At 46.5% G+C, this 143,615-nt stretch overlaps 2 protein-coding genes and 2 pseudogenes across 9 annotated transcripts; 1 reads left to right on the top strand and 3 right to left on the bottom strand.

The window, feature by feature from the left end:
- Positions 1-77,310: 77,310 nt before the first annotated feature.
- On the top strand, positions 77,311-87,556 carry LOC308433225 (large ribosomal subunit protein eL24-like; annotated as a pseudogene). Its single transcript has 2 exons — positions 77,311-77,791; positions 87,504-87,556. The product of its transcript is annotated as a large ribosomal subunit protein eL24-like (transcript).
- An 8,629-nt stretch (positions 87,557-96,185) lies between these two features.
- LOC308432839 (large ribosomal subunit protein uL11-like) lies at positions 96,186-96,670 on the bottom strand (annotated as a pseudogene). The gene has a single exon. The product of its transcript is annotated as a large ribosomal subunit protein uL11-like (transcript).
- A 9,308-nt stretch (positions 96,671-105,978) lies between these two features.
- Positions 105,979-118,937, bottom strand: SLC4A3 (solute carrier family 4 member 3). Of its 3 annotated transcripts, none has more exons than XM_080932696.1 (23): positions 118,888-118,937; positions 118,145-118,240; positions 117,699-117,864; positions 116,855-117,132; positions 116,646-116,761; positions 116,016-116,212; positions 114,444-114,592; positions 114,159-114,339; positions 113,667-113,802; positions 113,246-113,429; positions 112,792-112,891; positions 112,246-112,430; positions 111,590-111,815; positions 111,238-111,456; positions 110,822-110,970; positions 110,432-110,626; positions 109,997-110,215; positions 109,641-109,730; positions 109,026-109,192; positions 108,174-108,427; positions 107,716-107,885; positions 107,369-107,542; positions 105,979-106,201 (listed from the first exon to the last, which is right to left on the bottom strand). In XM_080932696.1, exons 2-23 carry the CDS (start codon positions 118,193-118,195, stop codon positions 106,124-106,126), a joined length of 3,684 nt encoding a protein of 1,227 aa, XP_080788822.1. In that variant the 5' UTR covers positions 118,196-118,240; positions 118,888-118,937; the 3' UTR covers positions 105,979-106,123. The 3 variants fall into 3 exon arrangements, with proteins under 3 accessions (XP_080788822.1, XP_080788824.1, XP_080788823.1); XM_080932698.1 differs by lacking the exon at positions 118,888-118,937 and adding an exon at positions 118,673-118,755; XM_080932697.1 differs by lacking the exon at positions 118,888-118,937 and adding an exon at positions 118,442-118,562.
- A 6,725-nt stretch (positions 118,938-125,662) lies between these two features.
- STK11IP (serine/threonine kinase 11 interacting protein) lies at positions 125,663-140,928 on the bottom strand. 4 transcript variants are annotated; one of them, XM_080932839.1, is made up of 24 exons: positions 140,656-140,928; positions 137,966-138,171; positions 137,692-137,766; positions 137,358-137,453; positions 136,923-137,030; positions 136,722-136,793; positions 135,753-135,879; positions 135,436-135,539; positions 135,230-135,325; positions 135,078-135,119; positions 134,791-134,940; positions 134,525-134,609; positions 133,698-134,045; positions 133,342-133,547; positions 132,923-133,039; positions 132,624-132,801; positions 130,515-130,727; positions 130,300-130,403; positions 129,605-129,702; positions 129,331-129,509; positions 129,026-129,107; positions 128,792-128,862; positions 128,073-128,320; positions 125,663-127,411 (listed from the first exon to the last, which is right to left on the bottom strand). In XM_080932839.1, the coding sequence occupies exons 1-24, from the start codon at positions 140,714-140,716 to the stop codon at positions 127,262-127,264; spliced, it is 3,216 nt and encodes a 1,071-aa protein (XP_080788965.1). In that variant the 5' UTR covers positions 140,717-140,928; the 3' UTR covers positions 125,663-127,261. The 4 variants fall into 4 exon arrangements, with proteins under 4 accessions (XP_080788965.1, XP_080788968.1, XP_080788967.1 ...); XM_080932842.1 differs by having other exon boundaries at positions 130,515-130,676; XM_080932841.1 differs by having other exon boundaries at positions 133,342-133,544.
- Positions 140,929-143,615: the final 2,687 nt, after the last annotated feature.

Here is a 143,615-nt window from a genome sequence, read left to right as displayed (position 1 = left end):
AAGGAAAAGTGAATAAATAGATCACTCTTTCCTCGGTCTTTACTTCCCCTACAGCGACCTTCCATGTGCAGGATCCCTTTACAAGAATTGTCGGTGCTCCTCAGAGGAGCTGTCAGTGCTCCTCAGCACAGTTGCTCATGCTCCTTTGCTGAAGTTGCTCCTCTCATTTCTCCATCCCTCGCCCTCCTCCTCCACTAGAACTGCTTTGGTGTCCAAGTCACCAGTGGCATTGATGTAACTGAATTCATCCATTAGGGCTCCATGTTCATCTTCCACCATCATGAGCACCTGCTCTCTCTTCCTCCCCTGTGGAGGACTCTTCACTTGGTTGGTTCTCGGGCTACCACATTCTTTTGGAAGGTTCTGGGCTCAGCATTTGAGCCCTTTCCTGCCTACTCTTTGTAATCTCACTCCATCCCTTGGCTTTAAATGTCTTCTATCCACTGATGACTCCTAAATTTCCTTCTCAGCCAGAACTCTCTTTGTCTCTGTCTCTCTCTGTGTGTCTCTGTCTTTGTCTCTGTCTGTCTCTGTCTCTCTCTCTGTCTCTCTCTTTCTCTCTCTCTGTCTCTCTCTCTATGTCTCTGTCTCTCTCTGTGTCTCTCTCTTTCTCTCTCTCTGTCTCTCTCTCTGTGTCTCTGTCTCTGTCTCTCTCTCCCAGTTCACCCAGATACCTCCCCATCCCCTGTACTCAGATCGTGCGTACAGAGCCAACAGGAATGGTTCCCCTCCAATTGTGTCCCTCTGCAAACCCTTTCTCGTCCAAGCTGCTGGAAACTCAGCCCTTCCAGTCATCCAAGCCAAAACCCCTCAGGGCCATCCCTGACTCATTTTCTTCACACTTTCTGCTACTCCACCGGAGAGAGCACTCTCTTGGCTCTACCTCCACAGCATAGCCAGAATGCAGCAAGGTCTTACCACTTCCAGTACAACCTCTTCCTCCAAAGCATCGTTCTTCATCTCCATTATATAACCCTTCTCTTTACTGTCTGCCCCGTCCCACCCCCACCTTCCAGCTCTTTTACCTCTGCATGAGGACATAGCTTTCCCAGTATGTATCTAACTAAGTCTCATCAATCCTGCCCACCTCAAGGACCACAGAGACACTGTTTGTTCCTGTCCTGATGAATGGGTGCCATTGATGTGGACAATCTGTTTATTAGCAACTGTTATGGCCCAGCTAATCATTTCATTCCTAAATGACCAACTAACCTTTCGCCTGAAATCCTTTGGACTAATTCAAGCCAGGTGTGATCCCCCTGACCTCCAGGTGAGCAGCAGGGTATCCAGTTTGCCACCCCAGAGTCATCCATCCCTCTGGCCTTCGTGTCCTAATGTCCCATTGATGTTTCCCTCTGAAAAATCGCCAGTCACCCAACTCCATGCAGGTGCACGCCTCAAATCTGTAGCTCCAGCAGCTCCTGCTGGTCTCCAGCAGCTGTTTCTTTTCATGGGCCTCTTTTGTTGTGCAGGGACATATCTGAAGGGGGTGGGAAGCATATCAAATTTCAAGAGATGAACCAGCTGGCTTAAGAGAGACACAGAAGAAGCAATGACACAGTCGGTGGGACACTTTTCATGAGAACATATTTCCAGAAAGCTCAGTCCATCTGGGGTGTTACACAGTGTTAATCTTGCCCCTGAGATACGGATTAAGGAGATTCTGCCCATAAAAGATGCATGCTTTTCAAATATGCCCCCCACCCCACCCCCAGTCTGGAATGTAGAGACAGCTTAGGAACTTCGAATCTCAACACCGTCACTAGAGCCTGCTCTCTGGTTTCAAATTCACTTCGATCTCTTTCTTGTTTGAGTCTTTATTTTTTCCAGGTGTGGAGATTGGCTGAGCGACCACGACATGGTCTTACTCGACAACATCAGCTCTGACTGCCTAAGGACTCGGTCAGCTAAACTGCCACTGGGGCCAACATGGGACATTTTGACCCTATAATTGCAAACATGGAGCTGTTTGTTTTTGCACAAGTGTCTAAAACATGTGGGGGCAGGTATACAGTTTCCACCTGAGCCTGTGTCTCTGGTTCATTCTGATATAAATGTACTGCTTCCTGCAGCTGGGCCAAGACAGTCCCTTCAAGTCCCATCTTTTTTTTTTTTTCTTGAGCACCCTGAACTCCAATATGGAGCTTCACAGTGTCTCGTGTGTAGCAAAACAAAAGCCTCCATTTAATTTGTGTATGTGTGCCAGCTGCTCCTCCAGAGGTCCTGAGTTCAATTCCCAGCAACCACGTGGTGGCTCACAACCGTCTGTAATGGGATCCGATGCCCTCTTCTGCTGTGTCTGAAGAGAACAACAGTGTGCTCACGTACATAAAATAAATAAATAAACCTTTTTTAAAAGATTTTTTAAAAAAGAAAAAAGAGCAAACCAAAATTTGTGTATGTGTGGAGTTATATTTGTGTGGAGATGTGTGTGCCCAGGCATGTGGAGGTCATCATTGAGTGTCATCCTCTATTAACGTGGTTTTTCTTTATTGATCTCCATCCGTTTTTAAAGGTTTCTTTGGTTCCATTGTATGTGTACAGCTGCCTTGCCCTGTATGTCTGTTCGCTGCCTGAGAACGTGGTGTCTACAGAGACCAGAAGAGAGTTCTGGATCCCCTGGAATTGCTTATAAACCACCATTTGGGATCTAGGAACATATCCCAGGGTCTCTGCAAGAGCAGCAAGTACTTTTACCTTCTGAGCCATCTCTCCAGCCCCTCTCCCTTATTTTTGAAGTTGGGACTTCTCACTGAACTTAAGCTCGAAGATGTGGCTAGACTGGGGAGCTAGCAAGCAGTGGGGATAATGCCTCTACCTCCCGAACACTGGGATGGCAGGACCTGCCACCATACTCAGATTTACTGTGAGTGCCAAGAATCCCAAGTCAGGTCATCACGTTTAAGCAAAAAGCACTTTTCCAATGGCACCACCTATGTAGCTTACAGATACGGCGGAAACCTTAAACCAACACTTCTTGGTGCCAGAAAAAGAACCTATCCCCAAAGAAACTGAAGGAGCAACTCTATTTAGTAAGATTATTAACATAGTAGGAAAAGGGATCTTTTTGTTAACGACCATATATGCTCCACCAAATTAAAGCTTTGAAGCAAACAATCTCAGAGAGGATTCCTCGCTGATGCTAATCAGTATAGCAAACGACATTCAAAGTGTCGTTTCCCTCCTGGCCACAGGAACTGAAAGTAAAAGCAATTTTTCAGCAGACCATTTGATCTGAGCTCAAAGTGCCCTTGTTCCAAAGTGCATGGCCTTGCACACAAATGGGACAATAGCTTTCCCCTCGGAAGCTAAAAGCAGTCAGCAGGGGATCCCTCTGCTCTGCAGCCCGGGTACATCCTCTAAGTCCTGACAAAGCCCCAAGAAAGAGATGGGTGCTGGAACAAGGTAAATCTGAACCTGTTCAGCTCTTGTCTGGGTGTCACTTGCCTTTGTTGTCATTGGTAGTTATTGCAGTTGTTACATTTGTTCACTAGGGCAGTGGGGGCAGGGAGCAGGTGCATGCCAAGTGGAGGTCAAAGGACAATCTTCAGAATGCAGTTCTCTCCGTCCACGCTGTGAGTCTCATGGATCAAACTCGGGTCATCAGATTAGTGGCAAGCAAGTTACCTTAGTAAATGGCTCACCTGCCATTCTAGTGGCCAGTTGCCCAGTTGGCTAACTCGGGCTAACCAAGAAACCAAGGTCACTGCAGCCAGTAGTTCTGCTCAAGTTTTCAGGCCAACACTGCCCCCCTCACCTGGTTCTTCATCTCAAAAGCAAATCCCTTTTCCTGTGAAGCAACCAGCCTGTGGAGGAAGAGAGATTCCTTTTTCCACTTTGAATGATGTTCAGATCTTAAGTATTTCCAAAGGCCCACATGGAAAAGGCTTTCTTCCCAGCCTGGTACTATCAGGTGGGAGAAGCTTGAAGACGTGGGGCTTAGGGAGAAGTCTTCACATCATCGAAGACCCAGGGGACCTCCATCTCTTCCTATCTTTCCCTCTCTCTTTGGGTTCCAAACCATGAGGTGAGCAGTTTTGTTCCAGCACAGGTTCCCTCTGCAAAGCATCATCACTGGCCCAAAGCAGTGAGCCTAGAAGCAGCTCAGAGCTCTTCCCTGCTGATCAGACCACAGATCCATTGACAGAAAGGAGGTCCCTGAAGACCTTCTAGATTGGTAGCTAGAATGTGCAGTTGAAAACCTATTCAAAAGAGACTCACTGTGGTAGTTTCAATGGAAACATTCCCTAAATTCCTAGACATCTGAACGCTTGGACCCTAGTTATTAGAGCCATTTAGAGTGGCTAAAGAGATGCAGCCTTGTTAGAAGAAACAAGTCACTGAAGGTGGGGTTTGTGAGTTGAAAGGCTCATGCCATTCCCAGGATGAATGAATTATGAATTATGAATTCAAATTCACTTCCTAATTATGAATGAAGATGTGAGTACTCAGCTTGCTGCTCTGGCTCCCATGTCTTTATCCTTCCGTCATGGACTCTAACCCTCTGAAACCATAAGCCTAAATAATTTTTTCTATAAGTTGCCTTGGTCACAGCAGTTTATCATAATAGAAAACTAAATAAAACACCCACCTTCCACATTTTAATGTAATAAATATAAATTTTCACCTAATATATCATAAATGACATTAATATTTTTAATTATTCTATTAAATATTCTCTGTATTTACATTTGAAATGTTATCCTCTTCCCCAACCCCACTACCATCCCCCTCCCCCTCCATTTGTCTTCACGAAGGTGTACTCACTCCTAATTACCCTCTCCACCCCCATTGCCTTGAAATTCCCCTACAATGGAAGAAAGTACCCTCCATGGATCAAAGGCTTCTTTTCACATTGATGCCAGAAACTGCTATCTTCAGCTACATATGCAACTGGAGCCATAGGTCTCTCAGTATGTGCTCAATGGTTGGTGTTTTAGTCTATGGGAGTTGTGAAGGGTTTGGTTGGTTAATAATGTTGTTCTTCCCATGGGGTTGCAACCCCTTTCAGCTCCTTAAATCCTTTCTTTAGCACCTTCATTGGGGTCCCCATGTTCAGTCCAATGGTTAGCTGCAATATATCTGTATGACTCTGGAAGAGCCCTTGAGGAGGCATCTCTATCTGGTTCCTGCCAGTAAGTACTTATTGGCATCAGCAATAGTGCTTGGGTTTGGTGGCTGCATATGGGGTGAACATTAATAAATCTTTATATGTTTATATTTCTTTCCCACATGTTAATGCTGTGATTCCTTTAGAAGTAGACATTATTATTTTGCCTTGTATAGTCTTTGTAATGAAAGTTGGAAGATGAAAGAAATCCTTGTAAGTAATTCAATCAGAAGTATCTCAATGAGTCAATTAGAAAAATTTCTCTGACCAATCCCAGGCTTCCTATCCCTCGGGTGCTTACATTCACATGCATTGTTTTCTAACGAAGGAGGTTTTGACACTTTCAGGAAGTTAATGGTTGCAACTCTGATCAATGTTATATGCCCAGAAGAAATAGAAAAGAAATGTAGAATTTTTCCTCCCTGTTCCCCTATCCCCAAGTAAAGCTGTTCATATATGGCCATGACCAAGAGAGTCAGCAATAAAGCAGAGCAGTAGTCTATGACAATGATGTTTCTCACTAACTTCCTAAGGACCAGTAGCCCAAGAACTACACAATTCTTGTCACCTTCTGTTTTCTTTAAAGTAGAAGTCCCCTTGGAATAGAAACCTGGTCATATTCACCAGAAAGTCTCCTGGTACGGATTCTTTTACTCTGTAGCAATTAATTAAGTGCCCACCATATTTTGTCAGTCTGTTTAAGTGGGGACCTTGATGGACTAGAACAAGAAGCCTACCCGGACTGACCTTGGCTCCTCAAAAATGATAATGGAGCAGGGAAGTGATGTCATACACCTTTAGTCCCAGCACTCAGAGGAAGAGGCAGGTGGATCTCTGTGAGTTTGAGGTAAGACTGGTCTACAGAGTGAATTCCAGAACAACCAGGACTGCATGGTGAAACCCAATGTCTTAATTAGGGTTTTATTGCTTCGAACAGACACCATGACCAAGGCAAGACCTATAAAAGAAAATATTTAATTGGGGCTGGCTCACAGATTCAGAGGTTCAGTCCATTATTATCAAGGCAGGAACATGGCAGCATCCAGGCAGGCATGGTACAGGAGGAGCTGAGAGTTCTACATCTTCATCTGAAGGCTGCTAGTAGAAGACTGACTTCCAGGCAGCTAGAATGAGGGTCTTAAGCCCACACCCACAGTGCCACACCTACTGCAACAAGACCACACCTCCTAATAGTGCCATTCCCTGAGCTAAGCATATACAAGCCAGTACACCCTATTTCCAAAACAAAACAAAACAAGATAACGGAGGTGGAAAGATGGCTCCATGGATAAGAGCATTTGTTGCACACACATGAGAACCTGAATTCACAATCCAATACCCACGTCTTTAAAGACCCAGGTGTTGACAGGCTGTAACCCCAGGACATAGGTCAGGCCAGAGACTCACTGGGGCTTGCTGGACACCAGCCTAACTCCAGTTCAGTGAGAGACCCTGTCTCAAAAGAATAAGGTAGAGAGTAATACTTGACATCGGTCTCTAGCTTCTGCATGGTGTACACATATCCTGGCATACAACATCTTCACACATGTGTGTTCACACACACATATGCACACAGACATACTACTCACTCATCTCTGAAGAAACAAAGATAAGATAACCACAGCTACAAAATACCAGAACAATGGCCTGTGTTCAACACCATCTAGGTGTTAAAACCACACATCTTTTTCTGCCAAATGATTTTGTCCATGCAACACCTTTTGTACTGAACACAATAGTATATAAAGAAACTAAAGTGAGCCAACTTCTCTACGACAGTTCCATGAGGAGACAGACAGGCAGCATAGTATCTGTTTTTGGACAATGGAACACTATATGTAGGCAGACAGACACCAGTCCATACAACAAACCAGGAGTCAGAATGAACGGCGTTGGAACATAGACTCTTCTCTGTCTTGTTCACAGCAGACATCATCAGTAGATTTCAGTAGCCTTCAACTCATGTATGGGGTGTCTTCATAGCCCCCAGAGCCCAGGGTTCCTGTTGTCAAGTTAACAACCCAATGAAAATCTCCTGGATTCTGGAGTGGATGTCTACCATTAGTCACTCAGACCTGACCTCTGACTCAGCTTTGATGCCTTCCTCTGTCACCGGCTCCTGACTCTGGCTCAGCAGTTTTCTCATCATTTCTGATATGGCTCGGATTTTCTTCACACCCTGGGACATGCAGAAAGAACCTGGGCCAAGTCAAGAGCGCCTCCCAGGACTTTACAGCAGCACAGGAATGCTGAAGAAACGAGAAGGGCATGACTGAAACTAGGAACCCACGACTCCTAAAGGAGGAGGAGGGAGGCCAGATGATCGTTCACAAAAGGCTCCCCGTGTTCTGGAGCACAAGGTGCCCCATCTTCCTGCAGCCCGTTGGAGAAGGTGAAAGATTCCAGTCCTTGCTTTGTCTGCTTTATGGCAAGGTTTCTGCCTTCAAGGTAAGGAACAGATGTTTCCTAAGCTCCCGGGGATTTATCTGCCTTGTTCACACCTTCAGCAGACAGTTCATTGCCGTTTTAATTTATACGGTTCTGTTTCGCTCGTGGGACAATAACTCTCGTTCCACTTTAAGTCACACAATGGCGGCGGAAGAGAAAGCCAGGCTGAACCTCATTACACCTAGCTGTGCGTTCCTATGCCACTCACGGGTCCGCACATTGCCTGAATCCAAACAACGCAGTCAGCTCGCCTGCCATATTGCTTCCTCTCCCCGGGGCGTCAGTTTAGTGATCTGTAATCTCAAGTATGAAGAGACCAATATCACTGATTCACAAGGTCCATTCCGGCTCTGACATCTATTAAACTCTTGTTTGTAAAAGGGGAGGCTTTCAATCTCTGTGTGGCTTGTACCATCCAGAGCCTGGAAATGCATCCCACAATGCCTTTCTGCAGTGCTCTGCCATTGAGGCTTACACCAACAGAGGGAGAATCATTCCCAGCTGCTGGGAGCCTGATCCAGCTGCCATGTGGGGAGCTTTGTCATGCCTATTTCACAGTGGGTCATGTCAAGTCAACATGTATTTCTTAAGTGTCTCTGACAAGCCCAGAAAGAGGGTGGGACCCCTCTGGGGCCTCGGTGAGTTCATCTGAATGAAAAGCTTGTCCTTGCTTGACTTCAGGGGGTCTCCAGCTCTAAAGGCTTGAGATTCAGTAATCCATGGGGGGGGGGCGGGATACTCAGCCTCACTCCCAGACCAAACCCCTGTCCCAAATCCAGATACCCATCCACTTGGTCCCAAGTTCCAGCCCACATGGTGATTAGGGAAGATGCCTGTGTACTTCACAGACAAGCACACCTCTGAAACTTCTATGGGGCTGAATCCAGACCCTACGACTTCCCCAGTTCCAAGATCTCTGGGCCACTCAGAGGTGAGTGGGGAAGAGGCAGATTGAATGTACACGGTATGATTTAAAGAAAGTCCCCCCCACACACACAACCGCAGAATACCTCCCTAGCCGTCCAACCTGAAATTCTCATCACAGGCAGCCAGAGCCTTTTCATGCAAGCATCTTGCTTCCAGAAGTTTCCTGTTAAATGCAAATGTACACAGAAGAGTGGGATGTACTCAAACTCCTTTTCCCACTGTCACCAACATTTTCCACCTCCCGTTTCTCCTCCCCAGGTCTCTAAGTACAGAACAAAGGCTTCTAAGAAACACAAGAACTTCCCCACCAAGAGAGAGATGGAAATCATATATATTTTTTAAGAAAACACTTAAGTGGGAATAAAAAATACACAAACACGCATGCTCTAGGACTTTCACTCTATTTTTATTTACCAGACAAAGACACGGGGATCGGAGAAGTCAGTCAGGAAGAACAAACTAGGAATTGATGTGAAGAACTTTTCAGATCACTATTTTCTGGGAGTTTTTAGCGAGAGCATGCTTCTCCCCTTAAAGGATTGCCAATCCCATTGCTGTTTCAGTTGGCCACCAGAAATCTCCTCAAGTTATGACACAGGTTAATTACTTAATTTTGAATGGGTAAGGATTAATTTTGAGTGGAGAAATTCCAAAGGGTAGTTGGAGCTATACAGGTGGGACCCATGGGTAAGAATCAGAACGAGCTCTCTGTCCTCCTTATGGGGACACAGGGAAGCAGAAAAAAAAAAAAATGGCTCTATCCCACACTAGCAGAAACTGGAACAGGTGGAAGAGTTTCCTAAAGACATCTGGTAAACCTAAAGAAGTAATTAAAGGAGACCATGTCCTCACATTTCTTTTTCCTCCAAATGTTTTTAAAACCATCGGTTTTAAATTTGCTATGGACTTAATTGTCGGTCCCCATAGTTTGTAATACTGAATCCCTAACCCCCAGTGAGACTTGTTTGGATGTAGGGCCTTTAGGAAGGTACTAAAGGTTTAGGGAGTCCTAAGGGTGAGACCCTAACCCATAAGAAGTAGTGTCCTCGTAAGTAGAGTTAATAGACACTCCATGGAGGGAAACCCTTCCATGACCATACAGGGAAAAAATGGCTGTCTAGAAGCTGGGAAGAGAGCCCTCACCATAAATTAGGTTTGTGGGGCTTCTAGCCTCCACAGAGAGAATATAAATGCCAGTCACTTAAGCCTCCCAGTGTGCAAAGTCTCTTTATGACAGCCTGAGCAGCTAATGCAACATCTGTGCAAAGGAAATGTTCTGCCCAAGGGATGAGACTCGCTGGGCCGGTCAACAAACAGGAGTGAGCCCTAATCTAGACAATGGGTTTATAGCAGATGCTATGAAGGCAACCTCAACAGGGTATCCTCACGGCAGCTCTAAGCCGTTGCCTCTGGAGTCCCCCAACCTCCCTCCTGTGCTGGCACCAGCCTAGCCGTGCCTTCCTCAGGCTGAGGAGCAACAGTGTTCAGTACCCAGGTAGAAGACAATGAGTGTGTGACTGTCTTCTCCCTGGTATTTGCCTCAACCGCAGTCCGGAGCCAGGCCGTGGAGTGAGACGGTGAGACAGTGGGGAACAGGAACTGACAATCGTTCCTGAACAGCACAGCTTGAGAGCAGGCGGCCTTAGGTGCACCTACACCCGGAACGGCTTCCTGAGTCCTACAGGAATGGTAAAGACTGGTGTCTAGGCCAGGGACAGCATCAGGGGGCACACACCTTCAGGAAGCCAGAGTTTCACAGTGTGAGGACAATAAAGGAATATTAAATGAAACTGGGAGTAAGGGGGGGGGTGTTATAGCTAGGCCAAAGGTTAATTTCAGCAGAGGAATCAGATTGAGGCTGAAAACTGAGATAACCCCTTCAGCTTTTGACTGAACTTTGGCTAGAAGATCAGAAACCTATACTTGATCATTTAAAAAGAAAATTAACTTTTATTTCAAAGCTTTTGAAGAAAGAAAAGAAAAAGGAGGAATTTGTTTCCTTCCCTATAAATATTTGCATTTTTTTAAAAATTGACACTTTTATTGTTAGGTGATGGGGGGGGTGTGCTTTTGGTACAAAATAAAGAAAGGTCATGAAAGCAAGAGTACTCATACACCCGCAAGCTGGACAGAGTCGTGTGATTTTTTTTTTTTTTAGTGCCTCAAATACTCCCACCAAGGCTGATGTCTAGTTTCCAGTGGTCCAACAATCAGCTCGCAAAATTCCTGGCTACTTAGCTAGTCTCTAGCAAGTGGCTTCAGCACACTTTCGCAAGGCATTCTGGGTAAGCAGGTGGCAGGTGGTCCAGTGCAGAACCATAGACCAGAGAAAGTAGATTTTCAGAGGGCGATGTGAGAAACCCCAATAGATCTTCCTCCCCTGGATGCAGCTCCTCGCAGGCACTACAGGAAGCTACCGATCTGGTCACTAAGCTACCAACCACCTAAGGGAGAAACGTGTTTTGTTCTTTAGGAAGGGTTGCCTTGTCCCCGGCGCATTGTGATGGCGCCACCTGGTGGCCAAAGGACAAACAGCCACGGAGAATCTCAAAATACCACCACGTTTTCAAAATTCTAAAACTTCAGTATGAAATTGGTATTTCAGGAGAGAAAATGAGGAGAGAAAGGGAGAGAAAGCGAAGTGAGGAACAGAACAGGACTGGAAGGGGGTGCTACAGGAAAAGAGAGGAGTGGAGAGAAAGGGATGGGACCAGAGGGAAGGGGAAGGGGAAGGGGAAGGGGAAGGGGAGGAAAGGGGGCGGGAGGAAAGACAAAGAGTTAGAAAAGATCTTAACTAATTATTGGAAAACCAAAAGCTCAACTTTCCCAAGCACTTCCTAAAAATTGTCCACGATGTCCCCCATAAAGGAAGATATTAAAAATTAATTATCGAAATACTTTTAATGATTTGGCCAGACAAACGCTGAGTGGTTTACCTCACTAGAAATTCCATCACTCAGCTGTCACCGTGACCATCTATCGATACTTATGACCGGCCAATACTTTGGATATTCATGAATAATTCATCTAAATTCATTCTATGGCCCAACCTTCAAAGGAACAGCCAGCATATGCTTTTGTTTCCGTGATGAAGCCAAACACAGAAGCCAGGCCCAACCCTCAGTGCCTGGCACTGGCCTTCCTGCTTGGCCAGGGTTCAAAACATCCTGGTCCTATTTAGTTCCTGAAGGCTCACACCAGTCACCTGCTGGTACTTTTTAAAGTCTGTGCTTTGGTCCATAAGTCAGAGAACTGGACAGAACCGGAGCTGGCACCCGTAAGCGTGAGAGTAATACTTGATGAAACAGATTAATTCAAGAAATGCACTAATATGCATAACCAAATGGTTCTTATTATGTGTATGTGAGTTATCCGTTTAAGAGCCCAGGTAGAGTAAAATATTTAAGGTTTGCGTGTGTGTGTGTGTGTGTGTGTGTGTGTGTGTGTGTGTGTGTGTGTGTGTGTGTGTGTGTGTGTGTGTGTGTGTTAGAAGGCAGAGCTGGCCTCGAAGATGTGTATATTTCCACAGCCTTGGCTGAGCTTCAAGTCAGTTAATGGAATCGATAAAGGAGAAAGAGCGACCTCTGCTGGCCCAGCGGGGTTTTTCCCCGCCTCTGGTCATTTTCCCGACTCTACAAAGACTTGATGGGTGTGCACAAATGCAGTAACAGACTAGAAGGATTGGTGCTCTTCTTTTTCTAGACTGCTGATACTTACAATCCCATCAGCAAGAAGGCCATTGGTTTGTTTGACTCAAAAACTCCTTAGTGATTTGTAGAAATAAATAGTCTTTTTTTATGCCTATTGTTCACTCTGAGAAGTAAGAAATGTTCGCATGTGGCAAACAAGTATTTACTTGCTTTGCTTCTTGTTTATGTGTCGTTGATGAAATGAAGAATTTGCGATTTATTTTGAGATATAGAAATTAGCTGGGGTAGAGGTGAAAGTGCTGTCCCTAAACATCTCATCCATGTCTGCAGTCCTTGGATGGATACGCCCTCAGTTTCAGAACTGAATCTTTATTTTTATTGCGGACGTTTATTCTGTGTGTGTGCGTGTGGAGCGCAGCTTTCAGGAGTCAATTCTCTCCTTCCTGTAGTGAGCCCGGGATGGAAGCGGAGCGATGAGTCCTGGCAGCAAATGTCTTCACCCCACTGAGCCATCTCCCCAATTCTTTCTAATGGTCCCCGCGTTTTGTAATCCGTTGTGCTGTGCAAGACCGGAAATGAGTTTGCTCTTGCTTGAAGACTCAATAGCGCTCAGAACAAAATCACTTCCATTTCATCCCTTTGTGGCCTGATCTCTCCGTCGCTTCTGACGAGCAGAAGATGGGGTGCCTTGTGTTCTCGGACGCTATTCGGCTATCGGCGTACCCTGATTACAGATTTCGCTTTAGTCTTTAGTTTGTCCAAATTTAAAACAAAAGTACCATATTTCGGGTTTTCCACAAAAATGCCAGGCAATGTCTCTTTAAAATGTTTTTAATTGACTAATAATTCTACCGATGTGACTGCTAGATCAAGAAGGTGGGAGAGGGGAGACACCCAGAGAGCAAGCTCAGAGCCCTTCTCAGTGAGAGAAACTGGGCCATATGTTGATAAACTATAAAAGTTCTCAAATGCCTATAAAAGCCATCAGTACCCAGTGTCATATAACTTATGCTCCACCGTTACCAATAAAATATTCAAATTAAATAAAGGGCTTATTTTAAATTGTTTTTATATTCCCTACATAATGCAAGGCTAGTATTTCTATCATATAACTTTCTGAAGCCAGCACACTCTCCCTCTCCCCCCTCTCTGGCTGACAAGAGGCCAGGCTATTTCACACTCTGCCACCCTTTGTAAATCGGACGGTAGACACGGAAGGGGAGAGGGAAGACCAGGCCATAATCATGATCACGGTGTGTGCTCCTGCACATGCCTGAGGAGGAGAGACAGAAACAAGTGGGCCAACTGTAGAGAGAATATCTTGTGTGTTGTATGGATGCCTCGCCTGTCAATTACAAAAACCCGTGGCCTATAGGAAAGGGTAGACTAGGAGGTGGGACATAAAAAAGACAGAAAGAATTCTGGGATAATGGAGATTGGCCTGGAAAGATGTGACAGAACAGAGGGATGGTAGCTCACCACAGGTAACCAGCTACTTGGTGGAAGGTAGACTAGGGTAAGCAGATCACAATAAGTTATGATCTAGTCAGAGAAGAGCCTAGCTATAGGGCCAAGGTATTTGTAAATATATTTAGGATCTGAATAGCTCCAGTTCAGGTCAAGATGATCAGTCAGTATAGCTGCTAGCTCCCCACCCCTATTCCCAGTGAACGCCCCCACACACACACACACAGAGAGACCAGAAAAGTACAGAAGAAAACTACAAGAAGCTGTTGAGTTGTCCAGGATGCTTTTGTCAGTGGCTCAATCCTAGGGGAAGCACACAGACTTAGAGGAAAAGACAGAAAAATTAGCAGAGTTCTGACACTGGCTTCATTTTCTCAAAGCTTATATCCTCGGGGGAAAAAGATGCCTGCACTTTACCTGACAAGACATAGACATCTGGTCCAGGTGTCCTCAGAAAACCATGGTAACCAGCTGACCTCCAAAAGTCATTGGTACATCACTTCTTCAGACTTCCAAGGCTGGAGAATTCCAGCAGATTCTTGATGCATTTAAAACATGGCTACTCATGAAAATCTCCCACAAGGCTCCAAAAGCACAGATGCTTAGATTCCACTAGCATCCCCTGAGCCTGCTCTGGGGCGTGGCCCGGGCATCAGAACATTGAAGCATCCTGGGCAGTGTGAATGTACAATCAGGATTCAAAACCACTGGAAATCTGGCCTCATAAATCTGCTTCTGTCTGTGAGGTCAAAGGATGAAGACCTGACCTGGGGCAATTTTGTGGAACAAGAAGGAACTGAATGGAAATTTCTAGCATCTGGACTGTTTACCCTGGAGCTCTAAGTTCACTGCGGGCAATAGTGCTGGGGGTCGGTCGCCTTCCGTCATCACGAGTTGCCTGAGTAATATATCGTACAGAAGGGGACAGTGAGCATGCAAAACCAAGTAACAAGACATCTGAATGGCAGTTAATCCACCATGAAAATAACCTGTATTACAAGTTGCATCAAAAGCAGCCACATTACAAGAGGTGGGATGAGTATTTTCAATCAGGCCAATAAGCCTATTTTAAAGAGGAAATAAGCAAGGACACAGGAAAAGAACCAAACAAATATGCCGTAGCAAGATTGTCATGGGAGGAATGCAAACAGATGGGCGCCTATTGAAGAAGTAGGCCAGAACAAAAAAGGAAATGACACAAAAGTGGGGGAGAGAGAAATAACACAGGAGAAAAGCTAACAGGTAAGAGATGAAAGTCCAGATACCAACATCTGGATAATGGAAATTCTATAAAGAAACAGAGAGGATCACGAGATGACTCATAGGGAAAGTGCACTTTGCACACTCATGAAACTTCAGCCATATGGGTGCCCAAGAAAGACCACTTTAATGGCTACATGGTTGATGTTCCAGTTCAGATGGGTAGAAGATTACTAAGTCCCACCCCCAGACCATAAAATTACTTCACTGCTGCTCTGTAACTGTAGTCTTGCTACTGTTGTGAATTGTAATGTAATATCTGATGTCCAGGATATCTGATGTGCAATCCCCAAGGGGGTTGTGACCCACCAGTTGAGAACCTCTGGTGTATATGAATGTTTCCATCCGATTTCTTCTTAATTCCCAAGAATTCAGTTGCCATCTGTGAAGGGGTGAAGCCCGCAGCAGGGCATCCATGCCACAGAACATGGCTCAGCAACAAAAAGAAACAGAGGACTGACCTAAACACAGGATGGAAGAACCGCGAGGGAAAGAAACCAGATTCAATGCTGTAGGATTCCCCTCATGTAACTCTCAGAAAATTGCAAACCTGCAGAGAGAGGAAAGCTGGGCAGTGCTTGCCGGGGTCCAGAATATATGTTCATCCAAAACACAACTCTCACCTCAAAAGAAGTATGAGAGTATTTATTCTGAGCCAGAGTGACCCTGACCCAGTGTCTTGGTTAATGTTCTATCATGAAAAGACATCGTCACCAAGGCAATGTATAAAAGAAAGCATTTAAAAAACAAAACAAAACAAAACTTGTTTTATCTACGTTGAGTACACTGTAGCTGTCTTCAGACACAACAGGAGAGGGCATCAGATCCTATTACAGATGATTTTAAGCCACCATGTGGTTGCTGGGAATTGAACTCAGGACCTCTGGAAGAGCAGTCAGTGCTCTTAACTGCTGAGCCATCTCTCCAGCCCAAAAGAAAGTATTTAATTGAGGACTTATTTACCCTTCCAGAGGGTCAGCCCATGACAATCATGGCAGGAGCACTGCAGCCAGACGGGGGAGGGGGGGCGCAGGGAGGGAGGGAGAGAGGGGGGAGGGAGGGAGGGAGGGAGACAGACTGGGCTTGGCATGGACTTTTTAAACCTCAAAACCTATAACAGGACCACACTTCCTAACCCTTCCTAAGCAGTCCGCCCACTGGGAATTAAATACTATGGGGACCTATTGGAGCCTATGGGGACCATTCTTATTCAAGCCACCACAACCAGGAACACAGATTCATGCTGCCCCCCCCCCAAAAAAAGGAAAAGAAAGTCAAAGGCCAAGCATTGCCTAAGTACATTGGTGGGATAAGCTGTCACAGTGTGAAGAGGGATTCAGCAGTAAGTTTCAGATGCTATCTCATGACATTCTTAGTATTTAGGTCGGAGGGCTAAAAAAAAAAAATACATTCTGAAGGTTTTACCTTATAGTCAAAAGAACAAAGAGGAGGGCACCAAGCTATGGGCTAAAGATAGCCCAAGATAATTTGCCTCTGGATCATATAACATTCTAGCTCTGTCCAACCACAGAGCTTCCATCCAATAGCTGGGTGGAATCTTTAACATGGGTGTGACTTCTCCTGGACACTTCCATTCATAAGGTTGATGTGGGTTCCTTCAGAGCAGCAGAGCATTTCTCAGCTGTTGTTGTTGTTGTTGCTAGTATGTATGTATGTATGTATGTATGTATGTATGTATGTATGGTGTCTGTGTGTCCACTATGTGGATGCAGTGTCTGTGGAGACCGGAAGAGAATGCCAGATCCTCTGGGACTGGAGATAAGGAAGGTTGTGAGCTGCCATGTGTGTGTGAGGAATCATGGAACCAGGATCTTTTAAAGAGCAGCCACCTCTCCAGCTTTCTTGACTCTCAAGGAGCTAAGGGTACCAGACATGCAGTGCATACCAGAGCCACCCTGAACCAATGGCTACTAAGTTCATTGCCTGATGTCCAAGAATAAGAAAATTCAAATAAGTCAGAGAGAACATAGACTAACTAAAGGAAAGTGAGAAAGAATTCCCAAGACTGAGGCTTGAAGGGGGAGATAGCACTGTGTCCCACTGCTCGGTGGACTTTTATAAATCTAGTGAGAGACACTGGGTAGAGACTAAGGTGGTTATAGTGAGGATTGGTCATGGTTTAGCACATCCCTCTGACCGAGACAATAAGGAGTCCACATGTTATATGAGAACTCCCTCAGTCCAACCAGTTATTCAGGGAAGGGGTTGTTCGTGCTGCCTGGATAGCCTATGACCTAACATGCAACCTCATTTTTACTTCCTTCATGGGACGCACTAGTAGTCCTCAGGGAAAAGGAAGGGATCCACAACAAAGGGGTATCAGGGGATGTTTCTGGGTGACTAAAGGACCCTCTATCTTGGTTTTGGTCACAGATACACACAATTGTGACCAAACAAAATTAGAGACTTAAACAATCAACTTTACCATGTTAATTATACCTGTGTGTGTGTGTGGTGTGTATGTGTGTGCACACACACGTGTGTATACATGTACACAAACATGCATCAAGTGTTTATACATATATCTGACAATCACGTGAACCAGGTCCTGCCACTTAACTGCCATCTACCTCCTATACAAAGGATCAGATGAGAAGCAGCAATATTGGGGATGTTGTAGTTAAGCCACCAACAGAGAGCAGCTTGAGTAAGAACTGGGAACCATGAGGAAGAGTTTTAACAATCAAAGTGATATATTCAAAGGGGAGCCTAGAAAGGGGAGGGTGAACATTCATTTATTTCCTTTGGGGATTGGGAATGTTTAGGTCAAGTCTGGGAGGCACTGGGTCATTGTCCGACCACCTGTGATCCAGGGTGGCCCTCCCAAGTTGGTAACCCTGTTTTCTCCACATTCACTTTGCCTTGTAACCCCCTGATAAATGGCCCATTAACAGCCCATGAAGAGATTAAGAAGCACTTTTCGTTTAGGGGAACGCACAGTTTAACCAAATGATCCTTGAATCCGAACGTCCTGCCTCTGGTATCTTTAACGAACAAAGGGAGCAAAGGTTTTGAGGTCACAGGCAGCCTGGCCATATTTTGTTCTTATCTCCCTAGTTTCTACTTCGTAATGAAATTTAAATAGCCTGCTATCACAAAGCAAATAATTGGCCCCAGAACAGCCTTCTGGAAGCTTTTAATTGTATCGAACCAACTCTTCAATTCTAAACATTCCTTACAACCAAAAAATATTTAGAGCTTTAGATGTCTTCATGGCAGACGGAGACAGAAACTCAAAATGGTGTAAGAAGGCAGGGATTTGTCATTAATCGTGCCTGTGTTCCTTAATGGGAAGATTGAAAACTGCCTGGGGTGACCTCTTGACTGAGTCGGAGGATGTGGAGGGTGTAATGCAGAGGGGAAAGTCTGGAATTTGGTGCCTGCTCCATCCCTGCGCAGCTTCTGATGGAGACAAAGCAAACAGTAACTCCTCGCTCTACTCTAACCACGGCGACCCCTCTTCATCCTGGGTGCCGGGTCGCTCTACTCTAACCACGGCGCCCCCTCTTCATCCTGGGTGCCGGGTCGCTCTACTCTAACCACGGCGACCCCTCTTCATCCTGGGTGCCGTGTTGCTCTACTCTAACCACCCACGGCGCCCCCTCTTCATCCTGGGTGCCGGGTCGCTCTACTCTAACCACGGCGCCCCCTCTTCATCCTGGGTGCCGGGTCGCTCTACTCTAACCACGGCGACCCCTCTTCATCCTGGGTGCCGGGTCGCTCTACTCTAACCACCCACGGCGCCCCCTCTTCATCCTGGGTGCCGGGTCGCTCTACTCTAACCACCCACGGCGCCCCCTCTTCATCCTGGGTGCCGGGTCGCTCTACTCTAACCACGGCGCCCCCTCTTCATCCTGGGTGCCGAGTCAGCAGCGCCCTAGTAGGGATGAGCATTCCATATGTTGTTGGGGATTCAGAGATCTGCTTAGGTCTTACTAGTGTCCTGAGGACCTTTTAGAGACGTGTCCCAATGGGTAACAGAGTAATGGCATGCTGGGAAACCACCAGTACTTGGCCTTATGCTGCTAAGCGAAGGCAAAGTACCACCAAAGACAAAGGTTTCTGTGCTGGCTGGTTTTGCTTGCATGTCAGCGTGACAAAAGTCAGTCACCAGAGAGGAAGGAGCCTCAGCTGAGAAAATACCTCCAAGAGACCCAGCTGCAGGGCATTTTCTCAATTAGTGATCAGTGAGGGAGGAACCAGCTCATGGTAAGTGGTAGCATCCCTGAGCTGCTGGTCCTGGGTTTTGTAAGAAAGCAGGTGGAGCAAGCTATAGAGAGAAAGCCAGTAAGCAGCATCCCTCCATGGCCTCGGCATCAGTTTCTGCCTCCAGGTTCCAGCCCTGCTTGAGTTCCTGCCCTGACTTCCTCCAATGAAGGACTATGATCTGGAGATAAAAGCAGAATAAATCCTTTTCTCCCCAACTTGCTTTTTTGGGGTCATGGTGTTTTGTTGCAGCACTAAAAACCCTAAGACGGTTTCCAAGATGAGAAAATACTTGGAAAAAAATTAGTTGTGACAAATTTCCTTACAGTAAGACTTCCCAAAGTCTGTATTGCCATTGGGACTTTTCTAGAGAGAGATATGAACATATTTGACCAAAAAATTCTTTTTGTAAAGATAAATATTCTGATCTAGGATGAGTCTGTGAGTGTATTTCTGGCTGGTTAGTTTTTAATTCATTCTCTTCCAATCAGAAGATTAGACTCAATCCTGAATGCAGAAGAGCATTACTTGGGCCTCATCTCAGAAAGTCATAACTAGTTGATCTGAGAGGATAAGGTCTAGGTAGTGGAGTTATTTAGGCTCCTCTGGTGGATGGAGCATGTAGCCCATATAGAGAATGACTGCTTAGGGACTATGACAAAGTGTCTACTCTTCATGCCTACTGTAGAACATATAAGAACAATATCCCTCCACCCACCTCCAGATAAATGAGAGGGAGCAACTCAAGCAATGATTCCTGCATCTGCCTTGCTAGAGACAAGCCTGCTCTACTGAGCTGCTCTACTCAGTGGGTCCAGAGCAAGTAATACACATGGAGTCTTAACAGCAGTTACTCAATTAGAATTCTGGCCCTGGTTATCTCTTTTTAAACTCTGTGGCACTTTTCTTTGCAAAGTGGAAATAGCTTTACTGGTTTTTCTGGTTGTAACTTTAATGTCCACTCACTATGGGGCAGGGTGGTTTGAATATGCTTGGCCCATGGCAGGGAATGGCATTATTTGGAGGTATGGCCTTGTTGAAGGAAGTGTGTCACTGTGGGCATGGGCTTTAAGACCCTTGCCCTAGCCACCAGGAAGCCAGGCTTCTCCTAGTGGCCTTCAGATGAAGATGTAGAATTCTCAGCTCCTCCAGCCAGTTCCACATCTGCCTGGATGCTGCCATGCTCCTGCCCTGATAATAATGGACTGAATGAGTAAGCCAGCCACAATTGAATGTTGACCTCTATAAGAGTCACTTTGGTCATGGAGTCTGTTCACAACAGTAAAACCCAAACTAAGACAATGTACCACATGTATATCTGATGCCCATGAAGGAAATGAAAAGGCATCATATCTTCTGAAACAGGAATTATAGATGGTAGTGAGCCACCATGTGAATGCTGTGAGCCAAACCCTAGTTCTTTACAAGAGCAGCAAGTGCTCATGACCACTGAGCCATTTCTCCAGCCCCCAAGAAAATTGCACGTTTTAACAGTGTGTTGTGACTTCGTTCTTCACTTGCCAGCATCTCTCAGCTGTCACCACATCACAATATAAAACTGTATCATCATTCCTAGTGTCCCCACCTGCCATGCTTTGAATATGTTTGGCCCAAGGAGTAGCACTATTTGGAGGTATAGTCTTGTTGAAATAGGTGTGCCACTGTGGATGTGGGCTTTAAGACCCTCATCCTAATTGACTAGAAGTCAGTCTTCTGCTAGTAGCCTTCAGATGAAGATGTAGAACTCTCAGCTCCTCCTGCACCATGCCTGCCTGGATGCTGCCATGTTCCTGCCTTGATGATAATGGACTGAACCTCTGAACCTATAAGCCAGCCCCAATTAAGCGCTGTCCCTATTAGAGTTGTCTTGGTCATGGTGTCTGTCCACAACAGTAAGACTCAAACTAAGACAGCACCGTATTCTGAACAGAAGGCATTCATCAACCCCTGTGCTTTGCTGTTCCTGCTGTCCCACAGAGAAGAATGCTTGTGCAGATTCCTTACTTAGAGTAGATTCTTTTGTTGTTTGGTTTGTTTGTTTGTTTTGTTTGAGACGAGGTTTCTCTCTGTAGCCCTAACTTTCTTGAAACCAGCTCTGCAGACCAGGCTGGCCTTAAACTCAGAGGTCTACCTGCCTTGCCTCCTGAGGGCTGGGATTAAAGCTGCATTCTACCACTGCCCAACTAGAGTAAATTCTTGAAAGTTGAAGTGTTCAGTCCAAATCCTCAGTGCCAATGAACCGCTGGGAGGGCCTCCCTGTGTCCTACTAAAGAACTGCTGGGGGGGCTCCCTGTGTCCCTTGGGGGCTCTGCTCTATCCTCTTACCTCACCCCAGGACCTTTCACCTCTCCAGCCTTTACACTAAGCTGCTCTTCTTCTAAGCCCCACCTTTGTGAAGTTGCTCTTTTTCTTTAGAAAAATTGACCTCTTAGTGCCTCTTTCCAGAGGTCACTAAAACCTCTTGGAATTGTCCCTTCCGTAGTCTTCTGTGGCTGTACCCTAGCTCCTTCACCCGCCCCTAAGCACCTGCCCTCCTCTCTGTAGCAGCCCTGAACATCTTGTGTTATGACTGTTCACATGTCTGACTCACATAAGACATGGAGCCCCTTGTCTCCTTGATCCCCCTGCCTCCGCCCCAAACAGGACCCTGCTGAGAAGATGCCTACTGAGTTCCCTGAATGTCTGCTAATTAAAGACCATGTTTTTGTTTTCAGGAAAAACTCCAAACTGTCTTCCTTTATAATATTAAAAATACCATATATAACCCACACCCTTACCCCCTAGAGCCAAAAAATGTCAAAGCTTCAAGCTCATGCCTAGCTGACTCACAGGACCAGACCAGTAACTTAGAGAGCATATGCCATGTATTTTAATAATCAAGAATGCAAAGAACCTTTTGTTTTTGCAAACCAGCACCCCTGAGCAGTGTCAAAGGCAGTTTGCTTAAAGAGACCCCTTACCTCACTTGCAAATGACCCCTTCAGCCACAGGACATGGTTTCATTTTTAAAAAATACTTGGTTAGGTTTATTCATTTTGTTTTATGTATATTTTGCTTGCCTGTATGTCTGTGTACTACATGTATGTCTTGATGCCTATGGAGGTTATAAGAGGACATTACATCCCCATGGAACTGCAACTGGAGACGGTTGTGAACCACCATGTGGGTGCTGGGAATCAAATTCAGGTCCTCTGCAAGCTGGACCAGTACTCTTAATTGCTGAGCCGTCTCTCTAGTCCCAAGAATTTTTTTTGTTTTCTGGCTTATGTTTTTTGTTTTCTGTATCTCTACTTAAGGACATTATACCATCCACCAAGTACTGAATTATTTAGTGAGCATTGTATACCAGGCCAATGTGTGATAAAGCAGACAGGCATTCGACCAAGTTCCACCATAACAAGGAGTCAAGAAATTAGTCAGCAATCAAATAAAATAAGTTTTTATTAATATTTTGAAAAGAAAAAGAGAGAGAGAGAGAAGGCTTTTTATTATTGATTGCCCTCAGTGATCAAGGTAACATGGCAAGACCTGGCTGAGGATGGAGCTGGCGGAGCCAATCAGGTGCCTGTGGTGAGTGATCTAGGAGGCCGGTTCCAGGGTGGGAAACCCTGAGGCAGACTGAGGTGAGACAGGGCAGGGGCCTGGTGAGGGAAGGCGACAGAGGCCACAGGTGAGTGTGGACAGACATTCTAATACCTGAGTTTTAGCCAAGTGGTGGTGCCACACGCCCTTAATCCCAGCACTCAAGAGACAGAGGCTGGTGGTTGTCTGGGTTCGAGGCCAGCCTGGTCTACAGAGTGAGTTCCAGGACAGCCACGGCTACGCAATGAAACTCTTTTCTCGAAAAAATAAGTGAGGGGCAGGGAAGAAGCCTAAACTTTGTCCAAATTTGGGATATGCTTACTAATTACTATACAGTTCATCAAGATTCAAATTTTATGAATTCTGAGTTTTGTTAACGTTTTAAATCTTTCATTACTAATGACTGTCTTGACTCTTCAAAGACTCTTAAACCATAAGCACATTCTGACCACCCATCCACACAGAATAAAGCAGAGACGATATATTGATGGAGACTCGGATGAAAATGCACTGAAATTAATTTTATTGTGTTTCTCATTTCTTTTAATGAAAGAAGCAGCAAAGATTTACAGATGTCAATTTAGGTTTTTTTTTTTTTTTTTTTCTATTTTTAATGTTTTAATTACAAGATCTTCACAGATTATTCTAAGACAAAAAGGGGACACGGGAAGAAGTAAGGCAGGAAAGAACCATTTTCAGCAATTTTCAAAATAGAAATGTAGACCCTTCTCGAGTACTCTAAATAACATCGCTTCCAGCTTCCTATCTGTCTGTCCAATCCTTACTTCCTCTCCGTCTGGAGCCGCATTTCCACTACACTTTCTCTGGAGAGCTTTTGGCCTCTATCTTCTTGTTCAGACATCTGACCCCAAAGTTCGAGCCTATACCGCCAAGTGTCCAAGTAAACAGGGCAACCTGGGAGCCCTACAAAGATGGAGGGTTGTTTTCTCCTTTAAGGAAGGGGTGGGTCCCACCAGCTCACCTAGACATGCATCACTGGTAAACAAGGCATTCCCACAGTCTTCCTTGCTAGGGTTGTTGGTAAGTAAAGCGTGTATTGGCTCCTTTAAGCACTGCACTTAATATCCTGCCTCCAGATAAAATACCTCTCGCTGTTCTGCTCCCGGGAGTTGGCTTTGTGGGTGGCCAGCAGTAAGAGGAATCCAGATACTGGCAGAGGAAAGGAGGAGTGTCAAATAATAGAAAGCGTGCTTATCCCATCTAGCTTTAAATGACTGAGACGCAAACTAGTATTTGTTTATTAGGTGCTGTGCAATTACTGGGGGATTACCCCTAATCTGATTCTCTACTGCTGGCCTGGCTACTTGCCCAACTCTGCTCCCCAAATACTGGCTGTTTGAATCTTCCTGGGTTATTTCTACTCCAGCAGTCTGGTGTCCTGAGGAGGCATTTCACTCGGGCATGTGTTTCTAGTCCATCATTACTAATGGAGATTTCCTGTTCTCTCAGTCTTCTCCTCCTCTCTCTCTCTCTCTCTCTCTCTCTCTCTCTCTCTCTCTCTCTCTCTCTCTCTCTTGTCTCTCTCCCTCTCTTCATCTCTCCCTCTCTCCCTACCCCTCCTCCTCTATGGTCTCTACCTGCAATCTCCAGCCCAGTAAGTCAAACCCCACCTCTTGATTCCCCCCAGTAACTGTTTGCAGCCACTTTTATTCAACCAATAGTTTTAAATTAGGGAGTAAGGTTTGCACAACAAAGGCTGATGTATGCGGGAATCTGCTCATCTTGGGGCAACTAGATCTTGGGGTACGGAATTCAGTAAAGGAATACATGCAGCCCCAGCTCAACCCTCAACAAAAGAAGGCTGGAAGGCACAATTCTGATGGCCTGAATCAGTATGGCTATGCAGCCTTTTTCATGTACACCCTGAAAACTAGTTCCTAAAACAAGTGTCTAGGAAAGAACTCACTTTGCAGAGTAGAGTCTTAGAAGTCCTTCAAAGCAGTCTTCTGGACATTGTCAGAAACATGAGAAATCTAAGGAAAATGGCGCACAGCAAGAAGCCTTTGTCTTAGTTAGGTTTTTACTGTTGTCAGCAGACACCACCACCAAGTTCATTATCATCAAGGCAGGAAACACAACAGTGTCCAGGCAGGCAGGGCTCAACAAGAGATAAGAGTTTGACATCTTCATCTAAAGGAAGCCAGAAGCAGACTGTCTTCCAGGCGGCTAGGGGAGGGTCTCAAAGCCCACCCCCACAGTGACACACCTACTCCAACCAGGCCACACCTCCAAATAGTGCCACTCCCTGTGCTAAGCATATTCTAACCACACCAGCCTTTTAAAGAGTTCGCCACCTCGGGTAGCTTGGAAGACCCAGTGCTGTATTAAGCCCACCTAAGAGAGCTAGACTCGGAAAATCAGAGGGCGGAATTCTCCACCCATCTGGGAGTAGCCAGTGGAACTCTCACAGAGAACTGTACAAAATTTCCTCTTCTTGGGCTTCTTTACTGCAGAGTAGATAGCAATAGAGTTTAGGTGGGGTCAGATTTTCTTGGCACTTAAATTATGAGGAAATATCACGGTGTTTATCCAAGAATAATAAATGTCAGTATTCTGAACTCTTAAAAAGACTGGGATTCTAAATGTCAAGAGGCGTGTGCCTGCCAGATAAACTCAAACAAGGTAAGCTGGGGGCAGGACGTACAGCATGGTCTGCGGTCTCCTGTTCTCGGGGTTTCGTTGCCACACTGGGAAGAAAGGTGGGTGCAAGAAAAATGCCCAACATCTCCATAAGAGTTCTGAGGTTCTCCTCTATCAAACCTAGGATACCATGGCCAGTGGTCCTTGATTAGTAAGAAAATACATAAAATGAAGCTATTCTTTCCAAATAAACAGAGCCCTGGAGAACTGTGTAAGCTGCATACACCTGAACAACTTTCCCAGTCTATACCCCAAGCAGGCATCACAAATCAATCACAGCACTCATTCTCCTTAAGGCCAAATGCTCCTGGAGACCCATCCTCAACACAGGACTCAGAGAAGTCGCTATCAGTCAACATCCTAAAACATGAAATATTTAGGCTTCTTTTTGTTTTCCATTTAAAAGTCTATATGCATTGGTACTTTGCCTACATGTGTGTGTCTGGGTGGGGGTGTTGAATCCCCTAGCACTGGAATTATAGGCAGTTGTGAGTTGCCATACTGGGGGTGGGAATTGAACTCAGATCCTTAGAAGAGCAGCCAGAGCTCACACCTGCTGAGCCATCTCTCCAGCCCATGTTTTTGATGTTCCAACTATATGTTCTTCACAGATTTGTCTGAGGAGAGGGGAGGATACAATTAGGCAGCTCCCTTATCTGTTAGGCAGCTCTGTGTTCAAGATTCAGCTTCCCATGAAGGAGCTAAGGGCCATATGTCATCATAACCTTGGGCCTCATGAGACATCAATCAAATAGGCAGATAGCTACATTTTTCCAAAAACAATCTGTATGTGTTAGGTACAACTTTTCAAAAAAAAAAATGAGTAATGCAGCTACTTACTTGTCTCATAGTCATGACCAAATACCTAATAGAAGCAACTTAAGGTAGGAAGGATATGTTTTGGCTTTCCTGGACTTTTCTTTTTGAAGTTCAGAATCCTGACACTTCCTGGATTTTCACAAATACAGTCGGAGAAAGCACAGACGTAGCATACATCAGTTCAAAATGGCAAGGGCTTATCGCTTTGCTTATTCACATCTTGGCAAATGTAGACACAAAGAGCTCAGGCCAAAGGCCAACGCAGGTATCACTTTCGAGGCCTACCTAGTAGCCCTGACCTAGCCAGCCAGAAAGGTGCCATGTCCTTAAAGCTCCATTACTACCCAAACAATATCACCATTGGAGGCCACGTGTTCAAATCCATGTGCCTATGGAGGACGGTTTCTATTCAAACTGTACCAGTGCTTTACAGTTTAGTGTGTTTGGGTTTATTTGAAAAACATTTTAGAACACGGTACTTGGGGGAAGTGCTGTTCAGTCACTCTCCCAATGCGTTTGCTGAAGCCTCCTCTAAATTCCACCCCTAACTCTATTTGCTTAAGGACTCTTAAAGGAAGGAAAATGAGAAGGAGGAGGAGGAAGATTAGGTAGATACAAATCGTATCAGCAGTGAGGCACCGGGCCATTTAAAGGAGAACTTCAAGTTCTAGAAAGATACTTTAAAGCCATAGGAGAAATGACTTTTCAGTTACAAGTGCAGACTGCTCTTGTAGTGTATCCAAGGTCTGTTACCAAAGTCCACATCAGGAGGCTCACAACCATCTCCAGGGGATCCCTCCTCACCCTCTTCTGGTTTCTATAGGCTATGCATTCATGTGTTCAGAGACACAACTTGAAATCAAGTAAATAAAACCATACGGATATCCTGCTCTTCTACCCTACAGGTCTCTCTAAATTCACACCCACAGTGATTCTTGCTTGATCTAGCTAGGAGGAAATGTAAATCTATCTGCCCTGTCTTTACTTAAACACACTCTGAATGAATCCCACACTGGTCTTGGCACATGAGGCATTATTACTGTACAACATTAACCACGAGCCAAGGACAAAATAATCTCACCGAGAGGAGGAGAGAAAATGGTTATCTGTCACCAAGAACAAGCATTAGACCATGGCCACAACACACGAATCAATCATTATGAACTGATTCTAAGGTTTCCACCCCAATCACAAAGCAACCACCCTCACTCACTCCAAGGATACTAAGATCAGGTGGACCACATCCAGCTTAATTTAGAGCAGCCATTGCCAGACTCCATTCACCAGAGTCAAAGGCCATGGAAGGGTTTACCGGCTCTTTCACATGGCTTGATCACATTGTGTCCTTATAGAACCCAAGACCAAAAAGCCCTTGGATTGCCTTACCCACAACGGGCTGTCCGTGTCCTCCCCTGCCCCTCCCCCCTCACAGGCCGCTGCCACTAATTAATCACTAATTAAGAAAATGTTCTACAGGTATGCCTACAGCCCAATCTTAAGAATCTTCTCAACTGAGGTACCCTCTTCTCAGTTGTGTTGAGTTGGCGTAAAACTAGTGTGTGAGGGGTTAAGTTTCTGAATTAAAGTAAAATGTTCGGTCATTTTAAGCTTTAAATTTGAAAATAATTTTAAACTCAGAAAAAAATGGTAAGGATGGAAGTAGTTAAAGACGGGAGGATTTACTTTGTTTTATTTTTGGTTTTTTTCCTCACAATCCATTTTATTTATCCTGTTTATCCATTGGTTCTAGGATTTGATTCATGGTTTTCTGCTTTCTTGTGTTTCTCTCTCTCTCTCTCTCTCTCTCTCTCTCTCTCTCTCTCTCTCTGTGTGTGTGTGTGTGTGTGTGTGTGTGTGTGTGTGTGTGTGTGTGTTTCCCTCAAACATTTTAGAAAAACATGGCCTCTTATTTCTATATTAGTGGATGTGTTTCCTGTGCATAAAGATGTTCTCGTACATAACAGGAATAGCTAAGAATCTTAGTACATAAAACAATATCTTCACTTAAATCTAATGTCTGTGGCTCCCTCTTGTCAGCCGACTCAGTGGAGGATTTACAGTTTTTTCCCAGAAGTCAGTCTAGAGTAGTGGTTCTCAACCTGTGGTCACCACCCTTTTGGGGTTTGTCTTAGTTAGGGTTTTACTGCTGTGAACAGACACCATAACCAAGGCAAGTCTTATAAGGACATTTCATTGGAGCTGGCTTACAGGTTCAGAGGTGCAGTCCATTATCATCAAGATAAGAGCATGGCAGCATCCAGGCAGGCTTGGTGCAGGAGAAGCTGAGAGTTCTACATCTTCATCCGAAGGAAAGCAGAAACAGACTGAGCATCCTCAGGCAGCTAGGAGGAATGTCTCCAAGCCCATCCCCAGAGTGACACACTTCCTCCAACAAGGCCACACCTTCTACTAGTGTCACTCCCTGGACCAAGCATATGCAAACCATCACAGGGTTGAACAACCCTCACAGGAATCACCTACAAACCTGGAAAAACACAGATATTTACAACACACTTCATAACAGTAGTAAAATTACAGTTATGAAGTAGCAATGAAAATAATGTTATGGCTGGGGGTCACCACACACTGAAGTAAGCCTCATGAGGAACTGTATTAAAGGGAAAGACTTTGAAACTGTACAAACATCCTGCTCTTCACCCTACATCCCACATGTGTGGAGGATTCTTACTTGATCTAATCTTTGCCATAATGGTTGAAACTGCTAACTTTCTGATTTCAGCACCACCACCCAAGTCACCTAAAATCATCATGTTTACTCCTCCCCTGACCCTGAAATTTCCTGTTTCCTCCTAAGATCCTTGGTACCTTTGGGTACAATAGTCAGGAGTTCTCCGAAGGAAAAGAACTGATACAATAAATCTATATTAAGGGTGAAATTGTTAGGTTGGCTTACACAACACAGTCTAGGTAATCCAACAGTGACTGCCTTCCCAATGCAGAGTCTGAGGACACAGGAGCTACTCCATCCAACAGAGACGTGTCTCAACAGTCCCAGTTTGGCACTGAAGGCCTGGGGAACTCGTGGAGAACCACTGGTCTTCAGTCTATATTAGAAGGCTAAGAATCCAGGCTCTAATGGCAGCAAAGAATGATGGCACGTGCCTAACAGAAAGATGCCAACAAGGCAAATGAACTTGCCAACAAAACTCGAAGACAAGAAGGGGGCACAAGGTATTATCCTCATTTAGGGTGAGCTTTCTCACTTTAATAACTAATCCAAAAAAAAATCGTATAGGTGCAATTGTCTAATGGCTTGCCTGTTAGTTTACTCCATACCCTGTCAGGTTGACCCCCAACATTAGCCAGTACAGATGGAATGGTATTAAAATCCAATATCTGTGTGCTCATTGTTGCTCTGATGTTTGCTTCTTAGTACTTGCAACAAAAGCTAGATAATAAATGTGTGTGTGCACCAATACATACTTATGAATGCTGCTGCATGCATGTATGTGTGTATTTTAGAAATGAAATACACTGAAGTAAGCCTCAGTTTTGATCCATTTCAACATGGATTTTTTTTTCCTTCCCCCAACACTATATATTTTATTTACACCTGATAAAACCTGGATTGTCAACACCCACATATTTGGTACTCGTTCACAGTGTTCTATAACATAGAAAAGTGTTCCCGAATTATTTTTTTCTTACTATTATAAACTACTGTAAAAGACTCAGGCTGCCTGTCCCTCTATCCTTTCATTTAAAATGAGAGTAGAGGGTCTGTGGTTAAAAGCACTGGCTGCTCCTCCAGAGGATCCAAGTTCAATTCCCAGGACCCACATGGCAGCTCACAACTGTGTAACTCCAGTTCTAGAGGATCTGATGCCCTCACACAGAGATACATGCAGTCAAAACACATAAAAAATAAATCTTAAAATGAGGGTAGGGGATAAGGGCATAATTCAGTGATAGAGCACTTACCCAGCATGTGGCTCTGAGTTCAACATCCAGCACTGGAGAGGGACTTGGAACCCAGGGTATATAGTAAAATGCATCAGTATGGTTACATCATCCATCTGAACTACAGCTGATCAGTTAGCTTCAGTTTGTTCTTAGTTTTAAAGGATCCTTTCTATTCCTATTCATTTTTTAAATATATTGACACTAACATGCTTCCAGAATTCAACATTACACTTGGAGAAGTATGGCTCACTCCATATTTCTTCTGCATCATTCCTTTTGTTGGCAGCCAACTTCGATGTTTCCCGACTGATCCTCTGTTGTTCTGGGAGAAATAAGCAAATACAGATGTTGGCCTATCTTTCCTTCTTTCCTACATTAAAAGCAGAATACAGTGGTGCTAACTTCACGGTTGGATTGAGGAGAGCCTGGAGATTAGGAAAGCACATGTCTGTGAGAGTTTCTCCAGAGGGGATTAACTAAGGAGAGCCACTTGAAGCAGAAAGCTCCACTCCACGGCTGTGAGCTGGATGGAATTAAAAGGGGAAAGAAGAAATCACAAATTTACTCCCTCCATCTTTCCGTCCATCTCTCCCTCCCCCCTTCCATTCCTCTCTCCTTTCATCCCTCCCTCTCTTCTTCCCTCCCTCCTTCACTCCTTCCATCCTTCCCTCCCTTTTCCTCCTCTCTTTCTCCTCCTGTCTCCCTCCCCTTCCTTTCTCTCTCCCTCTCTATCTCCTTCCTGAACATCACAATGAGCTACTGTGCTCCACCATGCCCTTTCTGCTGGAATGGACTTAAATCTCTGAAACCTGAGCAAAAATTGTTCCTTCCTTATATTATTTCTGCCAAGTATTCTGTCAGCAACACAATCTGGTATATATACCTTATTTTAGTTTTAATAGTATTTCATTTCAAATATATGTATATATATTTATGTAATACAATATATATGTAGTATGCAGTATATAGTATATATTTACTGTATATTGTATATTATATATTGTATATTGTATACTATATACTGTATGTTATATATCCTTAGGATAAATGCAGGATGAATTAATGTAAATAATGTTGCTGTACCAAATGATAAATACCAGTTTATTAAATATTGCCAAATATCCTCCTATTCCAATTAGCTTTCTGTGATAAAATATTACCCAAAACAACTTGGGGAAGAAATTGCTTATTTTTTTAATATGCCCCCATCACAGTTCGTCATCAAAGGAAGTCGGGGCAGGAGCACAAAGAAGCATGGAGAAATGCTGCCTACAGGCTTGCTTCCTCGGTCTGCTCTCTTATGCAACCCAGAACCCCCTGCCTGGGGAATGGCACCGCCCACAATGAGCCCACTCACAACAATCACCAATCAAAAAAAATGCCCCCAAAGACACCCCCACAGGCTAACCTGGGAGAGCTAGTTCCTCAGTTGAAAATTTATCTTCCCAGGTGACTCCAAGGACTGTGACAGAAAGAACCAAATTTTCCAAGTGGCAGTTGTCCATTTACACGTGCACACACCAACTGCATTTTTTGCCTTCCTGTTGAAATGTCTTCACTTATTACTCAATGACATCTGCTCCACTGCATGAGCTAGTTTCAAGATTATCTTCTCTTGGACTGTAAGATTATTGATGATGTAATTATATCTTATTCTTTACTATATCTTTACCATAGAAAATTTTGAATAAATAAAGTTGGTCCCCAGCAGTTAAATCTTGGTGGAAAGAAAAGGAGATGTATAATGGGAAATAAAAATGTTGAGTAACCTGGAGAGCAGGCCCTGCCCCTGGCCTGGGCAGCACAGGATTTGACCCTGGTGGTAGGGATGCGGGTGAGCCACCCACGAGGGCCTGAGCATGAGACAGCTAGCTGTGCCTCTTACCTCTGCAGAGTGGGCTCTTACATCTCATCTGGGCAGCACAGTAGAGCTGGCCTTATGGCCTGCTGGAGTGGGCACAGTGAGACCTTCCTGAGGGCATGGCATGGGGAGATTTGGCTCTGCCACTTGCCATCTTTGGCATTGGATGAGTTAGCTGGGGCAGTGCTGGAGGCCTCAACCTGGTGGTGTGGGTGTCAGAGAGCTGGCAGGCTCAGATACCTCCCGGGCCCAAATCCAGGGTTTTGAATTGGCTCATCCCATCATGTACCCCACTGATGAGATGATAGAGCTTGTGAAGCATAAAGGGGCTGGTCCTACAGATCCAAAGCTGCAGGATCTTCATGACACAGGGCAACAAAAGAGTATCCAAGAGGAAGCCCGGTGAGGATCTAGTGTTATAGTGTAGTAGAAACCATGATTGAATTAGACCAGTGACTCAGTGCAATGAACATTTGCAAACAAAGGAGTATGAACTAAAGGATATACTGTGGGCCACACTGTGACACACTGCAGCTTCCACAGTGATTTATTATTATTATTATTATTATTATTATTATTATTATTATTATTACTATTACTATTATTATTATTATTACTATTATTATTATTATTATTATTATTATTATTTTGGAGAGGAAGTTGCAAGGGGGAGGGTGGGTAAGAAGGAATGGAGAGATGAATGAGGTGGGTTACCTGTTGTGAAATTCACAAAGAACCAATAAAAAGTTACACACACACACACACACACACACACACACACACATACATACACACAGATTGAGTAATAATATAGAGTGGGTATCATATATCAAAACATCAAGGTTTGTCTCAGTGTGAAACTGTTGTCCAAAGAGACCTGTTTCTTGGTGGCCCATAACACAACTCAGTGGGTAAAGAGTTTGCTGCTGCACCCACACAAAATCCCAGGAGCACATGTCTGTAATTCCAGGACTGGGGAAACAGACAGGAAGGCTTGTTAGCCAGCCAATTCAATCAAATTAGTGAACTCCAAATTCAGAGACCTTACTTTTTAAAATGAGGTGGTGTGGTGATGCATGCCCTAAATTCTAGCACCGCAGAGGCAGAGGTAAGTGGGTCCCTGAATTTGAGGCCAGCCTGATCTACATAAAGAATTCCAGGCCAGCCAGAGCTGCATACTAAGACCATTTCTATATAAATAATATAGAAAGTGATTGAGAAAGACAGTGTCCAACTCTGTCCCACACAGTTGTATACACACACACACACACACACACACACACACACACACACACACTCATGCATGTGCACACAAACACATCTACACAAAAAGAAACAACATTTGTTCCCAATTGATTTATTGTAGTCTCCATCATAATTTTGTTTAAACAAATATATTTTCTAAGTATATTTAAAAGCAACTTTCTATCAGATTGAAAGAAGGATGTCTTATTCCAGAGATGGTGGCTAAATCCTAGTGAACTTTTAAAAAGAAAAAGAAAAAAGAAAACTTGATGAATTTTGTCAAGATTGATCTCAGGGTACCTACGTAAATCCCCAAGCTTTGATTACAGGTGTCACTGTAGAGAGGCACCTCAGTGAAAAATGGAAGCCACTGGGATCCCTGAAGCATGAAATCTAAGCACACCATTCTTTGCTAACAGGCATTTATGACCAACAAGGCAACTTTATTACCCCTGAAATAAATAACCAACTTGAGAGCTTGCCAAAACATACACAAACATTTCTTTGAATCCTCACTGCTTTGGAAATGAAGAACCATGTCTGTCTTTATGTAAGACCGATGGGTTGTGGTTTTCTGAGCTCCGTGACAACACAGGACAGGCCAAAGAAGCCAAGTTACAGCCTAGAGACTGATTAGAATTGACTGAAGAAACAGGAACCCAAGTCTAATTAAAGAAATTGCTAATTACCCTGCTCTCGGCAGACATTACTCCATTCTTGGTCTTCAGCCCTGGCGTGGTCGTGGCTCCCATCCTGTTACAGAACAGCAGCAGCAAAGAATCTCTCTCCAAGTTACACTTGGCCACAAAACAAATCCTCTCTGTCCTTCCTAAAGCCTCACGTCCCAGCCCATGATCTGCCCGCTGCCCCAGAAACCATAAGGAGAGACCACCCAGCCAGATCCCTACCCAGATGTGAGATCTACAAAACACTAGACCCTACCAGCTTTCCCTTCCTTCCTTCCTTCCTTCCTTCCTTCCTTCCTACCCTCCTTCCTTCCTTCCTTCCTTCCTTTCCTCCTTCCTTCCTTTTTTCCTTTCTTTCCTCCTTCCTTCCTACCTTCCTTTCTTTCTTTCTCCCTTTCTTCCTTCCTTTCTTTCTTTGTCCATTTGGACCTGGTAACATAGGTTCTGGGACAGCCTACTTCCTGTCCAACTGGGAAATCTGAGCTGCAACCTCCAAAACCAACCCCAGGACTCAAAAGTCATTGCCAATGTTCAGTAACCATTTGTCTTAGTCAGGGTTTCTATTCCTGCACAAACATCATGACCAAGAAGCAAGTTCAGGAGGAAAGGGTTTATTCAACTTACACTTCCACATTGCTGTTCATTACCGAAGGAAGTCAGGATTAGAACTCAAGCAGGTCAGGAAGCAGGAGCTGATGCAGAGGCCATGGAGGAACGTCACTTACTGGCTTGCTTCCCCTGGTTTGCTCAGCTTGCTTTCTTATAGAACTCAAGAGTACCAGCCAAGGGATGTCACCACCCACAATGAGCTGGGCACCCCCCACTTGGTCACTAGTTGAGAAAATGCCTTACAGATGGCTTCTTTCTCTGTGATAACTCCAGCTTGTGTCAAGTTGACACAAAACCAGCCAGGACACAATCCCAGGCCAAGGCTTGGAACTGCCAATGACCAAAATATTGGTAAATCACCTGCACTTTGAATATTTTCCAAGCTCAATTCAACACTGTTTCTAACACTTGGGACAAGTAAGTTCTCCTCCCTAGGCCTCGTTTCCTTCATCCACAAGATCAGGACAACATATTAGTTTCTTTTCTCACTACTGTGACAAAATGCCTGAAAATGGCACTTAAAAATAATAATAAACAGGGCTGGAGAGATGGCTCAGTCAGTGGTTAAGGGCACTGGCTGCTCCTCCAGAGGTCCTGAGTTCAATTCCCAGCATCTACATGGTGGCTCACAGCCATCTGTAATGGGATTTGATGCCTTCTTCTGTGGTATCTGATGACAAGGGACAGTGTACGCACACAAATAAACAAAGAAACAGTCTGTGTGAAGTCAGTTGTACCCACAGTTAGAAAGCAAAGAACTACAGATGAAGATAGTGAGCAGCTCTCTCTCCCGTTTCTAATCCTTCTTGGACTCTGCCATGGAACAGTGCATAAGTCTTTCTATCACCACATGCCCAAGGGAAATGGTGGGAAATTGCAAAACACCACTAAGCGCCCGTCTGCTCCACATTGACTAGCCTATCCACCTCTTCACTTTACCCATGCTTCAAATCTCTTATTTTCCCCCGTCCCTAATCAGTTGTCGAGACTAATCATTATTGCCTTAAAATATGTCATATACCCCCACTCCCCGACATACCCTTTCCCAGTCCTTGAATTCACATTCAGAGATGGAACCTACAAACTGCCTTCTCCAACATCCCATCTCCTCTTCCCCCTTAATAAGTAACTCCTGAATTGTAGCAGCTCACAGAGCCATCCAGCTAGACAAATATATTTCCCACGTCTCATTTAGTTGGGGTGGGGGGAGGTCTATGTGCCTAAGCTCTAACCATGGAAAGTAAGCAAATGGGATAGGTTAGACTTTCGCAAAGTTTCCCTTTTAATTTTTAATGTTTTAATCATGTGTATATGGGAATGTCTGCTTACAGCTATGTGCACATAAAGTGCAGTGCCTACAGAGGCCGGAGGTGTGAGCATTCCCCGGAGCTGGAGTCACAGACAGTTGTGAGGCACCCAACTTGGGAACTTCGAACCAAGCACGGGTCCTCTACAAGAGCAGCATGCGCTCGGAACCACTAAGCCATATCTCCAGCTCTGAAGGTCCCCTTTTCAAAGCATGCCTTCCTGCTCCCTCTTTTCATTTTACTGACGTGGTCTTGAAAACAACAGCACAGGACTAGAAGATGACTTACTTCTTGGTCGTGTTATAGCCTAATGCACCAGTTCTTGACAGCTTGCTACTTTCCAAGAGATAGAAATAAACTTCATTGTGACAGAGACAGGTGAAGAGAATTAATCATGATTAATACCTCATCGTGTTTCTCTCTTCTAAGTTACAGCATCGGACTTGGGCTTTCTCTGCTTCACAACATCTCTCTGTCTCCCTCTCCCCACCCTCTCTCTTTCTCTTTCACACACACACACACACACACACAGGGGGGGGGGAGTCTTCCAGATCAATCTCTCTAAAACCCAAAGTAGAGCTCCATTTCCTCACAGACCCTTCAATGATCCCCACCCCCACCTCAACCTCCTCAGAAACCATCATTTGACCCCTTCCTAGCTCCCACTGTTACCCCAACTCCACCATTTCTTGCCCAACCAAACTTAACTTCTTCGTATTTCGCTTCCTTCCCCATCCTCTCCTAGACCCTAGAGTTCATGTGCTCAGATTTGAACCATCTTTCGGGGCTTAACTGGCATTTTATCATCTATGAAGCCAACTAATCTTCTCCCAAGCCAGGAGTCTTTACCCTCAAAACTTTCCCAGAATCCCCCACCCCCCTCTCCCTCTTCCTTCCTGTAGACTCTACCCCTTTCTGACATTGTGCAGAATTGCACTTGTCTGCACTGAGCATCTGGAAAGGACCTCATGACCCTCCCCATCCTGTTCGTGTCAGGGAGCTGAGGACTGTCCTACACCAAGACCAAACTCCTGCCCTTCTGGCCAGACTTCTCCTTTACCTGCTGAGGCCCTGGAACCCACCTACTCAACTTGTCTCCTGGTCCTCTTCCTATCTGGGGAGACCACTTTTGTGCCTCGTCTAACCCCATCTCCTCAGGTCCCTCCCTCTCTCCCATCCCAGATGTATTGATTCCATTCACCTTAGGACTTTACTTTCAATCCCTCAGCTCCTGCAGCACGTGTTGATAGAATTTCCCCCCTAGTAAGGAGCAGGAGAGCAGGCATAAACAATGTCTACTCTTAAGGTCCCCAACCCACAAATCAAGGTAGGATTCCACCCAAGTTCACTCTGGGGAACCAGGAAGTTCGTTGGGCTTATTGACCTAGCAATGGGTGAGGGCTGTGAGCAGGTGCATAGATGCAGTCAAAGCAGCCACACTGAAGGTCTGCATTCCTCCATGACTGTGTAGATCAGCAGTTTTCTTTTTCTTCTTTTATCACGTTTTATCAGATTTCAAATGGTATCCCCTTCACACACACACACACACACACACACACACACACACACACACACATATATACTCATCCCCCTCCACTTGCTTCCATAAAGATGTTCCCACTCCCAATCACCATCTCCTACCTCAGCATCTTGGCATTCCCCTACACTGGGAAAACAAGCCTTTACTGGACCAAAGGCCTCTCCTCCCATTGATGCCAGAGAATGACATCCATTACTACATATGCAGCTGGAGCCATGGGTCTCTCCATGTGTGCTCATTGGTTGGTGCTTTAGTCCCTAGGAGTTCTGGGGGGGTGGTTGGTTGATATTGTTCTTCCCATGGAGTTTCGAACCCTTTCAGCTCCTTCAGTCCTTTCTCTAGCTCCTCCATTAGGGTCCCTGTGCTCAGTCCAGTGGTTAGCTGCAAACAACCTTATCTGTATCAGTATGGTTCTGGCAGAGTCTCTGAGGAGGCATCCATATCAGGTTCCTGCCAGTAAGCACTTCCTGGCATCAGCAATAGTAACTGGGTTTGGTAGCTGCATATGGGGTAGATCCCTAGGTGAAGCAGTCTCTGGATGACCTTTTCTTTGGTCCCTGCTCTTCTATTTGTCCCTGTATTTCCTCCCATGAGTGTTTTGTTCTCCCTTCTAAGAAGGACTGAGGCATCCACATTCTGGTCTTCCTTCTCTTTGAGCTTCATATGGTCTGTGAACTGTTTCTTGTACCCAAGAAACAATTCCAAGCTTTTTGGGCTAGAATTCTCAATGAGTGCATACTATGTGTGCTCTTTTGTGACTGGGTTACCTCACTCAGGATGATATTTTCTAGTTCCATCTATTTGCGTAAAAATTTCATGAAGTCATTCTTTGTAATAGCTGAGTAGTTCTCCATTGTGTAAATGCACCATATTTTCTGTATCCGTTCCTCTGTTGAAGGACGTCTGGGTTCTTTCCAGCTTCTGGCTATTATAAATAAGGCTGCTATGAACATGGTGGAGCATGTGTCTCTGTTATATGTTGGAGTGTCTTTTGGGTATATGCCCAGGAGTGGTATAGCTGGGTCCTCAGGTAGTACTATGTCCAATTTTCTGAGGAACTGCCAGACTGAATCAGCAGTTTTCAACTGTGGGTCATGATTCCTTTGGCAAAATGGAATGAAACTTCCACAGAGTTACATGCCAGCTATCCTGCATATCAGATATTTACATTACAATTCATAACAGTAACAATAGTAGCTATAGTTACATAGCTATGAAGTAGCAGTGAAATAATTTTATAGTTGGGGGGGTCACCACAACATAAAGAACTGTATTAAAGGTTTGCAGCATTGGGAAGGTTGAGAGCCCCTCTCCCAGTCCTTTTTGTCCTATAGGCTCTAGCCCTGTCCTGGGAAATTAGTGCAGAATTACAAACAACTGTTTGGGAGAAACGGTGGATACTTGGGTAAGGGTCCCCTCACTCTCCCCATCCCTCATCTTCGAGGGACCCTCAACAGTCAACAAGCCCAGCTGTGGTGACCACTTGTAAGGTGGTCTGATGAAAATGGTGGCAGTTCCTCTCAGAAGACAGACAGTCCTCTCCAGTGGAGTGCCAGAGAATGGGAAAATGGAGATTAAACACAATGACTGTGGGGACATCAGAGTGTGCGGAAGTTTCCAGTGCTGTCTTTATTCCAACTTTTTGTTTCAAGATAACTATAGATTTTCATGGTGCTAGAAATGTGTAAGAAATCTCATGTATTCCTCACCTGGTTTTCCCTGCCGTACCATATTGTAATCCCAAGCAGGAGAATTGCATGATATGATACACACATTTTATTCAAAAGTTCCCCGTTTCCTCTGCCCTGAAGAGTACATATGTGTGTGTGTCGAAACCATTGTTCCAAGATTGGCAATTTATTCCTCTGACTGCTGGGCCTGGTGGCCCAAGCCTGTGGCTTGGGAGGATGAAATACAATCTTTCTTGTGCTACGGAACTAGTTCAAAGCCATCCTGGACAACTTAGTGAGACTGTCTCAAAAAAGTAGAAAAAAAAGGACTAGGTATATAGTTCAGCGGTAAAGAACTCAACTACTCTGCAGAAGGCCCTTGAATCAATCTTCAATATTATAAATAAAAAAGTGTGGGGCAGGGGAATGCATGTACTTGCATGTTTTATTTATATGGGTGTGTATATGGTATGTGTATACGGTGAAAGCATGTGTGTTTTCTGGTATCCATAAACATAGGCGACACATGCTGAAGTCAGGGCAGGATGCCTCCGTGTTCCATGTTACTTTGAGGCAGAGTTGTTCATTGAACCGGAAGCTTTGACTCCTCTGGCTAGCCAACGAGTTCTTCCAATCTGCCTATCCCCTGCCCTGGGACGACAGGGTTATGGACAAATGCACTTACGCCCAGCTTTTTACATGGGTCCTGAGAATTCAAACTCGGATCCTTGTGTTTGCAGAGCAAGCGCTGTTGCTCACTGAGTCATCCCCCCTCCTTGTTTTAAGTTTTCAATAAAGACTTCATACTGATGACAGAAAGAAGAAATTGTGTAAGGGGGAGGCTGGCTGTTATAATCCTAAAGTTTTAGAAGAAATTTTCCATCTGCCTCTGTCCCAGACACAACCCCAAGTGCACTCAGGGGAAGCTTGAGGCTACCCAGCCTTCTCAAGAACACAAATATGTCTGAAGGACCCTAGGATCATAGCTACCACTAGATAAATAGGACTTTTGAGAACTCCAGTGACAGCACCAAGTAAAACCACAAACCCAGGTCTGAGAGCTTGTATAATTAGCCCACCCCCAGAACTTCGATCCAACCTTAGCATTAAATAACGCCAACAGCTAGTGCCAGTTGCGGTACATTGCGGTTACAGAAGGAAGGGCTGAAACAAAACTTGTCAAATCACTACGGCGTTCCCAAACTCTGCAGTCTGGATCGTTCATCTCAAAGGGAAGTCGGAAGTCTCCGGGGGGGGGGGTGGGGGGGGTGAGGCTCATCTTCATAAAAGCCTTTGATGGAACTGCATGTGGCTGTACCCAAAGCAAGAAATTCTATCGGAAGTGAAATGGTTATTATAGAAGACAAGCTACCAACCCCAAAATTATGACTGATGGATAAAGAAGGATTCAGACCAACTGGGGGGGGGGGGTTGTTCCTGCTGATTTCACCCTAGCTTCCAGTGTTCACAGGAGTCTGTGTGGAATCCAGGACCTTCCCTCCCAACCGCAGGAGGTGACAGGTGAGAGCGGAGGCCTGACCCAAACTTCATGCAGAACAGATGTCCCCACTTTGTGCCAATTAGGAGGCGGGAACTGTGCTCTTGGGTCCTATCCTCTGACTATCTGTTTATGTGAAGTTCTGTGCAATTGAAGCCACTTTGAAAGCTGTGCTGCACCGAATGGCAGCTACCTGACATTATTTCACGTCTAATTATAAACCAGATAGAGCTGTTTGTATGCAAAGGGGAACAGGGACACTTCGGGGATAACCTGGGTTCCTAACATTCCTTGGTTGGCAGGTGCTTAAAATATTTAAAGAACTTTCTGTGCTCAAGATAACCTTGACTGGAGAAATGAGCAGAAAACTTGAACTCTGCACACAAACCTAATCTTAGAAATATGGCTTGGGGAGGGGGAGCTGGAGAGATGGCTCAGTGGTTAAGAGCACTGACTGCTCTTCCAGGGGTCCTGAGCTCAATTCCCAGCAACCACATGATGGCTCACAACCATCTGTAATGAGATCTGATGCCCTCTTCTGGTGTGTCTGAAGACAGCTACAGTGTACTTATATATAATAAATAAATAAATCTTAACAAAAAAAAAAGAAAGAAAGAAAGAAATATGGCTTTGGGAGAAGGGCGGCTGAAGAGATGGCTCAGTGGTTAAGAGCACTGTCTGATCTTTCAGAGGTCCTGAGTTCAATTCCCAGCAACCACATGGTGGGTCCCAACCATCTGTAATGAGATCTGATGCCCTCTTCTGGAGTGTCTGAAGACAAAAGTAGTGTGTTCACATACATTAAATAAATAAATAAGAAAGAAAGAAAGAAACACAACGTTGGTAAGAAACAACACTCAGACACACTCAGATGCTCTCAGCAGGAGGTCACCCATTATTCATGATCTTAGATAAAAGTGTGTGTCCAGTCCAACAAGAGCTAGCCAAGCAAGCTGACCCATCCCAGAGTTCAGAAAGCCAGAATAAGGCTGGACCAGAAGAGTATACCTATGAAACTAGATTCTGGAAAGGAATGGGTCACATGTAAGGAATGTTACTGACCTATATATAATTATACATCTGATCAGCCCTAATTGGCAGTCTGCCCATTAGACGTTCAATGGACTGTAAACAGAACAACTATTTTAACAGGATTCAGTGACCTGACTTGATGAAGCCTCGGGGTAGCTCCTTGTAAATCCATTACACTTCATCAGGTGCCCATAAATTTTAGACATGTCAGTTGGAGCTTATTTTCATAGCTACACATAATATCTTGGGTTACAGCTTGATAATCCAACCTGCATATAAGAAAAGAAAAAGCAAAGACATAAGACCAGCAATACACAAAATATTTGGGCAGCCGCCATGACACGAGAATGGACCGCTGAGGCACAAGTCCCACTTCAGAAAGGACACTGACAGTTTCCACAAACTCAGTCCACCAGTCCCAGTGCGTGTTGGCCGAGTGCCTGAGGGGAATTGATTTTTCTTCACACAGTTGGTCAGAATGAGTATCAACCAGCCAGAACCGGCTTTGCACAAAACTTGAATGCCAAGTTTAATCCGGTGTGATTGAAAAGTGGAGCTCCATACCGCCTCCCCAAACCTGTAAAATCCAGAACTCAACAGGCTTGTAATCGCATGCAGTGCCACCGTGAGCACCACTGCATGACAGTAGCGCCATTTTACTGCGCTAAAGGAGACTGTTGAGTTCTACTCCAAAGACTCCTCTCTCAGTGGGGTAGCGTGAATACATCACAGCATATATTATTTCCTGCAATTAATTTTTATAAAGCCAAGCATAGAGGATAGTGTACCTGATTGTTTTATGTACCTTGGGAGACTTCCAGAGAACCAGGAGAGGCAGGAACAATGGGGAGACCCATCTGGATTTCATGCAATCCAGTGAAGGTAATCCCAGTGTAGGGAGTTGTTTACAATTCTTAACCGCTCCTCCTCCTAGCCCTCAATACTAACCAGAGAGAACCACACAAAATCCCAAGCCCGACCCAGATAAATCACATTTTCTTATTTCAAAGGCGCCTAAAGAAAGTCCATTTAGTCTTTGTCACGGTGACAAATACTCTAACTTGTCAATGAATAAATAAAAACATTTTAAAAGCCTGTTTTTCCCTCAGCTCTTTGTAACTGAGACGTCCAGTCTCTCTGTTTGCCCACAGATCTGCAAAGGCATTTGTATGTTTCAGCTCTCCAAACAGGGGCACCACAGAGTAGTCTGTAAGGACTCTCTCCAAGATCCCTGGGAGCAGAGAGCGCAGGCAAGTAGAAAGAAAAAGCTGAGAACATGAAGCCAGCTCTGGTCCTCCACCCAAGCTCTCGTGACAGCTTTACATCCTTCCCTCCCTGCTCCCATGGTCCCCTGCTTCCTGGACTGCAAGACACATGTGGGCTCAGCTGTCACTTCCCTCAAGGACCCACCGTCCCGGTCATCTTTTCTCCCCCGTACTCTGGTCCCCAGATATCTATTCATACCCCCTTTCTGGGAAACAGAACGACCATCACTTTTTTCCATGTCTCTAAGAGCCCCAACCATCTTCCTGGGGCAGAAAAGAGAAATGATTCAAGATACTGTTTTCCCCAGGTCAACCAAAATACCTTCTTGACCTTCTCTTGCTAAGACAGGGAGGAAATGCATGCGTATTCTCTAAAAGAACACCTATGGTATACGTTTATTTTAAATTTTTTAAATGCAATGTTTTCATTCTTTGAAAAAAATCTCATAAAAGCATATAATAAATTGTGATTATATTTAACCCCCCTTAAGTTCTACACACACACACACACACACACACACACACACACCCTACTACCACTCCCCCCCCCCATGTCATGTCTTCTGTTTGGGGTTTGTTTGCTTATTTTTTTAAACCAATAAGACTAATTTGTGCTGCCTATCCACTCATTGGTATAGGACCAATCACCAGAGTGTGGTGTACAGGAACTGTACAAAAAAAAAAAAAAAAAAAAAAAAAACCTGCCTCCCTCAGATAGGGGTAGGAGCTTGTGAATCCCTCCCTCCCTCACTCTAAGCTACTAAACCGGGTCTTATGCAGGCAATCACACTTCCACTGTGAGTTCATGAGACATGTTTCACTCCAGCACTCTGAGACCCTTGACTCTTACAGTCTTTCCATCTTCTCTTACAGGTGGTGCATGAGCCTTTGGAAAGGGGGGTGTGGTAAACATGCTCTGTTTGTGGCTGAGCACTCTGCGTTTGGCCATTTGTGAGTTTCTGCTTTAACCATCATCCACTGAGCAAAAAGAAAGACTTCTCTGGTGAGGTCTGAGAGTTGCTCTGATTTATGGCCATAAAGATATGAATTTAGAGAACAGCTTGATGCTGCATCCATGTAGCAAAGTAATAGTAGTAATAATAGTAGTAGGTTTGCCAATGGGGGTCTGTGAGCTCCCCCCAGTTATAGGTTCTTAGACAGGTTTACAGGGCCAGACATTGCCTGCTGTGAAGCTGGACTTAAAACCAATCAGAAAGCGGTTGATCTCCATGACACCTGACACTATGGTACCCGTGGGCATATTCTGCCTTGGCAGTTGTTATTGTAGCTCAAAGGATTCACAGTGGGGTGAGATGGTTGATAACTCTTCTCCCACAGCAGCCTGAAAAGCACATACTGGTACTATGAAAGCTAGACAACAGGGCTGGAGAGATGGCTCAGTGGTTAAGAGCACAGACTGCTCTTCCAGAGGTCCTGAGTTCAATTTCCAACAACCACATGGTGGCCCACAACCATCTGTAACGGGATCTGATGCCCTCTTCTGGTGTGTCTGAAGACAGAGATGGTGTCCTCACACACATAAAAATAAACACATCTTTAAAAAGGAAAAGAAAGCCAGACAACAAGAAGCTTCATGGTCAGTACAAGTTTGATTTCTCCATGCTTTGTGACCAAAGTATCTTTAGCAGTTGGGTCTTACCATCAAGTTATGGTCAACAACCAATGGTCATGACAATAAACTGTATCAATTTGGGGTCTCTAGGATGCCCCCGATCTACAACTCTAGAGAAGGTGTCCCTAAAGCATTGGGCTTTTTATTTGAAAACCTATAGATTCTTGGAGGACCATTAGCCTTTGTATAGGTTAATGCTAAATACATATAATGGAATACATATGCATATATACATATATATGTTCCAGTCATGAGCATGTCGATATTGGTATTTATCTTTATTGCTGGTGGGTGGGAGGTGGGAACCACGCACTGCCTTGCTTTCATTTTGATTATAGCCAGACTCTTTTTGCTATTTTTGTTTCTTCAGTCCCATTTGACTTAACTCTAGACTTTGACTCAACCGTAGCCATGGGAAGGCTCTTACAGACCTCTGTTTCCAACTTGGATCACTCATTGAGAGTCCCCAAGCTGCCTTCTGACATGCCACTGCCTTGGACCAAGGCCACTGAATACAGCAAGGATGTTGAGGCAGAGGGTGTGATCAGCTTTGTCTCTGAGACCCTGGGGGCCTGGTGGGGCTTCCTTGGCCTAGACACGCCACAGCCTCGTCCTTCACTGGGGATTCAGACTTGTCTTAGAAGCTTGAGGCTCCTGGACTTTCTCAGCTCACTCCCACTTTCTCTCCAAGAGAAGTCTCTCCTACAAAATCCTTGCATGTTTGAGCCTGCTTTGACATCTGCTTCTCAGTGAACACAGTGAACACAGTGACTCAGACTCAAGTGAACACAGTGTTGAAGGGAAAAGGGAGGGGGGCTGTCAGGTTGTATCTCAGTCAGTGGGGTGCTTTCAAAGCAGGCAGGGAGCCCAAGGCTAGATTCCTAATACCACCTAAATCAGCATGGCAGCATCTGCTTTGTAAGCCCAGTGCTCAGTGTGGAGACGAGAGAATCAGATGTTCAAAGTCATCCTTGGCTGTATAGGAAAAGGAAAGAAAGTGAAGGGTCTGGGAGGAGGGCACATAATAAATAACAGCTCCTGCAGGAGGTTAGCTGGAATGGAAAAGTTCAAGGAGAAATGAGACTAGATCAGTCAAGTAACAAGAACCCAGGCTGATTCCACAGGTCAAACTCTAAAGAAAACTTTCTTACACTGCCCCGCCCCTGGGGACACACTGTATCTCTTAAAAGATAAATATGTGAAGAACACCCATCCTGCTTGACTGGCAGAACCCAAAACAGTAAAGTGGGAAAGATCAGAGGGTGAAGAACCCTGCAAAAGGAAATTCGTCCTAGAGCACAGCCAAATGTATAGTCAGGTTGAACAATTAAAGCGGTTTCCTGCTAACAAGCCTTCATCGTGAAAACCCATAAAGTCGCTGTCAATCAGATACTCGTGTAGAAGTTTTTTTTTTAATCAATTTAGATTCTTAATGAAAATGAATCCTAGGGCATGAGAAAATTTTGTTAACCATCCATATCACCTAATCATGGCTAACAAAGATTCTCATACTTAAACTTGACTGAGGATTAGCACGCTGACAGCGGGTTTATTAAATGAAGTCATTGTAATAACGAAGCCAGAGAGAAGTACTGGGAACAGCTCTGGGGCTCGTGGTAGATGTCATTTAACTGAGAGCGCTAAGTTAGTCAACCTCTGCAATCAGGTTAATCTGCCTTTACCTTAGGATCTGGGAGAATCCAACCAAAAGAGGTTTTGCAGTTGTTGGGATTCTGTAAACCCCACTCCTCAGTTACCTAGCAACATCCAGGTATACCCTACTCCTCAGTTACCTGCAATAGCCAGGCATGCTCCGCCCCAGTGACCTGACACTCTATAAAAGGGGCTGCTTGACCCCTCCTCTCTCTCTTGCTCTCTTGCTCTTCCCCCCTTACCCCTCCTCTTCCCCTTCCCTTCAACCCTCTCTCTATGTGCACATGACCAGCCTCTACTCCTCTACTTTTCTATTCCTCTCTTCTCTCCCTCTCTCTCTCTCTCTCTCTGCCTCTACCACCCTCTTAACTCCCCCATGACCTGAATAAACTCTATTCTGTACTATACCATAGTGTGGCTGGTTCCTCAGGGGAAGGGATTCCCAACATGAGCCCCCCAGAGGCATCTCCCTTGCCCCCAGGCCTCGCCGCACTTCCATGGGCCATATGCCCCCCACTCTCTTTATCCTTTTCCTAACATTGGTGCTGAAACCCGGGACATCATCTTTTGACAACACTGGTGCCCCGTGTGAGATTAGATTTCCTCACAACTGATATCTCTTTTTCTTTTGAGACATGATCTGAAGACAAGGCAAGTGGTGGAATCAAATCTCTTTATCCCACCATGAAAACCGAGGGGCCTGAAAAGTGTCTAAACCTTTCTATGTGTCGCTAGCTGGCTAGCCCAAGGCTCTCGAAGGCAGATCTCTAACAAAGCGAGGCAGGGAAGATGCAGGCCTCAGGCCATCGAGCCAGCTTGGTGTTGCTGTTCTGTCGGCTGAGCCAGATGCTGGGAGTCAATGGCATTTTGAAAGGTGTTCATGGGAATTACTACTAAGAGAGTCAAGCGGGGACAAGGGACCTGACTTTCCTGGCCCCTCACTTCACTTGTCCAGGAGTGCCCTCCCTTTCTCTGACCAAAGGTTACTACTCATCCTAGACCTAAAAATGGGGAGTAGGGCTGGGAATCAGCTCAGAAGTAGAAAGTATGACCTGATGGTACTCAGTACCACGTCAAAAAAAAAAAAAAAAATGGGGGAGAAAAAAAAGCACTAAACACCCCCATTCAGTTACTTTCCCTTCTCCCACAATTAGTAGAAACCTGCTGTCTGTTGACCTATTCTAAGAACAGTGAAGTTGAATCTGCCCTGTCTAGTTAGCACCTCCAAACAGAGCAGCCTGGTCTACAAATTGAACTCCAGGAGAGCCAGGGCTGTTCCACCAAGAAACCCTGTCTCAAAAAGAAAATGAAAGAAAGAGGAAGAAGAAAGTAAGCAAGTAAGCAAAGTCGTCAAAAGATTCTTAGTCTGAAAAACAGAGAGATTTGGGGCAGGAGAAATGGCTCAGCAGTTGGGAGCACTGGCTGTTCTTCCAGGGGTCCGGGGTTCAATTCCCAGCACCCACGTGGCAGCTCAAAACAGTCTGTGGCTTCAGTTCCAGGGGATCTGACACCTCACCCAGATACACTTAGAGGCAAAACACTAGTACACATGAAATAAAATAAATAAATAATTTTTTAAAAATCTAGATTCCACAGTGAGAGAAGATAAAAACCAAAGATGGCTATACACCAAGGCCAAGAAAAGAAAACCTCTCCTCTAAGGCCACACAGTGCAGAAGAGGCTGCACAGTTGGGGCTACTGCTGAGCCATCATCACTCTGGCCTGTCCTTCCTCTGAACAAAGGGACTCTTTTTACGTCCTCAGACCTGAGACTAGAACTTCTACAGGACAAGCAAAGCTTTGTCTGATATGTTTTCAGCCCGACTGTCTCCCCCCAGGAATCTGTTCCCGGCCCTCCCACCTTCAGACTTGATTCAAGCCTCTGGCTTTATTTAGCTGTGGTTAGAGTAAGCTAGGGGAGGAGACTGTGTTGGGCATCTCTAATCAGCCGGCTGGCTGCTAAATCCTTTTCAAGAATTGAAGTCCTGGCTGTCGAGCTGCTTTTCAGTCAAATTACAGAGGACAGTGTTTTGGATGATTAGGTCTCTGATGAAACTGGTTATAGAAGCTATTTCAGAACCCACGGTGGCTCCCACTTAAATCTGAACACGCAGCCCTGGCAAAGACGCTCCAGCTAAAACGATTGCCACTCGTTCCATGCTTCTGCACCCGTCAATATTCTCTCCTTCACAGAGGTAATCAATAACTAAAGAGGAGAATAAAAAGCAAATCTTGGTTTTTAAAATGCGTGTTTGGCCTTCTCAGGAAGCATAATCTCCAGCTCGGCCCCGGCAGCCTTGCTGCCTAAGGAGCTGGTCTTTGTTCTCCGTCTAACCACTTTTGTCCTCTGTTTACTTCTGAACCCTTTCACAGGATACAGTCTCAGGAGCTTGATCGCCAAGAAGCACATCAGAGCCTTTCATCCCAAAAGCCCATGCCTTGGAGATCCCACATGGCTCTGAAAATCAACCCATTTCAACTGGGTAATAGCCCAAACTCCAGATGTTGAGTATACCTCAGAACATACCCAGAATGGTTACTAACCGGCGTAAACTATGACCACTGAGTGCAAGTTCTTGTCTTAATTTGTTCTTTATGAAGAAATTTCCAGAGCAAATATTAATACTACAAGGTATCCCACAACAACCAAAACCAATGAATAAATGCACATACAAATAAAAATAAAAGTGAGTTTTGTAATGTTTTCATGGTTCAGTCTGCGGTTTGGGGCACTGTTTGTGTTCAAGTTTTCATTTTGTTGTTGTTGTTGCTATTGTTTGGTTTGGTTGGGTTGGGTTCTGTTTAGTTGTCTTTTAGCTTAGCCCTGAAAGAAACTCAGAAAGGGTTTAGCATTTAGGAAAGAAACAGAACCTCTTTCCAAAGGGCTGGAGCAGCTGTTTCTGGCCCTTCATATAAGCCACACCTTTTCCCTAAATCCTATCCCTGGAGAGAGAAGTAGATTCAACATAACTACATCACACTTACTTTGGACAAGTGGGATCACTCTTTCCACTCCAACTGTTAATAATCCCTTCAGGGGTCTTATTTCCTGCCCTGAACTCACTGCAGACGGGGTGTGATAAAGAACATAGAAAATACTAAATGCCCTGGGCACCAAGTCTCACCGGCAAGTGCACGCTGTAGGGGCATTAAGCTGATGCACGTGGCCTGAAAAGGACAAAGACCCTTCCTTCCCACACCCCACAGCTGCCCAAGAATTGCCTAAAGCAGAGAAATTTTTGGAAGTGTGACATGAACTAATGAGAGTGGGTGTGCTTTACAAATGATAACTGTCCCTGTCCTTGTTGTTTCGCCAAACACGCCAAACTTCAAAATATTCTAGAGTGATGAACTCTAGTGACGATGTTCACTCCGAGGGATCTGCCATGGTTCAAATGTGAAAACGTTCCCATTTGGCCCACAGCTGGTGGTGCTTGTTTTGAAAGATTGTGGCCCCTTCAGGGAGGTAGGTCTTTGCTGCAGGAAGTGGGCCACCAGAAAGTGGGCCTTATTAGCTATAATCCATCCATTTTCACCAGAGCTCCCTGCTTCCCGGTTGGCTGTTTGATGCGACACCATCCCTTCCCTACCACGACGCACAATATCTCCAAAATACATCTTGCCTCCCTGCTTCCTGTCAGGTACCAGAACAGCAACAGGATCCAGGAATCACTGACCCTGCTCCCAGCTCCTTTGAGCATCTCCAGCTGTCTGGGTGTGATCATTTTTATGGCTCTCTGTGACTGACAACAGACAAGGACGAAAAGAACAGCTGTATCGTGGAGTATGACAACTGTGGGAGAAAATCCCCTGCTTCACACGCATGGTGAATGAGAGAATACAGGAATGTGCCCTCCGGGCTCTCTGGGGAGAGCTGTCTATGCATAGAAATATGCCACACATGTAAATTTTCCATGAATTTTAGCAGTTACTATGAATTTTAAGGGACTCAGGATACTAACAAGTTAGACCATATTCTATTGTAAATACCACACAGTGAGTAGCGACCCAGACAATGCTTTCTTGGTCTTTCCCAAACACTTGTACATGGTCGCACTGAACAAGGAAGTGTAGCAGTGTGGAGATCGGCTTGTGTTTCCTTTTACAAGTAAAAAGCCATAGGATGCACTTACATCCCTCCTGTTCATCAGTGACGTGAGCAATAGCTTGCTCAGATGATGGTTTTAAATGCTGGGACAATCTCAACATGTCCTCTGTGCAAGGACACAAGTACAGACTTGACATCCATGGTTCATATTTACCCATCACTGTGGCAATCCTGGACAATCAACAAAACAGTAAGTCAAACCTGGCATATAGCATGTGCAGATTTCCAACCCCCAGAGTGGTTGGATACAAGCAACAAACATGAAATCACAGGGTAGGTAATTTTGAGGTGATATCACAAAATGCAGAGCTGGGGTGTTGTCACAGAGTGCAGAGTTGGGGTGATGTCACAGAGTGCAGGGTTGGGGTGGCGTTGCAGAGTTTAGAGTTGGGTGATGTCAGAGTGCAAATGTCAGAGTTCAGAGTTAAAAAAAATGGATATCTCCTCACTACCACGTGAAGTTCTGGCACACTTAGAAAGCAGACATAAACCTCAGTATCATAGACCAGTTTTCAACCTTCCTAACGCTGAGACCCTTTAATATAGCTTTTCACATTGTGGTGATGACCCATCCCCCAACCATAAAATTATTTTCATTGCTACTTCATAACTGCAGTTTCCTACTGATATGAATCATAATCCAAATATATGATAAGCAGATCTGATACGCAACCCTCATGAAAGGGCCCGTTGACCTCCCAAAGGGGTCACGACCCACAGGTTAAGAACCACCAGTAAATACAGTAGTAAATAAAAGACAATACCACATTGCCTTTATAGCCTTAATGTTTGTTCCTATGGTGTGATACGGAGGATGGGGCCACAGTACACGCAGAGGTCAGAGGACACCTTATAGGATCAGTTCTCTCCGACTTTTATATGGGCTTCAAAGACCAAACTCTTGTTACCCAGCTTGTGCAGCAAGTACTTTCGCCTGCTGAGCCTTCTCACCGTCTCTAGCGCTTTTCTTTAAGATAGGGTCTCACAAGGTCTAGGCTGACCTCCAATTCACATGTCATGAAATGAAAATAACCCACGGGCTGAGGTGATAGGTGTTGGGATTCTGTAAACCCCACTCCTCAGTTACTTAGCAACAGCCAGGTAAACCCCACCTCTCAATTACCCAGCAGTGGCCAGGTATGCTCCGCCCCAGTGACTTGACACTATAAAAGAAGCTGCTTGACCCCTCCTCTCTCTCTTGGCCTCTCTTGCCCTTGTGCTCTTGCAGCCTTGCTCTCCTCTTTCCCTTCCCCCCTCTGTCCCATGTGCTCATGGGCGTCCTCTACTCCTCTACTTCTCTCTCTCTCTCTGCCTCTACCACCCTCTTAACTCTCCCATGACCTGAATAAACTCTATTCCGTACTATACTGTTGTGTGGCTGGTCCCTCAGGGAAGGGATTCCCAACATGGACCCCCCAGAGGCATCTCCCTTGCCCTCAGGCCTCGCCACACCTCCCTGGGCCATATGCCCCCCACTCTCTTCATCCTTCCCCTAACATTGGTGCCGTGACTCGGATCGTTGTCCTTTCACAACATTGGTGCCCTGTGACTTTTCCTTTCAGTGACTTTTCCTTTCATTGGTGCCCCGTCATCTTTTCCTTACAATAGGTATATACCACTACTCACAGTTTTAAGCATAATTTAAATAATGGTTATAATTAACGATTGGTGCCCATCCCCTGCCCCGGTCCCCGATTCCGGAGGATCAGTTTTGGGGTTGATGCAAACCAGGTCCAGTACACCACTGGAGGTACTTAAAAAACAACTACAGAGCTGTAGTTTTCTAGAAACTGAGTGTTTGAGATGTGCAGGTGTCATGGAAGTTGCCTAGTTTGTAGTTCAGCTACCTAAATGGTAGCTACAGCATGGAGAGACATGTCCACACTGCTAGGCAGGCTGCTGGGCCTCTTGGGAGAAGCCTCTGAAGGCAAGCACCAAATCCGCCTCACGTATGATTTTGCCAGCCTAGCCCTTACATCTAAACAGAGATTTAGTCTTGTTCTGCTTACGGGAAAAGATTGTCCTGAGCCCACAGCTGATCAGATCAGCTCCCCAGGGAACAGGATCACTAAGACCATGGCTGGCAGGAGAGGCCAAAGAACACCTGAGGGTCTTTGTAATGACCATTTAGGACTATTCAAACGAGAATGGAGGTGACAGGAATATAGAAAGCTGGGTTACATCTGTGTACTGAGGTCGAACTGTCTTCAATTAAAAACCCTGCCTGTGTGAGGATGAAGAGGTCACCACAACATGAGGGACTGTATTAAAGGGTTGTAACATTAGGAAAGTTGAGAGTCACTGGCTCAGAAGATTCACATACATGAAAACTACTGAATATCAGATGTTGGGGTTTCATGGGGGGAGGTTGTTATTGTTGTTGTTGTTGATGATGTTGGTTTTTTGGTTTTGTTTTTGTTTTTGGTGTCCCTGGAAGATGGTAGCTCTTTTATAAAGCCTTTTGTGTCATTGTATTAGCTACTTTTCTCACCTTTGTGACAAATACCTAACAAGAAGTCCCTTGATGAGGAAAGTTTAATGGGCTTTAGGAAACATCATCAGAGTGGGTAGGCTGTGGCACCAGAAAGGGCTCCCGGCTGTGGCAGTGAGAAAAATATCTTGCTCATATCTGAATGGATCTGGAAACAGAGAAGACATAACAGGAAGTAGCCAGAGATAATAAACAGTAAGAACCCCCCAGGGGTGTACTGCCAGCTAGGCCACACCTCCCAGGAATATACTTCCTCCAGCTAGGCCACACTTCCCAGGGATTACTTCCTCCAGCTAGGCCACACCTCCCAGGGATTACTTCCTCCAGCTAGGCCACACCTCCCAGGGATTACTTCCTCCAGCTAGGCCACACCTCCCAGGGATCCACACCTCCACAATGTTATCAACAGTACCAACAGCTGGGGATCCAACCCAGGAGCCTGCAAAGGCCATTTGGGCTTCATACTATAACAGTCACAACTGTGTAAGAATCAATGGTTAGTCTGATGCACAAGTTGGTTCTTACGCCTTTGTAAATTTAGCAACATCTGAACCTATAGCATAAAAGCAATCACTTGTTGTCATGAAAAGTCTCCTAGATAGGGCTCCAAGATGATAGAAGTCAGGGTAAAAAGCATGTACCTCTACTTACTAACTGTGTGGTCTTGAGGGAGCTTCATTATGGTGCTGGCTCATAGTGTCCTCACTAATAAGTGACATGGGGATAATAATTTTAACCTAACTCTTATTAATGTCTAAGGATCAATCCATGATAAATACTCAATATATCAGCCTTAAAAATAACATGTATAAGCCAGGTACAATAGAGCTGAGGCAGGAGGATAACAAGTTTGAGGCCAGACTGAATTACATAGTAAAAACTTGACTCAACAACAGCAACATCAAAATACACACACACACACACACACACACACACACACACACACACACCTTCACAGTTCTGTAGGTCAAAGAGATGTCACAAAAATAGCTACTACAATTCAGTACGATAACCATCAGTGTGTGGGTGGTATTTGTCCTGAGTGATTGTTTTTCACTGTCTCCTTAATGCTGTGACCACTTGACCTGTATATTGTTTTGCAGTTGAAATTTAAAGGTAATAAGATGAGCTGGCTCAGCGGATGGAAACACTTTCCACTACCCCGGGTTCCGTCCCTGAGACCCACATGGTAAAACGTGCACCTGACTTCCACACATTGTCCTCTGCCTGTCATAGCTGTGCGGGAAGAGAGGGAGCAAAAAACAAAGACAGGAGCTATTAACGTTCTTAAAATACAATTTTTAAATAAAAGTAGTAGCTTGCAAGAGTTGGGCCTGCCTCTGTGGAGAGTTCCAGGAGCCAGGAAACTGAGGTAAAGTGCCCACCCCTTAGGAGAGGAATGACAGAGCCAAATCATCTCACTTACCTTCAACTATCCCACATGAAAGTCAGGATGCCCAGATCTACCCAAAGTTATCTACGTTATCATTTCAATTAAACGTATGGCCGAGGGACCTAATGCTGAAGGCTTGAGTGACAGCCACCCAATCAATGGGGTCTTTCTCGACTTATTGATTTAACATTCTCCATGTAGTAGAATTGATTTATGCCTTCAGATTTATCTTGATAACACAATGATAACTCCACTATTCCTAAATTAATGTCATCTTTTCTTCAGGCCAAATTCTTTTTCTAGGCAAGGGGGGAAAAATACTTACATAAAGCAAACTAATTTTGCTAAGTAAGTCCGTGGCTAACAGGATGCTGTAAATCAAAGGGAACGTGTACCACTGTAATTGTAAATCATCCTCAGCCTGGAGAAGTACAATGGCAATTATTTGTCAGTATTGAGATTGCATCATTGTTAGGCTTCTTTCCTGACAAAATTCATATCTCCCAGAAAAAAATATCCTATTGTCTAAAGGGACTCCGAGTGTGGTAGATTGTCTAAAAGCCACATTAAATCCCGCCTCCCATGCTTCCAGGATGTGATAAGCAGGTCCCAGTTTCTAATGAGCATGCTCTGACTGGAGGAGATAACCCATGCTCTTCAAGAGGACTGCTCGACGCAGACATGCACAGGCAGGACAATTAGTCAATGTCATGGAAATGGAAATATTTGTAAACGCTTTGGGGGCAAAAAGAGAAAACTATATTTTCTAACCAAGCTACAAGCCCAAAGGAAAAACAGAATTTTTTTTCTATAAAAGAATGTCAAAATAGGACAGTCTAATTAATCACCTCATCCTACTGTGCTACACATCTCTGCAATTTAATCAGCTCTCTCTCAATGTAGCCACCGTCCGGTCCATGAAGTGTCACCGCTTGCTGGATGCTGCAACAGCCTCCTGGCTTCTCTCCCATCACCATGTTTCCTTTGTCCATCATCTATCTCTTTGTTCATTTATCCATTGTATTTCATTACATTATAGCTAGAGGGGTGGGTTTGTTTTTTTTTCTCAAAAAAAAAATTTTTTTCAAACCTCATCATGACATTACTGTCTGCTCCTTCCAATGGCCCTCAGAATTTAGGGGGAAAAATGTTTCTAAAATGAGTCACAAGACCCTATCTGCCTCTCCCACACTCTGCCTTCACCCTCTCTTCCCCAGCCAGACTCCTTCCGTCGATGCCTCCAGGGTCTCACGCACACAATGGCCCCCTACCACGGAGCAGCTTTTCTCTACAAACTATCAGTTCAAGCTTCTCCCAGGACAGGTTCCTGGGTCTCCAAATGGGTGAGACCTTCTACAGCTGAACTTCTCCCTCCTGGCTACAGTAACTCTGCTTAACCTCCATTAGACTGCTGCTCGTTCAGAGAGGACAACACTCTCTACCTCTTCTGTCTCCTGCCCCTGTCACAGTGAGTGGCTCTTGTGTCTGAGGACTTCTTGTCTGAGGTAGAGCCTCACTGTGGGAGGGGGACCAGACAGACAGGGTATTTACTGACACAGTCCGTGATGTACAACAAGGCGCACTGTAGGGAAGACAGAGCCAGGCAGCTGGTGATCAGATGTCCCGGGAGCCTCTAGACTGTTAGCCTGACTCCTAATTAGTAATGTGTCATTTTTCAAAGAACCTCAGCCCAACAGGAAAGTTGGAAACACACTATTGGTGAACTGCCCTGTACCCTTCACCCAGGTTCCCCCTCTTCTTCACCCTATTCACCTCAATTCACCTAATTCATCATTAACATTTTTGCCACATCTGCTTTGTCTTTATGTCCGCATTTACAAATGCACTAATTTAATATACACATTCTACAATCTGAAACACGGTGCTATCTTAATTCCCTGAGATCCTATGCCTAGCGGACACACTGAAGAGAGAAGAGATTTATTCGGGCTCCCGGTTCAGAGAGCTCAGTTCATCAAGGCAAGGGAGGTGTGGTAGCTGAGATTCGTTCACCTAGGAAGCAGGGAATCCTTTCTTCTTTCTCCATCTCTCTCTCTCCCAGGCCCCCAGCCGATAGAATGATACCACCCTCATGCAGGTGGGTCTTCCCTGCTTGGTTAACCGTCTCTGGAAATACCCTTACAAACACACGCACTGCTGTGTACTGTGCCCTGCCAAACCTGTAGGCAACTCTATACTCAGATAAGTTGACAGAGAAGCCAACCACCACAGATGCATGTCATGACTTGTCCTTCATCTGCCAAGACATTTGTCATAGATGTGACAATATCATGACGATCCATATTGAGACTGTTCTAGTTTGGGTCACTATGGCATTGATGAAACACCATGAACAAAAGCAAGTTGGAGAGGAAAAGGGTTTATGTAACTTATACTTGCACATCACAATCCATCATTGAGGAAAGGTGGGACAGGAACCAAAGCAGAATAGGAACCTGGAGACAGGGGTGATGCAGAGGCCATGAAGGGATGTTTCATGCTTACTGGCTTGCTCCCCTTAGCTTGCTCAGTCTGTTTTGTTTTTAAACATAGGACCACTAACCCAAGTGTGTCCCCACCCACAATGAGCTGGGGCCTCTTCTACTGATCACTGATTAAGAAAATGGCATACAGGTTTGCCTACAGACCCATCTTATGAAGGCATTTTCTCAATGGAGAGTCCCTCCTCTCTGGCAACTCTAGCTTGTGTCAAGTTGACATAAAACTAGCTAAAATGTAGACTTTAAATAAATAAATATATGTATATATAAGTTTATACATATATATATATGTATATATATAAACATCTTTTAAAATTACCAGTGAAAGGGGGGTATAAAAATCAACCAAAACTATGCATTAAAATGTCCTAAGAAAATCCATTATTTTATATGCTGATTTAATTTTTTCCTCCTAATTACCAATAAAGGCCTAGGGAGATGGCACAGTGATTTATAATGTTTGCTGCAAAAGCACAGGGACCTGAGTTCAAATCCCAGAACCTACATAAAAAGTCTTTTCATGGCTGAACATGTACCTGTAATCCAAGAGCTGAGGGCCAGAAACAAAGGGATTACTAGAGCTAGTCCCTAGTTCACTGAAAGACCCTGTCTCAGGGGAATAAAGTAGACCGTGATGGAACAAGACACCCAATGTCCTCCACAGGAACATACACAGGCAGGTACACACATGTACACCACACATACAAAAATACATAAACATAATATAAACAAATAACCAAGCAGAGAAAGCTGGAGGCAGGTACAGTCTTGTCAATGGGGCGGAATTTTTTTCTCAGAAATTCTCCACAGGTAAATTTTTAAATTCAATTTAAAAAAATAAATAAAACTGAGAGAGTCTTAAGTAAAAGACAATGTGTAGGCTTTCTCTAACCAGAAGCCAGGCCACCGAGTGTGATGCCAAGCTCAGTAGCCCTCCCAAAAACGTTTGTTTCGTTGGGCTCAAAAAAATTTAATATATATATATATATATATATATATATATATATATGTGTGTGTGTGTGTGTGTGTGTGTGTGTGTGTGTGTGTATATATATATATAATAAAATTTAAATTTAAAACCCTTGAAATCTAACCTTAATGCATTCCATCTCACACACACATTGGCTCATCCCCAAATAGAAGTTCCATTTCCTCAGACTGACCCTGTGAGCGCTGTGAAAACAGTTACTAAGGGCAGGACAAGGACTGATCTGAGACAAAAACAACCAGGGACACTTGGCAAATGAAGCCACCCATGGGAGACACTTTACACTCGGAAGAGCGATTTAAAGTATTTATGACGGCTGACGGACCCTAAATTAGTCACAACTTCTCAAGACAAGATCTCAAAACCGTCGGGGAGGATGCTGGGGGGAGGCTGGGACTGCTGGAGGTCAGGGGAGTGGATGATGTATTATTAGTCTGAATTAAGAGGCCAACGCCACAGGGAGGGCGAGCCTGGTGTGCAATACAAATGCACACTCCTGACCTTGACTGTTCTTCCTGTCTGTGCACTTCATCTTGGAAGGAAATAGGAGAAGCCACAGGAGAGCTGTGGGGTGACCAGCATGTCGATGAGGGCTCAAGAACCTCCAAATGAATAGAGGTTTAATTATTCAAGCGGCTACTTAGGAAACCGAAAGGGGCGCGTGAAGAGATGTAGACTTGGGATGAAAGGGATCTGGAAGTGACTGGGCAGGGGCTCCAAAGGCTCTCAATCGGATTCTGATAAAATGGACAAGAAGATCTTTGGAAAGAGCATTTTCAATAGATCAGCATCTTTTTTAGGAAATAAAGAGCCAGCAGGGCCAAACAGTTCCAAATACCTAAACAAGAGTATGCCAGGCTGGAATTAATAACAAAATTTAATCCTTCGTGAACTGTGTGTTAGCCAGAAAACTGAACAGAAGAATCTTCACCTAATTCAGTTGTTGACAGTTGTTAGAAAAATTACTATCGGGGCCAGGGAGGTGGGTCAACAAGTACAGGTCCTGTGTGTGAAAGCCCGGTGGCCAGAATTAAATGTCTGGAGTCCACCATTAAAGAGGCTGACTGTGGGAGGCTGCTACCCACAATGCCTGCACCCCTGCTTCAAGATAGAAGGCAGAGACAAGAGAATCACACAGAAGTTCTCAGGCCAACTCATCTGGGGTACACAGCCATAGAAACCCACCTCAACGAGGTGAAAGGTGAGACCTGACTGCCCAGTGCTGTCTTCCGGACTCACCATGTACACAGTGGCACAAGTGCACACATATGCACACACACAGGCACACACACATGGGCACACATACATGGGCACACATACATGGGCACAAAATAAGCAACTAAATAAATGAAGAACTTTTTTTTAAAGAAAGACAATTTTTTATTCCCTCTCATCTCTCCCACCCGCTGAAGAAGTAACCCCAAAATCATTTAGGAGAAAAAACAAGGATCAGAGCCCCAAAAAACTTTTCTGTATTTCTGGATGCCAGCCAGGATAGAAAGGACGACATTTTTGGTTTATGGGCAAGGCCACAAATTGAGACCCTATCCTTACAACAATGACTTCTCCTTCCCCAATGACCTGGTCACTCCTTTCTCTGGGGAGGCAACCTTTACTGCCACTTAGGGAATTGAAAAAATGACCAGACGCCTTGTGTGGGAAGGGGTCGTTGGTTGTGGTAGTTGGGGTACACCTCAAGTGGTCCTATCTAGAGGACCTAGAGTTCTATGACACCAGGGAAATCAGGGTACCCCTTGGGATTTCTAGTCTCATCAGTAAAAGAATTTAAAACCTGACTCAAACAGAAGTTCATGGACAATTTTAGTAGTTTAAAAGAAAACTTTTAAGTCAGATCAGGAAAGATGTAAATCTAGGTAGCTTCCTGGAGGAGGAGAATGAAGAAGAGAAGAAGAAAATATCAGTCTGTTAGAGTTAATCCTGTCAATATCATGGCAGGATAGTAGCTATGCGGTAGGGAAGGGAGCTTCGCAGCATGAGGGAAACCCAAGGTGTCCAAGGAAAACATGTTTAAAAAAGAGAGAGGAGAAAAGAAAAAGTTAGACTTTTTCCAAGTAATTCAGGAAAGTTAAGAGCCACATGTCTGTGATTCTATAAGAAACTGCCCTTAGAGGGCAGGAATCCTGGGAAGAAAATGTAATCTATCACATTAAAGAAATAATTATTTCTCCTAGCCCATTTTCACAGCTTAAAGAATATCTGTCTTCCAGCAGGTAGCCCCAACTACCTAAGAGGTGGTCCCTTATCCAGGTGATCGGCCTGTCCAACTGGATTAGATCTTTTATATTTGGGTAACTTCCATTCAAGCCAGAGAAATCTCTTTTTCTAACGCCCCTTAAGAGTCCTGATCAGAGCTGGAGAGATGGCTCAATGGTTAGAGCACTGACTGCTCTTCTAGAGGTCCTGAGTTCAAATCCCAGCAACCACATGGTGGCTCACAACCATCTATAATGGGATCTGACGCCCTCTTCTGGTGTGTCTGAGGACAGTGACAGTGTACTTACATATAATAAAGAAATAAATCATTTTTTTAAAAAAGAGTCCTGATCAAGGTGACTGTAACATAACAAACTTCCTGAATTTGCCCCTTGGAAATGAGCAAAGTTCTGAAAAGGGCGGATTTAGGGAGAGGATCTGTTGACAGCCATGTCCAGCCCGTGGTTTATTTATGTACCAAGAGCAAGCTAAGAATGATTCATCCTGTTTCAGAATAGCTGAGAAACATCAAAAGAATACTTCATTATATGTACTGAATGCTTGGGAGTCTGATTAGATGGGCTGCATTCTTTTTTATAATGTATGACTGCTCTTGACCATACCGACAGAACTGAGTATCATACATTATAACTCACAACACACAACATGCAACCCACAACTAAAACATTTTAAACATATGTTAATTAAATAAATAAGCGATCAGGAGATGGTGACGCATCCCTTTAATCATAGGACTTGTGAGGCAGAGGCAGGCAAGTCTCTGTGAGTTCAAAGGTTCACAGAGGAAGTTTCAGGACAGCTTGGGCTAAACAGAGAAACCCCGTCTCAAAAGAAAACATAGATATAATAAACTTATGTAGCCTTGCTCTAGTGCGCTGAGTTTAATCCTTTCAGCAAAGACAATGAAATATGAATAATGAAATATGCTGACCCATGTCCAGTATCTGAGCTTCCACTGTTGAGCTTTCAAGCCTCTTGCAGGGCCCATGCCTGGGTTCCCTGAGGGTAGAAGGTAGTGTTCCAGGCCATGCAAGTGGAAACACCAACAGAAGCCATGCAACTAGGAACAATGATTCCATCCGACCAACCAGGGCATCTACACCTTCTATGTGGACACCTGGACAGGTCCCCCTAGCAACCTGGGTCAGTCCACCCAGAACCCTTCATTGCAATCATTTGGTGAGTACAGTAAGGCTGTTGATGTCCCAGAGCCCCCTGGAAAGCTGTGTTTGCTGGCATGTAAAATGAGCAGGGGGCAAAGGAAGGAAAGGGTGACCCCTAGCCCTTAATCTACCTGAAGTCTGCCGACAATCACAAATCAAGGATGTCTGTCTGCAAGGTAACACAGTTATGGATGTTGTCTCTATACATAGATGCTCTTTTTACCTAGAGAGAATGTATTTCCAGTGTTAAAATAACAAAGAGCCAAGCCTAAGGTTAATCTTATGGGACCTTCGAACTTAACTTCACTCCTTTGCCAGTTAAAACCTCCAAACTTTCTGAGAACCTCACAAGATTATGAACCTTGGTCACAATCAAAAGATGCATCTTGACTCCATGTGGCCCAGTGTGTTATGAATTTGTTCTAATGTTAATTTGGTCCCCCCAAGTTACATGAGAATCCTCACATCTGCACATAAGACGCTGAGGGACCCTGCCCCCAGTTGGTTTTGATTGGTTAATAAAGTCGACAAGCGATGGTTGGGCAGGAAGACAGAAGTGAGACGTTTAGGATGCCCAGGCAAGGGACAGGGGATAGGGGGTGGAAATATAGCAGTCATGCCGAGAAAGAAGCTGGCACGCCTGAGAAGCCAGGATAGAGAGACAGCCAACGAGAGCCCAAGGAACAGTAGCTCCAGCTGCGCCCCCCCCCCCCCCCAGCTGGGTCTAGAGCAACACAATGGAATACAGATTTTAGTAAGTAATAACTCAGGAATATTGGAGGAGGGGTGTCAGTCACGTGGAGGTTTGGGATTGGCCCAATCATTGAGCTGTTTAAGGCATATTAAAATATAAGGCTGCATTGCGAGTCTTTCGTTCAGGAAGCCAGAACTTTGGTGCGGGTAGTGAGGAATAAGCTGGAATGAGCTGCCCCTGCCGGTGTTTTAAGTAAAAGTGGAGACCCCTTTAACACTTCTGACCTTTCTGTTTACTAAATAACCTATTTACTCTTGGGACAGAAGCCTACACAATCTCTTAGGTGCCTTTCCTTAAGACAAAGGAAATCTCTCTGGGCAAGCCCCGATATATGCTGTCTTCTACCTAAGGGCCCCCATATATCCACACTAAAATCTATTCTCAAATCTATCTGTAACAAACTCCCACTTGAACTGGCAAGATAATTCAGTGGACAAAAGAACTTGTCAAACCAAAGCTTGACAACCTAAGTCCAGTCCCCTGAACCCACACAGTGGAAAGAGATCCAACTCACAAAAAACTGTCCTTGGACACACATACACACACCATTAAATAAATAAATGTCACTAAGATTTTTTAACAACAAAAAAAAATTCCAATTCCTCCTTCACTGAAGTTGAGATGGCATAATAATGCACTCCTTTAATCCCAGGACTCAGGAGGCAGAAGCAGGTGGATCTCTGTGAGCTTGAGGTTAGCCTGATCTAGAGAGTTCCAGGACAGTCAGGGCTATGTAGAGAAACTCTGTCTCAAAAAAATAAGGAAAGAAAGAAAGAAAGAAAGAAAGAAAGAAAGAAAGAAAGAAAGAAAGACAGAAGAAGGAAGAAAAAGAAGAAAAGGATGGAAAAAAGGAAGGAAGGAAGAAGAAATAAAATGAATTCTCTGGAAATCACGCCTCAAGCCTATAGTATCGGGCTGTGTCCCAGCTCCTGCCGGAGCACGCATGCAACACTCTGGGTGTCAGGACACAAACCAGTTTTCTACAAAGAGTTTTGGGAAGAAACATAGCTGCATAGAAAGCATTGCAGATGTAGTATGTTTCCTTGTTTACCATCAAAATCGTTTTACTTAAAAATTGTTTGTTATTAAAATACTTCATTTTTAATATACCAACACCGCATCATCCTGGAAAGAAAAAAGAGAGAGAAAAAAGCACACACAGAGCTAGAAAGAAATATCTCGGACTCTATAGTGTGTAAAGTGTTTTAAATGCATTTAAAAATATGTGCATATGTCACATGAGTGGAATTATCCAAATCCTGTATTTATCAACGTGGTCTGTTTAATGGGTGTTTGTGAAGCTGGTAGAAAACTTTTGTTTTCCTGAGACTGTTGCCACACTCTGCCACTAGGGGGCAGCATAACCACTCTTTTACCTTTTCAACATTGATACCAATGTTACAGGAAAATTGAATGTAGTTGTATATGCTACAATTGTATGTTGTATAATGAAGCATGTGCATGTACACACATGTGCATGTGTGTACAGTATTATTATACAATATATCATGTTCTGCATAACATTATATAGCATAGATTAAATGTTTATAAAATAGAATGTAAAGGTCTATGTTACATCTGTTCCACAACTTGGGAGAGGGTGAGGAATGCATCCTACACACTGGCAAAATAAATCTCACTGAAGCAACAATAAATAAATAAAATTTCAGAGGTTTTTTTATTCCTATGGAAAGAATAAAATCAGACACTTAAAAGAGCAGCGGGAATGTTCTTGCCTTGAGCCCAGCGAACTCTGGAAAGGCTTGGTCCACTCAGAATGAGCTGCTACCGGAAGCCAGAGGAAGGGGGACACGAGATGCGGCACAGCCAAGACAGCAGCCAAGGACTCTCAGCAAACGCCCAGTAGAATCAGGAGCCAAGGGACCAAAGGACACGAGAGACCCAACCAGCAGCAGCAGGGGGCCCTGGGGACCAGTGGTTGAGTGCAGAGCCCTACATGAAGTCAGGGTAAGTGTTGAAAACATGCTACAAATAGCTCAGTAGGTCACATGTGGGGAATCCCAAAAATGTGACTTTAAACCCATTTCCAAATTGAGACTAGGAGTGTCAGGGAGTGGTTAAAAGTCTAGCCTGTGCACACACCCAGTGGCGACAAGAAACCCTGAGTGTTTAGGAGTCACTTAAACCAGAAAGCTTCCCCCTCCTTTCCTCCCCTTACCCTATGTCACCTGGTAAGCTCCCTACATAACGATTTCTCCATGTCGCAGAGTGAATGCCATACACCCCCTCCTCACCCCACTCCTGAGCACAGGAAGCTTCCCCCGACCCCTGTCCTGTGCCACCCGTCGCTCCCCTCGACACATCCTCATGGACACAGAAATTTGCCCTGTGTCTGTGACAACGGCATTGGGATGCAGGTGACAGAAAAAAACAAAACCAAAACCAAACTAGCATATGGCCACTTAGATAAATAGGTGTTTCTTTTTCTCCATAAGAAGAAATCCCAAGGCAGGCGGCTGTAGGCTGTCATCGGAGGCATGACAGTAAAGGACATGGTGCGTTTTCAGTGGTCTTTGTCTAAGACGTGTGTGTGCTGGACAGTCCCCAGATAGCCTCAACTGACTCAGTGGTTCTCAAAATAACTGCAGAGAGCTGGGGGTGTGGTGTGGAGGCAGGGCGTCCGCCTGGAACAACCTGGACCCTTGTTCCCATCCCCGGGGAATGTGACTTCTTTAGTTAGGGGGGGACAAGCCTGGCAGTCTGGCCTTTCTTATTTCTCCGGAAGACTGATACCCTTGGCGCTTTGCCCACTGAGCACACAAGTCCCAGGAGTATGAGCCTGGGGCAGGGACACTGCTGAGATCCCTTGGTTGTGCCACAAGTGAGGGAATCCACAGCTCTCCTCAGCCTTGAGGAATGGCCGGCCATGAGCCCTAAGCTGCTTTGGTCCTTTGCCACCGACCACAATAAGGAGCACATCCACTTCATGTTTCTTGTCACATACGTCATTCATCTCAGCCACTGTGGGCAGCTCAAATGGCAGCTCAAGATGCCGTGAGCAGAAATATCTAGACTCCCAGCAGATGCCTCCTTTGATCCCTGCTTCACGGCCTCATGGTTGCAACATGGCTGCCACACTCCCAGGCATCACATGTTTTTTCCAGATGGAGGAAAGGAAAAGCAGAGTCTCTGCCTCTCCTCTTTTATCGGGGAACAGAAGTTTTCCTAAAACCCATCAGCAGAATTCTGCTTTTAAAAAATAAATTAATAAATCAGGGCTAGTGAGATGACCCAGCAGTCAAGAGCACACACTGCCTTTGCCAAGGACCTGAGGTTGGTTCCCAGCGTCTGTATCAGGAAGCTCACAGATATCTAAAACTCCACCTTCAGGGGATCTGACTCACTTTGGCCTCTGAAGGTACCTGCACTCACAGAGTCACTAATAAAATAAAAATCATTTTAAATTTTTTAATTGTGCAGTGTACCGATAACAGCTTGCAGAAATCAGTCCTTTTCTCCCACCACATTTGACCCGGGCATCGAATTCTAGTTGTTGGCTTGGCAGCAAGCTTCTTTACCTGCCTCCAGAGCCGTCTCACTGACGCCAGAATTCTGCTTAGACTTTAGTTTTAGGGGCATCGCTGGACTAAGGGTGCGGTTCAGAGTGTTTGCCGGCCCTTGGTTCATGCCCAGCAGTGCAAAAACAAGATAAACTTATCACTCGCCATTACTACCTTGCAATATCCAGAGAAAATGTTGAGAGTGGCTCTCGGGTCAGCTTAGGAATCATGCCCTCCCTGCTCCCTTAGGGTCTTGGTCCCAGCAGCTCACCAAACCAACCAACCCCTTTCTCGTCCTGTACCGAGTACCCAGTCGGTGTGCCGCTCTCTCCCGACCAGGCGGGGGCGCTCTGGGCAGGCTGAGTGGGTGTGGCTGCCGCGAGATAATTAAACCTGATCCCTTCTTTGATCCCTGAGATATTCCACTTGAAAGCAACTCAGATGGAGTGGAAAGATCCTGGTACATGCCTTGTCTAAGCATCACGAAGGGTTAAACCATTTTCATTTCAGGTCTCGGGTGACCAGGGAAGGCTTGCTGGCCTATCCGGTGTCTATCCGGTGCCTCTGAGGCAAGCGATTGTGGAATTTCAGAATTCATTTGAACAAGCTCTCTGACTATCTATCCCCTTGATATCCCCAGAATAAAAGCAGCAGTGACATTGCCAGTGACCCAGGTGTTAGAGAAACCTTGGATTAGGCCACAGAGGCCCTTGCCTTACGTCCGGTAATAAGAGGCTCACCAGGCGAATTGGATTTAAATCCAGTCCTTGATGCCCATCTTAGCGCGGCTCCTTCCCTACATCTAATCTCATCTTGTCCTCGGGAGTGTTGAAAATGACGGCGACACAGCGACCATGGAAAGTGACTGTGCGAGCATCTCTCACCTGAGAGGGGTTCTTAATAAAAAGTAAGAGTGATTTAAATGCAGACGCCTCTCCCTTCGCCACCTTGTCACTGGGGGTGTCATACAGTTCCCAGATTCGGTGGCCTGTTGTGGGAAAACAGACAAGGGCCACCCAAGTACCTGCTTCTCCCGGGCACCCGGGGTTGGTGTGGTTGTAGGGTCTATACCCGTGATGGAACCTAGCATAGGGCTGAGCCAGAGAGAGCCCCATGGCGCCCTGCTCACTGGCTGGAGTTGTATGAAGAATCAGAAGTAGCAGGAAAGTTAATCACACAGTAAGAGTGCTGAATAGTCTCTCACTCAGGCTTCCCCACCTCCTAGAAGCAAAGACCATCATCACCCTATGTGCCCCAAGAAGAGGTCATTTGCATATGCAGCACCACACAGCCAATGGGTTGACACGTCCAGATCTGAACCAACGAGAGACCCCACGGTGGCTCTCCGTGATGAGCAGCAGTAGAAACAACCAAGAGCTTCCGGGTCACCACTCATTCCAACGAAGTCTGAGTTTCCGCCAGGGGCTAAGGCACCGACGGGCTTAAGCTCTCCTTACAGTACCATTGAGCCCATATGCAAAACCTAAGCCCCAACCTGATAGTGTTAGGCCATGGGCTTTTGGAAATGATTTTTAAAAATCAGTAACTTAAAAAAAAAACAAAAAACAAAAAGAGGTCCTTAATAAGCAAGAGATCTGACCTGTCTGCTTCTGCCTTGCAAAGATGTCACAAAAACCACCACCCAAGAGGCAGAAAGCAGGCCCTCACCAGACACAGAATCGCCTTGTCCTTGGACTTTCTAGCCTGCAGAATCATGAGAACTACCTCTCTATGGTTTCGAAGGCACAGCCCGCGGTTTCTGGTTACAGCAGCCTAAACACATTGAGTCAAGGCAGGGAGCGCAGAAAGCACTTTTCTCTGGACCTGGGCGGTTGACCTCTGACCCTGTTCCTTCTCCATAGTCATCAGGATGTAGTTGACCTTCCCTGCTCACCTCCCAGGACACAGGAGCCAAAGGTGCAAACACACTGTGTGAACGCTAAGGGCTCAGCAACGAGCAGCGAAGGACAAAGAGAGGCCCTGGCCCTGAGGATTGAGGTATAGCTGCTCTGTGAGAAACACAATCCAGACATAGCTCATTTCACTCCGGACATTCCTTCCTCCATTTTCATGTGTGTTCGTTATGCGGGCACATGTGGGAGGGGATATGCGGGCACTTGCGTGTCAGGAGTCATCTCCCACCTTAGTCAGTGAGGCAGCTCTCTGAGTTAGCCCAGAGCTCACTGATATGGCTAGGCTGGCTACCCAGCATGCTCTGGGGATCCCATCTCTGCCTTCTGAGACTGAAATTACAGCTGGGCAGCCACACTCAGTAGTCATTAGGCATTTACATAGGTTCTGGGAAAACAGAGTCCTTAAGCTCCTGTGGCAAGTGCTAAGTCACTAACCCATCTCCCTAGCCCAGGGCTTGTTAATTATAGTGGTAAAAAAGTTCCTCCCATACAGAGTTGTCTTGCAACTGTCTTAACTCATTCTCCTTACTACTTAATAATGGGACAGGCCAGGAGAACTTCCAGAACTCCAACTAGAGAGGGCTAGGAGCCTCCTGTGGAGCTGAGGAACCAGCATATTCCAGTTGGTCCAGAAGAACCCTCCCCATCTACCAAGCAAGGCTGGCAGCTAATCCTGGAGTCTGACCCAGAGCCCACCGTGGCAGGAACACATACAAAAAAATACTCATCGGTTTCTTCATGTGTGGGCAGCAGGAGAATCGGCCTCAGAACACCCTTGACAGAAAGGAGGGCTCAGTTTCTCATCTAATAAACCACACCCAACACCACTGGCACAGTGAATCATAATAAAGACCATCAGTGTGGCCTCCACACATGGAGATGTGTCCACAAACTGGATACAGTGTTCACTGTTACTGTACCCCATTATCCAAAGAAAGAAAGTGTTTCTCAGAATGATTGTTGAATGAAAACAAGAAATAGAAAGTAAAGAAAAATGACTGGTCCTGGACATGGTGGAGAAGAGGGTTTGTTGTGGATAAACGGGAATGCATAGGTCTTGAGAAATAGCTCAGTGGTTAAGAGCACTGACTGTTCTTCCAGAGGTCTTGAGTTCAAATCTCAGCAACCACCCGGTGGCTCACAACCATCCGTAATGAGATCTGATGCCCTCTTCTGGTGTGTCTGAAGACAGTGTACTTATTGTCTGAGACCAGCTCAGACAATCAACAGCTTCTCCCAGAGTCGGAGTGAGGATTGAAAGAAAAAGGAGACATGGTTAGTTAAAGCTACAGCATGACTTTGGCCGGACTTGAGACCGAAAGAAACCTCGTGGCTGAATCTACCCAGTCCAGAGCTATATTCTTGGAGTTTCAAATGCAAATGTCCTTCCCTGGGTTTCCTACGTGTTTTGCTCTGAACTTCAGATGCAAATGTGCTTAATTCTAGTCCTTAAAGGGCACAGAACAGAAGGCAGTTTCCTACCTAAGATCAGCTTCAAGGTGTCCTGAAAAATTAATATTACTCTGGCCACCAACTGATCAGAGGTGCCAAATATGCTCTCCACAATATATATATATCAAACTGGACCATGTGAGGAGATGGGGAAAGGGAGAGTCAGACTCAAAAGCCAGGAGGGTAAAAAGTAGATGAAAAGGCCATGTGACCAAAATGGCTAGATTCTACAGGGAAAGGGCAGCTAAGAAAAGAGTATCCCAGCCCCAGGGCTGAAGAAGTCTAGGGTTGGGGAGGGACAGCGAGCCAGGAGGACCCTGTAACAGGTAGGGCCTGAGGGATGCAGGGAGAATTTGGTGACTAGTGTCAGCTTTAGTCCGTTAAATAGGCAGCTCAGCATTTCCTCCCGGGTTTGAGACATAAGACTTGTTACTTCCTCTAGGACTAACTAGCACATCCAAGTGAACCTCAGACCCACCTAATTCCAAAGTCCATCTCTTAGTCTGTGAGGCAGCATCCAATAGGAATGTGTAACCTAAAGTCCACAGAACTCTGAGGGGCCCATGGGCAGAAGCCAAGGGTCTGAGAATTGGTGAAGGGAAAGAATTACACATGGACCTGTTGCATTAAATATTAAATTTTAAAAAAACACTTTTTAAAATTTTTAACAATCAGATTTATCTCAGTAAATTCTCTCTCCACAAAATGTTCACTCAATAAATTCAGATCCAATTGATATGATATAATTTGCTCACCTAGATAAAACAAACTGTCCTATAATAAGCCATTCCTTATAAGATATTCATAGCTACCTGTGGCTAATTAAAGCCACATGGAGATTGATCCTCCTCGTCCTCCTCCGTTTTGCCTTCTTCCCTTTCTTGGCATCTCTCCCCTTTCCAAAACTCTGTTCCCTGCCTTACTTTTTCACTGCCCAAACATGGGCCTTGCCTTATCTTGTGCCTGCCCTCACCCTGTATATCAGCATGAACCCAGTGCATAGCCAAGGTGAGGGGAGCAGGCAATGGGAACCCTTGGACCCTCGGGGGCTAAAGTCATTTCATCACTAGATTGTTTAAAAGTGGTGGTGAGAAGAGAAAAGCCAGCTTCCATTTTGTAACCATTTGTAAGTTGGCTGCAAGACTATACTTTCAGGGATCATTTCTATAGTTAGTTACTAGAGAAGTTTCTCTGACTGTGTAGTTGGCTACAGACCTTGTCCAGACCCCTTTTAACCACTAACTAAAATTCAGCCTCTCTGTCTGTTGTAAATGTAAGCACGCCCTGTCCCCAGAAATACTCAGATCAGTGCGACATTATCCCCCATAGAAACCGCAGGTTTTATTTCACATCACAGATATTCATAGCTCATTATAGCATTCATTGCCTGTGTGTACACGGGTAGAAATCACGGATGTTTTGTGTCATATTAAACTATTTTTGCGTCAACTCAGGCTGATTATGATATTATGATAGTATTTCTGGGATGTCTGCATGTTCATCAACTTAACCGGGTCTAGAATCACCTAGAAAGGGGGCCTCTGGGCATGCCAGTGAGGGATCATCTTGATTGGGTCCATTGATGCAGGAAGATCCGCCCTAATTCTGGATACCACGAATCCCTGGGCAGGAGATCCTGGACTGTGTAAAATGGAAAAAGGGCCAGGAGCTGGCTTGCATTCATTACTCGGTTTCATAGTGATGGGTGTGATATGACTGCTTGGGCTGCCTTCCCTGCCATGACTGTACCTTGAACTGCTACCCAGAATAAACCCTTCCTCCCTTCAGTTGTTTTGATCAGGTGTAGTGGGTCAGTCTGATGCTGCTTGTATCCTATACCTAAAACTCGTTCCTCAAGATATGATTGCCCCTCACAAGCAGATGCTCATATACACTAGTGAGGCCACGTGAACCTTCTTGCCAACTTAACTGGGGAGGAGTTAAGTACGTAAAGCCTACAACCTGTGATTGGGCAGTGGAGAGAGTAAGGTGAGATTGGAGGTTCAAGAGGAAGTCACGGGTGGAGAAGGGGAGAATGGGTAGGGAGGGGGAAGCTGCCATGGACCAGAACTGCCAGGCCAGGAGAAAGAGCAAGTAACAAGGTGCTTTAAGTAGCTGGGGAATACGTTAGAATAGCCCTCGATCTGTCCAGTCTAGGCATTTGGCTTATAAGTAAAATATCTGGATTGTGTGTCTTTTATATGGGCTTATTAGAACAGTAATCCTAATAGCGGCCAGGGCATTCATTCTGTTGGAGCAACAAGGGTCTAAGGGCCTATTTATTGGGCGGTGCAGAGGCCATGGCCACCCACACTCTTGCTTTTGCTTTGGCTTTCCTGTTTGGAGAATTTAGCTTTGTTTACAATCCTATGAGAGTAAAAGAGATCCCCAGATTCTCCCAAAACACACAAGGAAGGCAGAGTGCCTGCCACCCAGTCTCTTAAGTGGGCACATGGTCTCTACACCGGGAGTAATCAAATCTTTGTCATTTTACTTTACTTGTGTCTCCTTCCCCCAAACAAACTGCCAGTTCTCAAGAGCAGGGGCTGAGGCTGATAGTTCATTTCTCCCACAGACACTTAAAAGAGTCGCCAGCCAACCACTATCCTTCAAGTGCCAATGATCTAAAGCCAGTGTCACCTTCCTTAACTGGGGACAAAACAGTAGACAAGAGGAGTCATTATGTTCAGACCCTCTATGTAGTTGACTATCCTGGAGTTAAGGTACTGGAACTTGCTTCTTGGAGACTAAATATAGCTTGGTGGGGGAAGGGGTTCATTGGAATTTTCCATCAAGACTCATAGGTTAGATCCCAGTGCCCAAATGCCATGGGAACTGAGCAGATTCCAAGCTGGGAAAATATTCTTGGACAAGATGGGGTTGTTTGTGTACACTCCAGATACCTTATGAAATTATATCAATAAGCTGGGATGTCAGGCATTTGTCAAGCATTCCATCCTCATGGAACCTAACTTTCTAGAACTAGGGAGCTGGAGAGGGTCCTGGGCTCTCAGGTGCAGTTGGCATCAAGAGATTCTGACTGTGGACTGGGGATGTAGCACAGTGGGCAGAGCAGCTGCCAAGTAGGAGCCCAACAGTGTGTGCCGGTATAACCCAGGCATACTAGTGCACTCCTGTAAGCCCAGCACTCGGGAGATTAAAGTGGAGAAGGACATAGATGACCCCTGGGTCACAGACTCCAGGGGAAGCCCAAGCAGGGCAACTCTCTTCTCCTCCAGAATATCTACAACTCCCAGAATGGCTCTGAGTTCACACGGCTGGTTCTACGGCTGCAGGGTTAGCCAGAGCACCACCTATACATGGCCTCTCCCAGAAAGGACACTGAGCTGGCGGGGGGGGGGGGGGAGTCTCCATGGTCTGGGGTCTGGAGAGTGATCCATGGAAGGCTATCAAGTGGAAACTGCAGCTTTTCCGTCTCAGCCCTCACCCACTCTCTGCCATCTCAGGCAGACATAGCCTACCTAGAATGGAGGAAAAGTGTCCTGACCCCACCCTTTTGCCCCCAGGAATTTTGGAGCTTCGTTTTCTAACCCCTACCCTCAACAAATAAGCAAAATCACTTCCAGGTTTGAAGCTTATATCCAGAGCCATCAGTATGCTAAGCAAGGGCTGGTATCTAACCCCAGTACCATGTGTAGTCCCCCCAGTGGCAAATATCCCTCCAGCCCTCAGCTCCACAGAGGATCCCCTACCAACTGCACTTTACAGATTAAAAACTCTCTTAGTCCCACCTCCCTTCCTCCCCATCCTTCAAGAACAGCTTCTCACCTCCAAGTTACCCTCCAGCAAAAACCTGCTCTTAGAAAGGGAGCTCTGCACACTGGTGCCTCTATTAAGACATATCATTTGACACACCCTGTGTTCCCTTCAAAACACCCTCAGCTGTCACTTACATAAGAGAATTTGGCAGAGCAGATGGAGCAGCCCAGCAGTGTCTTTGCCTGGGGCATTATATGCTAATATCTTGGCACAGGCACCTTGAACCACTTTGTTTCCCAGCAAAGTTCCATCCGTTGGAAAGTTCGAGATCAGAAAACGTAGAGACAAAGCTGTTCCTTTTCTTCCTCCAGAAGATTAAACCACCTTTCTGCTAACTGAATGGCAATGGAAAATCTGTAGCGCAAATCTTCCAAATCAGCCAGGGAGGGGAGCTGGATGCTGCTTAGGCAAAGATACTTGTTCTAGTTTGCTTCATCTTGCTGTGAGAAAACACTCTGACCCAAAGCAACTTTCTGGAGGAAAGAGTTTAACTACCTCTTAACAGCCCAGGTCACAGTCCATCACTAAGGAAAGTCAAAGCAGGAACTCAAGACCAGATTCCAGGTCACAGGCCACAGGTCACAGTCCATCACTGAGGGAAGTCAAGGCAGGAACTCAAGGCAAGAACTTGAAGCAGAAACTGTAAGGGTATGCCGTTTGCTGGCTTGCTCTCTCTGACTCACTCACTGCCTCATGTTCAGCTAGCTTTCTTGGTAGGGAGAGAACCACCCACAGTAGGCACACACACACACACAACCGTCAACACTCCAAACAATCCTTTTCAGATGTGGCCACAGGCCAGTCTGATCTGGGCAATCCATCAACTTAAGCAGACGCTAAGTTAGGAAACAAAGGCATTCAAAGAGAGAAGATGGTATACCAAAAGTAAGGAGGTTAGAATGTGCCTGATGTCCTCAGACCTTCTGGAGATGTCTGGTCTACCCAGAGTGGAAGATTTGTGCTGAGAATTATTAAATATGTCATCCACCCAGAATAAGACTACATTTATACACACACTTACACACACACGCACACACACACACTCACACCCCTCTTTTAGGAGACACCTCTTCTCTCTATACCCCTAAGAAAAGCAAAGAGCCTAGACTAGATTACCCCTAGCAACCAGTCCCTTTGATATCGGTGATTGACCCAGGCATGCGCAGATAGATAATCAAGCCAGACCAATCACAGCTTGTTTGGTTTCAGTAACATTTCCAGCTGCACTTGTCAGGAGGAACTCTTCTCTCCAGAGGAGACTCTGCAGGGCCCAAGTGACTCCTTTCTCTGGATCAAATAACTCTAAATTCCAACCTCTTCGTTGGCTTTGTGAGTTTGTGCTCCTTTCTTGACAAGGTTCCACTTCCTTGTGAGTAAGATGAATATAATCACACAGAGGCAGAAGAGTGGGGTAGAAGAGAGGATCAGAGGGCATCAGTGACAACCCTCCCCACACCTCCGCACATTCAAGGGCAAGGAACAGAAGATGCCAGAGAAAAACCTGAGGTTTCCAAGAGGAAAAGGCAGGCACTGTGTAAAAGCTCCTAAAAGCCCATAGCTCTAAAGGGATGATGGCATTGAACTTGTCTTCCCTGGCTCTCTCTGATCCACATCCTTGCTTGCAAGTGCTCTCAGCCTGAATAAACTGTTTCTACCGCTGTCCATGTGTCCCTGGTCTGGTTTGTTGTTCCAAGACACAAGGACCTGGAAATCCCAGCAGGTGCCACTAGACTTTAATATATCTGCCTATATAAATACCTTATACTTCTATTCCAAACTTCAATGAAATAAGTCTGTTATATGCTTAGAATAGTATTGGCTCTTCCTGAGAACTCAGTAGATGGTTCTTTTTTTTTTTTTTTTTCAAAGATGGCATCCCAGATCTGCGGACACGGTAAAAGCTGTGCTAGAAATCCACAAACCAGAGGGAGCCTATCCTCAAAGAAGTCTGTCCTCAGATAGAATCTAGCCTCATAGCAAGCCAGTCCTCAAGAAAGTCAATCCTCAAGTGATGTCTGTTTTGGTTTTTTTTTTTTTTAGAAAATGGTCATAGAGGTAAATGGAACAAAAACCCAGCCTTCCTGAAACTTGGTCACAGGAATGAATAAATTCTCTCTACTCCCACCCCCCTCTGTGTTTTTATTCCTTAAATTCCCTTTTTGAAAGTGTAAGCATATTCAAGTTCAATTTCTACAAGTAATATCTAAAAGGCATTTGAATAGCACTGTTTTTAAGAGGCAAAATTTTACTCAGAAATACACCCATGATGTGTGGCCCTGATTACACAGCCGCACACTGAGACAATGGCAAGCTTCCCTGTGTATTCTTTTCTTGTTCCCTTTCCCTAAAATTACTTGCTAACTCCAAGAATTCAAGTCAAGCTGGAGGAGATCCCAAAAAAGGGGAATGCGGAAGTCTGACCCAGACATGGTGAGTCACAAATGGAGAAAATGACATAGTCCTCCAATGTCATGGGACCCAAATTCTAAGAACCTCCTGGAATTTGCAACTCCTGCTCCTTGGGGACAATGAGCAGCCAAGTTAGAACTCAGGCTCTGGACCTCAAGTAATAAGCAAAACCAGAGGCAGAAGAAACCCAACTAAGAGCCATGAAAAAAAGAAAGAGGAACAGAGCCATTAACATGAATAGGAAGAAAGCTTTGACGCCATACTTAACAATCCAAGGAGAGTCAAGTTAAAATCAATAGAATTGCCTTGTGCGGTGGTACGTGTCTTTATTCGGAGCACATAGGAGGCAGAGTCAGGCAATCCCAAGGCCAGCCTGGTCTACAGAGGAGTTCCAGGACGGCCAGTATACACAGAAAGGTGCTGTCTCAAAAAATTAAAAGAAGGAGGAAGAGGAAGAGAAGGAGGAAGAGGAGGAGAGGAAGAAGGAGAAGAAGGTGGAGAAGAAGTCAATAGGAGGCTAGCTATATAAATGGATATCTGAAAATCAATAGCTTATTCTACACACAACTGATTTGAAAATATAATAAAAGAAAAAAAAACTCATTTAAATTGCCAAATGTATCTTCCCCCCAAAAAAATATAAGACTAAACCTAATAAAAATATTCAGGATCTATATTATGTTTTAAAATGTTTAAATTCTAATGAGAGTCTTCATAAATTTTTCAAGAACAACAGATGACAAGGCAGTGTGGGAGAAATTCCTTATGGTGCACAAGAATAAAGATGAGAGAAGGCAAAAGAAAGAGAATGTGAAAAGGCAGAGCCTGGCTATCCTCTGGACCCACTAAGTGACTTCCTCTGGACCCACTAAGTTACTTCCTTGGACTTAGAGCCCGGGCACAGGCAAGGAGGAACCAGCAGACCTGCCCTCCAAAACCAAGACAAACCTGACCAAGACTCTTCACCCCATATGTTTCTGGTTTCAGCTTTTTCTCCAACTCTACAGGTCATGGATAAACTCAGTCCATGGGTCACACTAGGGTTACAGTTGCTGAAGCTATTTTTCTGGAAATTTGGAGGAAGTCTGAGCCAGCTGAAATACCAATCATTCACTTAGGCCTGAGAAATGAACTTCTGTCATCAAAAGGCCCAATCTTCACCCTCAGAGCATGGAGGATGCTGCCATTTTCCGAACACACACCTGGGGAGCTGTGACATGGGAGCAAACAGAGAACTGACTACCTGGTTTCTCCCTCAGTCCCTCACCCATCCCCATGTCTTAGTCCACCCTACTTCTTGATCCCACAGAGGAGTAAGTGATCTCTCTCTCTCTCTCTCTCTCTCTCTCTCTCTCTCTCTCTCTCTCTCTCTCTCTCTCTCTCAGCTCTTCAGTGATTTGCAAACTGCAGAAAGTTTGGCCCCGTAACATTACCATCCCCCTCCGAGACTCTGCTCCCCCTCACTCACCCCGGGGTAGTGCTGTGTCTGAGTCCCCAACTATGAGGGCATCCCTGGGAGCAGAGCAAGCCAGCAAAGATGGCGTCTACACAACAGGGCACTGCTGTCAGAAACGCCTTCCCTTCCCAGTGAGTGGAAATCAGACCCCGTTCTCCCAGTTCAAAAACTTAACTCACTCTGGTCAACCTGTGTCTTGCTCCCAACTTCCTAGCTTCCCTACAGTAGAAGAAACCCAAGACAAATACCCACATGTCCACTTTCCTGAAGCTCAGTTTGAATAAAACAAGTACCCAAGTCAAATAATGATGGTGACAGTATTATTAACAAATGAATTAAAAGATGCTACATGAATATCAAGTTCTTCTGGATGAGAACAAGACAAAACTTTAAGGCTGATTTTCCTCCACAATGCTCAGTAGGCAGCTTAATAAATTCACATCCAATCGTTGGATATTAAGGAGTAATTTCTCATCCTGTTCCAGTTGCCTGGAAACCCCTACCTCCCTTCACTTCTTTGAGTTGAAGGCACTGAGTATGCTCTTTTAAGACATAGGTATCAGCTGGGACAATGGATACATAAATCACTGTCGTTCACTAATCTCACAGGTGAAAGCAATTCATCAATCATTCATTTTTCTCTCTTCTGTCATGACTTGGGATGATGCGTCTAGATGGGAGGGGACGGGAGGGGACTAGGAGACACATGCTCAGGCCTCTGCATTTTCACCTGCAAAATACGATAAAAGAGATTTGATTATCCCTCAAATCCTGAGATTCATTGCTGTGGTCTGAATGTCATCACTCGAATGCACACACACACACACATACACACACACACACAGAGTGTATGTTCACATGTTAAAACGTAGCCACAGTGTAATCATGAATTGAAGAGTCTCTAGAGGTGGTGAATCCATGAAGGCAGGGTCCTCATGAATGGGATTAGTGACTGTTTAAAAAGGGTAAATGAATGAACGTAGCAGACACTAAATTAAGAGAATATGTCATGAGCAGAAAGACAGATTAGGAGAAAGTGTTAAAAGTTGTGGTTGGATAAGATGTTTTCCCATGAGTCTTTCTCTTCGCCGTCGGCCGACATCTATCACCACGAGGGTCGAGCTGTGCAGTTTTAGCGCATACGAGATCTACCAGGGACATGGGCGATGCTACATCAGGACCAATGGGAAGGTTTTCCAGTTTCTTAATGCCAAATGTGAGTCAGCATTCCTTTCCCCCCCCCAAAAAAAAAAATCTTCCACAGATAAACTGTTGGAAGCAATTTAAAAGAAAAAAACCCGCCGTGTCGTCAAGTTCCAGCAAGTCATCACTGGCGCATCTCCTATTGATATAATGCCGGGAGGACTCAGAAACCGGAAGTTAGGAAAGCTCAGAGAGCAGGCGATCAGGGCTGCCAAGGAAGCAAAAAAAAAAAAAAAAGGCTAAACCAGCATCAAAGAAGACAGTAATGGCTGCTGCCAAGACCCCACAAAGGCAGCATGCAAACAAAAGATTGTGAAGCCTGTGAAGGTCTCTGCCCCCAGAGTTGGCGGTAGATCAGAGTTTAAAATAAAGATCCGTCTTAAAAAAAAAAAAAAAAAAAAAAAAAAAAGCTGAGCTTGGGCCAGCAAGATGGCTCATGGGTAGAAACATTTGCCTGATGAGCTGAATTTGATCTACAGGACCCACAAGCTCAGGGCCAGTTCCCACAAGTGTTCCTCTGACCTCCACATAGACACCATGACACACTCATATATGCATCATACACACATGCATACATACATACACACACATACATACATACACACACACATACATACCTGTAACCTTAATAGTTTTGAATGTTGTTCCCTTAGAAGTGAAGAATAGAATGATTACCAGAGCTGGGGAAGGATGGAGTGGGGGATGGGAAGAGGTTAGACAACAGATACCGAAATAAGTGAGAAGGCTGAGTTCTCATGCCCCTTAGCACAGAGTAAATGCAGTTGGACTGGCTGGTTTTGTGTCAACTTGACACAAGCTGGAGTTATCACAGAGAAAGGAGCCTCCGTTGAGGAAATGCCTCCATGAGATTCATCTGTAAGGCATTTTCTCAATTAGTGACCAAGGGAGGAGGGCCCAGCCCATTGTGGGTGGTGCCATCCCTGGGCTGGTAGACCTGGGTTCTATAAGAAAGCAAGTTGAGAAAGGCTGGGGAAGCAAGCCAGTAAGTAACATCCCTCCATGGCCTCTGCATCAGCTCCTGCTTCCTGACCTGCTTGAGTTCCAGTCCTGACATCCTTTGGTGATGAACAGCGATATGAAAGTGTAAGCTGAATAAACCCTTTCCTCCCCAACTTGCTTCTTGGTCGTGATGTTTGTGCAGGAATAGAAACCCTGACTAAGACAGCAGTCTAGGGCTGAATAGAGTTTATCATTGTTTGTATATTTTAAAATAGCCCGAAGATCAGATTTCAATGTTCTCAACACAAATAAATGGTAAATGTCTAAGGTCATGGACATACGGATGACCCTGAGTTGGTCTTTGCACACACAAACAATGCTGTCCTCGGCAGGTCTTTGGTCAACTTCATACAAACTAGAGTGATCTAAGAGAAAACCTCAATAGAGAAAATGTCCGTATCAGATTGACTTGTAGGCCAGCCTGTGGGGCGTTTTCTTGATGAATGATTGATGTGGAAGGACTCAGCCCACTGTGGGCAGTACCATCCCTAGGTAGGTGATCCTGGGTTACATAAGAAAGCAGCTGGGTAACCCACGGGGAACAAGCCAGTAAGCAGCATCCTTCTACTCACTCCTTGTCTCTAATTCTTGCCCTAACTGCCCTCCAAGATGGACTGTGATCCAGGAGGTGAAATAAGCCCTCTCCTCCACAAGTTGGTTTTGGTTGGTGTTTTATCATCACAACAATAGGAACCTAAACAAAAAACACAATAACCCATAAGTCTTTTGCAACTTGAGAGAGAGGGGCAGTTATTATTTACTCTTTACCCTGATCTCAGATTTTTTTTCAACCTTCAAAACCGTAAGAAATGAACATCTCTTGTTTATTAGTTACCCAGTCTAAGGCATTTTGTTATAGCAACCTGAATGGTCTATAGACACACACACACTTGCATCAGAGAGCAAGCTGACCTTGTGCATGTGTCTTGGGATGCCTGGCCCAATAGAGCCTGGCACCTTTGCCACCCCACTTTGGCTTTTTTTTTTCTTTGAACATCTTTGTTCTGTCAGGCAGCTATTGAGAGCTGTTCATTCATTTACCAGTTAGATCCTTTTGAAGTTCTCATTTAAAATAATTTGATATTCAGGCGGTGTGTGTGCGGCTGAAATTATTCATCAGGAAGCCCTCTTTCTTTCTCTCAGATAGCAAGTGAAGTGTGCAGCAGGTCCCCCGAGCAATGCTCACTGCCTGGTAAACCCTTTTTACAGTAAGGCTTTGCCACCATCCCTAAATTGAGTTATTCTGACAGCCTTTGATGCACTGTGAGGTTTTCTTCCCCCTCTAAGCATACATATGAAGGCTGAACAGCAACATAATTTAATTCTTCAAGATTTACTTTTTAATCACCAGGGTGGTTCTTGTGGGGTCCAGAACATTGACCCCATTTTCTCAAGTAGAAATTGACTTGGGTTAAATCATTCTTGGAATTTGAATTAGGTTTTTTTTTTTTTTTTTTTTTCCTCCTTACCAGCTTTAACTTCAAGCTTCATTTTCCAGCAGCTGGGAACATCTGCGCTGCCTCCAAAACCCAGACAATTTGAAGCAACCAAATGTGGACAAAGAAGCTATTCACAACATGCTGGTTTCTGCTGGCAGAATTCTTCATTGTGCTCTGAATGGGTGTCGAGGTACAATTGTGTTTAGGTGTCTGAATTTCCTTTACAAAAGGAAAATGAGACAATTACCAAGAATTTGGAATGTAATCAAAATGGCACAGCCATTTTACTGTGAAATTAGAAATCTCCCTGTAAACACTATAGCATGTTATTTCAGGGGAGGGGGGAATATTTAACATGAAAGGATTCAATTAAAAGCAGTCGCAGGAAGTTAAAAGACCTTCTCGATTCAAATGTATGCTGACATTATTGTCTGATTATTTATTCAATGAGCAGAAAACAAATACATGTAGTGCTAATAAACCACCCCACACATGCCACCAAAGTATTTCTCCAGACAGGAATTGGTTCTTTACTAGAGAATCTCAGGATTGTAAAGTGCCCACCTAGCAGGAAGGATGTGGATCAAATCAAGGATCTAGAGGAAGAAAGAAAGAAGTCAAGGATGCATAAGCCATATGTAATACTTCTCAAACATAACCAGTCCAGAGTGGACACAAACTCTACTAGGAGGGTCCCACCAAGAGTCCTAGACAGAATATTCTAGAGGTCCAAGGTATAGAGTTGTAGAAACAATCTTACATCTGAGGTCCTTCAAAAGTCCTTATTTGATCACCAATATGATTTGTTGATTTATGGCTTATGTTTTCTCTAATCTTTACAGGACCCCAAAAACAGCTCTCTGTAATAACTCAGACTAGAAGTTTATATTTCCATCTTTCTTGATCTGCCTGACTAAAATATCTAAAAACAAGGCTCCTCCAGGGGTCCCTGCCCTTGTTCCTTTGTCATCTCCTGTAGATGGGCACCACTGACAATCACTGGCTGTGGACTCCTGACTCTGGGCAGTTCTTCTCTCTTTATTCAGGACAATGAGAAAACTGATGCCTGGAAAGGGAGGTCATGGAGCTGTTCATCACTGTTGGCAATAATGGGGCATCCAAGTCCAATTTCCTGAATGTCGTGAGACTCCCCAGGAGCCCTGGGCTCATGAACACACTCTGTTTCTCTGAGACCCTCCACACCCAGACAGGACAATTGCATGATCATGGAGCCAGAGAGAACATGTTGAGAGATGGGACAGTTGTCAGACTGACCTAGTGAGTGGTTTTACTGTATAGCCAGCCACAAATGGAAAGACAAAGATGGAACTACATGGAAAGCAGAGGCCACTTCCTGGAGGAGCGTCATTACTTGCATATAAAAATGTCTGCAGAATCTTTAAGCTGGAGAAGTTTGTACCAGAGCTCCTCCAGGCACCCCACCTCATCCACCGCTTCCTGTGCTCCAGTTTTGTGCCCCACTTTCAAAATCACTGCTGTCTTCCTTTCCCACTTATCACTACCATTTTTTAAATATTCTCCTTTAGATTGTCTCACATTTTATTTAACGTTGCTTTCAAAGAAAATGACTTCCTGCCGCGGTTATAAAGTGCAATCCACTTCCTGCGGCCCATGAATGTGAGATTCAAAGTCACCATAAAAATAAATCTAAACCCAGCCATGTCTTTTAATCCCGGTACTCAGGAGGCAGGTGAGATGGGTGTGTGAGAGTTCATGGCCAGCCAGGTCTACACGGTAAGTTCCAGGACAGCCAGGGCTACCTGATAGAGAGAGACCCTACCTTGAAATAAATTTAAAAAATAAAATAAAAATAGCAGTTAGAAGAACAAGTGAGAGACCCACCTGCCCTCAGAACTCTCCAGGCTGGGACAGATGTACAGCTTGAGCCAAAGAGTCCAACCTGGGAAACATGAGAACACATATCTAAGTAAACAGAGGTGGGAACAGGACCCAACTCCACCACAACCTTAGTAAAGCAGAGCCTGCTGTTAAGGTCAGTTTACCTAATTAACTATTGCCTCTAAGTATTTCCATTACAACTCACCTGTCATGTCCATTTCTAGGTAAATTCTAGTTGTTGCTCGGCTTCTGGTCAAATCCCACAGTCCTTCTTAAAGGATTAGGGATAAAAAGGAGCTTGAATAGATTTTTCAGTTTCACCTTCAGGCTTCAAACCTTACTTATTGAACAATTCCTAAAAGAGAAAAGAAAGACATCCTATCCAGGCTCCTGGAATACCTCAGTAAAACTTGAAGAGCAGAGAGTATGACGGAGGGGAGATGGAGGGAGGGAGGGAGGGAGAGATAGAGAAAGGACAGGAGACGGAGAGAGATGACCTCAGTGTCTGGGGAAATGATTGAAGAGGCAATAGCAATTCCAAGCATTTTAAAATTATCGACTGAACAGGGGCCATTGGTAATCACTCAAGTCATGGCTGGTGACTTAATACACACACTCATGTTTGGGTTAGTTAATAGTTCAATTCCAAGAGGTTATAATTGTAAATCTCAGGGCTGCTGGCTTAGCTCTAATTTGCAGCTCGGGAGTGACTGTGGAGTCGCCACTTACAGTCAATTTTCTCTGAGCGAGAGGAAAAAGTAAATGAACAGGGGGACACTCGAATATCAAGTGAATGCTCTCGGTGGGTTTTGTCTGCTCTGGGAAAACCACCACGAAGTTGTGGTGCAAGGCAGGGCCACGCGGTGGGGTTGGCCATACCCAGTGCACACTCTGAGGTCACAAGGCAGCGCCTTCCACGTGGCATAGTCGTCCTTCAGAATCCAGTGACTGAGGATGGATTTCCATGCATACAGTTACTTGATTTACCCTCCCTACCTGGAGCTCCAACTTCTCATGGGCTTGCCCTCAGGTCCTGTCCTCACTACCCAGCTTACCTCTGCCTCTCTTGGTGGAAGCCATTCCGTCAAACATCTCCAGAAAGGTTGGCCATGCTTCTCTTCTATTTCTGGTCGTGGGTCTAGCCTCTAACGGCTGGGCCATCTCCCCAGCCCAATGTCTCTCTTTAAAGACAAACCACAATCAGTTTCTAACATTGCTCTGCTGGCCCAAACAAGGATGGAGAACAGAGCTACTCGTAGACACTCTAAAAATAAAAAAAGAGCCAGAACAGCATTGAGGCTAAAGCCAAGCCACTATGTGACTGCACGTTGTACAGGAACAGGCTGAACTGAACACATAGCCGACATGTGGGACAGGGCCAAGTCCGTCAACCGGGACCCATGGCAGCTTATCCCGCAAAGCCCTACCAGGAAAACATGAGCGTGTACATTAATTCATTCATTTGTTTGTTTGGGACAAGGTTTACTACGGCCCAAGCTGGCCTCGAGCTCCCTGTGTAGCTAAGCATGACTTTGGGCTTCTGTTTCCACTCGCCCAGGACAAGGACTGAAATACTCCTATTGTAATAACACCCATCTGTGCGCCCATTTCCCTTTCTCCATCCAGCCCCACTATGTAAGTTGCCCTTAGTAAAGCTAGTTTTATTTCTTTGCGTTTTTTGTTTGTTTGTTTGTTTGTTTGTTTGTTTTGTTTTTCCCCCTTTGCCCAGAATTAAACAGTCTAAAAAGGTCTGCACAGATGGCTCAGCAGTTAAGAGAACTGACCACTCTTCCAGAAGTTCTGAGTTCAATTCCCAGCAACCACATGGTGGCTCACAACCATCTGTAATAGGATCTGATGCCCTCTTCTGGCCTGCAGGTGTACATGCAGCTAGAGCACTCACACATAAGGTAAATAAATAGATTTTTTTTTTTTAACTCTAAAAGAAACTACCTTCATATGACAGAGACACTAGCTGTTGGAGTCAGATGTTGCAGGATTAAACAAAACCACACTGGTCCCAAAACTCTGTAATTGGTTGTCAGTTGTTCAAAATTACTGATGACCTTCAGATAACACTGAATCATGAGCCATGGATTTGCTAATCTTTTTTTTTTTTTAATTAAAAAAGTGTAATGATCCACTACAGGGAGGGGAGAGATGGCACATTTGTCTATAGAATCTCAGGGACTGGCTCTGGATTAGGTCAACGGTTAGCACATAGAAGGTCTGACAAAGGAGAAAGGGAAATATCTCACGTGGCAGGGATATTTATGGAGGTCAGGGGGTGTCCGACTCAGCAAGTAGTCTTCGGTCTACTCACCCTCTGGACTCGTCTTGCTTCCTCCCCCTGCCCCATAAAAAAAAAAAAAAAAAAAAAAAAAAAAAAGCTCATGTATCCACATTCCTTGACAGGGTCCTTGGGACAATAAAGCAGCCATTTTCCAAGTAGCTTTTCATAATACATGTTTTCTCCTTGACACAAACTTTTTCCTCTCAAGTGCTGGAGTCTGAGCTGCAAACAGAGCTGAACTGTGCTTGGTAAGGCCACCTCACCTTTCATAAATCACTGTGTTCCCAGTGAGACTGGATGGTAATCCCCCCCCTTTACAAGCTAGGATGGTGGTTGGGTCACCCCAATGTCTCAGAGAGTCGGAAAGAACAATTCCAGGACCCTAGTCCTCCGTTTGGCTGTTGTCCTAAGAAGGACTCAAGGCAATCCGAAATCAGAATCTCAGCTGATCCACTTTCCCCTCTGGGATGCTCAGAAAAGCCAGATCCAAGGTGAGAGGCGGGTTTCTAGGGAGTTCAGGAAGCTCTCTCTGAAGAGCTAAAGATGGGGATTCAACTTGACAGTTGTTTATGAAATTTGCAAAAAACAGGATCATTTTTATCTTTTATTTGTCGCCCCCTCTCCCCCCCCCAAATCTATAAGTGAAGAGTCCACCTACAATAGATAATATAAACTTCAGGCCCCACAAAATCCAAACTAACCCCAGCCAGACCTGGGAATACGTACTATCCTTCTCCACCGTCTTTTCATATGACATGAAGTCACCCGACCACACTCCCGGCTGACATACTAACGACAGAAAACAGAGGGTAAAGAAGGGAAGAGGAGGAACAGAAGGAAGAAAAGAATCAGAAGGAAGGAATTTTGCCTCCACAGCTTCCCAAAGGCTGTTTGAAGCAAGGGCAAGAGAAGTGTTTCTTAACCAAGCAGAATGATGAAGTGGAATCAGACTGCATAGTTAACGCTATTCCACGGCTCACTGGCCACGTGACTGTATGCAAATTGCTTGACTTCTCCTTGGCCCCTCATTGGTCAAATAATAGGAGTAGCTACCTCATTGGATGGTAAGGACAGAATGATTATCTGCATATAAAATGCTTACAACAAGGTGTAGCATATAGAACATAATAGATTGTAAATGTAACTTTAATTCTTCTGTAGCTATTGTAGTCCTGCCTCCATCTAGGCCTAGTCCTGGAAGCTTTTAGCCTCCGTACAATCTTACCTAGGCCTAGAACGCTTTCAGCCTCTGAAACTTGCTGCTGAATAAGCTCACTCTTTCTTGTTCTTTCTGAACTCTGGCTGGTTGGTTCAACTCAGCTGTTGTGGTTCAAACTCCTCTCCCAGATGGCTTATTCGATCTAGATATTTCTCTCTTCCTCTGAATTGTATGCTTGGCCCAAACCTAACCCTGGCAATCTGTTCTAATCTTCTGGCTTCTTCTCATTCTCTGGCTCATTCTGTCTTTACCTGTGTCTAACTTGTTCTCTCTCCAATCTCTCTCTGTAAAACTCTCCCAGTAAAATTGCCCCCAGCTTCTGCACTGTCTCAAGTAGCGTCTCTTTCCTCTCCTCATGAGAGTTGGGCACATCCTACTCTGTCAAATCTTTCTCTCATGAGTCACGATTTCTGCCACTTAATCACTTTCAAACATGGCTGCTTCCTTCTTCAAACTCACTTTACCTTCATTGTTTGGGATTAAAGGTGAGTTCTTACGGTGTGTATATATTCCAGCCAGAGGGCTTAAAAGTGTGTGCTAAGGGCTCAGCCCTTAACACTCTAACTAGGAACAGGTTCAAATATCCTGTAACACTTTATGGTAACAGTGAATTCCTGCTCTCTCAAACATGAGCCACATAGCTCAGATGACCTATAAGCAATGTCAGGAACAGCGTATTTTGTTACTCCAGACACCTCCCAAAGAGTACCACAACCTTCCTGAAAACCATCCTAAAACCAGTTCTTCTTGCTGACCCAGACACTCCTTCAATAAGCATCACTATTTCCTTCCCAGGCAGGCCACCCTTCCAGTCTAGTGACTTCCCTCTCTCCCCTGATCCAGCCCAATTCCTCCGAGACTCAAACCTTAGCTTTGCCTCCAGAAAATCAGGTGTTTCGTCACAGCCTCAAACAAGTAAAATAATATACAGGGTCTAGGCTTTTCATTCTCCTTGAGTTAAATATCTTCAGGCAGGTGTAACCCAAGCAGTGTGGCCCTACTGTGTGAGCATGTGAAGAACTTCACAGCACAGTGGAAGTGGAAAGGAAGGGCACGTGGAGAAGAGATCAGAAAGGTGATACAGGATGGGAAGGCCCTGGCTGCACATTGTCATAAGGCTTTGTTCTGAGCCACATAGGTGCTACCAGCAGGTTCTCAGGAAAGTGACATGGCATTATGATCTTTCTTTAAATGGCTTCCTTTAGCTGTTGCTGTGATTTGAATGCATCCACTGGAACTTCTATGTTGAACATTTACTTGTCCCGAAATTCATACATTTGACAGTGGGGCCTTGGGGAAATAATTAAGACTGAATTAGATTATGAGGGTGGTATGGAGTCCCTTAATAACTTCAGTAGCTTTAGAGAGAACTGCGCTGGTGTGTGTATTCCATCTAGCCACATGATATCTTACACTGTTCTATAAGGTGTCATGAAGTCCCTCACCAGATGTCAAGCACAAGCCAGATTTCCAGACTCCATAATCATGAGCCAGAGAAATTTTTTTCTTTATAAATTAACAAGTTTCCCGCAGTTTGTTATAGCAACGAGAAACAGATTAAGACAGTTACCGTGTTAAAAGTGAATTCTGGGGCCAGCAAGAGGGCTTAATGTGTAGAAGTGTTTGCCTCCAAGCCTGATGACCTGAGTTTGATCCCCAGGACCCATATGGTAGAAGGAGAGAGCTGATTCTCAAAGGTTGTCTGTCCTCTCACCCCACACATGTGCTATGGTGTGTACTCTCCTCCTCATATACATTAAGTAAATAAAAGATTAGATATGAAATGTTTAAAACGGGTGGATAAAAAAAGGATAAACTCCTCTAGAATCTGAGGCAGATGCAGATAGACCAGTTTTAAGGCTGGTGGAGGTGGCCAGGTCAAAGATGATAGCGGATCAGACCATAAGAACAGCAGTTAAGGAGCTGAGCATCAGAGTCTAGATACATTTTGAAGGCTGAGCAGATAGGATTTCCAGACAGCTGCTGATTAAAGCATATAGTAAGCTCCTAAGGTATACAAGGCACTAGCTATGAGCCACTTCTGAGCCAGACTGGCCAGAGGAATGTCACCCAGGTTTTGACTGGTGCCAGCTATTCTTAAGACGGATTGCACCGTGGGACATTTCTCATCCTTAGTGTCTCGCCATCTGTTCTTCAAACGTTTGCTTCCCAGATCAAAGCCAATCTAGCCTGCTGGACCAGGGATGTGCCGTCACTCTTCTTCACCCAGCGTCGCTCCGTGGTATCTACATTAAGAAAATTGATGACTTGGATTCTCCATAAATCCTTAATCCTCCGGTTTTATTTTCCCATCCGTCACCTCCTCTTTATTCTTAATATTCGGGATTTTGCTTTCAAGGCCAGGTCAGCCCTCTTGAGGACTTGTGTCTTCCTCCTCTCTCGCATCTGTCCGGTCCTCCTGGGACAAGCAGAGCCTGAGGATGGAAACAGACTCATCTGTCTTCTGTAACCATATGGTTAAGATGCAGTCATTACCGTTGTTGGCATTGTTGTGCTTCGGAAGCTAATTAAGACAATTAGCTATTAAATACCAAAAACAATTAAGCTAATTGAAATAAACCATATGCAGTTTTCACCACTGTGTAGACAAAAAAAAAAAAAAAAAAAAAAAAAAAAAAAAAAAAAAAAAAAATGTGGCGAAGGGTGGCGTTGCAACTGTTTCAGCATCAAAATAAATCAAGGAGTACCGGAGCCCGAGACAGAGTTGTCTTAGTACCTGATCAGTTCATCCCCACAAAATGTTTCTCAGAAACATTTGGTATGGTTTTTGGAATGTTTTTCTATACTGAGGGGAGAAGAAGAAATAAAGTTCAGGGTTTTCTGTCCAAATGTGTCTCCTAGGATATAAAGCTGCAGGCTCCTGCCGATATCAAGACTCTGATTCAACTCAATGACTGAATGAAGCGTCCAAAGATCTCAGGAGAAATGCAGCCTCTCTGAGATCCCTGGAGCTTGTCTTGAAGTTAGCTGATCCTCTGGGGGACAGACGCTGCCCTGCGGTGTTTGGATGTGACTGGCAGCTTTAGACAGCATATGTAATTTCCCGGTAGAGGGAAGCCATGGGAGGAAAAAGATGCTGTCGAGACAGGGAGAGCTCTTTATAGAGTGTTTATCTGGAATTCTTTCAGCTGTGTGTGCCAAAAGGGGGTAAATTTTAACTATAGTTTGTGTGGGACAAAAATAGAATATGGCTGGGAAGGACTGGCAAGAGAGACAAGAAAGAATGAGCTAGAATTTGGCTATGTGGGACCAGGAACTAGAGGCTTCCCGGAGACTCAGCTCAACAAAGTGTATCTCTTTGCCCACCCTCCTGTGTCTCACCTCTGTGTCAGCTCAACTCTGCCTTCAGAAGCGCTCTCTCTGAGGCAGGGACTATGAATGCAGCCAGTCCCAACTTGGCAGCTCTGTTGGTAAAGACTCCGTATGTCCCATGTTCATGCACCCATTATCTGTGATGCGTTCCCAGCCTTCGGTCTCTAGATCAAAGTGCTAAGGAAAGGACCAGAATTAGAAGGAAAGGGAGAATACAAAGGGCATTGACTAAAGGGGAAGGATCAAACAGCTGAGCATCCATAAGCCTCCATATTTTTATAACCTCTCTGTGATGGTTTTTATGTGTTCAGCCCAGGGAGTGACATGATTAGAAAGCGTGGCCCTGTTGGAGTAGGTGTGGCCTTGTTGGAGTAGGTGTGTTATTGTGTATGTGGTCTTTAAGACCCTCATCCTAGCTGCCTGGAATTCAGTCTTCCAGTAGTAGCCTTCAGATGAAGATGTAAAACTTTCAGCTCCTCCCACCTGGATGCTGCCATGCTCTCACCTTGATGATAATGGACTGAGCCTCTGAACCTGTACTTCAGCTCCAGTTAAATGTTGTCCTTTATAAGAGTTGCCTTGGACATGGTGTCTGCTCACAGCAGTAAAACCCTAAGACACTATCTTCCCATTCCTTTACCAAAAATTCAAAAGATAAAATTATAGACACCAAGGATCCAGTGCCTCAGATCTACCACCTCAACCACAGGCTGCAGGCCCCTTGAATAAAACATGGGGTGGGGGAATCATGAGAGTGAACCCAGACTCTGTCTTCTCTTACGATAGCCTGAGACCCTTTTCTTCTTTTTATGATACATTCGTTATTTGGGCAGCAGCCAGGGTCCATCTGTACCGAAACCCACTTCTTCTGCCTGTAGAACCCTCCTAGGTTGCAGACAGTGGTGTGCTGGTGGACACAGAGCAGCCTGTTATGGAGCGAGAAGAGACCCCATCTGCTTGCATTGTCTGCTCATCTGCATTAAGGTGATGTGTAGCTGCCAATGTGATGTCACTCTCTTGGATGCCTGAATGTCCAGCTACCATTTGAGCTACCAATAAAACTCTCAGTCTCATACCCCCAAAGAAACGAAGATGCATCTGCACATAAAACGTTATGAACAATGGCCCGTGAGTGATCTATTTGGAATAAGTTTAATGGAAGAAGCTTCTCTGCCCTCCAGTGAGGGATAAACTGAAGTACAAGTGAGCTGGGGAAGAGAATGACCTTTTGATGTACACAGCACAACAAGCCAGTCCCTCGGAGTTAGAGTGTGTGATCTATCTATAGAGTGAGAGAGAGAGAGAGAGAGAGAGAGAGAGAGAGAGAGAAAGAAAGAGAGAGAGAGAGTGTGTGTATGTGTGTGTGTGTGTCAGCAGCAGACTGTCCTGGAACTCACTGTATAGACCAGACTGGCTTCAGACTCACAGAGATCTACCTGTTCCTACCTCCTAAGTGCTGGGCTTAAAAGCATGCACCACCATGCTTGGCTTCATATAACAAATTCTTTTGCAGAGTGAAAATTTTAAGCTTTTATGAGCTCTAGGTCTTCCCTGTCAAATCTAAGAGCTCTTTGCCTAGTCCAGACGCAAAGGAGCCAATCGATTCTTTTATACAGCTGTGGGGATAGCTAAGAGGTTAAAAGTGCTGGCTGAACAATTACAAGAACCAGAGTTTGGATCCCAGCACCCACATTACCATAGCCCAGTGTCCCTCAAAGGCCTGCAGCTCCAAAGGACCTAATGCCTTCTCCCAGCCTCTGTATGTTCACAGACCCATGTTCCATTCCTCACATATCCTACACACATATACACTCAAATAGATGTGTGTGCAAACATACACAAAAATCACTAAAAAAAAGTATTTTTTAAAAGTTTTACATTTAAGCCTGTGATTCATTTTGATTTAGATTTTTTTTCTAGAATGTGAGATTTATACCAGGATTTTACGTATTTTGTTTGCCTAGGAAAGGTCTATCTGTGTCATTTTTTATTGACAAAGCTGTCTTTTATCCCTTAAGTTGTTTTTGCACCCTTTTGCCAAAAGTCAGTTAGGTATGTGTCTGCCGATCGATTTCTAGGTCCACTTATGCACCATTAATCCATGTGTCTGTCTCTCTTGATTACTGAAGCTATATAGTAATTCTTGGACTCAGGTAAATGAAATCACCCTTAGTTTCTCTTTTCATGTTCTCCTGGCTGCCATGATTCCTATGTTTAACTATAGAAATTATAAAATAATTTTATCTGTATCTACAAAAAAACACTAGCATTTGACAAAACTTGCATTGAACCTATATGTTTTTAAATATTGATACCTTTATGATACTGAACTTTTCTGCTCATGAACAAGATATGTCTCCTCATTCATTCACGTCCTCTTTGATTTCTTTCTTCAGTCTGGCAGTTTTCACCATATAGATTATATATGTTAGATTTATGCCTAAATATGTTATATATTTGAGTGGTAGCATATGATATTATATTTTTATTTGATTTTGCTTCTTGCCCCCCTGGAGGCTGTTTGTTTGCTTGTTTTATTTTTGTTTTGTTTTGTTGTTGGAGTGAGGCAAACCTTTTGTTTCTTAAACCCACCATGTAGCCTTGAACCCCTGACCCTCCTGCGTCCACCTCCCAAATTCTGGGATTACAGGGGTGAACCAGCATACCCTGCTCCTCCCTGGACCCTTGCTTCCATTTCCTTTGGCTGTAGTTTGCTAGCCTTTTTCTAAGTTCTTGGGATAAGACTTAGAAGATTGATTTGAGATCATTTCTCCTCCCCTGCCCTTTAAACAGTGTCCAGCTCTGTTTCTGTTTCTAATGAGTCTCTTTCTTCTCAAGCTCTGTGATGGCAACCATGGGCTACTTTGTCTATTTTCTTATTCCTGTCTTATTCCTGTTTTCTGTTTGGGTTTGTTGGGGTTTTGTTTGTTTGTTCAGTTCAAGGGACCTTTTTTTTAATTCTCTCTCTCTCCCTCTCTCTCCCTCCCCCCCCCCCTCTGTTTTTCCAGAGTTTCTTTTCGTTGTCTTGGCTGTCCTAGAACTTGCTCTGTAGACCAGGCTGGCCTCAAAGAGATCCACCTGCCTCTGCCTCCAGAGTGCTGGGATTAAAGGCATTTACCACTACTACCCAGCCTTAGTTACTTTTTGAATACTATGAAAAGACATTATGACCAAGGCAACTTATATTATAGGGGCTCAGAATTTTAGAGGTTAGATCATGGAAGCAGGCTCTGCACTAGAGCTTGAGTGTTTCTGACATTCCACAAGCACTAGGCAAAGGGGGGGGGGGGAGAAGAGGGAAAAGAAGAGGGAGAGACAATTAACTGGGGATTAGTTGGTGTGGGCTTTTCAAACCTCAAAACCCACCCCTAGTGACACACATAAAGCCACACCTCCAAATCCCTTCCAAATAGTTCCATTACCTGGGGACCAAGTATTCAAATATATGAGCAGAGGGAAGCCATTCTCATTCAAACAACAAGACTAGGCAGAAGTTCTGTGGCTGGGATACCCTTGTCCTTGGGTTTTTGAGATATGATCTATGTAGCTCAGACCTTGAACACACTGTGTAGCAGAGACAGGCCTTAAACTCTCCACCCTCCTGCTTCTGCCTCCAGAGTTCTTAGACTACAGAAATACACCACCCAGCATGTTCCACTTCACTCATGTCTATGTTTAGAGCTATGAATCTCCCTCTCAGACCTTCTATAGCAGCATCTCACAAATTTTGATATATGACAGCTTTAGTGACACTTAGTTCAATATTTTATTTCCCTGAGATTTCTTTCGGACTCACTGATTATTTTTCAAAACCTGTCTAGTTTCCATACGCTTGGAGACTTTCCTGTTATTTTTCTGTTATCGATTTCTCGTTGGAGTCCACAGTGTTTGAGAACAAGTTCTATGCTGATTCTCTTAAACTTGTTGCAACGTGTGTTATAGTCCGGAATATTGTCTCGTAGTACATACTCCATGAAGAACGGGACAGAAATGACAAGAAGGTCAGAAAAGACACAAAACACAAAAGGAATACGTATTGTGATGCTTCCAAGTCAGTGCGCCCTAAATGTCAGTTCCATCCAGATGGCTGATAGTGGTATGGATGGTGGCTTCGATGGCTTCTTCCTCTTTTTCATTTGTTTGTGGAGAAGCCTTCGGTGAAGGGCTGGAGAGATGGCTCAGTGGTTAAGAGCACTGACTGCTCTTCCAGAAGTCCTGAGCTCTATTCCCAGCAACCTCATGGTGGCTCACAACCATCTGTAATGGGATCTGGCGCTTTCTTCTGGTGTGTCTGAGGACAGCGACAGTGTACCCACATACATAAAGTAAAATTTTAAGAAGAGGGCCTTGAAATCACTATGTAGACACAATAACACATTCAACACCATCCAGAGGGAATGGAGGAAGGTTACCTCATTGTTGCTGGGGGTTATGGGGAGCCAGAAACTGAAACCCCCCCCCCACTTGGCCTCTGACACCTCTTTAACAGGAGTGTTGAGTTGGAAGTCTAAGCATACACCTCAGCCTTTGTTGGTCTGGGAGGATTGGCCCCTGTTTACTCATTTATTTATTATAATATTTGGAATTGTCACCTTTATGTTTTCTTCCTTGCTCTAAGTTGCCTTTCTCTTCAGCTACAGAAAACAGACACACCTGGAGTGTTTCGTTTTCTTGGGTCTAGCCTGGATTTTGAGGTTGGTTGATGGTTTTGAAGGATTCTGTCTGTGCCTATTACTGTTTCGTCAGCTTCTTCAGCGCCAGCCCTAGGAAATATGAACTAAAATGAGAACAGACCCAAGCACTGCTGCTCCAGTCTTGGAGCACGGCCCTCGGGTAAGCTAATCTGTGTCCTTGCCTCTCTCTCCCTTTAGAATGCTGCTTCTTTTACACACAAGAAAAAAAGAGAGTTTAGCTGTACTTTGCAAGGTAACTTATTTATATAGCTGTGATTTACTTGTTAATGGCTGAATTGAACTATCCATTCACAGATCCCTGAAATTCTGACAGGAGCCCTTGAAATGTGGCTCCACTTCAACCCTATCATGAATTTCAGAGTCATCCTCATGGCACACCACGGAAGCTAAGCCTCTGTCTTTCCAGCCTTCCTGGCAGACACGTAATCTGAATGTGTCCAGTCAGGACTTTCACCAGAGGCCACTGTCCAGGAACTAGCAATACAGAGAAGTGGGGTAGGGGAGAATTCCAGCAGACATTCCTGAGACAGGCTAGCAAAGGTTTCATCCTTCGTGGGGACTCGACTGTGTTACCCTGAGCTCAGTAGCAGATGTCTCAACAGATATTGTCTGGGATGTGGACTTGACCGTGGTTCTGACCAGCTGTGTCTGAGTTGGAGTCCCTTCCTCTGCTTGTGATTAAGTCAGCTGGAGCTGGCTTCTGTTGACCGCAAAGAATTTGAACCTGTGCACGTTTCCTCTGCCTATTGGCCACAAAACCCCCTGAGGAAGGAAAATCTCAGGATCTCCCACAGTGTGACCTTGCTCTCGCCCAGGGGAAGGGTCTAGATGAAGAGGCAGAGCGAAAGCACAGCAGAAAGCAACCTCTAGGGGCTGGCTGAGAGGCACTCCTCAGAACCTGCAGAACGTAGGTGTTCTGACAAAATTCATGTTGGAGAGAGGCCCTGTGTAGAGTATTGGGAGACGAGCTGTTGAGGTGAGTGCATCGTGATAGTGCTGATTTCAAGGATGGAACTAGCACTCTTGTACCAGAGAAAGTCTTCTGGCACCTCCTCTCCCCTTTTTACCATGTGAGGACTCAGCACAGGTGCCATCTTGGAAAGAGACACAGCCCAGCACCAGACACTGAAGCTGCTGAATTGAACTTCCTAAGCCTCCAAGACCACAAGAAACAAATTCCTATACTTTATGAATTTCCCAGCCTACAATATTTTATCATAGTAACATGGAAAGACAACACCCAGTCCAAAACCTAGACCAGCTTTCTCAGTTGTCAGAACTTCTCCTCTGAGCCCTCCTCCACAACCATGAAAGAGCAAAAGAAACTGAAGTCTCTTCTAAGGAGGTGAGTCCCCTAAGTAGCTCAGCCTTGGAAACAAAGCAATCTTACAACCCTGGAATCCATATTTTCCTTCTCTTCTTCCCCATTCTCTGGGCTCTGTTACACTGATGAATCTTTTGCCCATTGAGGGGAAAGTTTTTATGTCCCTTAAGGCTAGATTTGAAACATAGGAAAAAAAAACTTTTTTTAAGAATTATTTATTTATTTTATGTATATGAGTACACTGTAGCTGTCTTCAGACACACCAGAAGAGGGCATCAGATCTCATTACAGATGCTTGTGAGCCACCATGTGGCTGCTGGGAATTGAACTCAAGACATCTGGAAGAACAGTCAGTGCTCTTAACCACTGAGCTATCTCTCCAGACCTGAAGGGGGGAAAACCTTCTATACCTATAAAGTCTCACCAACATGACTGTCTAAGCATGAAATTAACAAGGAAGACACCAATATATATACCAAAGTAAATACACAAACACACACACACACACACACACACACACACACACAATACAACAGCCAACTCAGGAACATAGAATGGGGTAGAGGATGGAGAAGAGGTTGATGATACCTCAAGCCTACATTAAGAACTATAGGCAATGCTTAAAGTAAGAGAAATAGTCTTAGTTGGGAATACCAAGCCAATTGCTTATCTAATACCAAAGGGCTCACCCTAAAACATACATACAGGTTAATGTTATATAGACTGAGCAGGTTATGTTAAGGAATATATATGTATATTCATTTATATGTTGCATGTAACTGCAATTAATGAAAAAGAGGCCATGAACTTGAAAGAAAGTAAGGAGAGATGGACTGGCTGGTTTTGTGTGTCAACTTGACACAAGCTGGAGTTACCACAGAGAAAGGAGCCTCCCTTGAGGAAATGCCTCCATGAGATCCAGCTGTAAGGCATTTTCGCAATTAGTGATCAAGATGAGAGGGCCCAGCTCTTTGTAGGTGATGCCATCCCTGGGCTGGTAGTCCTGGGTTCTATAAGAAAACAAGCTGAGCAAGCCAGGAAGTGGAATGTGATAGTCTGACTATGCCAGGCCCAGGAAGTGGCGCTATTTGATGGTGTGGCCTTGTTGGAATAGATGTCACCGGTCGTGGGCTTTAAGACCTTCATCCTAAGCTATCTGGAAGCCAGTATTCTGCTAGCAGCCTTCAGATGAAGATGTAGAGCTCTCAGCTCTTCCTGAACCATGCCTGCCTGGATGCCACCATGTTCCCACTTTGGTGATAATGGACTGAACCTGTAAGCCAGCCCCAATTAAATGTCTTTTATAAAAGTTGCCTTGGTCATGGTGTCTGTTCACAGCAGTAAAAACCTAAATAAGACGAGAGGTATAGGGAAGTGTTTGGAGAGAGGAAAGGGAAGGGGGAAATGATATAATTCTATTATAATCTTAAAAAAGAAAATAAAAAATTTAAAGAGAGAGAAAACACTCTGATTAGTGGCTGTTTTAAACCCATCTTATTTGGGTCTTGAGAATTAAAAATATATATATTAGATAGTCTGTTATTGAATAGTTTCTTGCCTCTTAACTAGCTGAGCACTCCACTGCACCACTGGTGATGTCATCTATGATGTCATGAGGGTGGTAGCCATCCACATTGCAGCTCAAAGATGGTGCATTACCCAGGATCTCCTTGAAAGTTCTCCAGCCAAAGACTGGTGCTGCGTCTGCCGGGCAATGTTTACAAATCTCAACAAAAGTGACATTTCCACTGTTTATTGTTTTTCTGCTTCTTCCTGCCTTTTGCTGGCTCCTTGAGGGCTTTGATGATCAGGGTAGAGGCAGAAGGCACCATTCAGTCTGCGCCTGTCTGTTCTGAATGGCCAGTCTCACTGTAACCCTGAGGCCTTGGCAATCACCAGTAACCTTGGCAATGTTACCACCAACTTTTTTTGGAGACAGACCCAGAGGACCAATCTTGGGGTCAAGGCAGATGTGGCACCGACCTGGCCTCCAGTGCATCTCAAGTACAGGACTTTGATCTCATTGGGGTAGAGCTTGGACGACATGGGTGGAGACAGCTGGTGTCAGGATGAAGCTTGGACGACATGGGTGGAAACAGCTGGTGTCAGGATGGATTTGGATTCAGGATAACCAAAGAAAGTTGCACCACAGCCTTCTCCAGCCAAAAGTGAGAAATAATATTTAGGTTACAGATTTAGGTATCTACAGCCCTTCCTTGAGCTTATAAAGTAAATGAGGAACCTTATTGTTCTATTTATTTTTATTTTTGAAACAGGGTTTCTCTGTGTAGCCCTGGCTGTCCTAAAACTCACTGTGTAGACCAGACTAGCCTAGAACTCAGAGATCTGCCTGCCTCTGCCTCCTGAGTGCTGGGATTAAAGCCACCACTGCCCAGTTTATTGTCCTATCTACGATGCTAACAAATATTAACAAGCATTTTGAGAAGGCATTTGATTAATGCTTTGTCCCATTTATACACTTAATTAAACCTCTTTAACATCAATAAGTAGTATGCATAAATTTCATATATTTGACACTACACTTGATCATAACTAAAAGGTCAAGAATCGGTGACATTTAATGTATGTGATTCCATTTCAGGTACTTCATCTGACTGACAAACTTCCCAAGGTACAAAAGTGATTTTTCAAATAGACTTAATAAATTGATAATATCAAAAAAAGAGAGACTTAAATTCTGTTGTGCTACAAAGTTGATATAAGCTCACATTTCAACTTGAAAAGAGTCCCACTTAGCAAGGAGAGTACAAATGTTACAGTAGAATGCTGTGTGTTGTGTTATTGTAATGCACCAAAGTCTTTTTCAAGTTGTGAGGTATACATCTGTAAACTATTACATATGCACCAATTGTTGATCTTGAAAAGATTAAGATGATAGTTTTTATTTCTTTGAACATTAGCAGTCTTAAGCTCCTAGGGCTACCACAATGTCTACCTGGGAGAAGATAGTAACTTGCTCTCAGATGAGGATGCTAACAAGCCAGAAGTTCTAAGTAGAACACTAACTAGAACCTAGGTCAGTCTTCGGACTGACCCATCAAGCCCTAGTTTGAGTCATTTTTTTAGAATAATTTATTTTATGTATATGAGTCCACTGTTGCTGTCCTCACACACACCAGAAGAGGACATCAGATCTCATTACAGATGGTTATGAGCCACCATGTGGTTGCTGGGAATTGAACTCAGGACCTCAGGAAGAGTAGTCAGTGCTCTTAACCACCAGTCCTTAAGTCAATTTCCAATTTAAAGATGCAGGTTGCTAAGCAACTCATCCTCTTAGGTTACTGACCCAGTCTCCAGGCCAGTTCACAGAACCCACCCAGGTGTTATGCCTGATTGGGTGTTTATTTAACCTTGAAAGCATAGAACTTTGTATTTGTTTATTTATCTCTAAAGACTACTTTGTCCTTGGGCTGGAGTTGTTCAGCAGATAGAGTACTTGCCACACAAACGTGAGTTCAGATCGTCAGGACCCTTGTGAAAAGCCAGCACCATAAGTCTAGAATTCCAGTGCCTGAAAGGCAGAGATTTACTGCCTGACCAGTGAGAGCTACTCCAGTTGAGCCAGAGATCTATCTCCAAAAATACATCAGAGAGTGATTTTTAAAAGGCACTCAACTTTGACCTTTGGCTTCCACATACACAAATACACAAATACACACACACACACACACACACACACACACACACAAACATATACATAGGCATACATACCATATGCACTTACAAAAAAACTCTAGTTCTTTACATATACTTCTCCCTTTGTGGGTCTTATGTTTTGTTTTGACTTTTTGTCATTCCTATATGCTACCTATAAGATCTTAAACTCTGGATGTTAGAACTATCCTTTGGGTGGTTTTGTATCAAACTATCGCGTTGAATTCTAATCATCTCTTACAGCTCGCTAAGTCTGAGACCCAAGGCCATTCCCCAAGGTCATGGCTGATGTTACATCCTTTTTCTATTGTATCTTCAGTGGCTCTAGAATTCCTGATTTTCTTGGACCCATCAAAGAAAGCTTCCCCAGAGTCTATGTTCTGCTCTATTTGAAGGGGCTTTAGGAAGAAGGTCCTAAAGTTATTAGTTCCTTAGTGAAGCCTCTTTCCTATATTTCCCAAGCACTGCAATGGTCAAGGTCACTTGGGAGAACAAGGTCCTTGCAAGAGTTACTGCAGCCAAATTCTATATCTCCAGAAGGAGTTGACAGCCAAGCTGCCAAGTGATAGGTGAAATGAGGCTAGGATTCGGACTTCCAGCTTCTAGTGCTGATGTTCTGGCCACTCAGTCACAATGTGCACTAGGTGACAGCAAAACCAGCAAAGGATGCTCCCAGATCACAACCCCAGCAACTGGAACTGTCATGTGTGGCTCTCTGTCACCTGGCAAAGGGAAGAATAAAAATAGGCTTGGCTCCTGCCCTGCAGCATTCTAAAATAAATATGCAAACTGTGCATTTGCATTTCGGTAGCAAGGAGAGGCAGTAATAAGAGATCACTTTAAACTGTTATGGAAATGAGGTCCAAAATGATTCCTAGGGGAAAAATACAAGTTTAGAATGGAGCTGTCAATTCTGACTTCATGTTAGACTCTCTGAGATTGAGGGAGGCATGTTTTTCAAAAGGCTCAAGTGAGAGTTGAGACAGACAGTTCATCTGGCATATATGAGCCCTGAGTTCCATCACTACACACACACACACAGAGAGAGAGAGAGAGAGAGAGAGAGAGAGAGAGAGAGAGAGAGAGAGAGAGAGAGCCTGTTGAGTAAGGTCCAGACATTAACATTTGTAAACTTCCTACATGATTCCAATGTATATGCAAAGTAAACCCCTGGCCTGAAACACAGTTTCTGACACCTCTATCACATGATTGTCAGGATTTGTGCCATAGGTACCGCTAAATGTCCAGTTCTCTCTCTACACTAACTCCCTTATTTTTGCCTTATAAACACAGGGTACTTCAGCGTTATGCTGTAGCTGCAAAAATCACAGAGCTGATGCTTCTTCCATCTTTCTCTACGACATGTGAAGACACCTAACCATGAATTAACACTCTCCAAACACAATGTCAAGCCATCTTAAACACCAATATTTGTTTATTCCCCTCCACTAGGGGAAACAGTGTCTGATTTCCAGAAGTGGAAAGAGCCAAGGACTGGGGCTATTTGCTTTGACACAAGGTAACCATTTAAAAATGTTCACAGGCCAGCAGGTTAGCTCAGCAGATGATCACACTTGCTGCCAAGCCTCAGGATCTGAATTTGATTCCTGCACCCACATGGTTGGTTACAACTGCCTCAAGTTGTTCTCTAACTTTTATAAACATATACACATACACACACACACAGAGAGAGAGAGAGAGAGAGAGAGAGAGAGGTACACATACATATAATAGAATTTTTAATGGATTATTTATTTATGTATATAAGTACTTATACATAAATTTATACATATGAGTACACTGTAGCTGTCTTCAAACACCAGAAGAGGTCATCATATTCTATTACAGATGGTTGTTAGCCACCACGTGGTTGCTGGGAATTGAACTCAGGACCTCTGGAAGAGCAGTCAGCACTCTTAACCACTGAGTCATCTCTCCAGCCCACAGTAGAATTTTTAATTTAAAAAAAAAAAAAAATTACGGCAGGGTATGGTAGTGCCTTTAATCCCAAAACTTGAGAAACACAGTAGTCAGATATCTGCAGGGTCTGGTCTACAGAGTGAATTTTAACACAGCTATGGCTACATAGAGAGACTACATCTCAAAAGAACAACAAAATCTCATGTCTGTCCCTGTTGTAGCGGCTCCTGTCTATAATCCTAGCATTCAGGAGCATAGGCCAGGAGAAATGCTGAGTACAAGGTCAACCTGAGTTACACAGAAGGTGCCAAGCCAGAGCTACATAGCAAGTCTCTCTTTCTTTCTCTCCCAACACACACACACACACACACACACACACACACACACAAATAGAATACACCACTGTTCTTAGTTAACCACTCTAGGCTAGTCCAGAGTTTCCTGGGAGAGAGTTTTTCCAGAAGTCTGTTCTTCACAATTTCTCACCCCCTTGCTTCCTTCTACCCAACACTGGGAAAGCTGCTCAAGCTCCCTCCGCTACCTGCAATGTGAAGATGCGGCAGAGTCTTTCATGGTGACCTGTCACAGCACACAAGGAGGGCACAGCTTTGCCAACTCACCTTCCACATGTACCACTGTGGTCTACAGGGCATCTAGTTCCACAGATGGAACCTGGAAGGTTCAGGGAAGCAGGAGCTTGCTAACAGCCCCTGCCTGTAGATAGTTTCCTGAAACAAAAGGATCCAGATACCACTGGCTTCCAGTTCCTTCTAAATAATGAACCTGGAACCACTATGAGGGAAGCTGGAAGGCAGAAAGCCCTGTCTGGCCATTAAAGTGTACTCCAAAGGTCCAAGGATGAGAATGCTCGGATCGGGGCTTTCTGCAAAGCTCATCAAGACATAGATTCCTGGGCCTCACCATTTCCCTTGCATGGTTTTTGAGACAGGTTCTCATCCTATGGCCTCAAACACTGCTGCAGGTTCCCAAAGCTGGATTACAGATGTGCACCACCACACCCAGCAAGAGTTAAAGACTTTATTACGTTCCTTGGATGACTGAGATGCAGGGGGACCCTGTGACACACTAAGAAACTGAGAGGACTGGAAGAGAGAGCTAAACACCACCTCCAGTCATCCTGGCCTTGGAAAAAAGTACCTACTAATGCCCTAATTATGGCTTGCCTGCCAAAGCTGTAATGGAGAACGTGATCTGAGTCCTGGTGTTTTGAGGAGCTATTGGTAGAGTAGGAAGCACAGATGGGCTGACTTCCTACTCTTCCCTTCTTATCTCCTGCAGCTCCTGGAAAACATGGTGGTATGTTTTAGCCCTGCCAATGTCAGGCTGGCAGGCAGGACAGCAACAGCAGCTTTCTCCAACTGTTATAACTCTTACTCTCTGGCTCTAATTGCCATCTTAAAGGCTGACTGTGCTCATTTCTCAAACTCCTCTCCAAGCTGACTGGTTCAATCTGGCTTCTCTCAGCTTCTGACCGAATTGTTCTGCTGGGCCTCAAACTAACTCTAGCTATCTGTTCTAATCTTCTGGCTTCTTTTTATTCTCTGGCTTTGACTGCCTCTGCTGATCTGCACTGAACTCGTGAATGAACTCAACTCCACCGCACTGCGCCCACTCCCAACTGACCTCCAACTCCTCTATCTCCCTGTACCGCTCTTCAATAGCTCCTCTTTCCTGTGCTGTTCCCGTGAGAGTTGGGTGTATGCTATCTCTGACTCATTCTGTCAAATCTTTCTCTGATTCATCACTTTGCCTGCCCCTCAATTAGCCATCACCTTCAGACATGGCTGTTTCCTTATAGAAGCTAATCTTAGCTACATTGTTTAGGATTAAAGGTGTGTGCGAAGGGTATGACTATATTCCAGCCAGAACAGCCATGTTGCTAGATTAAAATTCTACAAACTGTCTCGGAAGGAAACCCACACTGCTTCTTTGGGCTCCAGGGCATTATTCCTATCTGCCACAGTGAAATAGCAGCTTTAATAGAAAGAAACATGAGAAACAAAACCTTCCTTTGGAATTCTCTGAAAGCTCAATTGGTGTCACATGTGGCAATGCTGGATCCTAAAGCAGATGGAGTTTAGAACCATGTGGTCCTTCCTACTATGACATTTGTCCATCCCTCCCTCCACCATGTAGGCTTAGTCTCTGCCTATCTCACGGAAAGCACAATCAATGGGTGCAGAGTGGGTCTGGTAGAATTCGAGGGGACACTAAGCCACTCTAAAAGTAAGCCTGGTTCAGAGGCAAGCCTCTTTAGCGCCCCCTAGCATTCTGTCTTTGCACCAGCTCCATGTTCCACTGTACCTTGCCCCACGCTATGCCCTGTCTCCACTTCTCTCCTGGGACCTGGGATATAGATGAACTCTAGGCAACTCTTTCCCATCGCCTACAAATATTGTGATTCATCTGCCACCCGGAGAACATCCCAGTGACTGTCTGCTTAGTTAGCACTTGATAAAGCATCGTTCGATATCAAGAAACAGTTCCTGGGAAATTGAAAATAATCCCAGCAGCCCGCTCAAACAGTAAATCTTCCTCACAGAACATAAATCCCATGAATATTGGAGCCTGTGCTTCTCCCCACCCCCCACAAAGGATGAGACATGCAATGGATCAAATTTAAATGACGGAATAATTTATCTGGAAACCAAATTCCTCACTCTGCATTTCCTAATTTGCCACCTTGGATTCAGGCCACTGATAGGCACTGCCAGAACCTGTTTTTGCTGGTTCTCAGCAAAGGCTTTATTGAGAGCTGGGCAGCAGGCTGTGATTGGTACAGGTGCCGTTGAGTTTAGCTTTTGTCTCCCCGTTGCAGCTTAGAACTCCCTTTGAGAGTGCCAAGTGTCAACGGCCATGATGATTATTTGAGTCACCTGATTTAGGAAGAGATGTCACCTGGCCTGCCAAAGGGTACAACATTATTGCCAGCTTCTGTACCCTAAAGGAGGGGTGTAGGATAATATGAGTGGGTGGTCCACAAGCTCTGACAGCCAGAAGCTGTCACAGGGTCCTCAGCTGTCTTAAGTAAGCTGTATCCTCAGCATGGAACAGGACAGTGACCGCCACCTTCTTTGTACAAAGGGTGTTAGAACTCTGGGCCAGAAATAGACTTGAACTTGTCCAAGGATAATGAAAACCCTGGGCACTTGGCCAAGGTAACTCTTGCCCATAATCTGACTCTGAAAGTTACGACCCCAACACTTTACACCTGTCTACTCCCTAAGCCTTTTCCAAAGAAGCTGGGCTGGTTGTTTAATCGACCATGACCTTTACCCCCTTTCCTCAACCCCTGCTGGAGGAATTCTTTCCTTGAAGAGAGATAAACAAAAGTCTACCCACTCCTTACAAGGTCCCAACAACAAACTGAAGTTGGGTCCCACAAAGTTCACTCTGGGGAACCTGCAAGTTTATTGGTCAGAGTATGGGCAAGGAACCCAGCATGGATGATGGCTTCCCATACATAAGGAAATAAAGGAAGCACCCTTCTGCTAACGCCACCTACATACTCTAGTTGCTAGAGGCCTAGCACCTCCCAAGACCTTGAGGTTGTGCCCCTTGAACACACTACCTACAATCAAGACAGAAGTGCACAGATGGCTTTGAGAGGAGATTACAGTTTCCAATGACCTTGTCTGAGCCCAGTTCTGAAGAAATTCCAACAGCCCACAGGCCTCTCCTGATGGTCTCTTGCAGACAGCTGTTTTGTTTGGAGGGCCATACTCCAGGACACCTGTCTAGTAATATCCACCCCTCCCCTCAAGCTGTGCCCTAGGAACAGAACACCTCTTTACTGATGCCGCTCTATGCTTTAAAAAAAAAAAAAAAAAAAAAAAAAAAATCCTCAAAGGCCCTTGAGAGGATATGGCCAAAGCCTCAATGTGTGGTTAGAGGAAATATGGGGACTACTGACCTTGGGATAAGTTCCAAATGTCCTCAAGTGACATTCAGTCTAGTCACCCAGGTCTAAGCCTGGATGTATGTAATGGTCTTGTCATCCTGTCTCTTAGAGAATCAACCTAGTCTCCACTCCTCCCCTTCACAGCACCCTTCCTGGTGACTTTTGGGGTTATGGAGAAAGCCCTATTGGTCTGCTCAAAGGAGACAATTCTGTGTCTCACACCAGAATTTCATCTCCTGTGAGGTTCAGCTCAAGCTTGACCTCTTAAACTTCAGCTGGTCTCCTGCAGCTCCAGTATCCTCACCTTATCCTTTTCATATTGGTTGCCATGGCTACCCAACTCTTAACTTCAAAATGTTCTCACCTTTTGTTCATAGGCCAGAGGATCTCACTTCTCTGGACATCAGCATCACCTGCTACTAACCCTGGCTAGGACTCATGTCCACATGTAACCTCTTCTTCTCTCTTAGAGAGGGTTCTTGGGAAAAGCAGGCTCCTTCGTGAGGTGTAAAGAAATCCCACAATAGAAGAGCCAGTTAGCAGCTAATATCCTGAAAGGGCTCCAGGTTCCCAGAGGAAGTGGGCTTTCACAGAAGCCTGTCAGCCAAGCCTGTGATAAGGTCCTGCCCTCTGTGTGTGAGATCTGCTCCACACCCGCCTGTGAGCTAGGCTTTGCATCTGTCCTTTGTTTTTGTCCTTGGCAGAGTATTTTGACATTCTACCTTGTCATGGTCCATCTAAGAAGATTTTTGTCTTCACATAGGCTAGGGGAGCCAGTCAAAGGCATGACAGCATCAGAGACCAAGGATGGGTGGGCAGCTGGAATGAAAGGCATAAAACGTGATGATAGCCCAGTACTGTTGTCTCTGTTCTGCTCTGACTTGGGAAAACAAACATCTCAAGTGCTCTGTGTCCCCTGCCTGCCCCAGGCACTAGCTATAGGCCTGAACCCATGGCAGAAGAGCAGAGGTCAAATCAGATAAAGATAGGAATGCAGGGCCCTCTGCAGAAGGAAAGGTTCATGTGATTCCAAGACGTCACTGGCCCTGGATGCTTGGATCTGGAGACCTTGATGACCTCCCAGAGTCCTCTGGAAACTGAACCCGCTTAAATGAACCCTGGGATTAAATTGGATCCGCCAGGTGGCAGCCTTCGCCCTGCTCAGCCGACAGAGCATCCAATGCGCCAGAACCACCACCAGAGGGCCACACAAGGCCGGCAGGCTCCAGGCAGCTGGTTACCTAGCAACTGTGACGCAATGGGTCCTGTTTTCACCCTCCTCGAGGCCTCCCAGGTTATTTCTGGCAAAACAGACTGTTGTACAAGGAGTGGCTTCAGGAATCCTAGAACCGCTTCACTCTTAAGTCAAAAGAATCTAAAATGGTCCAGTGGGCCCCAAACCCCGCGCCATCCTGGCGTCTAGGGGGCTGGGCCACTACCCATGCTTCCTAGATGCATTTTCCATTCAGCGTCGTAGCCCCACAGGACTAAAGTCAATCTGTTTTCCCTAGTGGCTAAAGTCTCCTTGTCCCCTCCTTTCTAATCCAGGGCTGGATTAATGGGCGTGTGACCCTCAGTTAGACCTTGAACCTCCAGTTCTTCAGACATACTCAAGGGACCTAAGAAGGGAACAGTAAGACCCACCTTGGATTTTCTGTAGTCTTGAATCTACCCCTCCCTCTCAAGCCCTCTCTGTCCCTTGCTTCAAATTTCTTCCAGTTTGGATGACCCTTGTAACATTTCAGGGAGGTAAGTGTGGCCTGACAAGCTACAGGCGGCACCAAGAAAATGAGGCAGACACAAGACAAGGAGTGTGTTATAATGACTTCAAAGCCGGTGCCGTCTGGGCTGTGAAAGTCAAGGGGCCACTGGCCTGGCATGGGCAGTGACTCCAGGCACATCCCTGGGTCCTGAGAAATGCCTGGCCCTGGTGCTGGGTTTCTAGGGTCTATGAGTCACCAAGGTGGGGTTCGGAGGGGTCACACAGGCATGTGAAGCTCATTGTACTCGTCCTGACCATCCTCGTCAAAGTTCGGCTCAGCATCTTCAGAGTCCAGCTGCAGAAGAGAGCGCAGTGTCAGGGAAGGCAGGGGGACAAACATGTCTTGTGTTCCTCACATCCTCTTCTGAACACCTTCTCTCCCTCTCCAGGACCCCAGCTTGAAGTACTTCCCCACCCAAAACCTTCATTTCCAGTTCACCCAGAATACCCAAATGGACCAGTACAACAGCAACTCCGACACAGGATCCTGGCGTCTCTGTGCTCCATATCTGAGCATGAGAGAACTGCAAAAATTGGACAGTAAGATGACTCAGCAGATAACGCTTGCCACCAAGGCTGACGACCCAACTTTAATCCCCCGGGGTCCACATGGTGGAGAGAGAACCAACTCCCAAAGGCTGCACATACACATAGAACACATTTTAAAAAGTCGGGCACAGGGGGCTGGAGAGATGGCTCAGTGGTTAAGAGCACTGACTGTTCTTCCAGAGGACCTGAATTCGGTTCCCAGCAACCACACGGTGGCTCACAACCATCTGTAATGGGATCTGGTGCCTTCTGGTGTGTCTGAAGACAGTGACAGTGAACTCACATGAATAAACAAACAAACAAACAAACAAAGCAAGCATGGGCAAGGTCGTGCACACTTTTAATCCCAGCATTTAGAAGGCAGAGGCAGGTGGAACTCTATGAGTTTGAAGCCAGCCTGGTCTACAAATCAAGTTCCAGGTCAGCCAGGGCTACACAGAGAAACCCTGTCTGGAAAAATAAAAACAAACAAGCAAAAAATGTTGAAGAAGGAAGAGGAGGAGGAAGAGGAGGAAGAAGTGGAGGAGGAGGAAAGAAGACAGGGGGAAAGTAAGGAAGAGAAAAAAGATACCAGTTGCTACAGCTGACAGAAACAGGCCCAGGACTGAAGTGTGTGCTTTCCCACCCAGATGCTTTTTGAGATACACTCATCACAACTATCCACAGCAGTCCTGTCCTGTTCTTCTTAAAGTCCTGTATCAGCAGCTTTACCTGGATTCGTAGGTAAGTCTCCCGCCAGTTCTTTGGTAGGCTCTACAAGCCCACTATGCCCATGAGAACAGCATGTCAGACAACTCAGTAACTTTCCCCAGTGCACACAAGCCAACCGGTAGCCAACAGGAACCCGGGCATCTAACCAGTGCCCACCTGCCTTCATCCCACCACGCCCCCTCCGCAAGCCAACATCCCTTACCGCCTGCAGCTCCCTGTCCTGGAAGAGCCGGGGCAAAAGGCACCGCCTCAGAGGCACCGTGAGCAAGAGCAGGAAAGGGAAGGCCAGTGAGGCCGCCGTCGACTTGACCACCCAGAGAAGCGCAATGCAGCCCAGCTGGATGAAGGTGAACAGGTGCATCCGCCAAGTCTTCACCTGGGATGCAGGCTCAGTCTCATTACACAATGGCCATTCAGGCCCCACCCACACCTTTGGGAACATAAGCTCTCTGGGTCCCAATGGTCCTTATCTTATTCCCTCTGCTCATCCCTCCAGACTCCCTCCCACCAACTCCTGCAGGTCCCCAACTCCATGCATCTGGGCCTGACCTTGGTCACATAAGGCTGCTCAGGATGGTGCTTTGCTGGCATGAAAATGAGCAGCAGACGTTGGGACAACTGGATACCAGAAAGTGATGTGACTCCCATGTACAGGAAAATCCCAAACAGTACAGCCAATGGGATCCGGCGTAGCACAGCACCCATCACGATAGACAGGCCTGGAGGAGGTAACACAGAGCTGCCTATCCCTGACCCTGCCCTGCCCAGACAAAGGGCCTGGTAAGGGATTTACTTATCTGACCAATCTGGGCCTCCCACATAGAGATGCATCAGGACAAAAGGGAAGCAGGGAAGAGTCCCCAGTGTGAGGTGACAGGTTGGAGACCCAGGGGGAGGAGGGGGACACCATGATGCATCTGCAGATTCAGGAGGGTCAAGCCCGGGATGAGGAGGATTTCAAGCCATTGGGCCCAAGAACGCAAGTCGATGGGGAGACTGGTGCTCACCCACGAGGCTGGCAATGAGCACCCCGGTGACCCGCTGCTCCCGCACCTCCTGGATCTGGGGCTTGTCACCGGGTGCAATGGCAGTACGCATTACCGTCAACGCATTGACGTGGGTGACGGAGCGGACAGTGGCAGCTGTGAGCCAGGGCAAGCCGAACAGCCCACAGAGGCCACCCAAAGAGCCAATCAAAAGCAGGTCGAGATGGAAGCCAGAACCCTTGAGTAGCCTCCGTGCCTTCTGGCTGACAATGAGCCTGTGGGGGGGGGGGGTAGGAGGGTTGAAGGAGAAGGAGCTAGCTAGCAGGCAGGACCTGCAACGCACACAGCATTCACCCAAGGCTTCAGGGGAGGGGAGCGCCAAAGACGACAGTTATCCCTGGACCTGTCAGCTTCCTCTTTCACATTCCCAAATTAAAGTTCGCACGCTCCAGTAAACCTGAGCCAAATTCTCAGGCTGCGAACATTTAAAGCGCTACAAAAGCCAGATGCCAGATCAGACCATGTTATTTCAGTTTAACCAAAACGAGAGATGTGTGAGCATCGCTGGGTGAGAGAACACCCTGGCGGAATTCTGAGAACTTCCAAGTGCCACCCTGCCAGGGGTGCTAGTGAGAGGCACCAGGTCAAACCCTCATAAGAGAACCGAGATTGGACCCACACACCCACGCCTGTTCCAGCCTGTTGCTGTAGCTCCTCCTCCTCCCCTTCCCAACTCCCCCCCCTCACTCCCGCCAGAACCCAACAAACTCCTCACAGACTACCACAAGGCATCACTAGACAGATAAGGTACCCCTGCCTTCACCCTGAAGCCAAGCCACCCGCCCATCTGCCCTCCCTCTCCCGCCCTCTTACGCAGTGATCTGAGTCTCCATGAATATCAGGATGAGAACCAGGAGTGCAGGGACAGCAGCAGCCACCATCATCCACGGTGGGAAGGGGCGGGCACTGCCCAAGGGTGGGATGAACCATGTGCGCTTATGCGGGGAAGTCACCGAGAGCCCTGTAGGCACTGTCAGCTTCTGCATGGCAGGAAGGGAGACGTGGGTCAGAGCCAGAGGCTGCCCACAGAAGCCCATAGAACACTGCAGCTGTTCCTGCCACAGAGTTCCCGGAACTCTGAGGAGCTGCTGAAATTCACCTTCATTCTCCAAAGTCACTATTGGGGGGGGGCTGAGGGCAGAGCAGTGGAATACCACCCCCCACCCCACCCAGCTCTGAAGCTGTCAGGAGGCCTGCTGTTGGAGAGACCTGGCACTCTGTACCAGTTCACATTTATTCCTCTAAATTCCTCCCATTTGGGATCATACACAGTTAGATGCCCTGGGTAGTCCCTGGGCCAAACCTGACAGCAGCCTCTGGTGGCCTTAATGTCTTGCCACTCGACCAGAAGAGCTGAGCTGCAACCCCACTCCAGATCCTGGAGCTGGTGGAAATTTGCAGCGGCCACAGGGCATGGGGCAAACTCACCTGTGTGTAGGTGTCAGTGATAGAGTAATCCACAAGGACCATCACCAGGATGGAGATGGGAATGCCAAAATCCCCGATGATGCGTCGAGCCTGCCAAGGGCAGCCAGGTTGGAAGCGAGAGGCTAAGAGACAGGAGACACCACCCCCCCCAACCCTTTCTGGGACCAAGCTGAGGCCAGGAATACCCTAAGGTGTCCCTCAAGGTGCCAGTCCGTGTGCCAACCGCAGCTGGGAGGCACTCTTGTCTTGTTGGTGAGTGGGGGCGGGGCTGTTGGGTCAATGGATTGGCCAGGAAGAGAGGAAGAGACTCTCAGGAGCTGAGCCTAGCAGGAACAGAGACAAAGGGGACAAAATACCTTGCCCCCCAGGAATCGGCTGTTCCTGAACTTGCGCAGGAAGAAGGCAATGAGGAAGGTCCCCAACATAAGGATGAGCGACAGCAGAGCTGTATTGGGCTGGTTCCTTGGGCCTGGCGGGCCCTCTGTTGGGGGCAGGGCACTACTATTAAGTTCCAAACCAGTCTCCAGGGCCCCTTCCGGTGGATAGAATGGTAGCAAAGGATGCTCTGTGAACACCTATGTACAGAGAAAAGGATGCCTCGCTCTCCACAGGCAGATGACAAACCCAGCTCTGATGTCCCTTAATCTCCACCTCCTGACACACACACACACACACGCATGCACGCACACACAGCCCCTCTCCCCATGTCTTGCTCTCAGCAAGCTCCAGGCCTCCTTAGGGCAGGCACCACCTCCACCCTATCCTACCCACCATTTAGGACACTACCACACCTTATAGAGCTTGTGAAAAGTCTCATAGATGAAAATCAGCGAGATGAGGAAAGCAAAGATCTCCTGGGTAAATGGCGAGATGTAGCGGACAAGGAAGCTGCCCTCTGCCGCCACCAGGGCCAGGACGAAGACCACCAGCCAGAGGCCCACCCACACTCGACCGGTGAGATATTCCAGGTCCTGAGCTCGGCAGAACTAGAGATAGTAAGGAGGTTGGTTACCTACAGGTTACCATCTGCCCTGAGGTTGGTGCCTGTGGAATGAACAGAAGTAGACTCCAAGGGTACAAAGGGGGGGTACAGAGACCCAGCTCCTGGACACTTGGATAAGAGGTTGACAACAGGCAGGCAGGAAGGAGGAGCGGTACCTGTGGTAGGGGGCAGACCTTACCTTGAAGAAAGCCTCTTCAAAGACCAGCAGAGGTCCAGAGAAGCCCACCACAAGCAGTGGCTGGGCCCCCAGCAGAGAGAAGAGAACCCCAAGCACAGCCGTGGACACAATCAGCTCGGACACTCCCATAAGCCCCTCGGTCTTCTCTCCTAGGGTGGAAAGGGGTCGGCAAGATAGCCAGAGCCTGGCTTTTCCCGTTCTGCCCTTCCTCGTCTATCTCCAGCAAGAGCAGAGCAGCTGCCAGCATGGCAGACAAGGCCCCACTCACCTTCCCAAGGAAACTACAGGGATCCTGCCTTTAACCCTCATTTTATGCCCCGCCCCCAAAATTGGATCACTGGAGTCCTCTGGCCCAGTGTGAACCATAGAACCCTACAGGTGACATCTGACCCCCACAGTGACCCCGAGAGCCTCACCTAGCAGCCCCCCAAAGGTGATAGCGGGGCTGAGGGCCGCGAAATAAATGAAGAGGACGGCAGCCACGCACTGGGAGTGCAGTGCATCCCGTAGGTCACTGGGGTAGTGCGGGTACCGGCGCTTCACATCCCGCACTAGCCCCCCAAACACTGAGCCTGTCCGCTGCAGGGGATCATCTTCGGAGGCTGCCTCGGAGCCTCCCATCTCCAAAGACAGTTCTGGGGAAACAGGAAAGATTCTGATGAAACACAGGCCACTCCATCCTGTCTGGAGGTGCTGGCTGGGGGAGGGGGGCAGGTATAGTAAGACCACACAGGACTCAAGAGAGTCGGGAGTGGGCTGGGGTCTGACCTTTGCCAGGGGCCACATAGCCCCCCCGGGTGGTCATCTCCACTTTGGTCTGTTCACGCTCACGTCGTTTCCTCAGCAGCTCTCGCTGGAAGGCAGCCACGGAACGTAGTAGGTCTCGGCCTTCTACCTCCGATGGGGGAATCACAATGCTGCCGTCCAAAAACTCACTGATGGCACCCAATAGGTCCTGCCGGTCATCTGCCTGGTAGGCAGCCTCGTGAAACAGCTGGAGAGAAGAGATAGCTCTTAAGGATGGGCGAAGAGAACCCAGGAAGGAGACTTCTTCTGAGGTATCAGGGTCACAGAAGTAAGGTGGAGAAGGGAGACAGCCATAAGCACCAGGCCAGTCTAGGAGAGGATTTCAGAACACCTCCGACTAGGCAGTGCCCACATCCCACAGACTAATGAGTATCCCAAACATCACCGCAGCTAGGAGACCAGCCATGGTCAGACAGAAAGGGGGACAGTCCACATTTCCTACTACATCCAAGACACTGAGTCGGGGTCTCTGCTACTGCGTTAGCACCTTTTTCGTGCACAGACCAAGTTCCTGCTTTCTGCCCTGAGCTAACAGCTTGCCAACTCCACTCCAGAGACAGACAGACAGATCCCAGGCAGACAGGCCTAAAGAATTCATTGCAGGTTATAGGACCAACCTTGTCAGACATGAGCGTGGCAATGGAGCGCCCTAGCTCATGATAGTCGGTGCTGGTATGGCTGGGCCCCAGCATCACAAAGAGGAAGCGAACAGGCACAGGGACCTCCAGCACAGACTCCAAGAGAACAGCCTCGCTGAGCCTCACAAAAGCCGCCGCTGGCTGCTCCAAGAAAGGCACACAGCCTGCAGGAAGACAAAAGCAGTGATGGACAGGGGTACAGACGAAGCAGGCTCCGGGAGGGAGAGCTGGGTTCTTCTGCACTGGGGAGCAGTTGGACACTGTGAAAGAAATCTCAGGTCTAAAGTACCTTGTTTGCTTACGTGTTTATAGTCACATAGTAGTTGCCAAGAGGTGGAAAGTAAGGGTGTCTCATAAGGACTGCTCTTTCCCCCCTAATTCTTACAATGGTGTTATATATTAAATTAGCCATAGTCCAAGATGGTAGGAAACTGGGAATGGAGAAGAAAGGACTCAAGAGTAGCCTCCTCTAGAGGTCAGGGAGCACAGACACACGCCCTGCCTCCAGCACCCGGTCCTCCTCACCCACAAGCACGACAGTGGCCTCAGCATCCTCAGGGATCTTCTCCAGCAGCTTCAGGCTTTTCCCCCGGTGACCGTCTCCCCCAGGCATGTGGAGGGGCTTCTGAGGACGCAGAACTGGAATAGGGCTGGGACCCAGCCTGGAGGCCATGGCAGGCCCTCCCAGCCCTTGTCCCAACCCTAGGTCTGAGCCCTGCTTGCTCTCTCTCCAGTCTCTTAGGAGGACCCCCTCACCTTCCTCTATGTCCTGCCCCACCTCAGCCTTATCAGCTGAATGGCTCCCGTGGGTCAGGTTCATTACCACACCAAAAAACCCTGTATCGTCAGCACAGGGAGCCCTCTTCACCCACACACCCACAGCATGCTCGGCACGGTGCCAGGCATCCAGCCTTCCCCATCTCAACTAAACTGGTCATCTTCTAAGTTCCCAGGCCCAGGTCGGGCAAGGTACACTAACCTCCTTAGCATCAGGGTCATGTGGCCACAATGGGGCTGGTTCCCCTAGGTCATCAGCCATGGTGGGTACAGCACCATCAGGGCCATGACTAGGAGTTGGGTGGTGATTCCCCAAGACTGAGTTCACACTGGAGCTTGACGGATTTCGAGGGAAAAAACCACTGTCCTTGTCATCGTTGGGATGGCTAAAGAAGGGGACAAGGTACATTGGAGAGACTGAGATCTCAAGGAGGTGAGAAGTGAGGGACCACAGCCTGCATCCCTTCTTAATGTGAGAACTTCCTATTGGTTAAGGCTGTAGAAAGATGGAAGGGGGATAAGCTCCCATCACATTGAGTAATGTAAGTCCAGGCTGAGATCCCTCGGAAGAGACAACAGTCCTAACTGAAGCAGACAGAACCCTCTTCCCCAGTCCCTCACACCTGTGTTTCAGGAGCAGAGTCCTCAGAACACTAGCCCTGTCCTCGGGCCGGATCTGGTCAGATACAATCATGGTCTCCACCACAAGGTGAGCGATGCCCGGCAGGGTGGTCTGCTCCAGGTCCAGGAGAGCCGCTCCTGGGACACAGTGAAGGAAGTAGCCATCTGGCCAGAGGGGAGGCCCACCCCACTGCCTTGCTCCCCCACGGACGGGCAAATGTGTAAAGTGAGCTGAGGGCCAATGCACTAACAGCGGATACACATCTCACGGGTATCTGGAGGAGCATATGACAATGGAGCGCGAGGGGCCATGGCACGAGGGGCTGGGCGGTGGGAGTCGTAGCCTAAGAGTGCAGACAGCTAGAAGGTCCATTAGGCCCAGGTGCAATGCACAGTTCTGCCCCTCAGAATTTCCCAAGTGGTCCCAGCTTGCTGGGCCAGCCCAAAGGAGATGAATCTATGGTGGGGAGAAGGACCAGCCCAAGGAGCCCTACCCTGGGCAATGGTCCTCCTGAGCTCAAGCAGGCTACGGAAGGAGAGCGAAGCAACGTGAGGCTTCCCCCAGCGCTCCGTCTCCTCCTCCACATCCTCCTCGAACTTGATCCAGCGTGCTGTCTCCCGCCAGTGCGGCTCCTGGCTACGGTCCAGCATCAGCTCATTCAGCTCCACAAACACCTGTAACAGGCTTCAAGGTGAGGGCTCAGAGACTGTCAGAGTTGGGACTGTCGCAAAAGGAGAAAAACTGGATCCCAAAAGCCAACACCCTCAGACCACTATACCTCATGAGGCCTCCGATCCAGCTTCTTCTTCTTCTTTTTCCTGCGTAAGATGGGTGCCAGGCCACTGGGGCTGCCTCTCCCACCCTGTATCCGGGATGGTTTCTTCACCAAGTGTCGCCGCACCCCGGGGTTGTCCTCCAGCCGATGACCTGTGGACAAGGTGGACTTGGGCCCCAGGGATCCATCTCTAGGTCTAAGATCACGACCCACATGCTCCAGGCCCCTTCTGTACCCACTAGGTCCACCTGGTTGTTATCCCACACACATTACCCAGGTGGCCATTTCACAGATGTGGAGACAGGATCTCAGAAGTGGAAAGGTACAGTACAGAGCAACATTGTAGCATTGGCCAAGTCACAACAGAAGCCAGATCCCACGTAAACCTTTAGCCCCATCCATACCCTGAAGCCTCTGTAACAACCTGTGGAGCCATGGGTCCAATGCTAGTCCCTTGACACCTAGCTCCCAACACTTCCATATCCACAGTGCCTGAATCCCAGCCCCACTAGTGCCTTCAAGCAAGCTTATGAAGGGCTGCTCGGTCACCCTCCCACCTGCCTTGTCCAGATGAACAGCTGGAGAGAGGCTGGCTGCCCAGTTACTCACAAGCAGCTACCCCTGCCAGGGGGCTCGGGTGGCCCCTCATGGGCTCCCACAGACCATAGTCTTCAAAGTCCAGTACAAACATTTCCAAATCCTCTGAGGCCACTAAGTCACCAGTGTTGGGGGCTGGATTCCTCCCAGGGCCTTGATCTTCAGTGTCCCCAGGCTTAGGACTCAGAGCCTCATCGGGCTCCATGACCTTGTCCAGTGGGGTTGTCATTCCCCTGGTGGCCAAGGCCTCAGCCCTGGCTGTCCCAAGTGGGAGCCCCTGCCGGAGCTGCCTTTGCCCACACAGAGCTGGACGTGGTAAGGTTTCCTGCTCCCAATTCTCCTTGTCCCCCAAGTCTGCTCCTGCTGTTATCAGCACCCACCCTAGATCTGTAAATACACCCTCCCTATGACTCCCCCCATCCCACTGCTGCTGCCATCGGATTGTTCCTGTCCCTGTCCTCAGGCCCTGGCAACTTTCCATGACGTATTCAAAGCCCTAACTCCCCCCATCTCTGCCCCCGCCCACACCCTGTGAATCTTAGGAGGAGGAGGGCAGGAGACCAGTGATGCCCCTAGCCTGGGCATAGAGCCCCGTGGGTGATGACAGGTGGCACCAAAGCCAGGCACTGATAAGATGGAAGGAATGTGCCGAGATCACAGCCAGGCCAGGCCAAGGGTGGTAGGAAGGAGTTGAGGGCAGCTGCAGGCTTGGCTTGGGGAGAAGTGGAACCAGGCAGTGCATACAGCTCAGCCCTCAGCCTCCAGGCAGGTGGGCTAACCTAGAGTTTACAAAGGAGGTCTCAGGAGAGCTCTCCTCCAAGAAAAGGGTTGATTTATGCAATAGGTGACTCAGAGAGCACTCCTGAGTGACACTAAGGAAAACAGTTATGGCAGAGTGGTGGCTTAGTCAGATTTAGCTCTCTCTGCCACAGGGACATTGCAGAAAGGACTGGGTCCCTGCCACAGGGCCTCACTCACTCTTCATGTCGTCCAGATCAGCAGAACCCAGCATTTGAGCCTCCGCTTCATCAGTGGGCACCCGCTGCTCTGGCCCAGGGTTGCCCAGGGCACTGCCTGGGCACAACCGCTCTCGCAGGTCATAGCTGGCTGATGGACTCCAGGGCCGGCTCTTCTCTGTAGAGATCCGGGAAGCCCGGGCCCGGGGACTGGGGGAGCTGAGGAAGGAACATGAGCCTTTTGGTTTGATGGAAAGAGGCAAGGAACTGGCTAAGCTAAGGGGCCCCTCTGATTCCCACCAGCCCCAAGAACAAGAGTGAAAACAGAGGCTTCCTTTCCCAGCATGCTCAGTCCTTCTCACCCTGGGTCATCTCATTTCTCTGGACACCTCGCTCTTCAGCAAGGCTTCAGGCCTAGAGGACTCTTGACCTCTTGGCTTTATTCACTCTTCTCCCCCTCTTGCTCCCTCCTCCCACTTGTAAACCATGGAGACAGATGGGACTCCCCTCACTCTCTTGGCTTTCCAGGTCACACTTAAGGACACTATTCAGGGTTAGGAATCAGGTAAGTGTCAGGGACTTGAGCCAACTGCTCTGGACTGCAGTGTGTTCTGCTCAGTGAGGGCTGGGTCCAGGGAGCTGGAACTAGTACCTGCCGAAGCGCTGGGGGCTCTGATCAGACTGCAGGCCCACCGAAGGCAGGGCCTTGGCACAGGGAGCCTTAATAGAAAGACCTGGGCTGTCATCGTCATCACTTCCAATGGAGAACTGTGGACACATAGTCACAGACTTACCACTTAGCAGCCACCTTTCTCACGTCACGTCTCCACCAGCCAGCCCCTTTCCATGAGGAGGCCCTACCTTTGCTTTCTGTGGGGGGTCCGGGGGAGGAGGCTCCACAGGCTCTGCCTCAGACTCTCCCTCTTCCTCCTCCTCCTCCTCCTCCTCCTCTTCTGCTCCAGTTCCCCCCTCCTCCTGGATAGGGGGTGTCCCTTCTGAGGGGGGAGCAGAGGTTTTCTCTTTCTTCCTCTTCCTCCTGGTGTGCCGAGCAGAGGTGGGGGGCAGTCGCCGTAGCTTGTGGGGTGGAGGCAGGCGGGCTGAGAGCGGGTGATGGGTGTGGTGGGATGTGTGCCGGTGAACTGGGGGTGCAGGAGAGTGGGTTGAGACCCCTGAGGCAGAGTGGAGCTTCCCCCACAAGGAGTACACACCTTAGTCTACCTGAAGACCTACAACAAAGGCACCCTAGTCTTTCTTCTAGAGCCAGGACATCCCTCCCAACTACTGTCCATGCCCCTGCTCCTGTCATTGGTGAGGCCAAGTGGAGTGGAGACAAAAGTGACAAAGGAAAAGTCGCAAAAGGGCATAGGGAGATGTGGTACAGAAAAGAAAGAGAAGCTGAGGGAAAGACACGACAGGAAACACGGTGGAGCAGAGGGTGGGTGGGAAAGAGTGGAGGATGAAGGTCACTGAGGGAGGCCTCGGGCTAACCTCCCCTACATCTCCCCTGGTCTGGAGCCCAGCTCCCCTGACAGGTGAACAAGGCGATAGCATGGGAGGCAGGATGACTTAACATGGCATGGTGGCCCAGCACAGCGTCCAGCACAGGATGACACTGAGTGACCAAGCCGGAGGTGAGCGCAGTAATGGTGGCGATGAAGGTGATGGTGGCGAAGGCTGGAGCACTAGGGGTCCCCAGGCTACCCACACTCAAAGTCCCGTTCGCTGTAGCTGCGGCTAGGCTTCTCAGGGTCCCAGGCCGGGGTCTTGCTGATGAGGTCCCCAAACCTGCTCACAGCCAAGGTCTTGCCCAAGTCATCCTCCTCCTCTTCTACATCTGGACCCAGAGGGGGCTCCTCCAAGGGCACCCGGACCTGCAGGCCAGAGAGCCTCTTCTAAGGACCCCCTAGTTCATGAACACTCCCCACCCAACCCCAACTCCATACTTCAAGGGCCTTCTCAACACCTTCACCCTTGCCTGCATGAACATCCCCAAAACCCACTTTGAAGGCTTTCCCCCAGGCCTTGGGAGCATCAGCCACAAACGCATGAAAGACCCCCTTACTCCTCTACACCACCAATCCCAGGGTCATCCAGAGGACACCCCACCCATCTTGCCCCTCCTCCCCCACCCCACCCCCACGCATCAGTCACCTGGGGTAGGGGGGAGGCGCCCCCGGGCGGCGGGATCACCCCATTAGCCATGGTAGGGCTGACGACTTAGGAGTCTATCACTCTGGGACCCAAACCCTGGGTGAGAAGAAGGGGGCGCTGCGGAGACCTCTTAGGGAGCTTTGGGGGAGGAGGGCGGGGTCAGGAATCGCGCTGGTGGGCCCCCTCCGGAGTGCTCCATCCCCGTGCCCAGCCCGCTCTCCCTTCCGAGGCCCAACCCGGTCCAGGTTAGTACAATGTCCCCACCCGGCCCGGGGCCCACGCCTTGCCCTTAAGTACCTCCGGGCTCCGGAACCTGCGGGGCTTAGTAGAGCCGCCGCGCCCCACATCCCTCCCCGCTAGCGCTGGGGCGCGGCTGCCGGACTCCCGTCCGGCCTCTCGCCGCGCAGAGCCCGGCCGATCGGACGCAGGCGCCGGAGCCCGCAGTCCACGGCTCCACCTCCTAGCGCTCGGCTCTGCCAGCCCGCCGCCGCCCGGCCGCACAATGAGAGTGGACGATCCCTGACTTACCCCGACTGGGCCAGCGTGGGCCCCGCGCTCGGGTCCCCGCAGGATCCCACCTGCCCGCAAGACCCCTTTCCAGGCGCCCCACGCTTTGCGGGGGGAGGAGGGGCGGGTGCACGGCCCTAAATTCCCACAATCCCTCAAACACACTCCTCCACCTTGCTTTTAGCCACCCCTCCCTTCCCCTCAGGAGCCCTGGAGGAGACCCCCTTCGCACATACAAGCCTCTCCAGCTTGGACGCGAGATCACAGACCCCTGAAAGCCTTTGCCATCAACACCTCCAGTTCAGCTGATGCCCTTCAAAGGCCTGGCTTCTGGCGCAGGGCGCCACCCAACATTTGACCTTGGCACATTATCTGCCCATCTGTAGCCAGAGGCGGCTGAAACAGGGGCATTCCAATTGGGCCAACTACTCTAAAATTCTGTGGCTAAGCTTCCACTGTTCCTCTGCCCGGCCCTCCCCACTCCCGCTTCTCCAAATGTGAAGGACCTAGCTCCCTTTCCAAGGTCAGAGAGATCTTCGGAAAGAGCACCTGGACCCCAGTGTGTCCTCTGAGTCTCTGAAACTGAGCACCTAGCATAACCCATGCCCATGAAAGCCTTGAATGGCAGTCAGTTTAAGCCATGCCCCTACACCTTAGAACAAACAAAGGAAGAAGAACTGGGCGGGGGTCAGCAGGCTCCGGCAAGAGCAACAGATGTCTCCTGGCTCTGTAGAGGAAGTGGAAAAGAGGGGAGAGGAACATGTCCGAAGGTATAAGCCCTTCCAACCCCTGCCCGGCACGACCTCAGCCCCACCCGGATCCTTGGGGATTACTTGAAGTAGCTGGTTATATCACATCGACAGTTGGAACAGAGATGAATGGCTCCTTTTTTCTAGTTTACACAGTTCAGAATCCCCTAGCCAGAGAAATGCTCTTGCCACAGATGGGTCTTCCAAGAGCCCAGCATGGTGGTGCACGGCTTTTAATCCCCTCACTTAAAAGGTTGAGTGAATCTCTATAGGTTCAAGGCCGGTCCACACCCTGAGTTCCAGCCAGCCAGCACTACATAATAAAACCCTGTCTCAAAAAAACATCAAAAAAGCCAGTTTACGAATACGAATTAAGATAATCAAAAGAATACCCCTCCAGACTTGGCCCACCTCTGAGGTGATTCTAGACGCCATCACGTTGACATTTTACACTAACCATCATAGGGAAGTATTATTCCTTCCTCTGAGAACTTGGGGATGCAGGAAGGAGTATTCCACCATAGAGGGTACACCTAGGAAGAAGGTTACCCACAAATTTGGGCATCGTTGACAGATTGCAGGTTTCTATCTGTCATTTACTCCAGACTTCTCACTTTCATCCGGGTTTACAGGGATGTCAGTGCTGGCTGCCAGCTGAGCAGAAACAGAACCTGTGAATCGCCTCCCAAAAGTCAAGCCTATGAGGCCCATGGGCTGGCTTTAAATTGTGTCTCCTAAAACTCATATTCGAAATCTCAACTTCCATGACCTCAGAACGAGCCCTTATTTGGAAATAAAGCCGTCGAAGTTGTTAAGGCCATCCTTAAGTGATGGGTGCTCTTTTCTTATTCAATATGGTGTGTCTATAAAATGGAGATTTGTACACAGACACACAGAGAAAGAACACCGTGTGGAGACTGGCGGTATGCAATCACAAGCCAAGGAAATTCCAAAAGCTGAGAGGCCTGGAACAGGTCCTTCCTGAGCATCTTCAGAGAGAACTTTGATCTGCAGATTCTTGATTTCAGACACTGTAAAGCAGTTCTCTCTGCCATTTTTCATTGCAGCAGCCCCAGTGAAGTAACCTGTTGTTCCCAAACTTCATCACCCCGAACCAACTAACTTGATCTTAAGTCTTCATGGAGCCATCCCTTGTTGGGAACACTCTAGGAGAATGAATCCCTTTCACCTTTGTTCTGTCCTCTTTTTTTTTCCATATTTATTTATTATATATAAGTACACTGTAGCTGTCTTCAGACACACCAGGAGAGGGCATCAGATCCCATTACAGATGGGTGTGAGCCACCATGTGGTTGCTGGGATTTGAACTCAGGACCTCTGGAAGAGCAGTCAGTACTCTTAACCACTGAGCCATCTGTCTAGCCCCATCCGCTACATCTTAGAACCAGACCCTCCCCGACAGCCTAGAAAACTAACAGCTAGTTTTATGACAAGACAGCCTGAGACATTTTTGTCAACCTGAAAGCCCTAGGGTGCTGGGCTGTGTAACACACAACTGGTCCCCTTAGAGATTCTACTCCAGAGCGGATGTTGCACATAGTCTCCTCTCACTAGGAGGGAACACCCAACTGGTCCCTTGGAGACCCTCACTGCACCTGGAGTCAGGAACTTCAGTCTCAACTCCACAAGCATCCATATCTCTGGAATGCTGAAGTAAAACTCGTCCCACTGGGAGGGATTTTAGAAGTCCATGTTCCTCTCATTCCGAGGCAGGGTGGGCAGGAGATGTTGCCTCACCTACCACTTGTTTCCTGCTAGCTCATTCTAGTTGATGTACTATGTATTCTTTCCTTATGCCTCCATAAGGGAACACATACTGCCTCCAGCATACCTGTACCTCTCAGTCACCCACTGTGAGTTCTGATAGGGTCTTTATTACTGTGACAAGGATAGCCTATGCATGCACCAAGGATGGCCACTTTGGTGTATATCGGCTTCCACCACCGGAACCTATGTAAGCATAAATGATGACAGGAATGGTAACAGCAAAAGCGGACAAAACATGTGACAGACAGGTTCAAAACAAGAGCTACCCCACCCACCCTTCCTCACAATGCAGTCCGATTTGAACTTCTCACTGTTTGTTGATGCTCCAGAGTGACTTCCTGATATATGTAACGTCACCACAACCCATGACCTCTGTCCTCACAATTGAGCCAGGAGCTCAACAGAGTGCATTTCTCTTAGAGCCATCCCCTAGAATGGCTTGGTCTTGGGATCCAACATGTTAGAAACTAGACCAGTATAAAACATATCTGTCATCTATGGCAACCTAAACCTTTGAAACCTCTTCATTTAAGTCCTCTCTTGTCAGGGTTGAAGCTAGAAAACGCATGTGTCTTGACTCCCTTGCAGCTAGGTTAAGACACTGACCTGAGTTTCAACAGCCAAAGTCTCTAGTACAAGTTCTGAATTGAGAAGTGAGTGACATGCTCAGAGGATACCACCTCTAAGTAATGGATGGCTCTGAGCCTGTGGGTGCTAGGAACTAAACTCAGGTCACCTGCAAGAGCAACAAGTGCTCTCATCTTCAGCACATACACACGTCCTTCATTCTTAAAACAGAGTTGTTTTTTTTTTTTCTTTTTTCTTTTTCTTTCTTCTTTTTTTTTTTTTTTTTTTTTGCGTGAACCTGTCTGTGCATCTTCACCAGAAGCTGGGGCATCTCTACTCTTTCTGTTTCTGTTGTAAATTACATGGGCTCAGTACTTGAAACACCCTTTACTAAGTAGTTCCCGAAGGGCTGCCCTGGCCAAGGAGCTGCAAATATTCAGTCTCTCAGAGAACACAGCTGAAGTAATAAGTATATGGACTTCCTTACAGTTTGCCATACACAGCTTTGCTACACAGGGCAAGGGCATTGAGCTTGTCATGAGCTTTGTCTTCGTGGCACTTGCTTTTGGGGTTACCCTGAGATTTATTTTTACTGGGTCTTTGTCTTTGTTGGCCAAATTTCCAGGATCCTTCTTCTTGTCACCTGTCTTTGGGTAGTGTGGTGAACTCAGAGAGTATGTGAAACCGTTACAACCTTGCCAGACACAAGGCACATCCTTACTCTTAATGATAACAGTGTGATAACTTTTTTTGGAAAGATTTATTTTATGTATGTATTTATTTATGTATGAAGACACTGTCGCTGTCTTCAGACACACCATTACAGATGGTTTTGAGCCACCATGTGGTTGTGGGAATTGAACTCAAGACCTCTGGAAGAGCAGTCCATGCTCTTAACCCCTAAGCCATCTCTCCAGCCCTCATGACAACTTTTACCTGGAACTCAAGTGGTACTTTCCATCTTACAAATCACTGTGATATTCTTGTGGTCCTTCACAGAAAACCTATACTTGACTGGTAAGTAAAATAAGGCTCATGAACTATAAGTGACTTGCTCAAGATTCAAGACCCATAGGCAACATAGCTAAGGGAGCCCCAGAGTTCTGTTATCATGTCGGACATTAACCCGATATATCACAGCTTGCTGCTGCACCCTACCCTGTCTCAATGCCTTTATGCAACTGCTAAACCTTCCAAGCCACATGCCAAGCTGAAATAGATCGTTCATTTCCCAGGTTTATTTTTCAAGGCAATCTTTGCTGTTAGAGGCTACAAAGGTGAAAAGCTAAGCCTGAGATCTCTGGGGGGCCAAGTGACCTGAGATCATACATATCCCTGTTTGGCCATTTCATAACCACTTGAGCAAGTTATTTATTACACTGTCGGGCACTTTGGTTTCTCCAGCAGTGACAGCAGGACTGTTGAGAGGGGAAAAGTAAGCTCGTCTGTGTGCAGCACATAGAACAGAGGCTTGGCACATAGTGGAGCTTGGGAAACGTTGGGTAGCTCAGTGCTGCTGCGAACTTAAGAGAAGTAAGTCTTCAGAGTCCTCAGATAAACATGAAAGGACAGTGTGCACACATACGAAATAAGTACATGTTAGCATATATTAACATACAAGACCGGTATGTTTAGGGCCACAATAGATTGACCAACCATGAACCCCACCCCCACAAAGGCAAGGAGACCCAGAATGCCTCTGGCCTCTAACCAGGTAGATTCTGACAGTCTTCAGCCAATAAGGTAACACCACCACCACTCCTCATCCCCCATACCTCCCAACCCCACCCACTACCTCCTCATCCTCTCACCCCCACCCCAAACGCCTGAGCATTTGAAACCAGGGTTTCTTTCACACATACTGTTAGCACTCTACTTCTGAACTGAAACCCAGACCCAATTAACGAATCCTTGCACTAGTTATCTTAAACTCATACAGTGCTTATGGTTTCATGGAACCCAGATTGTCACTTAGACTCTCATCAGAATTATCTCCCTGCTTCCCGGAGCGCAGCACTCAGGGCCCGTTGCTACTGAGTGGGTTTACGATCAGGATCTTACAGGTAAGGTGGCATTGAATTAGGGCCCAAGCTCCGGGGTTTGAGATGTAATTTAAAACCATTTCGATGCTTGGCACAGAACAAATGTTCAATAACTGTCACTATTATTTACTATTCTTGTTACTCTGCAGTGGTTTATCTCATAATCCACATGTGCCTGGCCTTGACTTTGACACAAATCCAATGCCTGGACACTACTAGTATCCCTGAAGGTCACCTCCCAGGCCGGCCTGCCTGACATGTTTATGCTGGGATGGCATTCTGAGAGATGAACCAACTTTCATGCTCCTCTGTCGTCCCTGAAATAATGGCCTGCTTGAGTTTTATTGGGAGAAAACAGATAGGAAAGAAGGCAGAGGTGACTAACCTAACAGCCTTTCTGCCCTTTTGCTTCCCCAGAACCATAGCCAAGGGTGTTTTCAGCGGAAGAAAAAGAGGTGGGTTAACAAGAGAAAGAGATCTTGACCAGAAGCTGGATGGGGAAAAGATGGAGGAGCAGACCTTTGCTCTCTCCAGCCAGTGAAACAGAAGGAGCTTCCCCCAAGGCATGGAGGGAAAAGTCAGGTCAGAGAGCCTTGCCAAACTCATAGGATGGGGGCTTGAAATTGAAGTTCAGCTGTTTTGCAAATATAAAGCATATTTCATGGCACCCAACCTCATAGAGTAAGACTCACACATTCTCTCTCTATTCCATACTAAGTGTTGGATGTTTATTTGGTGACTATTCACAAGCAAACACCTACTTTTTATTATGACGCATTCGTGGCAAGTACCAGGAAGGAAAAGCCCAGTAACAGGGGACATGCAGGTGGTAGGACTAGGGCCATCCTCTGTAAGGAGGTGACAATTAAGCAATGACCGGAAGGATATGGAAGATTCAGATTCACAATTGAGGATGAGTTGGAGAGGTAGGGGAAAGGCCAACACACAAGCCCCTGGGCAGGACTCTATAGCAGGAAAGAATGGTCTACATAAATAGTTGAATGATCTCAATGGTGTTCTGTTGGCAGGATGTGGTAATTCTGGAAGTTGGTACCACCAGATTGTATATGAAAGGATTGGAGCCTGAAAAGATGGGCATTCTGCAGGGCCTAGGAGGCAATGTGGTTTAAGGAAGGCAGCTCAGATCTTGTAGACAGAAGGTCCAAGTGTGAGAGCACCATAGTAACCTAAGCCTCAGCTTCACCTGTAAGATGTAGATCTTCCCGAGGACAGTCATGATAACACACCACAGGAAGGATGAGTGCACAGGCGAGCACAAGTATGCCCTTACACACCGCCAATTGTGCAGTTCATGTTGGTTCAGGCTCCTAATCCCAGTACTCAGAAGGCCAAGACCAGAGGATCTCAAGTTCACCACCAGCCAGAGTTACATAACCAGGCCCTGAAAGATACTCCAATTATGATTCTTCCTGCGTCCCTCCTCCCACAGAGCCAGGCACCTCCAGAGTGCTCAGTAAATATCTGTTGGAGCAAGTGCACAAGTAATTATAGTAACTAATAAACTAAAGAATGTTATCTGTGGAGGCCAGAGAAGTCGTCAAGTCCTAAATGATCAAATGACAAAAAGATGGGCCAAGAAAAAAACATGCCCCAACTCTGCATGCTCTCTCCAGAGGTGTCCAAGTTTCCTCCAAAGCACACTGGGGAAACATCCACCCATAAACACATGGGCAGTAAGAAGCAGGCAGCCACTTTTCCAGTTACAAAGAACACTGTGAGGTTCTTGGGTGACAAAGTAACATTCAGAAACTAACAGGTAAGTTTTGTAGCCAGCGTTTATTTAATGCATTAAGGTTTGTACAATACTTCCAGGGATATTTAACACCTCTGTGGAATAGATAGGGTATTGATTAGTCTCAGTTCCACACTGCAGATGAGCAAGCAAGGGGTCTCTGATGAGTGTTCTTCATGTCAGCCTATGGCCAGACAGAGGCCACACAATCCATAAATACTTGCTGGGCTGGTGGGGGGATGGGAAGAGCAGTCTGAATGGGTCAATTGATCTCTGGGGACAGCCCAGAACATGTGAGGCAAGAGCCTCCTGATACCTCTGTTTACAGTCACCTCCCGAAGTGGTAATGGCCTCAGGCCTAATAATGTCTTCTAGGGCACAGAAAGAACACCTTTCACGATGCTGCCAAAGACTGTCATTGTTAGACAAAGATGTTTCCAAAACTAGAAGCACAGAGAATTGGAAGACACCTCAACTCCTCAGGCTCACATCTCTGTGCACTTCAGCCTAAAATGACTAGAGATTCTTCTGTCCTATCAGCACTGTGACCTGTTTCTGGAGTTGCAGTTGCTAAAAGATCTGTGCAAAAGGGTAGATTTGGGCCAGAGGCTGAGCAGGTTTTCTTCAGATTTCTGCTTGCAGACAGCTCTGAGTCACAGATGAGACAGCATCATGCAAGCCACTGAGAAAATGGACTAATATTTTGAGGAAGTTTTAATTTACTTCAATTAGGGCAGTATTGAGCAAAACAGAAGTAGGTGAGATTACTCTGTGAGCCTCTGCACAGGCCTGTCTGGGTCCCTAGTAGGCTGTACCAGAGGACCACTTCCCATTGGCCAGCCCGTCCGAAGACTTAGTATTTCTCCTCACCCTCCCAGAAGACCAGATAGGGCATTGCCTGGAAGAAACGAGTCCCAAGAATCAGTCTCTTGGTTGGTAGCTGAAGTAACTACTCCTTTGGGGGTATGTGTACATGTACATGCATATGCATGGAAATTTCTAGACAGGAAATTCAAGAGGTGAATTCCAGAGTCAGCAATGACAGAATCTTACTATTTACTGCATGTCTTTATTTAACATGTAAACTTTGGGAAGAGGAAAAGTTCACAATTTTCTCATAATTGGTGGCTCATGACATTAATCTCAGCACTTAGAAGGCAAAGACAGGCAGGTCTCCATGAGTTCAAGACTAGTCTGGTCTACATAGCAAGTTCTAGGCCAGCCAGGATTACACAGTAAGACCCTGTCTCAAAAAGAACAACAATGAAAAATCTTAAGAGGCCCAGTTATTTGACTGGTAGTATTCCTATTCGAGGCCACAGGATAGGTCACAACCTACTTGGGGACTGGGTACATCTAGGTCAATAATCCTGCTAGAACAGTGCTGGCGATGGGTCTCTGGGCAAACAAGGTTGTTCCCAGGAAGAGATTAGGGAGATGGCAGGCTATGTACCACCCATGACAGCTGGCCTGGGAACAACTTTACTGATACCTGAGAGAAAGTGCTGGGAAGCTGTTTCCACTGACTGTTTAGCCTGCTCCACCAGGCAGATCACCCAAGGGCCAGATGTTTCTCTTGTCCTTCTCTTAAGCTGTGGGTCATTTGGAGCCTCACAAGCCAGTGGCCAACAAGCAGCCAGACCCAGAGGCCAGGAGAAAGGTCTTCGGCAGTGCAACTCCAGAGCGAGTCAGTGAAGTTAGTGAAGACGCCTCATCGGTCAAGGTCCAGAGCCTCCTGGGTTACTGTCCGGAGTCCAATGGAGAACAACTCTTCCCAGGGCTCCCGAATCCAGGCCAGCAGGGCTGTCAGCTGCTCCCCACATACAACACGGAGTGCCCAAAAACTCTCCAGGCGAGAAACCTGATAGATTGAGCAAGAGGCAAAGGGAAACATGGAAAGAAATATACCAAGAGTCAAAGGAAGGTCTTAGGAGAGGACACACCAACCTTGGCTTTTAAAGGCTTTCCACCCCTCCAACCCTATCCCTGGTCTATATGACACTGCATTAAAGGAAGACTCTGAGCTTTAAAGCCAATCTAGTCAGCACGGAGGACTCTAGAGGGCTGTTCACAGTCCCATCTCTATCTTCCATGCTGTAGGAAAGTCAATTCCAAGAACTGTGCAGGTTCAATTCCTGACACTACCCTTGTGACCTGTCCAAGTTTCATGTCTCTGAGCCTTAGTTACATCAGCTGTAAAACATGACCAACAATAGCACCTCCTCCTCCTGTTGAAGTTGTTAAGGTTAAACAGTCGGCCTACAGTGGGTAGACTGATCACACCAGCTTGGTATTTCAGTACAGGGCTCCAAGGCCAGAGCATTCCCACAGTGACTGCTGCTTTCTACACATGCTGCTTATCCAAACCTGGATTTTTACATCAGAACTCTATCCCCACTATATGCCTACACCTTCCTTAGCACCATCTCAATCCATTCCCATACTTCCTAGATGCATCGCCACACTGTGTACACACACACACACACACACACACACACACACACACACACACACACACACACCTCATCATAGAAGATCAGCCGCAGGTCCAAAGGGCTTGTGCGATACAGCTGCACAGAGCTCAGACTGCTGAGTGGTTGCTGCTCCCTGACCTGCAAGGAAGGACCTGTCCCCTGAGGAGCAGGCTGCTCAGAGGCTTCACCAGACCCCATTGGGAGGGAAGATTTTGCATGGGACTCTGCAGGGTCTTCATCTAATAGGTACAGGGTGGACAACGTCAGCAACAGGGACACAGGACATGTAGAGGAGCCTGCAGAGAGAGGGAGGGGAAGATAATGCCTACAGTGAAAGGCTATGTTGGACCTAGATCCTCAGGACCAGTGTCCTAGTGTTGTCCTGGAGAAGAGGTGTGAGCCACACTAAAGAGTTGCACTAATCAGCACTCTGCTAAAGACCTGAAGGCCTGCACTGAGGGAGCCAGCACACCAGCCGCCCCAATCAACGGCTTGTGGCCTCTTGAACATATCCAGCCCATCACCCACCTTAGGAAGAATGGATGCTAAAGCTAAGGTCTCTGGCCAGCTGAAGCTCTAAGAATCTCCTGACCCCATTTGGACAAGAGGAAAACACCCATCCTGAAGTGCAGATATGCCCACAAGGGTGAGGAGCCCAGATGCAGAAACTGAGCATTACTCCATGGGCACAACAGAGGCAACAGTGGACAAGCCAAGGACAATATGGCTATAGAAACCAAGAGAAGCACTTGAAGACTCTGCCTTACCTTCAGCCAGGAAGGCCTGGAGGTAGAAAAACTGGGGCGCCTCTGCAGAAGTGTCTTTTCCCAGCAAGGGCCTGTAGAGATCACAGCAGACATGGGGAAAGAATCAACTGAGGCAGGATGGGCTTTGAGGAATGGGAGTCACTGGGTAGATGTGGGCACAAGTGTGGGACTCTGTCTGGAGTTCTGTCAAGAGAAGATCTGGACACCACATAACCCTAACCTCTGCTGACTCACCAGAGCCGATGCTGTGGGGTTACTTCCTCCTCTGTGGCACTAATGCAGTTCCTCTGGGTACGAGGCAGAGACTGCAAAACACCTGGATAAAGCCAGCCAGAGACAGAAACCCTCAGAGGCCTTTGCAGTCCTCTACCTCAGCCTCGACCCTGGCTAAGCTCTGTTAACTCTGGACCTCAGAAACTTCCACCAGTGGGGGTTGACAGCACAGGAAGTTCTAGGGCCATCTATTGGTGAGCATCAAACTGAGCAGCAGGCCCTGAAAGCTTGACTTTCTTGTCCATCCCTCCCAGCCTCTCCCTCACCAGTGAGCTCCTCAAGGAAGGCACGGCAGTGCCTGGCATCCCGGGGCAGGAGCACACAGCTGCCAGTCCCCGCTGCCCATTCTAAACGAAGGCTCTGGCCTGCGAGGCCGAGCTCCATGCCACTCAGATCCTGCAGAGGAATGGCCAGGGTGGGCTGGAGCCAGCTAGCCGGGGGCCCGCTGTGGAGAGAGCAGAGTAACCAAGACTAAGAGGAGGATAGGATGGGGTTGGCAGGACTGTGATGAGGCTCCAGCTCTACACCTGGCACACTCACCAGATGGCCCCTGTCACCTTCAACAGGTAAAGCACATGGTTAGACACAACCACAAGGCACAGAAACTCCCCTGAGTGGCCTGCTAACACCACCGGCACCTACGGGAAGGGAAAGTTGATGAGAAATCAGAAAATAAAACCAAGCAGACAGGAGCCACACATACTAACCAGCATCACTACTGTGACCATCTACCACTTCACAATCTGTGACCCTGCAATCGCCCTCCCACCTACCCCAGTATCTCTTGGCAGGCCTCCCCAGCATCCTCTCCCCTTCTCTTGGGCCTCTGTATATTTATAGCTGCCTTCTCCTAGAGCATGGACCCACACAGACAGGATTAGACAGCCCCTCCAGGGCCTTGTCCTGATGGAGCAGCTTCACACTGTATAACCTGTTTCTCTATGACTAAGGGCAAGACAGCTGCAGGGCTGAGCCTGAGTGTCCTAGGCAGGAGGAAGTGAGAGCATGTGTTTGTGCTGACTGAGGACCCATTTACCAGGTGCCAAGTGCTGTCCTGAGTCTGCACTCAACCTCTGCTCTACATCAAAGAACGTTATCCCTACCCAGACAGGACAACGGAACCTCAAGTGTGAAGAAACATGCCCAGAGTCACACAGCAACTATCCACTGCTGCTGCTGGAGCCCAAGCAATTTGACTCAATGCCCAGGGTCATGGGTCAGTGGGTGGCACAGACCTTGGTACAGCATTGGAACTCTTCCTCAGAGTCACTGAACACCTCAACATCCAGGAAGAGCCGGAGTCGGTGGTCCACAGATCGAAAACCAGAGCATACAGGGGCTATGAGCAATCAACAGGTCATCAGTCTGGCTCTGGGAGACCACAGCTCCAATTTGCCTTCCCAATTTACTGACCCCAAGCACACGTCCACTTTGTTTCACCCATACTCACTCGGGCTGAGACTCCAGTTGCTATGGCCATGGGACATGGATGTCTGAGATGATATGCCATCGGGCACACTGAGATGGTCACTGTGGTCAGCAAGGTCACAGGCAGGATCTGCTGATTGGTCTTCCTGGTTCCGCTCTCTATTAGGGACTTCCCCAGACACAGCTAGGAGAACCACGTGGTCACTCCCACAGTTTGGACATACAACAGGAGATTCTGGAGGGTGGGACAGACACCCTGTGAGCCTCCCAAGGGCAAAATGCTCACAATACTCCCAGCCACCATGCAGCCTCTTCAGATCCTATCTCTACCTCCAGTCACAGCCAGCATTCCCAGCATCCCACCCCCAACCCTATATCTAAGCACAACCCTGTATCTCTAATCTGCCCCTCTCCATCCCCAAGGGTCAATGGCCAACGGCCTCCTAATAATACACCCTATCTTCTAACTTCCAGGTACTGTTCTAGCCCCTCCCACAACCTTGGGTTAGTCAAGCATTTCAGTGCTTTACTAGCAATTCCTGAAAAACCAAAAGCAAGAGCTAGGAAGACGGTTCAACCCATACAGTACCTCCCACAGAAGCGTGGGGATCTGAGTACAGATCCCCAGGCTCCAAGTAAAAGCACTGTGAGCCTCCCAGTGCTCTGGGGAAGAGACAGGCAGGTCCCTAGAGCTCACTGGCCAGGCAGTCTACACAAACTGATGCACTCCTAGTTCAGTGAGATTATGCCAAAAGTCAGGTGGGAAATGACTGAGGAGGACACCCAAGGTCAGTCCCTGGCCTACACACGCAAACTTACACACGCACACACAAATAATAATAATAATAATGTTGATAATGATAACAACAACCAAGACCAAAACAAAGACTGGGGAAGGCAAGGAGGTCCCTCATGCCAGGCAGGTTTAAGTCCCAACTTCGTCAACTGTAGATGGATAATTGTGGTCCAGTCATCTGTGCTCTGAGCCTAACTACTATCTGTAAGATGATAATAAAAACTCGTCTGCCTTGAGGAATCAGCCAGATGGGTGAGCAGATGCAGGTAAAGAATGGAGGGTGTGGATCAACAATGAGGGGGACCCTGAGTACCTACAACACCCCAGGCATGTGCTCCATCAGAACTTTTCATACCCCATTTTGCAAATAAAGAAAGAAAAAAACTAAATAACTTATATGCCCTGCCCACACCTATGCAGGTGGAAGTGATAACAGCAGCCACCATATATGAAGGACCTTTGTTTTGTGCCAGGGGCTATGTTTGCTGCTTTATTGTCATATTTAAATCTCACCGGAAAGCTGGCCGAGATATCATACACCTGTAACCCCAGCATTCAGCTGAAGCAGGGGGACTATCACAAAGTCAAGGCCAGCTTCAGGTACATTCAAGTTTGAGGCCAGCCTGGCCATGTGAGACTTGGTCTTGAGACATCAAACCTTTAAAGAGAAAGTCTAACAATGCAGAAGTACCTATGGGAGACATCCAGGATCCAGAAAGAGCAGTGATGTCCCACTGTGTATGTGGCTATGCCTGCAGGGCCTGTCAGGGCAGGCTCACAATAGACAATGACACAATGGAAAAAAAAAAAAAAACTTAGTCCTGCTATGTTTGCTGCCAAATACAAACTATGCATTTCACATAGCTGTTACTCAGCGCTTCCCTTCCTTCTGCAGCGTCTCCAAAGCCCTCACTGTTTGACTGGCCTGTAGTAGAGCAATCTCAAGATCAGAATACAAAGAGAGACCACAAGGTGCCACATCTTACCAAGTGCTTACAAGGTCCATCAAGGAAGGAACGTGTGCCAATCACCAAAGCACATTCAACAGATACTGACAACCCAGGGCTCAGGAGGCTTTACGCCATTCCTGAGATTTTATCAAATGATGAAAACCTGAAGAGTATGTTTCAGAACACTCACAGAGCAGCACTCCCCGACTCTGATGGGACCATTTCTGCTGTTTAACACAGCAGGCAGGTATATTTCTCCCTCAGGCCAAACATGTGCCACACCCTAAGTATTTCCTCCCTTGGGCTCCCTCTCCACACTCCTCTCAGAGACACTTAGCTGCAGTGAGAGCTAGGTGGCCAGGGAGGCCAGGGGCACAGCTGGTACCTGTATTCTGAAACAGGGGCTTCCAGCCTTCACCACTCTCCAGACCCGACCTGGGCTCTTCTGGCTTGAATTCACAGCTACAACGCAGACACTGGAATCTGGTCCCCTGTGGGTCCTTGGCCTCACCAGGCTGCTGTTCTTTCACACTGGTGAATGGGGTCAGTACTGCAAGTAACTCCTAAGAGAGGAGGGTCAGAATGCAGCTAGCTGTGAGCAGGTGGACCTGCCTGGCAGACCTCTAACCCTCCAGCCTGGGCCTGCTCCCTCCATCCTTCCCACCTGCCTCTGGACTCCATCACCTGGATGGCTTCATGGGCCTCCGGCTCCAGCACAGCATATCGGCGTAGCTGCCGGTCAGGACAGATGTAGGAAAAGCGCAGAACAAGAACTGGAGCCTCAGGGTGTGGACCTGAACTCTTCAGGAAGAAAGGAGAACACAGCAGTGGGCAGAAGAAAAGGGATCAGGGCTACATGGACCTTGGAGGAAAACAGGAACTCTGGACCCCACAGTGCTGGTGCTGACACCAAGACCTTACAGATTCCACTCTTTAGCCCACTCTCCCAAGTCACACACAACAGTCCTGAACCCAGCACCTTTCCTTGATACCAATGAGAGAAGATGGAAAACACCCAGCCCAGTGCCTGGCACATAAGAGCCAACAGGTTCCACTCTAGAAAACCCAAGAACCCCTTCCTAAGCACTGATCCTAGAACTCACCTCAGACACTGGATCTCTTTGGGTTCCAGTCTCTGGCTGTAGCTCAGCTGCCACCAAGCTCTGCAGCTCCAGCCGTTCCAGAGTCCGAGCTGCTTGGAGTTCCACTTCAAACAAATGGGCAGAAGTGACCCGGAGAAAGCACTCCCTGCCTTGCACACCCCCAATTCCCTGCAAGGGACACACCAACATGGGGCGACAGAGCTCTGCTGTGGAGAGACCAAGAGAGATTAGAGTGAAGAAAGTGTCCAGGTCCTCTGTATCCCGTGAGTGGCCTTCTACCCAGCCTGGCCTCTCCACAGTCCCTCTAACATTGGGATACCACATGCCCCAAAGCCCCATGGTCACAGGCCTCTCACCTTCCACTGCCTTCTGCTCCTGCTCCTCTTCCTCCTCCAGGTCCTCTCTCGATCCCTCTTCTTTATCCTCTTCTTCCCTCTCTTCTTCGTGGGGCTCTGGCTCCACCCTGCCTTCCTCTGATACCTCTGGCAATTCCTTAGTGTCTTCCTCTATGGCTGGAGGGCCGCATGCAGTCTCCAGGCTCTGGGCATCCAGAGGAGGGGTGCTAAGGGCAGTTGTCTTGGTGATGGCAAGAGGGGGGCTTCCCATGGTTTCCAGGTGGCTCCTATACTGCAGCCAGTCACAGCCAAACCGCTCCCGGAAGCTGGCCAGCAGCTCAAGCTCTCGATGTTGTTGCACAAACCACCCTGAGATGGAAGAGGACAAAGAGCTGAGACCCCACCCAGACCTTGGCTGACCCCAGCCTCTTTCTCTGGCTACTCTTCAATAGGCGTGTCCTATGGAATACTGTGACCATAAGCAACCCTAGACCATGCACAAAACAAAACTTGTGGAGATTCCTAACATGGCTACACATCTCAGACTGAGAAAACCTGTAGAAAAGAAACCTGTTTCACATTGTTTCAGTTTGTGCATCCCAAATGGTTGTGGCCATAACATCTCTTTATTATAGAATCTTTAGCACCCTATAAAATTCATGTTCCTTAGAAGAATGCTCCCTGGAAGCAGATCTCTCTCTTTGGGCCAAACCAAAAAGAGAACAGACCGAGGGACCCTCCACAATAATCCATACCACTCCAAAATGAAGTTTCTCCTCTGACGACATGTAAGGCAACATCAAGACTAGAGAGGTCTGGAAGGGAGTGAACGGGTAGGGTCAACTTACCCGCCGGGGAAGGGTCCAGAGTTCGGATCTCTGGGTCTGTGTCACTGGGCTCAGAGATGCTGGCCCGCCTCACACGAACTCGGCTCTGGTTTGGATAGAGGAATGGAATTCTATGAAAGCCAGCCTGGCCATCCATGGCCACCTACCTAACTTACCAAAAAATGCCAAGTCCTAACAAGGACAAGGCCTTCCCACTGCTAGTCTACCAAGTTGCCGCCAGCACCAGTAAAGAGTCCAGGCTCAAACTAGCAGAAGAAGCCACTCACCTTAACCTTACGAAGTGGGGCCTGGGCCACAATGCCCCCTGAGGAGAGGCTATCACTCAACTCTGGGCCACCTGAGGTTTCAGTGGCACTCCCCACTGGCCAGGACAGAGGTTGGGTCATGGGACCAAGCCCTGAAGATTCTGAAGTCTGCTGTGTGATGACAGGAAGAGGTCAGACCCAAAGAGCTAACCAAGAGGAGAACCCTACTTTCCACTGACCAGGAAGGTTCTCCTACCCTTTCCCCTTCATCCCATGTGTTCTCCTCCATCCCGCCCCACCCAACTGACCTGAAGATCCTTCAGGGACAAACACTTGCCATCAAGCAGGAACTGTGCGAGACAAAAGAGAGGACAGTGTTCGAGATGGAACCCATCACCAAGAACTCCAAGAACTCACAGCACCAGAGAGTGTCAGGGACAGACACGAGATAATCACTCACGCCATGTGCAGCATCTCTGGCCCGAGGTGACAGGTACTGAACGGTGGTTGCACGGTGTGCAGGGTGGAACCACAAAGGGTTACCTTCCAGACAGAGCTGAGGGCAGAAAGGAGACGTGTAAGCAACGGATCCTACCTACATGAAGGCACGAGGAGAGAGTCAAACCTGAAGGCGGCTCCCAGGCCCATTGGGCACTCGAGTCTCACCTTACGGAGCTCGGCCAGCAGCCATAGTGGTGCCAGCTCTGTGTGTCCTTCTAGAAGGTTATAGGCCAGATCGAGATGCCGCAGGTTCTTCAGCTGCTCCAGGCCTAGGGCGGAAGAGAGAAGGAAGAGGCCTTATAGAGGCATATTGTGGGTAAGAGGGTATGGCGTTCTGTGTGTCCAGGACAGAGGTAGAAGGAGAAATCTTTGCACCACAGTCCTACCTCTAAGTCCTCCTGAGGCTCTAGACAGCCAGCCTGAGCCACTCCTGGGTGATTCCCTTCCAGATTGATGCCACCCCAAGTACACTTCCTACTCACCCTGAAGGCTCCGAAGCTCATTGGCCCTCAGTATCAAAGTCCCCAGCGTAGCCCCTGACGGTCCCATTCTTGGCACCAAGTGCAGGTGGTTATAGGACATGTCCAAATGGCACAGCTCAGATAAATCCTGACAGTGGGTGAGGAGACAAAGGTTCTCAACTCGACAAAGCTCTAGGCGGGGGCCTCTGCACTATCCTCTCAAATCCACGTTGGCCTACAAAAACTGAAGGCCAACACAAATGACTTCCTGTACCCCACACTGAAAGACCTGAACAAGCACCAGCATCTTCCCAACAGTTCCACGCTACACCCCTAGATGGTAATTCTAATCTTTAAGTGCCCACCTGGAAGAAGACAAAGCTCTGAGGAACACTCCGAGCAACCAAAGAGATCCTCTGTCTGGGCCATGGGGTCTGACTCCCAGTCTCTGAGGGACAGTGGGGACCTACCTAGCCCGTCAGTTGGGTCAGTGAGAAAACCCATGCACCTCAGTGTGGACCCTGTGCCACTTTCTGACTTGTGAATTCCCAGTTCCCTGAGTGCTGCTAGTGCCCACATCCTCCCCACTCCCTGACTCTCCAGTCAGTTCATTCTGGATCCTCCTTATTTTAGGACGTTACTTCTCACTGAAGAATGCCCTCACCACTTTAACAAGTACACGGTCCTATTTATCTTTAGTGGAGGACAGAAAGGACCATCACTTCTGAGCCACACGCTAGGCTGAGTGACAGAGGTACCCTTCACAGGTATCCTGTGATATATACCTTACAGGTGAACGAAGCAAGAAACGGACTGACTTGCCCTAAGTCATCCAGATATTCCGAGCCTTGCTGTATGCCAGAGGAGAAACCCACACATGGTACTGACTCCCAGGATGTGCCTCCACCCAGGCCCAAGAGCAATGTGGAGCACAAGCTAATCTGAGAGTGAGTGAGAGCAGCCATCAGCAATCAGGCAGCTCGCTCCTACCATCAGGAAGCCTTTGCAGTCCTGGATATGGTTGTGGCTGAGGTTGAGGAAGCGGAGCGCCGACAGGAGACGCTGAAGGAGATTGGAAAAGGAAGCACAGAAAGGTTCTTCACACAAGGAGACCTGTCAAACAGTTGGCGATCCCCCCAGAGGACCCTCCTTTCCCTCCCCAAAGGCACTTTCCCTTGGGAGGACACTCACCAGGGAGCTGTCTAAGTTGCTGAGTGCATTGTAGCTGAAGTCGGCAGAAAGCAAGGCTAGCCAGGGGAGGGCAGAGCAGAGGTCCCCACCGCAGGCTGACAAGAGCTCCTGGATAGGGGACAGGCAAAACTACAGCTTCCCTCTCTGCCTTCTCCCCACGTGTGCTCCCTCTTTCAGTCCCTGTTCATATACCAGCTCTACCTGGAGACTCCGCAGCTCTGAAGAAAGCTCAATCCTCTGTCCCTAAAGAGAGGACTATGGGGACCACATGCAGACCATAAGGAGACAGACACTACACAATATACAGCTTGGTGTGGCTGTAAACACAGAGACAGGTAGAGTGCTGTGGCATCACACGGGACAGAGAGAGGGAGAACACGGGTCTTCTGGATTTCTCAGGACAAGGCAGCAATGTTCACCCTTCACCCTCCTTACCTCTAGTGCCTGGATGCTTCTGTTGCAAACCAGGGACTCCAGCTGTGAGTAGATGCCACGGAGGCCACACAGGCTGTGGATGGGGACTCCTCGAAGCTAATATGAGAAGAAAAGGAGGAAGGTAAGCAAAGCTTCAAAGATGAGAAAGGCTTCATCCCTATGTTTTCTGAGGGGGAAGAGCCCAGCTTTGGTTTAAGGAAGTGTTAATGGAAAAGACATCACTGAGGAGCAATGGTACATTCAGACCTGACCTCCTGCCAAAAAAAAAAAAAAAAAAAAAAAAAGGCTACTTTGCACTAGTTTCTGCCCACCCATTGTTCTAATATTCCCTCACCTCCAGCTGCCGAAGGGACTTGAAGGGGAAAATCTTGATAGGCCCTGGAAGGCCAACACCAGGGGTATGGACCAGCTGAAAGAGGAGCATTCAGGTTACTGATGCATGCCAATCTCCCTTTCATCCACTCCACTTCCTCAGCAAAAGCACTGGTAGGTATCACTGACATCATCTGGATCTCAGCCTGGAAGCCTTCTCACATCCCACCCCATCCCCTGCCTCCGTCATTCCCTAGGGCTCTCTGCACATCCTGTCCCCGTGCCCCTCCTAGGACCTTGAGTGACAGTGTTTTCTGCAGCACATCGAAGAGGAACTGAAGCTGGAGGATGACCGGTGAGTCTGCAGGGTGTGAGGGAAGAGCCACGAAGCCTGTCTGGCCAGGGCCCCATGGCCCCAGGTACAGTTCAAACACTCTGTTCAGCTGCTGCAGTGTGGCTGTTAGCAAGCTCAGTGTGCTAGAGCCAGAGAGAACCGCATCCCCTGAAGGAAGAAGGACAAATGGGAAGGAGGACAAAATGAAAGGTCTTTCCTTCTGAGCCCCCAAAATGTACTATACTGAAAATATTCCACTGAGGGATTAAACTGTCTACCTCCTCCCCAGTACAAACGACATCTATAGCTCCCCATTTTAAAACAATCAATCAAACAAACAAACAAACAAAAATCCTAGCTTTTCAGCCTGATACCAGAAATGTGTTTTACTCTAAGACTACAAGGGATTTTTCCAAATGCTTTCTACTCTGTAGGAAGTAGCCTAGACATTACAGAGTTGGAAACAGCCCACTTGGATCACAGCTAGCCCTATCTGTGTGTGTGTGTGTGTATCTGTCTGTCTGCTGTCTCTGTCTGTCTGTCTGTCTCTCTCTCTCTCTCATTTTGATACAACTCTTTCTACTGCCAAGCTGAAGATCACCTTCATCCAGCAAGGCTTCTAAAAGTAATACCTCTGGGGGCTGAGGAGATGACTCGGTCAGTAAAGGACTTGTTGAAAAAGCCTGAGAATCTGACTCTGATCCTCACAACCTACACAGTGGTGGGAACTGAAGAGGAAGAAATATTAAGATCCCTGGGGCTCAATGGTTAGCCAGCCTACTTAATCAGCAAGCCCCAGGTCTCAGTGGGAGACCCCTTTTCAGAGAACAAGACAGACAGCTTCTGAAACATGAGGCCCCTGACTGTCCTCTGGCCTTGACACAAAGGTGTTCTCCACACACAAAATAAAAATATTTAGAGATAACACCCCTGCACTTCCACACTGCAATCACCCACTTTTACACAAAGGCTGACTGTATGCCGATCCTTCTTTCTTTCTCTGGTTGCAAGAACGATGTGCACGTCTATAGGAATTCTCAAACATTGAAAAGCATGTCACTGTCCGTTACGTCAATGCTATAACGCTGCTCCACAAGGGTGTCTTTCAGATATCCCCTACTTACCACTCTATCAGGAAGGAAACCACAGCTAAAATAGCTGTAGAAAAATTTTAAATATATTCTGAAACCAGGTGTGATGGTGCACATCTTTAATCCTAGAATGTGGGGAACAGAGGCAGGTGGATCTCTGTGAATTCCAGACCAATGCAATACAGTGAAACCCTGTCTAAGAAGTCAAAGAATATTGCTGAAGCCAGGTGGAGTAACATCACACTGTAATTCCATCGGATGAGTCACTGAAGAAGAAAGATCATAATTTCGAGGCCAGCTCAGGATACCGAGAGATAGCAGAGATCTCCCATACCCTTCCTGCAGCTTCCCCCAAATAAATGTATGGAATCATAGTCCAATTATCAAAGCCAGAAAATTGGTGTTGGTATCATAGTTACGGTGTCAGCTCTGTTCTGTGAGTGTAGATTATGACAACTACCCCCATAATCGACATGAAACGATTCCACTCCCACAGTCATATCGTCCACTCCACAGTTCCTAGCCTGGGAGCCAGGTCAGATTTTTGCTGAACAATAAATTTTACAACCTCCTAAAGAGATTTCTCTATGTACTAGACATGAGTATAGACATACGTAGTCATGATTCAAGGAGTCCCTTGGAAGTCAAGAAAAGGTGCAAACCAGAAAATGAGCTGCCATCAAGAGACTCCAGGGATGCCATGGGAGTGTACAGTTATCAAGCACTAACGTTAAGGTAGCACATGCCAAATGACTCTGCTGCCTCACCTAGATCTCATCATTATTTCCTAAAGACATCTATTAACTACACCTTACAGATAGGGAAACTGAGGCTCAAAGAAGAATCTCCCCTTATGTGTGTGTGGGAGGGGGTTGCTAGGGATTGAAGTCAAAGTTTTGTACATGCTAAGCATATGCTCTGCTACTGAACGATATTCCCAGCCATCAAAGATTCACCTTGATTGTGAAAATCGAGCTGATAACTGACACATCTCTGATAGCAAGTCAAAGCTTGTTTCTACCACGACTGATGCCTACTATGTTAACAAATAACATGGTGAGCTTCCCCATGCCCAGGCACCAGGAAATGCAACCGAGGGAATCAACTATAGTAGCACTACACTAGAAAAAGCTAACTAAAAATCCAGATATATTCTGCGTTCGGTACAATCACTATGCTAACCTATCCGAGAAGAATACTGAGGCTTTAAAAACTTATCCAAGTCTGATGGAAGGTTGGGACTAACCTATGTGGGTCTCACTCCAAATCTCGGGTGTTTAAGGTGCTACACTTGGCTTTCTGTACAAGTGATTATGTTGTCTCCAAGTGTTTAATCTATTAATGATTCATTCCCTCTGGAGGGTTAAGTGGTTTGAGAATTGGATAGAGTTTGAACTGTCAAAGACAAGACTGGAAACAACGCGTCACAAGGAACACACCCAGAAGAGAAGACTCTAGCACCTCGTGACCCCGCCGGCAGTGACTCGGTGACTTCCAGCGTTTCTGCACAGTATCGAGCACACTCGGGACTCCCAACCATATAAGCCAGAAGTCCACTCACCCGACTCCCGCAAAAGTCCCGCGAGCTTCCAGACTACTGAGTCCCGCGGAGCGGTCGTCATAGCCACGGGACGCTGGGGGCGGAGCCTGGGAAAAGGGGAAGCGGAAGAGCCTCAGGTGGGTGGTGTCGACAAAAGCCCAGAGCTTTCGTGAAAATGGAGGCGTCGCGCAATGTAAAAAGTAAGCAACTTCTATGAAGAACGTCCTCTCTGACCCCCCTTTCCAAAAACATAGGGTCTCGGGAGCCCATGGGCCCGCGTGATCCGCACTCCAATCACTTTGACAGCCAGACTCCTTTAGGGCAGGAAGTCCCACCCCGGAAAACGAGGGACCTACCGGAAAACCTGCCTTCGCTACCGGAAGCCACGCCCTAGGCGAGCCGAAGTGTCAATTGGACACCGCCAGCTGGGATTTAGCCCCGAGCTGGGCCCCAGGTCTAGCTCAGCTGTGGGTGGCCTTCTCGGTGGAGAGAGGAACCTGACTCCTTGTTTGCAAACTGGGCGGGGAAGCAAAATTTGGAGAAATGGGATTTTGTATTAGAAGAAAAAGAACTCATCCAAAACAAATACTGGTTTCCAGTTATAAACAGCCGTCCTGTTTTTACATCAGCCAGAAAGGCCGGCTAAGGCTGGCAGGGATGCCACCTCTCAAATCCCCTTTGCTGTCATACTCCTCAGTCTCTAGACTTTTGTTTTTCCTTAAGGTTTAGCACACTTTCAAATTGGTCCCTGGTCTCTTATTTTAGAGCTCTGGAAGCAGAGGCAGAAAGATCTCAATAACTTTGAGAGCAGCCTGACCTAAATAGTGAGCTCCAGGCTATCCAGAGCTACGTTTTAAGATACTGTCCCCAAAACAAAAACAAAGTCTCTGGTAATGACCTGAACCCGGTTCCTTTTTTCCTTCTTTCTCTCTTCTTTCAACTGTATTTATGGCTTAGTACACCTGAAACTAAAAGTAGTTTTCCTAGGTTTGAAAATAAAATATATGCACAGAAGTTATTTACCTGCAAAGGTCATTCAGTGCGTAACGAAAGCAAGACTAGCGAGTTTTCTAGCTTCCAAATTCCCATTGTAGCTTTTACCCTGACTCCTGGTCTGGTAAGTGGCCATCAACGTCTGGACTACATTATGAAAACATTTCTTTGGATAAAATAGCTAGGGCGTGGGAGGGAAATGCCTTTTATGCAACACCACTTTCCAATACAAGAAAGTTAAAAATGAATTGTAGGACGGTAGGCTTAGTGATTAAGAGCACCAGCTAGGCTTCCAGAGGACATGGGTTCAATTCCCAGCACCCACGTGGTGGCCCACAGCCATCTCTAAGTCTAGTTCCAGGTGGTTGTACAATCTCTTCTCATCTCTGTGGACACTGCACATACACAGTGTACAGGCTTTCAGGCAAGCGTTTGTTTTTTTAATGAAGTCTAGACAAGGGTAGGATTGGAGTCAGTCACCTTTATCTCACATTGTCAAGTTTGGAGCTAGAGGTGGTAGAAGGCTTCTCTAGCCTGAACAAACTTCCTGTTGTTAACTAGATTTCTCGGCTCATGCCTGGACAAACCACACCAAACCAACACGGTTCCACATGGAGAGGTTTAATAGAACAGGGACAGGGGTTAGTGTCAATAGAAGAGAAGAAGGGGGAGGGGTTTTAGTCTTTTATAGGGGTGGTGATGTCATTTGCTCCCAGGTGGAGGTGGGCTTCTGAGCTGGTGTATCCTGGGAATGCTTTGGCTGTTTCCATGGTGATGGATGTGTCAGGTTCCTGTCACCTGTGGATGGCACTATCGCTGGGGGTAGGAGCTGTCCTAATGCCAACACTTCCTACACACAATCTCATGGACCCAGGACATTTTGTGCAATTGATAATCCCATTACATGGCAACTGACAGTCCCAGTTTATTGATCACCTGAAACTGGCAATGGGGAGGGAGCCATAGCCATTAAGTAAACACGAACTATCAAGTCAAATTCTCTTAGGCAAAAAAAAAAGTTCCATCCTTTTGAGATTCTGATGTGGTGCCTTGAAACCTTTGCTTTTTGCCTGGCCTCCCCAGCCCACAGTTACTGTGTGAAATTCCTTCATTCATGCGGGCAGCCCAAGAAAATGAAACTGTATTGGGAGAGAAACACTAAACTACAGAAGCGCAAGAGAGTAAACAGACCATCCCATCCTCCCTGAGAGGTCCACTCCCCTTTCTGTCCTTGGCTTGCAGGCGAGGCCTTGGCTGCCTTCCAAAGAATTCTCTCTCTCTCTCTTTTTTTTTTTTTTTTTGTCTCCCACTCTTGCCCAAGTTACAATCTTCTGTTCTAAGTGTACTTCTGTAAATTGTTACTTAAAAAAAAAAAAAAAAAACACATTTTTTAGTTAAAGGAAAAAAGAAAATCCTGTGTAACCAAAGCTACAAAAAAAAAAAAAAAAAAAAAAACATTTTGATAGTCTATTGGATTCATAAGAAGAAAGCAAGAACCGGATGGCCCTCAAAGTGACCTGGCCAAATGAAAACAAATCATCCTTATGATGAAAATAATTAGGATTATAATGATGTCAACTCAGTATAGTTAGAATCTCAGGCCCAACAGAAAGATTTTAGAAATAGACAAGTTGATTCTAAAATTTATCTAGGAGACTAAACATGTACAAAGCCAAGAAACTTTGAAAGGGAAACAAAATGAAAACAAAATCCAAGAAACACTAACAGGGGCCTTCCCCTGCTAGACAGCAGAGTGTCCTCCAAAGTCACAGTGACCAGAGCTGGTGATAATAGCAGAGGGGTAAACATTAACAGATCAACAGAACACGGAGCAGAATGATCAGTAACTCAGCAGTCTTGGGAGAAGTGCCTGTCCATCTGGAAAGATCCAAATTACATTCCTTGCATTCTGAACATGAGATTCCAGAAATATAAAAATGCTTAACATTTTCTAAAATAAGAAAGAATAGAGATAGATAGATAGATAG

This window comes from Micromys minutus (assembly GCF_963924665.1).
Source record: "Micromys minutus genome assembly, chromosome: 19".
In the NCBI taxonomy this organism is placed as follows: Eukaryota; Metazoa; Chordata; class Mammalia; order Rodentia; family Muridae; genus Micromys; species Micromys minutus.
Note: the sequence above shows the minus strand (reverse complement) of the source record. Positions and strands in the feature narration are given on the sequence as shown.

What these genes read in the sequence shown, in the direction of transcription:
- STK11IP (XM_080932839.1), bottom strand. Translation starts at nt 140,716, where the DNA reads ATGACGACCGCTCCGCGGGACTCAGTAGTCTGGAAGCTCGCGGGACTT. An exon ending in AGAAAACACTGTCACTCAAG is followed by an intron (nt 137,767 to 137,965) that starts GTCCTAGGAGGG and finishes CTCCTCTTTCAG; the next exon opens with CTGGTCCATACCCCTGGTGT. An exon ending in ACTGCAAAGGCTTCCTGATG is followed by an intron (nt 135,880 to 136,721) that starts GTAGGAGCGAGC and finishes ACCCACTGTCAG; the next exon opens with GATTTATCTGAGCTGTGCCA.
- SLC4A3 (XM_080932696.1), bottom strand. Translation starts at nt 118,195, where the DNA reads ATGGCTAATGGGGTGATCCCGCCGCCCGGGGGCGCCTCCCCCCTACCC. An exon ending in AGCCCCCAGCGCTTCGGCAG is followed by an intron (nt 116,213 to 116,645) that starts GTACTAGTTCCA and finishes TTCCTTCCTCAG; the next exon opens with CTCCCCCAGTCCCCGGGCCC. An exon ending in ACTCTGCTCCTGAAACACAG is followed by an intron (nt 113,430 to 113,666) that starts GTGTGAGGGACT and finishes CCCCTTCTTTAG; the next exon opens with CCATCCCAACGATGACAAGG.